A 121,896-nucleotide genomic window follows, 5' to 3' on the forward strand; every position below is an offset into this window, starting at 1 on the left:
AAGGAAGAAGTGTGAAGGGTATTGTTCTGATGAGGCATTGTATTTATTTCTAAGCTCTGTGACAAAGCTTTATTGTCTTAACAAAGCTCTACTATTCATCAAGATGTGTTTTTTTTTTTCCCTCTCTCGCTCTTTTAGATTTTCGTGACAGCATTTCTGTTTTATTGGAGAGTACTCTGATTAAACACAAAAGTGAGAGTTGGCGAACTCACACTGTTGTTAACTACAGTAATATTATGCAGAGAGCCACAGACCTCCCCAGAGATGAGTTTGGTTTAGTTAATCCTGATGATCCATACCCGTATCAAATGTGTCATCCGGGCTACAGCAATAAGGCATGAAGGATTTAAAGCAATGTGGCTTCATCTTGCGCCACCGCGGAAGTGATATACAGTAATAGCTCTGAAAATATCATATGCTCAGGAGAAGTGGAATATGTTGTCTGTGAAAAGCCGTCCGATTGGATTTTGCACCCCCGTCACCACACACACCGATGAATATTATCAGACTCAGGGCTAAAGCAAGTTAATGTTCATTCTAATCAGCGTGGCAGATAACACCGGGACCCACAGGGACCTAATTAAAGATACTGTACATGAGACGTTTATCTCTGCAGCACGGGCAAAAGTCCCCACATACAGAGTTTGGTATAGGTTTAGTTGTTATTTCATGTGTGGGAGCAGCGATTGAGCGATACGTTTCCTTCAAACTTCTTTGATTAGATTCTAATGAGTCTGTGAGGGATAATATGGGACGATTACCATGCTGTACATTCAGAATTCCGTCTAAAAAGGAGAGAGAAAGAGACTGATGTAAGGGAAAGAAGTGGACTTTTAATTAATTGAAATCACGATTGAGCTATATTGTATGAGTGAATGGAAAATGAGAAAGTTTTGCTGTGGACAGGCAGTCAATGAACTCCCACTGCCTTCTAAAAAGGAAAAAAAAAAATGGTAGCGTTTCATTATTCCAAGGTGAAGGCTTTAAAACAGCATTTTAAATGTTACCCTGCTGTTCAAGATCATGAAAACCTTTAATTTCATGCAAATGAACAGCGAGGAGCATGGAGCTTAATGTAAACGAATGCTTCTTTTGTACTGTTGTAGAAGTGAGCTGCAGCGAGAGGCCAGGAAGAAAATTCCCAAGGATTCTTTAATTGCTATCTGAAATTATGTAAATCCCTCTGCTAGGCTGAGTGCAATTATCCAGCGCCTCTCGCTGCCAGCTTTACTAATGTCTAACAAAATATCGGTGGCTGACATTTAGACATGGTAATGCAAATGAGAATTAATTTTTCTTCCAAGACAAAGGGCAGTGGAAAGATCACACCATTTTATACAATAAAGGCTGGAAAAAGTGGGGTTTGCAAGATGACAAAAAATGTTGATCAAGAAATGAGCCAAGCATTGAAGCCCATTTTATATCGCTGCACCACAGTACCGGATAAGATTATTCTCTCTATTCTGTACTATTAATCTATTTCTCTTGCCACGGAGAGGTATGCTGCAAGCGGCAGACATTCATTTAGGTCTGGAATTAATTGCGGTGTGTGCATCATTTTTAGTAATGATACGGGGGAACCCTCCCCACTCCCCATTGTTAGAACACGCTCCTGCCACGGCTGTGATGTTGGACTGTTTGGGTCACATTTTTCCATTTATCTCCCCAGGTACAGAGATGGATGTAGGCCAGGAACCGCAGCCTGGTGAGGCTCCCCTGTGTGCAGCTCAGAACACCTGTCCCGCTGTGTGCTGGCACCCCCAATCTCCACCAGGCCAAAGGAGGAGCGCCATCTCTCCGCGACGCTTCCTCATGGGACCCCGGAGGAGCAGAAAGAGGAGGAACTTCGGGGGTCGGCGTTCGCCGGGAGATCTGCCACCCAAAACTGCATTTCTTACCAGGAAAAAAATAAATGAATAGATAAAAACAATTATCAAATTACAAGCTGCTGACTTGGAGGAAAACTGCCCATTAATATTTTAGCGTGGACACTGTGTGTAAGGCACCCCCGGCTGTGAGTATTCACAAATGAGACACAACAAATATTGTGTTGCACCAACAAGTACCCTGTCTGAAGTGTTTTTAGCCACACTGGTGTGGCCTTATGCTGCTCCTGGAAACGTTGTGCCATAAAAGTCATATTATGATATTGACCAACTATTGTAATCCATCATGTAAAAGGTTGCTCAGTGATGAAAACAAATGTGGCAACTGACACAAAATAAGTCATGATAAAGGAATTGTAAAAATAACAGCGTGTTTGATCTGATTTGTTAAAAGCGCCAAGAAATGACTGTGTTGTACGTGGTACTATATAAGTAAAGTTGTATTTCTAAACTCCTGCGATGACAAACGTCTTTTAAATGAACTATGTTAAGCTAATAGCGGTAAAAAAAAAAAACATACATAGACATAGAGCGTCTGATTGATGCTTCTATGAACGAGTGACAAAATATACCGTTTTGCCAAAATGGTCAAACCTTTCTTGTCGTGTTCTTTGAAAACGTCCAGTTTTCAACTTATATTCATGCGAGTATTTACATTGACTGGCGCGTTGCACAGAAGACCACAATAAACCATTTCATGCGACGTACCGTCCCAACGTCCATTTAGACATGGAAAAAGTGCTACGACATTGCAAAACAAAATTGGGGGGGGGGGGGGTAAATCTACCTCTGAGAAGTCTATCTCTATTTTGATATGTGACAATATATTTAATACAGAGAAAGCATACTTTGAATATATTAACATTTGAAGGTGTTTATGTCCAAAGTATGAGTATCAAATTATTGTCGCCCTATAGTATGTACAATAAACTAGTGCAATTAGCAGCATGTTACATTGCAAATAACCAAAGTAAAACAAGGTTTGGGGGCTTTTATACAGACTTTATGACGGCAGAGTGGTACTCAACAGATAAATAAAAAATGTTTTACAAGAATTCCGTAAAAATGTAACACAATCAAATAAATTCTAACATAATATTCAGTGATTTTATTCAGTTTTACAAAAACAAAAAAGGATTATAACAGTGCTTATTTTTCCACGTTTCTTCGATAACACCATGATATTTTCAATTTCCAGGTATTTCAATGAAAAAAAAACAGCATTAAAAGTGTGTTTTGCATGCGCTCACTAGTGGCAGAGAACATCCTGCAGTGTTGTGAAAAGTGAAGATGCTTTTTCTGCTCATGATGACTTTTAGTGAAACATGAATTTAACCGGGCAGAAACACAATCTCACACGCTGTTTATTGTGCTAACTGTGGATGACAAACCACATATTGACAGCTAGAAAGCATGAAATCCTGCTGTTAGAACCCCAGACTGTCATTACACACTTCACATTCACAGAAAAACTGTTGAAGAATTCCTAACACCACTCCCTTTCACAAAAATGGCTTCACATAATGTGGCTTGTAATGTATTGCCGCGTGCATACGGTGAACGGTATTGAATAGTATGTCAAATGATGAAATATTCTGATTTCCTAAATTACTTTTAAAGAGGCTGTTATCATTAGTCTAGTTAGTTTCATACAGGAAACAAATCATCGCAGGTCACGCGGAAGGGATTTTGAAAATTCACCGCACAGGACCTTTATTTTGTTTCAGAGATGACCTGTCCGACAGGAAGCCTTATTGTGCATGCTAATGTTATCTCAGGCCCTGCGCCTACTGCTAATGCACTGCATGCGAAGGTATTCACTATTGTATGTAAACCCCCCCCACTGCGTTTCATATCACCCTGTTTCTTCTCCTCATCTCCAGCTCTCTAACCTCCATCTTCCCTCTGCCCCTCCACCACCCGTACATCCATCAGCGAGCTGTCATGGTAGTGGGGCTCCGATGCTCCTTCCTGATGCGGCCATCAAGGCCCTCCATCTAACACAAGCCGACACATCATAATAACAGTAAGAGGCCTTTCCTGTCCAGTGTCATGCTTGGAGAGATTAGTTCCCCTCCACAAAACCCAGGTAATTTGCTTTTGCTGAAACACATTTGTAGATCGTATTCTTTCAGGTTAACTAGTTCATGAGAAGAGATGAGACACTTGCTGCACAGCGTTTGCTTCTTTATGGTGTTACTCCTCTCAGCCGTTTTAAAGACCAACCAAACAGCTTTCTTTCTTTTGCATGTGGTGTGCGTGGTTAAATGCTTCAGTGTGGTCTTTCGGCAGACTCACATTTGATGCAGAATGGTATATGAACCTGATCATTCATTCATTGCTGTGAATCACTGATGAAACGCAGCAAAATACTGGGAATATCATGCATCATTTTGTATTAAAGCATTCACACTGAGTCGAGAAGACCACCACTGAGGCACTAATCAGTAAAGGATATTGTCTATTAAATGCTGCCTTTCCACTAAAATCACATAAGCAGGTAGAAGTTTGAATATCTTACAGATTTTAATGGGGAATAAATTAACGTGTTACTCAAATATAAAGAGGGTCAAATAACAAATTCAGTCAGGGCTTTAAAAGAAATTAAATAATCAAACTTACACGGAATGTGTTTTTTTTTCTCTCCTTGCAAATAAGATGAAATGAAAAGAAAATGTGTTTGAGCAAGAATTAATTTCTGCAGGTCTAATGTCTGTTTCATTCTTTATTAATCACTTGCACTAAATCTCCTCGGTGTATGAATGGGCTGTGCTCTGTGTCTTCTCACATTTGCAGCATGATCATATTTCATAAACACTGCATTTGAATTTTTATGTACAGAGTATGCAATATCCATGATAAACTGAATATGTAAATAGGTAACCTTTATTTATGAGTCCCCGCCACAGTCGTACTCTTAAGTATTACTTTGGATGATAAGATGGATAGTCAAAAATGTTAGTTAGGGGAATATTTGTGTGGCTGTGGGATGATTGATAATTAACAGGTTAATCCATACAGGCGGCAGGTTGTGATTCATCTGCTTTCATGCTGCCGGGTTTTTTTTTTTCTTTCCTTCCAGGGGAGAAAAAAAAAACAATCATTTTTATTTTTTTATAATTCTACTTTTAATCCTTTGAAAGAGAGAGAGGGGAAAAAAAAGATGTGTTTTCATGCATATTTGCTGACTTCCATTAGAATGTATAGTACTGCTGCACAGGGCTGAGAATAACCACAGATTTATATGAATGAATCACTAGTGAAAGTGCCTGAAACTAGTCAAGTCTGCATCTTTTAGTCACACATTTAATCCTAATGTTACATTCCATTACATTTCCAGCCTGTAAGTGCCTTGGAATTACCCGTCCCATCCTCGAGGAGTCCTTTTTGTTATTGTTTGGCGAGTGGTTAGCATGCTGGGGATGCTCCAAATACGATTTTACATCCACTTATGGAAATCCATTGTTCCTTGAACATTTCCACATACGAACCAATATATGCTTTTCTAAGAGGTCCAAGACCTCAATTACATCAAAGGCAGTTTGTCCCGCTGCTGGACTGGCTGCTGAAGGGCTTGAACAACTGTGTCAATGCTACCCCCTTGTGACCGCACTGCAGCAGGAGCATTTCTCTGCATCGCTGCAGGAAAAAAAAATCTAAACCAGTCCACTTCAAAAGCAGGAAAAAATAAAATAAAACAATCAATGCACATCGCCTTAACTGCACCAAATATCAAAAAGACACAAACAGTATTAACGCAACTCCGGTTACAAGATTGCCCATTACATTGCATTGTCTTTCTATCCAACACACCTTTATTACAGTACAGTGTGTGTGTGTGTGTGTGTGTGTGTGTGTGTGTGTGTGTGTGTGCGTGCGTGCGTGCGTGCGTGCGTGCGTGCGTGCGTGCGTGCGTGCGTGTGTGCGTGCGTGCCTTGTTTTTGAAGGGCACTTTGGTGATGTCTTCATTGCAGTTTGAACTACGAAGCCGTGAATAATAAAGATTAAAAGAAAGTCTCAGAATTTCTATTGGCACAATAAGAAGTGAGACGTGTCATCACAGCACCTACTGCGTCTGTAGATTTCTTTCATTAAAACAAAAAGACGTCTGGAAAGTTGCTATGCTTGACGTGCAGACAGATGTGCATGTCAGAGGCATGAGAGGGAATATTTTGGAGGGCACTGCTCACGCGGTCCCAGCCCCGGAAAGAAAGAAGAAAAAAAAAAAAAAGAAGAAAAAAAAAAAAAAAGCATGCAGTCTTTTATTGTATGGACTTGAAAAGAAATAATTAGACACACTGATATATAATTCGGCAAAGCTGCATGGCTCACTTGTCATATTTGGCAGAAAGAAAAAGGGGTTGAATTCTCTGAAGTGCAGTTTGCCATAGGCCGCCACTTTTATTTCCCAAGTTTGCTCTACCTTCAAAGCACCGCATAGGACTGGGAAGTTAGAGCGCCGGGGCTTTTCTTCTTTTGTTATTGTGGTGGAGTCTTGGGAAAATGAGAAGAGTTTTGCAAATATTAGCACTTTATTTGAAAATGATATACATTACTGAGCAATCTGATTCAACATGACTTCAGCTTGTAGAGCGCTTACAGAAGCTAATATATGTATAATAAACTAATGATATGGGGACTGTAGTAGATCGGTGCCTTTTAAACAAAGTCCACTGCACAGTCGTTCAAACCCTAGAAATTATTATGCCAGGCACAACTCTGATCATTGTAAAAAAAAAAAAAAAAAAATGAGTGAGGTCGAGCTTTATTTATAAGCTTTCTCATTATAATCAAACATATTTATCTTATAAACTATTGAAAAAAAACTGATCAATAAAAATGGATATGCCCGTGCAAATGAAGATGGATGATAAAATGCTGATCCTGCAATTGCTCCCTTTTTTTTTTTCTTTTCTTTTTTCCCGAACAAAACATGCAAAACTAAGCCAGTGCAAATTAAATTGAAACCCCTGATTGCCCCGTAACGCCACACGGTAAAGCGGATGCACTCTGGTTCATGTAACCTGCAGCCTTCGTTCATAACTCACGGTGAACGTCGGCCGAGGCCATATTAGGGGGCTGCACTATGCTGACACCTCACACAGCCCCTGAGGTTAGGCCATGTCAATCACGGGACATGTGATTGCAGGAGTCCCCGCCTGCCCTCTCATTGACACCTCCCATTGACTTTCCTTCACGCAGATCAGTGAGCCTAAACCATTTCATTCAGGGTGACCCACCATACCCCCCCCATAACCCCACCCTCCCTCCCTTCACAGTGGACAGGTTGATTTGTGCCTCGCTGGCAGGCTTCAGCAGAGCTATGACTTTTATCCACTTAAGTATGTATATTTTACCTGACTGTATGGTTTCATCTCTCATTAATAGTCTGTGCACACCGGACCAGCATGGCTCCTAGCGCCGTGCACGCGAGCCACCAAAACAATGTGCACTTTCAAAGAAAGAGAAATAGTGTTTGAATTATTTTCCTCCCTGACCTTAGGTCCGTGTATGTAAACATGTGACCTAATATCATGCTACAGCGCTGTTATTTATGTCATATAATCATTTCAACTCCCTCAGGATGCGGTCGGCACACAAACATGACCAAAATACATATTTAGATTTATTTGTCTGCAACTGTCCAATAAAACATATCCTTTGCATTTCCATCTCTGGGCTTTAGTCCCAGTGGGAGTTGCTGGCTGAGAAATGTTGTGCTTTCAAGCTTCAGGGAACAGCGATGTGAGCAATGTTCAGGGTGGGGGAAAAGAAAGTAAAAAAAAAAAAAAAAAAAAAAAGAGTGGTGCGCTGCCTAAGTGTTGTACTATAAAGAGAGAAGAAGTAGGTTTTCACATTCCAAAAGCCTCCAAGGGTTTTAGCTCTGCAGTGGAATGTGGGTGCAATCATCATACTCATCTCAGGAGAGACTATAGCAGCCTCTCAGCCACTCACTCAGTCTCTTTGTCTCATTTTCCTTTTATTTCGATGTCTGTAGCATCATTTTCTTGCTCCTTTTCCTGGTTTGTCCATCCCTCAATGCTCTCCATCACCGAACCAAGGAACCGTCTGAGCGGCATGTTTTCTATCAAGGAGAAGCGTTTTGAAATACCCAAATGAGCCTCGGTTATGTCATTGCGACTCCGGGGAATAAAATGTACAACTTTGTAATGAAACGAGTCGATTGTAAAAGCGGAATGAAATATTTTATGACGTGCTTATGAAGAGAAAAGAATGTCTTGATGAAAGCGGTGCCCTTCAGTGCATTGTGGATTTCGTCCTCATGCCATCCACACATGTTTCAGGGTGTTTGTGGCCGGAGAGGCATCTCTTCTGTGACCAAAGTCATAAATGAATTACTATAAAAAGGGTTACTCGGGGGCTGGATGGCTTTTACGTAATTGTGTGGTGGCGAAAAGGGGGTAAGGGTCTTTCCATAAAAATTTCAATAAATTGTGCATTTTCTCAATGACTTGTTGCCCCAGTGCAGCGTATACAATAGGAACTGGAGGGGGGGGGGGGGGGGGGGGGGGGGGGAGAGAAAAAAGAAAACTGGGGTGCAAATATTGGCAAAGGGAATGTAATTTTAAAATGTTAACTGTTGAAATGGTAGCAGTATGGCTTAATAATATTTGCATATTTGGGCTTATTTAAAATGTCAGTAGAGGTCGCCTACAAACGTGACTCCCGTGTAAAAAGTGACTGCTAAATGCACCCCATATTCACGGCATATTAGAGCGCTAAATCAAATTCATGACCAGACTGCCATTCTCCCCAGTCTAAATCAATTTCTCATTTATTATGACGTTGCGTTTAACACGGAGTTAACTACATTACAATTTATTAAGTTTTGAGCTTAAGCTTTGCCGTTTAACACGGAAATTCAAACAAAGCTAATTCAATCAAATATGTTCAAGAACACCGGCGCAAACATAGTCAGCATGAACGTCGTATCGCTCCGAAAAAGTCCACAAAAGACTCTAAAACGTGACATGATCATTACTCATTAGGCGAAAAAAAACAAGGAAATCAATTATCAGGCTTCTAATCATGAGAGTGTAGATGAGTGTTAATCACATTTAATTCTACAGAAAAATACAATATCACCATTTTTTAATTTTTTTTTTAATACGAAGGAATGTGCTTTTCGGCCTTTTACAATGTAAATATATACCTCTTAAATGACAATGTTTCACACAAAGTGACTCCAAAAGGTTCAGTCCCACCTCTCTGAAATGGTTGGCAGCTGCTCTCCGGGTATCTGCAATATTGGTTTCTCCCACTTTCTGTAATTAGCAATGATCAAGAGGAATTATAAGCGGCAGTTAACAACAGTGAACTCCTCAATGACCCTGATAGATGGTCAATTATAGTGATCAGGTCATGGCGTTTATTGGATTTAAAGTGGCAGTGATGGGCCCTTTTGGCCCAGTGTGGGTAATTATCACATTTATGCATGATTTAAGGCGACAGTGTATAACAAGAAAGACTTGACTAAAATCTAATCTTTTTTTTTTTTTTCTTTTTTTTTTCATCCATGCATTTATGCAAAAGTTAACACATGGTCATGAGCTGAATAGCACAGTGAGGCTGAGACCAGTGTGAAATTCACAAGCAAACAGAAAAGTGATGTATTGTTTTTACAGCCTTTTTTAACACTTTCTCCTCCTTCCACTGAGAAGGACACCTGCTTTCTCACGATTATTTACCATAACTATCAAACATCTCAATGTAGACAACACATCAGGAGTTTGAACTTTAATTGTTCAAGGCTGCTAATAAAATAAAAACAGTGAGAGCCATGTATTATATATATATATTTGTGTGATTGACTTCCAAACAGTGAGAAAACTCTTGATTACTCGGTGCGGTGCAGTTTTAGCGTTTCATACACCTTGTGATATAAATGGGTTTGTCTCTGTGAGCAATTACTTTCTTCCCAGCTTGAAAATTATACTATGTAATCATCTTTAGTGTAGAAAATATGCATTCAAATCAGCACTTACACATACAAGTGTGGTTGCTGTGCATTTCGTTGTCCCTTCCACAAGGCGCTTCGTGTCAGAGTAAAACATCTTGTGGTCAACAACCTTTAGTTTTGCAAGCGGGGGAAATCTGCCAATGGAGAGAAGATGCTACACACTGATCACAGATGTCAATAAATTTTCTATTCCTCCCCGTCATCCATTATTCTCAGCCTGTTGTACAGAAAGGAAGAAAGAAAAAAAAAAAAAAAAAAGGCATCTCGCCACTCTTGCTTAGGCAGCCACAGACAGCTCTCTGTATCCAGACACCTGAATATGATCAACAGAAAATCTGCTGCTCAGCTCCTCTGGTAACGGAGGGAATACATCAGTGCCTTGTTTATTTACTTTTTCCACATGCCAGAAAAGGTCAGAGTCAGAGGATTATGCTGCATGGCCCAAGCAGAACTCAATAAAAGCCCGGCAATGAAAACAATATCATCCATATTTTAAACAGCTGGCACCAAACAGAGGGAGTCTTACACTAGGGTGCCAATTATTCTACTTCTCAGGGTTTCGCAGCAAACCTCAGTAGCACAGGTGTACATCCCAGATAAAACCATTGTTGTGTATTGTTTCTGAAAACACCGGGAATATGTAAATAATGTGAATGTCAAGATTTACATTAAGGTGCATTTTAATCACGTGCGGCCAGCTAATACCTAAAATGTGTGGGGAAATGCAGATTTATTAGGGTTTAAATGCAGATGTTTTTCAGGCTGTGAGTGTGGTTGTTTTCATAGTCGGGTTTGTTTTCCCTCCATGGACTTATTAAAGTCAGCGCAGCACAGTCTGTGCTCTATAATCCTGATGTATTATTAATCATGTCTTCCCGTGCAACTCCAAAAACTTCCCTTTTTTGATTTTTTTTTTTTCCCCCCCTACGTGAAAGTGCACTGAATTTGAAACAGAGCCAGGTCCGGGGTGACAGGATGCTTTATTTTTCTCCAGTTACAGAATTTAAAGTGAGTAAATACGACGGCGGCATTGTTTTGGGAGTACTTTCCAGCAGTACGCCTTGTCCGCGTACCGTGGAACATGTGCATGGCGCATGATGTTTCCTCGCACCGACTGCTCAAAGTTTACTGCTTCTGTCGTGCGAGGGAGGAGGCCCACTGACGTGCTCCCGAGGTGTGCGCACAAACAAGAAATGCCACGGCTAATCCTTCCCCATTTTCCCTGGATTATTCCAAATGGTCATGTAGACAAAACTTTCCATCCAATAAGTTTTAATTCTCAATAATTAAAGGCACTAATGAAATGCCACCAGCTATGCTTAAGGCAAAGCGTTTGGTTTTTACAACATCCTCAAAACACATCAACCATGAAACCTGAGGGAAATTGTGTTTCTTTTTGGTTTCAAGCGTTGTCAAAATAAATAAAAAGAGCAGTTTCGTTTGATTTTAATGGCCTGCAAATGTATCTTTTTCTAAACAGTCTGCCTGAGCCTCTCTCCTGTGTGAGCTGTATTGTGTCCTTACCCTATTGTGTATACTTGTCCCAAAATACAACTGTGCAACAATGTGAGGATCATGCTCACATATACCTCCCTGCCATCACAGCAGGTGCACATGGCATTTTTTATTTTTTTTTTCCCCCTCTCTACCTTTTTTTTTTTTTTGCCTCGCTTGGGTAAGATGATAATCCAAGCCTAGTCCACTGACAGACTGCAACATGATTCACTTGGACAGTGACTGACTGCACATCCAATTTGTTTCAACTCCAGAGCAGCAGCTTATTATCTGAAATGCATGAGATGTCTGTGCATGAGAGGCGTGATCAGCTGGGGCATGCGCCGGGGCTGCTGGGAAAGTAATCAATAAGGGATTGTCTCTTGTAGTTTAGGCCGACACATTATGACAGAGCTGAAAATTAAACAGGCAGATATTAATAATAATGGAAATCAGAGGCTCAAGGGTGAGAACGGGGGAGGGGGGAGGAGGGGGGGGTGATACTCAAAATATGTATCATGTTTGGATGTGGGGGTATCTGTGTGCGGGGGGGGGGGGTAACCTCAGTGTTTTGGTGGGTGCTTTTTGTTTTATTTATTTCTCGAGAAATATGGGAATTAGGACTCTGAATGCAACAGCAGTGACGTAGGGAACTGTCTTATGCGAGCGCGACTGCTGGTACTTGGAATGTTCATGCCCCTTTTTAAGTCTATTAGAAACGTCTCGCCGACCGCAATTATTTCAAACCTCCGCATGTTTCATTATTGTGTCGCACACAAGTAAACTTTCTGGCTCGTGTTCTTGCCTCTTCTGGGTTTGGCATTTCGGCGATCATGAGAAATTCATTTGAAATTGATCGTCAATATATAAAACACAGCTGAAGTGACTTAAATCAAATTATTTGCCTGAAGAGAGAAAAAAAAAAATATCTGTTTAATGTACACTTAAGTTTTATTTTGTTGGGCTTTTGTCCACATGGCACAGACAATAAACACTCACACGCAATGGAAAGCTTACCATTATGGACACACAAATAAAAATAAATAAATAAATAAATAAAAAAAACACACACACATTAGCAATAAAAGGTCATTGGCAATAAAAGAGCAGGGGGAAATGAACTGAGCCAGCTAAAGAGAGATCCCCCTGCCTTGTCAATTAGCCACAGCAATCCGTTTCTATTGTTTGAACAACAAACGTGCCATCGGTGATGGGGGGGAGGGGCGCGGCGGAGGAGTTAACAAACTGCATTACAGGCCATTACAGATGCAGTGTCATTGATTATTTATACCCTTATAAAATGCCTGGCTCCCCGGTGGACCGGGCGGGCTCTGATAAAATGTTCCCTCTAAATCACCACACCAGGGCAAACAACACATTCAAATCCATGGGAGAGTTGAGTGACTAAGTCCTGTGTGTGTAATAGATGTGGAGATCGTCGTACGAACATGGAAAAAAATAAAAATAAAACTTACTGTTGTGAATGTTAAACCCTGATCCTGACATCTTATTAAACTAATAACTCTTTGCGGTTTCCTTTCTGCAGCTGCTATGTTGTGATATGTGCGATTTGATTAATTTTCGGTGGCACATTTGCCAGCTTGGAAGAGGAATTGGACGGGAGATCACATCTCTCCTGTAGATTCGTTCACGCTGGATGTTTTCTACATTCGTTAGCAAGGGGAGCAGATGGCCGCCGCGAGCCGGGCTCACGGGGAAGTCAGCACTTTTTTTTGAACCTCCATGTTGTAGGTGTCTGCGCCGGAGCAGGACCTTCTTCAACCAGTCACCTCGCCATGGGAATAGTCTCTCGCAGATATTAATGGGCGCCCTTGCCACGGCGACCACCTCAGCACAAAGCCCACCGGGACGCAGCAGAGCAAATGCCACACTTTTCCCAAGCCTTGCTCCTTAATGACATCCCTCTGACATTGTGGCGCCTTCAAAGACGCCCCGAATAGCACGTCCACCGCTTCGTCGACTAAAACACCCGTGTATTAATTTGAGTCAGTGCCCTCTAAGTATTTGTCATAAGTACACGCTTCATATTTGCACTTCTTGGTGGAAAACACATCCTCTCTCCGAGAGATTAAAAGGTCCAATTGCCAGATGTTCACAGCTTGTGGGAAGAACAAAAAAAAAAACGTGCAAGAGATGCGCACTAGTCTCAATGGTGACAAACGTATGCCAACTGAATTGCAAAAAGGCAAAATAAGTCCATATTGGACACACTTCCCAGAGCACGGAAACTATGAGAGAGAGGACAACATCTTGGATCATCTATCTTCCTTAAATGCTGAAGCCGTGACAAAGTGGATGGAGAAATTATGATAAATGATAAGACATACTTAGTCAATATCTGTAATTCTCTTTCTTCACTCTGCTGTGCTTTTATTGTCGTGTTGTTTAGCTGAAAAGACACCCATTCATTGAAATTGCACTTTGAAGGCCAGATTGTGATCAAATTGTTATGGACATTGTACATGTTAATATCAATATCTCCATCTCGGAGATAGATTGTCAAGGCGACTTGCTATGCATTTATATCTTATTTACACGGCGTGGGAGGCGTATCGGGAAGCCGCAACACGGGAACAAGACTCCCAGAGAAAATCTCTTTCAGTCAATCCACTTTAAAGGGAACCGATACTGCACATCCATTAGCCAATTTAACAGAAAGGAGAGCAAAAGGTGCATTTGCATAAAGCCGAGAACGGTTTTCTTTTGACAAACACAAAATAGTATGCAGAGAAATAATCCCACAAATATTTGCCCAAAAAAATAAATAAACTTGTTAAGGATGTCCTTTTTTTAATATTGATACTTACAGGATGTTGTCCTTCAATAACTAATTGAATTTTGAATTAATTAGGAAGAGGAGGGATTACAAGTGAAACTGACAATATTTTTTCATCCCACAAATGAAATCTCACCTCAAAGGTTAATTGCTGGCCTTATGTGTTCTTGTAACCTTATAGTGATTATGAAAGGGAGCAATGGGAGCAGGGAAGTAATAGTGTTAGAGTTGCAAAGTCAATCTAAGGTTGTAAGTCGGCTGTTTCATGTAACAGAGGCCAACCTTAAACCATCTTCTAACTTTAACAAAGGAAAAAATAATCATAATATCAGTTATATTATCATTGTAACGCACCAATAGAACATGAAATCAAACAAGCTACTTTTGACATTTTAGTTGTATTTAGTGTCTTTACATTAGAGACTCAATCTACAACCTATGTTTTCGTCCGTCTCTGCTAAACAAGCAATAATGAAATGATGTACTAAACACATCTTCCTGATTGGCTGGTTTGAATTTCTCCTTTTCGCTCTTTCCATCCCCAAACCCCAACTGGAACAGGAGGAAGTTTCCACCTCCGAGCCTGGTTCTGTAGGTTTCTTCCTTTGTCTCCTATGCAGGCTTAAGTGGAATTGTTGGGTTTCTCTCTGTAAAGATGCCGTGAGATGACTGTGTTGTATTTGGCGCCACATGAATAAAGTTAAATTGAATCTTCCAACAGATACGAGCTCTATCATTAACTAGAATGTCACTCAGTAGAGCGCAGACCCTCGCCAACGCCACGTACAGTATGTCTGTGTAACCGATGCAATTCGGGAGAGGAGTCTTTGCGAAAAGTTGGTAAAATACATACATATAAACCAGTAAATACACACGGACAAAAGTATAACCTTCACCTCAACTTTTGTTGGTGAAGGTAACTAATCAGCACATACTCCAGTAGGCCCAGACCCCCAGCAAGTTTCATTTACCTTGGTTACTTATTGATAACATATAAAACTTGAGACCAAAGTTTCTCCAGAAACCATTCACTAAGAAAAAACTCTGTTTTCCCACATTATCAGAACTTCAGCAGTGTTTTTTTTTTTTTGGGGGGGGGGGGGGGGGGGCATTCATTAAAGTGAATTCATTGTACTAGATGAGTGATAGCGTGAGCACTTTCACTTCTTGAATTAGCATGAAACCTTTCACCAGGAGAAAAGATGACAACATTTTAGAAAATGTCAATCTGACATCGAGTCGGCGCAGCTATTATGTGTCTTTGTTATGTAGTAGTTAGAAATCATTTCATTTAGTTGTCTAACACTAAAAAAATTTAAGTAAAAATATCAGTTGACTTTAATTATAGCTTAAAAGTCAGAGAATACTATCTTTTTTTTTACATTATAGAAAGATTTTGTGACTTTTAGTTATTAAAAGAAAAGACATTTCACATACAATAAACTTGGATCCTTCAATGCAAAGAGACCTTGTATAGTACTACAGCTGCATTGCTAATTCTGGAGAGGATTTTAAAACTCTCTTATGGCAGAGCCCGTTTTCCAAAGACGCTTGTAAAGGATGGGGGTAATATGGTGATGGCTCCACACTGTCATTAGGATAATAGCAGCAGTGTTCTGAATATACTGGAGTTTCTCCACTTCTGGCAGACGTCCCAAAATCCGGAGCTCTGCAGCACTAAAGCCACATCCAGTCCTTTCAGAACCAACTTCAAGTTTTATATTAGCATTCCTCAATTGCATTTTTATGTGCGCCATAAATATTCCTGGAAATACAATCTAATTTTTTTTGTAGCCTACTTTCTCTAAAAAGCAATAGTCAAATTAGCACATTAACTTTAAGATGTTAGGGTTTTACGAGACAATGAGCAGCGGCTTGTAGTGCCTTTAAATTCTGCCTGGTGTACTACAATATACCTATTTAGAGCAGATACCTTGACATGGCATATAGGGAAAAGCGCAGGTTTGACTCACAAACAAACAAACTAGATAAGAATATCTAGATATCATGAATTAGGAGATTTGGAGTTTCAACGTAGTGTAAATGTGTTTATATGTCATTTTTGCCACCTACATGTAATTGTGTGTGATCATAAGCATTAAAATGACCAAAATCACACATTATTCATCATTTCTCGGACGCACACAAAAAGAAATCTCTCCAAAGTACATAATTGTATCACTGACGTCTTCACACTGTTGAGCCGATTGACAAATATTCTAATATATGCAATAAAGTGCATCAATTACAACTTATTATTCAGAAATTCTATTTATAAAAACCAAAACTTAGGAAGAAAAAAAAAGGGGGGGGGTTACCAAAAATACTCAATTGCCCGGTACAGGGTTAATGTAACGTCCAGTCAATTTAATCATAGAATTTCAAATTCAAAATGTTGGTGCCTGCACTGGTCAAGTTAACCTGTAGAGGATTTAGGAAGGAAGAATATGTCTGAGCTGGAAATGAATTGAGTGAGTTGCGTGTCAGTATGAGCAGCCCCGGGAACTCCGAGCATGACAGGAAGATGAGTGAAAAGTACCATGCAACACAACGAAACATGCCCTCCGAGGAGAAAGACATGATAGCGGCTCATAATGTGTAATGCCTTGTTACGGCGCACACACACACACACACACACACACACACACACACACGCTCCCACGCCGAACCCAGCCTTTCAGAACCCATAAAGAATTTCAATTTCCGACACGAGATACCAGAGAAACATCTAATTACGCGGGCGACGAGTGATTGAAGGATGCTGTAATGGACTGAATGGTGACGCGGTGAAACACCTTGTTACAAACTGTTTCTTGGACGCCATCCGTCACTCCGCGGTGGGGAAACACCGCAGCAACAGGTAGCGGCAAGCGTGGCCCAGCCTCTCTGTGTGTGCTTTAACACGCAAAGTGAGGCAACGCGAAGAGGAAGGACGGGGACGGGGAGGAGAGCAAAGGACGAGGGTATCATCCTGCCCAAAAAATGTTTGCAGACTGGATACCGAACACCGTTGTTGAGGTTACTATTTATCTCATGCCAGCCAAGTTGGCACGCACATCTGGCGCTGGGTACTTAGTGCAATTATTTATGATTTCCTCCAAGATTTAAAAGCTCTTCGCCCGGCCTTGTAATGCAGTAACTGATTGCACTGCTAATGTAATTAAGGGGAGATTATGATGTCCACGTGGCACACCAGATGGTGGCATTCACAGCGATGGGGGAAGGCACAACTGGCACACCACTGCACAAGGGCAGTGAGGCGCAGTCAGTCGGAGCAGTCCAGACTCCCCACCAGACGGAGGAAAGTATGTGTGTGTGTGTGTGTGTGTGTGTGTGTGTGTGTGTGTGTGTGTGTGTGTGTGTGTGTGTGTGTGTGTGTGTGTGTGTGTGTGTGTGTGTGTGTGTGTGTGTGTGTGTGTGTGTGTGTGTGTGTGTGTGTGTGTACGGCGTGCATGCACGGATGCGCGAGTGTAATGGTGTATTTTTGATGATAAGTTAAGCGACAAAGTGTAAGCTGAAATAGATGAGTAAAGTGAAATACTACCCAAGAAATTACTCACAGCGAGCCAGTTCCTAAATGTGCGGGATGCATGCGAAAGCTCAGACATGCCCCAAAGAAAGATCCACCCGTTTGATCTGAGAAAGTTGCGCTGGCCATTTTCAATAGACACTTCCAAGATGCACTCTCTCTTCTTTTCAGATGTGAATTATTTCAAACAACAAACGTGAGGACTCGGTAAATGAATCTGACGGTTTATAGATTTTCAACTTGTGCAATTTGGTGCTTAGGCCAAGAAAACAGATGGCCTAAAATGGAAAATTAAATCACATTTGGAAAAGCTGTCATGTTTCAAAAGATTACAGCCGGGGCAACAATGTGACTCAACCAAACTGACCTTTAATTAGAAAAAAAGCATGATATTATAGGGCCTCACATGGCTCTATCCTATGGGGGTACTAAGGGCAGGCTTCTTAAGGCTTGTTATTATAAGCTATTCAGGAGACACAGAGGTTGTTTTTTTTATGTGTAGACACAAAAGTGTATAGGAGGGGGCTGAGGGTTATATATGAAATGAGACCTGCAGATTTCTACACAGCCTATAATGGGTTCACGCGGGTGACGGGGACATTGGGGCACAGTAGATTTCCCAAGTTGAGATAGGGATATTATTACTCCTGGGGTGGCTACACAGAAATTTCCATCTTTCGTCCCTAGACTAGTGTCAGCAAATTACAAAACACAAGGAATGACCTTTTACACATGAAAAAGAAAACCTTTGCTTTTCGGTATTTTTTTTTTTTATAGTCATTTAGTTGCAAAGTCATTCAAAAAGGTGTAATTTGGGTTGGGAGGGGGCCTCCTCTGTCATCCACTGATGATCAGTCACGACCGCAACGCCGCTCAGACGTACCACAATATGTGTGCGATATCCTGCACACGATAAAGAAGATCCAGTATTTATGAGGTCGACTTTAACCGAGATGTGTCATAAAGTATACATGAAACAAAGCGTGAACAAAGAAATCACAGTTTTAATGAACCTTTTCAAAATGCCAGCTGTAATGCTATGCATCCTACACTGACTGCTCCCCCACAGAAACCTGCCACGGCCATCATTCATCTTACCCCACAATCCTCAGCATGCAATGTGCCGCACATTAAAACACTGTAAAAGCTGATGGTTTTCACAGTTAGCATGTGTTGCGGATATCTCCCTGCTCTCAACGAGTGTTTCATCACCTATTCCATAATTAGACCATTACTTTAGCAGGTGCACCTCTTCTCAGCCGGAGCATGTGTTAATTTTTTTTTTCTTTTTTTTTTTTTCCTTTCATTGACACCTGAGATTTTATTGTGTCAACTTCAGCATGGAAACGCACACGTCTGATTCAGTGGGTCGTCAACACCTTGTTGCCACAGCATGTGTTGGTGGGGTTGTGCGTGTCAGGGGTGGGTGGGTGGTGATGATGATGAGGGTGTGTTGCAGTCAGATTAATGTAAAACAAACTATTCCTCCAAGTAAATGTCTCTGTTGTCAATATTTGCCAAGAATATCCAATAACATCCACAGCCCTTGATGAGCATATGAGCCAATAATGCTTGTTGGAAATTTTCACAGTTATTCTTTCTGCAAAATTATTCCAAACCTTCATCCATCCATAAATCCATTAATGTCTTACACTGATTTATTCTATTCAGGATCAATGGATGCTCGAGGTACCAACTAGGGTATCGTACACCCTGGAGACGTCACCAGTCCATCACAGAGAGAGAAGACAATCAGGGTACGCGGGGTATAAAACAGAAAAACCTCTCAATAGTTATTGCCCACATGGGCGAACTTGCAAACTTGAACCTCCCACGCACTTTATTTTCCCATAAGACAATTAACAAAATTGTTTTAATTAAAACAGTAAGTTAATGTATCATACAATAGTTTAAAACCATATAGTTTCATCCACTGACATGTTTATTTATGTGATATGCATGATCTGCACCAGATCTACATTTAAATCACAAGTTCAATCAATTTAAACCAATACCACACAAACAAGTACAGCATTTTATGTCTTTGTGAACATATCAGCCACAGCGATCGCTGCACTTCACGACTTATCAAACATCCTTGGATCATGATAACTTCCACTAAGTGGGTCCAGTAGCTGCTGATCAAACCGGCACGATATTCAACAGGGATTTTGGATTACCCTTCATTTATTTCACAGCATTGTAGTTTGGTTCAGGCTTGGGCGAGTCAAAATGTTTTAGTTTAGTCTCTTTTTTTTCCAATATGTATGTCTTCATCTGTTTTTTTGAACGGTTTATGGTCCATGTTTGAGGTTGTGTTGTTTAGCAGTGTCAACCGACTTCCACTGATTTTCAGCCGATAGACACCATTCATCAAATCATCCCATTATAATGAAATAAATAGATACACACATACATACATACATTCTAGCAAACTACACTTTTAACAAGCAAAGAAACTTCTCCCAGCCATTCTCCCCAAAGACGTTTAATATAATCCCTCTGCGCCACCAGCTCAAACCTGTGTGTATGTATGCTCGTGAATGAGACAGAAAAGTTGGAATGCAAAGAGTGAAGAAATGTGCGCCATGTCTCGTGCTTTCACTTGCTTGTATTGTACATCCTTTTGTAAGGTGAAGGTGGACATTTGAGGCCACGTGAGGTCACACTGTTCTCCTGCATGTCCCCTCTCTAATAACGGAGGTGGAGTGAATTCTAAAGAGGGAAAACTGATCACATCATGTTGAGCCGTGTAAGCCAATAAATACATCTGAGTGAGTCTGGCCCCGGTGAAGACACCCTACCGGCATATGGCACCATGTCAAAGAACAGAGCAACACGTCTTTGATTTGAATAAATTAGGATAATAGTTGCACAATGAAATAATTTATTTGATTGCTGTGGTGGGGGTAGAAATAATAAACTTCATGATGGCAAAGCATCTGTCGCCTGCTGGTGTTTTGGACAGTCTACAAAGAGGCTTTCAAGTTTTGCACTGAGGGAGATGTACGTCCTAATGTTACAGCTAAGCTAATACACTGCCCTTTGTCTTAGTTTTATCTGATTACCGTAACGACATGTGATGATTAGAGAGACAACCAACTGTCAGACGCATGACCTGTAGATGTATTCATGCAATGATAGTCATTTAGTGAAGCGCAACCCTGATTCAGTTAAAGCCAAATTGGATCATTGGAGTTATTGCAAAGAAATACACCCACATGTCAGTGTGGGCTTGTGAGCGCAGGCCGTTATTTTCTATGCAGACAAGAAAATTGGCATATTTGGCAACTTTTTGATTTCATGAGATGTTCTCATTTGTGGAGTGAAATATCTGTTGATTTGACTCAGAATCATGGTGATTACGGTCTGAAGACAAATGCTAAAACCAATTTCAACTCCTTAAAGAGAATTCTACTATCTCCTACTAAATATCATTAGTGAGTTATTTTGCTCCTTAAGAGGGCAAAATCTACCAAGTATGTTTGAGATTATACAATAAATGAAAGGATGAGGAAAGTGGGAGCTCAGGAGGAGAACTTGTGATCCTAAAATTGCCTGAATGTGTGGACGTGTCTGTTGGCACTCTGATATACTGGCGAGTTCTCCAGGCTGTAGCCCGCCTTCACCCATTGTAAACTGACATGTGCTTCAGACAAAGCAGAGCAGAAGATATGATTATTGCTACGTAACAGGAGGAGGGTTTCTCTCCAGGTCGGATCCTGCTTACCCGCCGAGATCAGATGAGCTCGGGCAGGGAGATGGATGGGTATTGATATTTAAAAAATTATAAAAATGGATCAGGACTTGTATGACAGAAGTACGTCTGGAAATCAATTCAAATATTTAAGCACTGAAAATACATTTATTATTGGCCTCTTTTGAAATAATTTATCTTTTAGTTCTCAATCTGAACATGTGTTGCCAAACAACTGCTGCATTGGGATTAAAATGATTCAGGTATCTGCAAAGTATCTGCAGTGTGTGTTTTCATAGAGGTGATAATGATTAAAAAATATATAGGAATGACATGGACACAAATACTCATATGAACATGGTGGCACCACATATGTAAAGTAACTGATCATCCCATGTGATTACACCAATGATAATTGGTTTTAAGTGATATCAGTCACTGTGTTATGTTGATATCAATCACTGTATTAAAAATATGAAATTAAATTCAATCCAGTAAGTGATTTGCACAGGAAGCGTAGAACTACACTTTTTATGATGTTGAAGCTGTATAAAATAATTATAAAAAATAATTAGGGAATGTGCTTAAGTTTACAAATACACAATATAAACATTTTTCTAAAACAGTGGAGTGAATGAACATTTTCCTTAATTTATAGTCTTAAATGGATTAAATTGCTAGAGAGAGACCTCTGTGTGGCGTATACACAGATCAACATTAGTTAATGATTTTCTCTACCGGAAGTGCTTCCTACCTGCACGAGCTGCATGTGGAGTCCAAAGGTTGAGACGGTGAAGCTGCTCAGCAGGAGGACGCTCTCTAACAGGTACAAACACCACAATATTCTTTACTTTTTTTTTTTTTTTGTTAAACTTAACTTCTGTGCGTCTAAAGACTGAGAGTCCACGTGAGGTCTCAACTCATCCGGGTCATTTATCAGTGGACTGGACTCTGATACGGTGACGTTTTATTTCTTTATTTCTTTTTTTATGGAAACAAGGTGCACGCAATTATGTAGCGTTATTTTAACGCACTAGAAAACCGCTTTATACAATTGACAATAATTACTTGGGAGTGTTGTTTCAAATTGTAATAGGTGAGTAGAGAGTCTTTTTATCCTGTTTTTTTTTTTTTTTTAATGGGCGTTTGCTTTTTATTTATAGCAGTCATAACTGGTTTGTTATTATTAACAGTGCTTGTGTTGAAGAACTTCACAAAACAGTCCTCAAAATGCGAAAAGTGAAGTAGAATCAAAACAGCAGCCAAAGCTTTAAAGCTTTAAAGGGGTAAGCGACTCGATTTGACCCCCCAAAGACAAAAAACAAACAGAATACAAATATAATAAAAATAATAGTTAATAATAAGTTTGAGAGCTGCTCCTCCCACAGTGCAAATAAACAAAATGTAAGAAACAAAGAATAGTGCAATATAACAAAGAAAAATGCAGAATGTGCGTGAATCAATGAATGATTGAATTTCAGATGCTTCTAGTTCTGGAAACAGGTTCTGGTTTGTGTTGTGATACACTTGTAGCTGCTGCCAGAGGGAACCAGTCAAACAGGCGCAAACAATTGCGAGCAACCCTTGATGATGTTTTCTCCTCTGCTCAGTAAACACAGCAAAGAAAGTAAACAACTATGTGCTGAGCAACGCTGCTGGAAGAAGTGTAGGCCTGATATATAACACTCACATGTTTTCTAGAACTGTGTGAAGGTGATACAATTTTGGAAAAATATAAGCAATATTCTACAAACTATTTTATGATGTGAAATTCCAAGTACCTTCCATGTAATGTACCTGAGAGAAATTGTAGACGTCGTCATGGGAGAAGACGGGTACTTCCTCAAGAAAAAGAAATTGAGTAAAGTGACCGATATTCTAAGTCTTTGTTTTGTGTAAGTGATTTTTCCATTTGGAAACTGTTTTGTGATTTTGTAATGTATATCATTTCATGCTGTTTTGTCATGAAGAAACTCAGTAAAGTTTACAAAAAGTGAAAAGACACAAGTGCTGAGAGTTCGTAAACCTCGAGACAACATGCTATAGGATGCATTGCAAAACCAAGCTTGTCGTACTCCGTGATTTTTCAGACCATTGGATTATTTTTTCTCACCATGCTCGGATAGATGATGTTTCCGTCTGCAGACGTAAATAGTTTGAATGTTTTTCCTTTGCTCTGCTGGATGTTGTGCTGTAAACAAAAGCTCATCTTGAACAAATTAATGTTGCAAAGAAATCCCTCATTCTATTAGCTCATTTGCTATCCTGTTTCATTTGAATAAGTACAGCTATCTAACATTTGTTAAAGAGACAGCTGTTTCTGGACCAAATCCCCTAATTTGATCAACCTAATTGCGATAGATTTTGTAAATATCAAGATTGAACGCAGCAACTTTGTCAGTTAGTACAAGAACGCTTTAACGCTAATCTAATAAAATTGCATAAGGGAACCTTTGCGAAGCCACTTACGCTGTAAAAGGCTTGCATACCCATTAGGCAAAAATTCCCTTAGACAGGAATAGATAGCAATTGATTGGGACTTCCTTGAAAATATGTGACCAGCCCGTCTAATTTGTGATTTGGTGAAGTCATTGTGTGGTCTCCAAATGCTGTTTTGTCACTGGTCTCACTTGTCATTTGATCCTGGATTAGGCGACCACTTTTTCTCCTGGATCCTAATAAGCCTCATCAAGAAGTCAATAATGGGGCCATTTTAGCCAAGAACGACCCTGTCCATTCTCCCTGTAATGACTAGAAAGGCTGCAATGCTCATTTTCTTTCACTTTTTATGCATTTATTCAATATTTTCAGATATCAAATAATTCTCGTTTTCACTTTGTTAAAGATTAAACAACACTCATAATAAATATGTGGATTCAACCTTTCTTCACTTGACTGTTAAAATAGAAGAACTGTTGATTAGTGTTCTGAATATTTGTCTCGCACTATGTTTTTCTGCCTTATAGATCCTCAACATGTCTGAAGTACCCGACCAGCTGCCTAAAGACCCCATCAGTGCAGTGGGAATTGTTACATCAAGCAGCAAGGCCCCAGATGGCTATACCATTGTGAGTACTGGAGTTGATTCTATCATTATTTTTATTTTATCCGGTGATCCATGCATAAATCCCCCTTACCTGTTCTGACCATGTTGGGAGGTGCAGAGAGCATAAATTCACACCTTATACAATTCAGGCGCATGCATTAATCGGACATGAATGCACAGGGAGAACATGCAAGCTCCAAATCTAAGGTTTTCTTACTACAAGGTTTTATCACCTGTTCAAACGCTCCCCCGTGGGTTTTCACCTCAAGCCCACCAGTAAGCAACAGTTTAAATTTCATTGTGATTGCGAAAAATGATTCATCCTCACCTAGTAAGTGATTGGCTCTGCTCTCATGTTCACCTTTACATATTTTGATAAACCACTCATATAATCTTGTCTGATTCTCATTGCGTAACGTAAGAAGTGTTCATCGAGGAGCTGCTGTGGTTTAACGGATTACTTCAGATCGCTGTGATATCTGGTGTCACTCAGATGGGAATCTGCTTCGGATTTAGACATTTATTTGGTTTAGATGCAGAGAAACGCATACCTGACCCACACACTGCAGGGAAATGTGACCCAATTCAGATTTCTTGCTCACAAGTGACCCATATCCAACCTGTTCTGTGGCCGTGTCAATGCTGCAATTCCAATTTTGTATCACCAGACCCAGGCTTCGATCATATTTGGTACAAATTCGGATATTTTTCTACATGCGACTGCTTCGTCATTGGTGTGTGACTGACGTCACGGATAAGCGCCGGAGGAAGCGGCTCCGCCAAAACAATAAAATCTGTGCTCTCTTTTTCCTTCATTCCGCTTCTTCTTTCCCTCTGCGTTTTGTCTAGATTTTGTCGACTCGTATTTAACAACCACTTGAAAATGGATCTACACGCTGACCAGTGTTGCCAGATATGGCGGTATCCCCCAATTGGGCAGCTAAACTCTCTTACTATTTAACCCTGTATATTCCGTGTGTTTATGGTGTGTTCTTTATTGCACATATACTAGTTTTAGGGTTTTAACATGATTTCTACACAGGCTGAGATTTGGGGTTTTTATGAGCATCAAGACCTGCAGTGTGAACGTTTTCTAATCCTCACATCACCTCGGGTGACTTTGGAGACACTCGTTTACTAATAAGCAAATCTTTGGATAGTTCAATCGATACATCAAAATAAAGTTGTAACACTTTTCATAATAAACAGAAAAAGTGCCAAAAAAAAGTAATGCAGAATGGTTTTCACTTAAATTGCGCTTTTCCACTGCTTGAACAGTCACAAAAACACAATCTAATTGACATTATTAATCATATTCACACACATAGAGGCGGCTGCCATGCAAGGGGCACAGCGTATCTATTGGGAGCAACTTGGGGTTCAGTGTCTTGCTCAAGGACACTTTGCCATGTGGACAAAATGGGGAAGTGAACCTGCAACCTTCCAGTTGACCATCAAACACTGTAACAACCGAGCCAGAGCCAGCCTAATAATGCCCAGAATAAAACCTCCACCAAAGCCCCAACAAACACAGTACAATTATATCTTAACCCTATAGGAGAAATGGTGGAGATGTACATAAAAATATCATAAACACAAAAGAGTTAATAAAATACATTTAAAAGAGGAAATGAAAACATCAGGTATACAATGTTTGGGTACAAGGATAGAAGCTAAAGACTGAAATAGTGGATAAAATGTCATAGTAAATAACTAACATGCAGAATGCATAAAAACCGAGTAAAAAAAAAAATCACAGAAAGCATAAAATTAAGCTATATAAATGTTTAAATAAATTTAATGACTGCAGTAAATGAAGAGTACATAAAAGATTAAAATTAAATGCAGATTCTATAAAAACAAAACATGAATATTCAAAAGATTAAATAAAAGCTTAATTAAAAAAATCAAGATCTTGAGTTTCCCTTTAAAATGTTAAAACCTGAGGACCTGGAGAAACTCCAAGCACAAAAGTCCACAGGGACCTCATGCAAACTCCACACAGACCCGCTCTATTGGCCGGCTCAGGCCAGAAACCATCAAGTCAAGAGGATCGAATCAAACACAGAATAGATGCTCTGTTTTGGCTTTCTGCTGTTGGTTGCACATGCAACTGTTGAAACGCAGTCAGGATGGCGGCAGATGCTCTCATTAGAAATCTGTCTTTGACGACCTATTTTTACTTTTGATTATTAGAATATTCTCGTTTCTGGTTGCCATCAGTTTCACAAACACACCAGAGGCTTAATGACGTTGGGTTGACGCTCTTATCACTTAAGTTTGTCCTCGTGTTTTCTTCACGTCTCGCAACAGCTCCACCATTAGCAGGAATGTGTCAGGGTTTGAGTTGCTGCTCGGGGAGTTGGATAATGAGAACTTTACTCAGTTGTAAATGAGTCGCAGGGGGTGAAAAAAGAAACGAGCGCAAGTTTAATAAAACACTAGACGAGCTCAAGGGGAGAAGTCTCTTCCTCCTTCCCTTCCTATTCAGACCTCTATTGTTTTCACCCTACGCCCTCTGAACCCTCCCCTCCTTCCTCCTGCAGTTTTTATCTCTTCCTGCTCCACCCTACACACCCCGCTCCTTGTAATCTCTGGCAGATGATCTTGGGTTGGCATTCAGAACGGAGCCACTGGCGAGGAAGCAGCGTACACGCCGCACGGCAGTGACAAACACGGAGGAGCCCCGTCAGACTTCCTCTGCTGCTCCAGTGCACCAGTACATTCTAGCTGATGTGCAAATACTGTTGTTGTAAAGCAGTTAGAAAGTAGTGCATGACTTTAATATGAACAGTGAACGCACACCCATGTCAGCGAAGATGGTTTGAAAAGCTGCCACTGAAATATATGGATTTTATTTTAATTAGATATTCAGATATACATGACTAATACCGAATCATTGCAAGGTGACACAGTCATTACTATCGTCAGGTGAATTGACTCAAAACAATCCACTGTACAGTTTTGTAACCTGACATCTGAGATTGTTTTTTTTATGTATTTCTAGAGATAAATTTTGGTGGCACAAACAAACTAATGACCATCGCATTCATAATAAATACATACATATATAAAGTGGGTGGAAAGGTGCTAAGGGTGCTTGAATATTGCATAATATTGCATTTTATTTCAAGTGCATACACTTTAGAGGGGTCAGACCACTAAAATGATAGAATGACAAACCTGAGAAACTTTTAATTTCAAATACTAATTCATTTTATGAAGGGGGGAGTTTACAAAAATGCATTATTTTACTGCACCAGTGAATCTCTTTAGACTACTAGTATGTTAAGGCCTGTTTCAGGTTTGATGTGAATGTAATCCAAAACTTTCCCTATTGTGCTCAGATTGATTTTCATTTCTTGTTCTGAATTTATTGACTAAAACAATCAAACCCACAGTGGACAAAAGTAGTTGTGGCCATTATTTATATTGAAAAACCTTCAGTAGATGTTGTCTTAATAATTTTTGCCGATTAAACTTTCTGTCAAGTTATTTTCAGTGACGTTCCGAGCTTCGTCGGTGCTCAGTCCATCCATCCATCCATTTTTTCCCGCTTATCCGTTTCCAGGTCGCGGGGGCGGCAGTCTTCGCACTGTCACCCAGATTCAGTCCATCCAAATAGCTACAAAAAAGTTGTCCCATCAACCTGAGCTTGTTCTGTGTGCTAATTATAAGCCCGTCAGCTTGTTAACACAGTGAATACCACAGCTCGCTTAATATCATCAATTTAACATTGTTACTGTGAGTGTGTTAGCATGCTGACATTAGCATTTAGCACATACGATGGCGTGCTGCAACAGAGTGGCTGCAGGCTTTTTACGCCGCGTCTCAAATCATGTGCTTCCACACTTTCTATTTTAAGTGCATAAGTGGGTTCACACTGTCACCAACGCCAGCTTGCAGTGCACTGTGGGAACCCAGATGGTATCCTCCAAAAGGATCAACATGGAAGAGTTGGACATCTCGTCCACAATTGGTCACAGTTTTTGTTTTTCAGGGAAGAGAGGATTTAATTTCTTTGTAAGTAATAGTTGTAATAAAATACCAGTAATAAAATCTGGAATTTTCAATGGCTAACCCATAAGCAATAAATGATGGGATTATTCTTACTCTAAATTATATGTTATTTTGAGCTTTTGCCACATCTGAAACACTTAATACCACCGTCTTACATTTTATTTTATCTGCATTACATCATTACAATTTTAGTTTTAATGAAATTGATCATATTACCCTCCATCTACGTATTTCCTTTCACTTTAATGCAGCCCATCCATCCTTCCCTATTAATCGCAGCCTGCTCTAAAGGATAGTTTGGGATGTATGTTAGTCAGAGGTCAGGGTTACGCCACAATTAGCTCCGATTTTTTTTTGTGATATATTCTATCCTGCGTCACTTTTTATTCACAAAGTTAAACTAGAAATAACTTTCAAGGTAACAACATATCAAGAATAGGAAGTCAGCCTCCAAGATGAGAATTCAAGGCCACATTGACTCTGAAGCTTTATTTCAGATGCGTTCGTCCCACCTTCAGGAACATCTTTTGAACATCGCTCGGTGGTCTTTCATCTGCTCACTTGAAATACAAACAAAAATACCAACACTCGGGTTATCGTGCACTCCTGCAGCACAGAGGAGGGGAAGTCTCAAGACATTACGCTGTATTGATTTCTCTTTTTCCTTTCATACTCGGAAGATCTTTTCAGATTCCTCCTTAATGCCGACTCCTCTCCCATACTTACCGTACATTTTATGAAGCAGATCAAAAGGCTGATTAACTCTTTTGCTCTCTGATACGGTGCGCTCACATCTCTGAACCTGGGCAGGTTGTTCCAGCACAAGAGAGCACGGGCCCAGATCAAACGCCGCCCCACTGGGATCCGGAGCTTTGCCGAAGCACCGGCAGCCACCCAACATCAAACACCTCCAGTAGACTCTCGCACACTCATGCTCCGTGCCAGGGTTGCACCGGGGATATGCCTGCTAGCTGTTTCCCCCTGCTTTCAGCTTAACTAATTGCCCCCCTCACCCCCTGGTGCTCACAGAGTACCAGACTGCACAACCTCCTGATCCCAACCTGTGAAAGAAAGGAAAGAAAAAAAAAGATTAGTCTGAAATGTAAACAATTATAACGGCAATTTAACTCAATAAGCCAGTTGAGAGATAAAAGCTGACACATTATATTTTTGGTTGCGTTCTTTCTTCGGGGAGACTTTTTGATTCCCAGTACCGCTCGTATTTCTTCCTCACCTGGTTTCACTCTCCAGAGATTTTTTTTGATTGTTCGCCTTTTATACCTTTTGTATTCACAGCTGTGCCTCTCAGTGCTTCACAGCAACTTTCTGGTGGTGTCTGTCTCCAGAGAGGCTTCACAGGAATACGCAGCACCCCCTAAAGACACGTCTCATAGGTGGGCTTTTAGATCACGGCGAGCCGGAGATTTCAGGAAGTGGCAGTTGAATCTGTCATTTCATTTTAAATCAAATGATGCAGTCGCATTTCAATATCAGAGCTGTGAGATCTCTTATCAGACATGTGACATTCTTCTCCTTGAAGTCTGTGTTAACGACGGCGCCGCGCACGGCGGCGTCACTTTAAAGTGTTGGAGGAGAGCCACTGCAACTTTACACATGTTTCCTCTGCCGTGGCTCGGCAGTTGCCGTTTCGCATTCAAGCTGCGTCGCATCCTTGCTGCCGGCGGCTGTGGCAGGATGATGCCTGAGGTGCCTCGGAGGAGGACCGTGCCCTCGTTACTCCTCAACTTGACTTTGGGTTTCACAAAGCGAGCCCTTTGTTTACGCTGACAGGATGCGCTGGCTACTGACCTGGAAAAAGTGGCCAAGACGGGTTGTCTTGTAAGGAAGAGGGAGGCTGGTGATGTATAGGCTCCTTCTGGGACCTTTCATGGAACTGCTGTTGGAGACGCCCTGCAATCCCTCTCTCTGCTCATCTCCCCCCCCCCCCCCCCCTCCCCCCCCCCTCTCTCTCTCTCTCATCCGACTATCTGTCTCTGTTCCCCTCTCCAGTCTCAGCTCTCATCCCATCTAGTCAGTGGTGGTTTTGCATGAATCTCCCCATGCCATGTTTCCCCCCACCCAGTCACAGGGTCATTCATCATTATTGTCAAGGGGGTAATGTGTGTGGGTGGGTGCAGAGATCTATGACTTCTTCATTTGAATGAACCTCATTAGATTGACTCCTCTTTGTAAAGGATCCTTTTAGAAAATAGCTCTGGCAGTTATTTAGGTGATTCTCACATGATAGCCAATGGAACATGACGTTTCAGCCAAGCATATTTGCACGAACGATGGAGGAGTCTGTGATGCAGTCTGCAGGTTATATTTTGCTTTATCATTCTGCCCTGCGTACCTACATTTACATAGCAATGCAGTGTAGGACCTTGAGCTCGACTTGCGTTGCCCACATGCTGTCAATATGATGCAATCTATTTTTCTTACTGCTTCTGCTGCTCATTTACAACTGAATGAGTCTATTGTACAAGGGCGGGCCGCTCAGATCTTTAGAGCTGAACCTATCAAATTGCTTCAAATTGTCTGTATTGTTATGGGTTTTATTCTTTCTTTAATTTATCTCCTCAAGCCATGACAGTAAAATTATTCAGGATGTTTAATATTTTCAGTTCATCATGTTCCGCTCACGGAGTACATCAGGAGGTTTATTTAAAGAAATAAAAACACACATTGAGCATTTACCACAAATACAATCCCAGTTTTGTTACAGAAGCTAGTTTGATTTCCTTATTAGGGCAGTTCCCTGTCAGGGTGTCTTTAATCAGCCCAGTCCCAAGAGATGATATTTTTAGCCACCTTTTTGGAGGCTAAGACTCCTTTACCCACGCAGAGCACTAATGAGATGGAGCACTCGTGTAGGCAAGCGTTAATTAAGGCTAGTATGCAAAGGAAGAGGCAAAAGCAGCATGCTCATGGCATACATACATTAACTTTATCCCACCTCCTGCATGTTTTTTTCTCTCCTTGTTTTTTTCTCTTCTTTTTTTTTTTTTTTTCCACGTAGGTTGCACAAACAACAGATGGCTCTGACGCCGACCTGTGGAAGGACGGCTTATTCAAATCCAAGGTCACCCGCTACCTCTGTTTCACCAGAAAAACTGTAAGCGTCAACGTAAACTTCTCCCTTTTCCTATGCATTCTTCATTAACGCCTCAGCTGCACCACTTTTTTTTGTTGTTGTTGTTGTTGTTGTTTGCCAGTTGTTATTAGCTCACTTCTCTGCTGCCGAATATCTTCACACACTTTGCACTTTGATCAGTGGAAGTGCTTCATGAAAAAAGGCCGGCAATGGATGTGGAGTTTTGAAGTTTTCACATATAATGGATGTGCATGCATATTCCAGATGAATAATACCTCAGAGAGACATTGTTCACAATGTACTCCCAACTGAGGATACTATTTATGTTTATTCATGAAATAACAATGAGCTGTATTTTAACTATTCTGATTTATTCAATCAACAGCGTCCCCGTAGAGAAAATGGTTACCAAACCCAATGCTAGGAAGTACTTGCACATATAACTTTTTTAAGAAAAATACTCTATTGTTTATGGAAGAAATTACAGCACAGGATCCACCTTCAGTGTGGATGTGTTTATGTATATATATAGAAATCCCAATTTTGGGCAGCCATGACGCCTCTGTGGCTGAAATGATCTTTGCATTATATTTCTCATAATGTTGTTGGGTCATTTTTGGACTCATCTCCTGCCTGCAGCCTACTGCTGATGCGTTTCTGCTTGGCTGTCAGCTGCTCTATGGCCATAAATACACCTGCTTACATCGCCAGGATTATCAACCTGTCCAACCGCTCATACAGCTTGCTGTTGGCTGTCTATTAATTAAGTTTCCCCGGGTTGCAGGTGGATAATGCAGACAGTATTGTAAACAAAACCTGCATTTTTGTTATTACTTTGCATCAGCTCATTTTCTGGACTTAATCAAGTCATATTTTTTTTTCTCGCGGCGTGTCCTCTAAAAGCCAGGCAACTTGGCAGCGGCTGCCTTGTGCCTGAGCTCAATCTGGCCCGGGGTTTAGTATATAGCATACAAATAGCCTTTCCCTAGTTCCTGTATGTTATCTTAAAATGTGTGTCCACATTGTTTTAAAGACTTTGACACAAATAAAACATGACAGAGCCATCAACAAAGGCTATTCTGTCTGCCAGTCAATGGACCTCCCACTGTAATTGTCTATGACAAAAACAGATTCTGTAAAATTAGCCCCTGAATTATGCGGGGGGAAGTAAATAGTTTGTGATTTATCATACTCTAGGTTGGAGGTAGATAGTCCCATTTTGTCAGGTCCTGATGGAAAAATCTCCCCAGAAAAAAAGCGGAAAACACTGAAAAAGGTTTCATGCATAGTAATAACATTCATCCATATTCCTCCTTACGTCAGTATGAAAACTATGAATAAAAAATGTATCTAATGGTAATGACTGTCGAGCAACTGTAGCAGTGGGATCCGGGCTTTTCGGACGCATCAAGTCACGCCTGGGTCGCCCCACTCTCTACTGCTGCTGTGTATTATTGCAATTTATTATGGCAAAAAATGAAAATGTAATGGGAGGCTGGGAAGAGTCATGCTTGAAAATGTCAACTATACAGTCCCTGATTATTTTTAACTAGTCCCATTCTGTTGATCAGACTGCCTGCGCTGTCTCCCATCATCCCGCAGCTTCGCGCCAAAAGGTTGAGAATAATTACAAGTTCACAGATGCGTTCTCTCACCCCCCCCCCCAAAAAAAAAACTATTAGAGCCGTGATTACTTGAGCTGTGTTGTCAACCCTTTAGAGCTTTTAGTAAATCATTGACTCTATTTTCTCCACATTTTTTCTTCCTTGGCTCCTCACAAAAGACAAATATTTTTTTTTAGAAAGAGTGAGTTTGCGTGCATGATTTAAACTCCCCAGCGTCCGCCGCCTCTTTCAGGGCCCCGGCGTTGTTGTGGGCTTGAAGCTGATTGACATGAAGGACGCGTTGCCAGAATCCTTCACACCTCTACTGGAAACAATGGACACAAGTAAGTAAACAGTCAATATCGACCAGCGGCCGGCTCCCCTCTTCTTCTTCTTGTGTTTTCACACTCCGACCAGCTCATGAGGAGGTCCTCTGGGGCAGCTTTGCTCGAGATAGTGAATGTTTTATGGGTGCAGGTTAGCTTAATTTATGGCAGACTGTGGGAATAAAATAAACATTTTGCCCTGGAGGTACAAGAGAAGAGAATCATGAGTCATTGTTTATCTCAGCTGGAGCTGTGCTTTTCTTTATGAGGGGCTTATTTATTTATGTATTTATTTGGGAAGAGGACGAGTCGATGGGGGTTATCTAATATTAATGAAATGCATTCCCCAATGCTTTAGTGCTTTTTGAGTGCTACGTATTTCCCCTCACTATCCATGCCTTGGAAATGTAATAATATTTTGGTGTGGGGAGTGAGGACAGCTTGTTTATTATTTTTATTATCATTGCATTTACACTGCACTTTCTAGTGTTGCTGGGGAAATAAATGAGTGTGGCACAGATGCAATATAAGAAAGCATGGCAATGCTTTTTTTTTTTTTTTTTTGTGCCAGAATGAAGAAAAGAGATTATGTTTTGTTTGGCTATGTTGTAATTTAATGTTTTATTGCTTTATGTGAATCCATGTTTAATGTATACATGTGACATTATGTATGAGTTGCTTTCGAGAATATCGAGTTTAAATCCCTGTTGTGCACTAAAGCTGATGGAGGATTCACTTGCTTCTGTCATTTTACCTACTAAAATGATAAAAATGATAATAATGCATGTGAATTTCGTGGCTTCCCGGTGTCCAGTCATTTCCCTTTGAGCACAGCAAGTCACCCAGAAACTGATATGAGCTCATCTCTTATTCTAAGGCGGGTAATGACTTAATAGCAAAGCATCTGTGGGATTTGTGAAAATATATGTTTCTCGTAGAGGGTTGAAAATGCCTGTATATATTTATATATTTTGTGCCTCAAACTCGGGAGACAGAACTGAATATGCAACCACCAATTCTTTTTTTTGACATGCTCATATGTACTTGACTCATCAGAGGAAGCTGCCACGAGGAAGAGGAGGCTCTGTGTGAAAATGAGCCCTCGCGAGGCAGCAGAGACGGCTGTGTATGACATCCAGATCATTGCAAAGACCAAGTACCAGCTTGATAACTACACCTGTTTAGGGTGAGGTATTTGACAGTGGAAGTGAATGAAACCATGATGTTTTGGATCTAGTACCAGTCACCAAGTTTTTTGGGGGGAGCGGTGGGGGGGGGGGGGGGGGGGGGGGGGGCAGTGTTTAACTAATCCATCAGTTTGTTTGTTTTTTTCCCCATATTGTCACAGTGAGATAAACAACATGGGAATTTGGTATCGGATGGGAGAAGTTCATCATCAAAAGTTGACCCCAGCTATATCCAACACGCCCCAAAGTGACTCACCGAGCAACACGACAAGGTATAATCAGCAGTGCGACTAGTTGTCCAAACTTCCCTCTTCCTGAATGTGCTCGCTGTTCTTTTGTTGTGCTTCTGTAGCATTTGTACGACAACGAAGACACGAGCAATTGATCACTCCCGGACAGTCTGTCGTAAAGGTTGTCGCCGGACAACGAGGTAGCTGGGGTGAACTGGAGAGACGGGCTAACTAGACAGGATCCCCTGAACAAGAACAGGAGTTCAATGAGGGCTAAACTCCTGCTATTTGCGGTGTGTCCCAGGAGGCAGAGGCAGGTCGCTCCTCTGACTGTGGTGACAGCAGTGTTGTACTGTGCAGACAAAGAGGAGGAGATGTAGCCCGGAGAGGGAGCGACAGCTGCAGAGGAAGGGAGGAGAGCTCCAAGATCTCCGCCATGCTGGAATGTATGTGTGTGAGTGTGTGTGTGTGTGTGTCCCCTCCTCTGCTCATGCTGCTCCAGCTTCCTCCGCCTCGGGCCTCCCAGTGAACGGAGCAAACCTTTGTACTGTGTCCAGATCAAACAGCTCAATTATTTATCACAATGAAGAGCTGGGGATTTCCACAGCAAATTGTAAATAAACAATTGAGACTCCTTCGGCGTGGCGGTGCTGTAGAGAGGGACGCTTGGCATGGGGCTCTCCTGTCTTTGCCAGCTTGAAGTGCTATGTTCTGCCACCCTGTGCCGGTGCTGAGTAAAAGCCACTTAGAAGCCACAACAGGCCAAAGTAGTGGATGCCAGCAGGCATATTCAAAACAGAGCCTTTTGTTCACATGGGCACACGGTGGGATTAGAACAATGAAACGTACAGCTGAGGATTGAAAACCTGAGTTCAAACTGATCTGAGTTTTTTTGTGTGTGTGTGTGTGTGAATCGCCCGCATTTTGGATGTGGATGGTCAATAATCTTTGATGTGTTGGAAGTTATGGCGAGAGCCCAGGCCCATGTGCGCCTTCACCACTCTTGCCGGTAATCCTCAGTTCTTTTGAAGCCCACTTTCAAGTTGGTGAGGCTCAGAGGTTGGAATAAATTGCACCTCGAAGCGACTCGCACCCCCCCTCTCCCGATGCCTGCTGAGATCACAGGCTGCTGTTTTTGTATTAACATTAAAATTCATTCCACAGTCAGAGAGTCTTCTTTTGAGAGTATTTTCATCTGTAATGCACTGACACATAAGGACGGGACTGTGGGCAATTTACACAGTGGCGCTTCTTTGACTGTTTATTTCTGTGTCGCTACATGCTCCTCAAACAGACATGCACATATCCATGAATAGGTGTATAATTTCTTTTAAAGTCTCAGATTAGATGGTTTGACACAGTGATTCATAAACAGTTGCTCAACACTCACCCATTCTTTAAATAACTATAGTGCCGTGGTGTAACTGTCTGCGTAGTATCAAACCACTATACTTTATTCATATTCTGCAAGAGAAAATTCTCTCCACCATGCCTCCTTCGGGCTATCTATAACAACTTTATGGCCTTTGGAGAATAGCACCTCTTAAATTTAAGTGCTCTTTACAGTCGGTGGAAAAGATGTTTTAAATACAGTCAATAATGTGTAAATTTTTAATGACCCTTATAATTTTGAAAGCTGCAGTGATCCCTCTCAAATGTTAAGTTGCCTCAGGCAGTGAGAGCTTGTTAGAGTTGTGTACAAACGTAAACCGCAAATCAGGTTTTTCAGCGGCGGAGGGCTGCAGTGCACAGGAACTGCAGTGCGTTGCATCATTATGGGATGCACACAGTCACTGCATCAAGGGTAAGGTGTTTTATTTGAATTGTTTTGTATTGTTTTCTTCGCTAACCATGGGTCAAAAAGTTTTTGACCACTCTGAATATGATGCGCAATAGTTTTACATGCTTTCTCCTTTCTCATACTGATAGTAATGATGATTAATGTCATTTGTATGTATATATAAAATACTTTGTTTGGACATGTTACACTATGATTAACCAATAGTGGGACTGTTGCAGCAGCAGACTGAGCCTTTACAACATAATAGTTCTTTTTTGTGATTAAGTATCACAGTTGTTAATGTTATGGCTGCAATTAACACATTTCTGATTGATTAACATAATGAATTTTGAAAGAATGTATATGAAAACTTCACACAGCCCACACAAACTGATCTTTTTTTTCTGTTTACAGTCAAATTAAGCAATTAAAAATGCAAAAAATACAGAGAGTTTATTTGTAGATATAAGGGATTTCTTGGTCCTAAAAGTTGGTGAATAATTTTCTCCCATTCTATCATTAAAAATGTATTTTATTTTATTTTTAAGTTCTCTTTTTGAAGGAAATAGATGCATTACACCCTGTACATGTCACCAGTCCATCACAGCTCCATCACACAGGGACACACAACCACATACAAACATGCACGGGGACAATTTCAGTCACCAGGTCACCTCCAACATGTTTTTGCACCCTGGGAGAAAACCACTGCATCTTGGATGCGCTGGAAAAACATACAAACTCCACAGAGAAAGTTCCCCCCCAAACCTGGACTTTGATCCAAGGATCTTGATCCTGATTTTAAAGATTAAAGAGAAAAGTCAGCTCACAATTAAATTGGTAAATTAAGTAGAAACTGCGCCAAAAAAAAAGAAATTGTACGACACAATCATTTATTTGTTTTGTTTCTTGCTCAGGCTCTTGCAGTGAAAGTGTTGTACAGACGTTTTGAGCTGTCCACCGTGCAGACACATTCAAGCCTTGTGTGTTTAATGTCTCTTTATCATGTTTGGTTAAAGCATCACAGCCAGGGACGGCGTTCTCTTTTGATTCATAGCGGCATCTCGATGTCAACCGCTTTGGCTTGTTCCCTGTCAAGACAGACCGTATCAGCCTCTCTCGACTTCATAATGTATAAAAACCTGCACCATCCGGTCAGCCCTTTAATGTGTCCAGTAAAGTATCTCCCGCCTTCCTTCTCCTGACCAACGCTGCCATTTGTTCTCCTGATAAAACTGTCATTGCTGAAGCTGATATCTGACCTCTGCTGTGACTGCTGGCATAAATTAGCCCTGTTCTAATATTGCAATTTCTTTCTCCTCACTCAGAATCAAGGTTTCTGACGTTTCTCTTTGAAATTGTACACACGGACACTTTTTAAATCAAAAGTGTACAGTGATAAAAATGTCAAGGCCGAGTATGTTTTTTTCTTTTTTGGTCTTTTTTTTCTCCTCATCCCATAGCCGGCTTTCCTTTGAACACGTGCAGAATAGAGAGCCACCAGTGTCAGAATTGGCATGCATATCAATACGTTTTGGATTGCACAGTGTTCTACCTGTGACACTCGGCACGTTGTTGCGGCTCTGCAGGAGTATTGTATCGGCTTTCATTGCATGCTGGTTAACCAAGACTTCCCACTGCACGCGACTCTGGAGAGAAAGAGACACCGTGACTGTCACCGTGTCGCATGACAGATCCCCTGTCTGAAGTGCTGAAGAACAAGGCTCCTCCACCTCAATCTCGCTCATTACTTTGTTCCGCTCAGAAAAGTTGCAAAAAAAAGTAGCGGAGATCAAGCGAGGGGATGCAGAGCGGTGCCAGGAATGATCGAATGATCAGCAAAGATCTGATGGGCGCAGACGATTCAGGTATTTGCCACCAAATTCAGAGAGATCCTCGTTTCAACACCTGACACTGAGCTTAAAGGAGGATAATGATGGGTGAGGAAGCAGCTCCCACAAAGCAGCACTGTTGGCACATAGAGGAAGGTGTGGAGATGTTGTCACGGGGAAGGCTGGATGTGTGTCAAAACAAGAGCTTGGAGCTCTCTGTATCGCGGCTGCGGCTCTTCAGTCAGTGATATTACTCTCATTCCCATCTTACCTCTCCACTGCCTGTCTGTCCTTACTGTCTCTCCCACTTTTGCTCCACCTTTCCCACCTTTAAAAAAAAAAAAAAAGACAACTCTTTTCCTTATTCTGTGTGGAACACAGAAACAAACTCAATACAGATGATCTGTTGAATTCTTATTGTTAAGTAATTTGTAGGGTTGTGGTTCACTTTGCTACACTAATGTAATTTTAACTTCAACAGATTTCATGGGAACATAATACTCTTGATCCACGTTGTAATTGCGTAAATCTTTCAGGCCGCGTTCCCAGTTTTACTCTAATTTGATGAGGAACTACACTATAATTGAATATTCAAATTAGGAATATGTGTCAATATGGCTCTCCTTGCCTGAAATGAGGATTAATTGTTGTCAAAACTCCAGTGGCCAACATAATACGAGCCCCAACACTGCTGTTGATTAGCAAATGCACTTCCCATGTTTTTTTTGTTTTAAGAATTAGTTGTCTAATTGATTTGCCATATGTTACCCTCTCCAGTGCACCTAAAATTGTATTTAGAAATCACCAATTTGGATTGAGACAGTTTTGTGTTTTTTCAAACAGATGGGAAAAGCAACCGTGGAGGTTGGCTGCAGAAAAACATTTCACAAGAACATTTTCGCCAGTTTCACACCCAGTTTTGGGGGATTTTGAGTGTTGCTTTTGCATTTATTTATTTTAATTCACAGATAAATAGGCAATTCTTCTTCTATTCTTTTTTCTTTTTTTTTGGATCATCTGAGCAGCAATAAAACAACATAAACACAAAGGCCTTAAAGGGCATTTAAAAGTGTTTGCTGGCACTTTATCAGTCCATGGGTTGTCTCTCTGCTTTGAAAGATGTGTACCTTCCCTTTTCCTCAGCAGTGGAATCAACCTTTGCAAGGTAAAAGAAGTCCGCACTGAATATGGCAATCGTTCCCCCAAGATTGATGCCAACCTTTTAAAAATTCACCATTGGCCTGGATTTAACATGGCCAAATGCTGATGTAAATGAGGAGGAGAAAAGTCGACCCTTTCATTGCAAATAAATCTGAGTTGCAGGCTTCAGCTCATAAATACCACAGCCTGTCACAAGTCTTGTTTTATTGCTCTTGATGGAAATTATTGCATTTATTTATCTCATCCGAAGAGATAAGGCTTTGAAAGTCACAACTCACGTGCAGCACCTTGAGAATATGCAGATCTGCCTTCAGTCCTAAATTCTGAGGATTTTCTGATTTTACACCTCCTGCACATGGAGATTGATTATGTTTATCCATAAACACGCTAAATACAGAACATGATACACAAAACACTCTTCATTATTTGCAACTTTGCACCTGCTCACTTCCAAAAGTCTGTTGCGTCTCTGTCATAATTCAGTTCTCACATCCCACTTGCTCTGCTACTTATCATTTTCCTTTTGTTTTTCAAACAACAAGCTCTTTCGTCGATGCGTCCTCTAATCAAAGCAATACACCCCCCCCCCCCCATTTTAATATCTGCTTTGCATTATCATTATAAGATCATTTGTTTTATGGTGTCATCCCCAAAGCTCACTTTACCTTCAAAGCATGTCATGTTATGCAGCTCTCTTGAAGCTGTGAATTTTTTTCCCTCTGCTTGCTGTGGATTTATCGATCCGTAGGGGTGAGTCACAGGGTGTAATTCATGAAAGCTTGATTGATGAGGATTTCAATCTTATATGGTTTGTTAACTTCAACTGCCCACAAAGTGCATTCTGTGCTGTTTTCTGTAATACAAGGCCATGAAACGGGAGGGGGAAAAAAGAAAAAAAAACAGACTTCCCTTGAATAATGGAATCTCTCAGTTCCTCCAGAATTAACAAGATCCTGCTCCAAACCCCCTGTTAAAGGTCTGTTCAAGCCCCTGGGCAGCTCAGGCACAGTTTAACTCCAACCATATTTCTCCTCTTCACATTCTGCCTGTTATTTCAGTCCTGTGTTTTGCCCTCAGACATATCAGAAATCCTTTGTGTAGGGACGGGGGGGGGGGGTCGGGGGTTCAATCATTTTAATTCTGGTATAGTTCTCGTCTCTTGGCGCATAAGTGTTCTTGTAAAACCCAAAGCTTTACATGCATTCTGTATGTTTCTGACATGACTGCAACCACAACAGCATTGATTAATTACATGAATATTGTTTTGCTTCTTTTGTTTTTTTGTTGTTTTTTGTGCCAGAGTGAGACGTGTAAGCAGGCCACAGTACGAGCAGCAGAGCAGTGGGAGCTACACCATGACAGGTAAAAAGGTCTCCAACCCTTCTGTGATGCTGTTTAAATCATTATAGTCAAATAAGTAAAGTTACAAGCGCCATTAAGAGCACATTCAGGTGTTTAACCGCGTCTCTTACTTTTAGGAAGAAAAAATAAATAAATTGAATATGTTGCTTTCATGTTGCACTTCATGTCCTTACAAATGGTTTCATCTCCACCTATGCACACACATAAAAGGAGCTCTTCTGGTACTTGATCTACAAATGCTCTCCGCCTAGATGTTCTCACTGATGGATACCGCGCAGAGCTTTGCTTATCACGCTGAACGTGACTTCCCAGAGGAGCTCGGCATTACGCTCAAGAGAACATTTAACAGCTGTCTAAGATGATCCATCACATGCCATACTTACATATGTACCTTGCATGCACTGGACGAATTCCTTTTTCCTTTGTCAAGGAGAAACTCAACAATAGTACAATGCCCCATGACTAAAACGTGGGGGAAAAAGGCTAATTCGTTAGGAAGCACAGCTTAGCTATGACAGCCTCAGCGCCGCCGAGTCTGAGACGCTCCAGCCTTGAAGAGTGTGTGTGTGTGTGTGTGTGTGTGTGTGTGTGTGTGTGTGTGTGTGTGTGTGTGTGTGTGTGTGTGTGTGTGTGTGTGTGTGTGTGTGTGTGTGTGTGTGTGTGTGTGTGTGTGTGTGTGTGTGTGTGTGTGTGTGTGTGTGTGTGTGTGTGTGTGTGAGTGAGCCACATGAGGTGAACGAAGCGGGCAGGTTTTTTATCCAGCTGGAGAGAGACACCATGTGGTGAGGATTCCTCCTGCTGCTACAGCAGAGGCACACCCAAGCTACAGCCGTGCTACGCCCTGCCTATTTAACACAAATCCAGGACTAAGCAATCACATAAATTATGTGCACAGTATATGGATAGCACTTTTTTTTTTTTTTAATGTGTGAATTTTGAATTGTCAGTCTCTAAATCTGAAAAGAAAAAAACAAAGTGTACATACATTGAACTAATACGTCATATTGTTTTTACAATACAGTTTTAAAGTTGCTTTATAAGTTAGTCAAGACAAGTGAGGCCCCGGAGGAGTGGACATTAACACACAGCTGAACGGTTTGTGGCATTTGGTGTGGGATTCCTCCACCGGGACGGGCTCTGAGTGACAGCGAAGAGCATGAACACACTGTACACACCGCTGCCAGCAGTCATCAATTATCTCCACCAAACAGTCCGATGCGAGTGCACAGACCGCCCTGTTCTCCTCGTTTTTTTTTGTTTTTTTTTATCATGAGAGGGTGAGATTTCAAATAAAGGAGGTCGGATTAGCCTGAGATCGCTCTTCCTTTATTACTTGAGAGTGTGTGCTCGTCATCCTTCCAGCATCACACTGTGAATGTGAAGGAACGCAACTTCCCTTCATTAAGGATGTGATAGCCTGCAGACCAAGTGTGAGGTCGTAGCCGACAGCCTATGTGTGTTAATTGTTAGCACGGTGTGTGTGTGTGTGTGTGTGTGTGTGTGTGTGTGTGTGTGTGTGTGTGTGTGTGTGTGTGTGTGTGTGTGTGTGTGTGTGTGTGTGTGTGTGTGGGCTGACAGCTGGCCAGGTTCGAGTTGGTCTAAAACCATGTGCGCTCTGTCAGGGTTGTACAGGCGCCTTCTTTAGGATTGATGAATTGCCTGCTTTCTTGATTAAACCCTCCGTCACTTCCCAACAAAACAAAAACCCCAACACACACACACACACACATACACACACACACGCGCGCACACACACACACCAAAAAAAAAAACGTGCGACTTGAAGGGAGGAGAGGTAGCATGTCTGGGAAATCTGTCATCAGCAGTCACATCATGTACGGATGTGATGTGCAGAGCCTTTGACATTTATTACCAGAATATTAAAAACTAATTCACGTTTATTTTGCAGCCCTCTTTCACTTGACAGTTCAAGCTCATTTGAAAAGTTATCAAGTTTTCACAGCGGCTCCAACCTTTTGCTTTTCTTCACCAGCATTGCTTTGATCCATGCCAAGTCCCTTTGCCAATTAGGTCTTTTATACATGCATTGACAGGGAATCTAGATATTTTAAAGGTAATTATAAGAGCATTCACAAAATCTGTCTGAACGCATACTGTATGTTTGATAAAACTATAAATAGATGCATGTAAATGTGGGTGTTTTTTTTTTTAAAATGTCAAAAACTATGTGACATCTTTTGCATCACAGTCTCTCTTTATAACCTGCACAACAGCATACAGTATTCAGGAGACATCCACTTGATAAAAAAAAAAAGGTAAATGTAATAAAAAGTAATGCATTTACATATCTATAGCATTAATCAAAAATACATCCTGACACTGGCCCTGATCTAACATAATATGGAGAGCAATTATTTCCCTATCCATTAGAGGAACTTCAATTAACAGACACCAGACAGTTCATCCTTCAGAGGAAGAGGAGGAGGAGGAGGAGGAGGAGGAGGAGGAGGAGGAGGAGGAGGAGAAAAATAGGAGGCTCAAAATTAACTTGGGTTTGCAAAATATCTTGGCAGGATGACAGTGATTTTTGATTTTCAGGAAACAATATTAGAATTCTTATTAAACTATGTGCATCTGCTTTTAATTTGCCGCAAATAATTGGAAAATGCAATGGAGCTTTCCAATTAAAGCTCCACTTTATGCTGTTTAATAATACCCTCATAATATTATAGCTTATGAAATGACAGGTGAGTTGGTGTATGAATAAAACATAAAGCCCTGTAATAAGAGACAGAAAAAAAAAAGGGAGAAAAAAAACGAGACAGTTGTTGGGGGGCTTTTAAATGCTCGACATAATTTGCATATATTAATCTCCTCTTTTCAGCCTTATCAAGTATTCCACTGTATTTGAAGTTAAAATAGTCGTGACAGGCAGGGGTACGCTTCGTTTTTCCAAGGATTTATTACTTGTATAATTCTGGATCTTTAATAAGCCAATATGACTGATCCTCTGAGTTCTGTGGAATTTGGTTAATTGTTCCAGATGGTGCTCACTGATTATGCAAAATTACTTTCTTTCTCCTCTTTTTCCCCCAACTACACCATTTCTTGATTGACTAACATGGAGAAAAAAGATTATTTTTGGCGCAGCACTTTCATTAAGAGGGTTCTCATCAGGTTTCAAACAAAAGTTCCATCTTATCTCTGTGTAGTTGTGGGCAAGGCTGTGCAGAAGGCGGAGATCAGCCGGCTCTTATCTCAAACCGTGATGGATCTCAACCACTTCTGCACCGCTGGGGTTATATTTTAGAATAACACAATTCTTTAGGCTGAGGGATTAAAAAACACAACCACTGGATAGTGACACTAAAGTTATTATTAGTGCGCGCTACTCTCCCCTTTCTCCCTCTCGCCCTCTCTCCCCGTCTCTCTCACAGGCTGATGAAATCACTAAACAGAAGCGTTTGTCCTCCACTTGCAGCTCCGTCCACAACTCACTAACATTCTGTTTTGCATCAGCTAAACTGAGCTGAATGAATCATTTATGGAAGTGTTATGGGGGAGGTATGGGCAGATTTACTGCCGCGCTTTTACTTTAGATGGAATGGGATTTCTATGAAACCGATCTTGATGTCTGAAGTAATGCCAAAGCTTACATCAAGACATGAAAGGAACGCTCTTAAAACCCACGTTTTGCTTCTTAATTCCCCTGGTCAGCAAAAGGCGAAACGGAGAGGGAGCGAGAGAAAGCAAGGTTCAGGAGGAGAGCAGTATTTACACCTAGAACACACACGCGCACACACACACACACACACACACACACACACACACACACACACACACACACACACACACACAAATTCTAACAAACTATTCTCAGTTTCTGGGATTAAAAAGGAATTTCACTGATAACAAATTTATAGTCTATACAATTACTTATATTCCCTGTTAAGTTTGAGCTCATCATGCATTGTCCGTTTCAGCTCGCAAACATTTATTTTCTAAGCATTTCTGTGGTGAATAAAACGTGAGTTAAAAGCCACCCTAACGTCATACTGACAAAAATGCATGCGAAATAATTGGAAAAACGGTCCAAAAAATAAGTGTGACAAAAGTTAATAATCATTGCAGCTGATCTTCCCCTTTTCCAGGACATGTACGAGTCCTGGAAAAGACCCCAGACCCCCTCACATCCAGGACACAATCTATTCAAACTCCTGCGCTCTGTTCAGTGAGACCAGCAGAGACAGAGACGCTCTGCTTCACGAGGCTGCCGCTGTGACAAACACCCAACAGACACAGTTCACTGGAATATAAACTCTCTCGCCTCTCATACACACTGTGCATCACCTCTGTATGTAAATGCTTCATTTATCTACGTCACTAAAATTGTTTGCACCATTCGGACCGCTCACTTTCTGTATTCACTTTTATCTTTCACACATTTTTCTTCACATTATCAGAATCCTCTTTTTTGGCGGACTTATTGAAAGTGTTGTATTGAACTTGTACGTACCGGCAGCTCAGTTTCCATGGATTATTGTTGTTTCTTTTGGCTTTAGAACATATTTTGTTCTGTAGTTTTATATGCTTCCGGTATTTATTAGCATCATTCAATGATCAGACTCACCTGTGGTGACATGCAGTTTTTTTTATTTGGCATGAAGCAGCTATCTCAGTGTCAAAAAGCAGATTTTGATGGTGAAAGGGATCAGATCGGAAGGAAATCCTGTTGACTTTCATACAATTGATATGTCAGAAATCCTGTTGCGCCATGCAGGTTTGGTCACGGAGCGTGATCCATCTCAGCGTGATGGTGCCATTAAGTATCTCCGGATCAATCCTGTATAAATCCTAATGGAATTTTTGACTCGAGGCCCTCGGGCATTTTTGGACCTTTATTACAGTCAAATAAGAGACTTTAAATGGCTTTGCATTTGCAGGCCAGACTGGACTCTGGAGTCTCATCCCTCATTGCTTTCTATCCATCCCTGAGATAGAAGCGGTGCTCCATTAGTTTCAGTGTCCAGACGTGGACAGCCTCAATGGATGGGCCTGTCACGGCTCCCTCATTTGCCCCATGTACGGCAGGGTTTGTTATCACACATCTAATTAGAACTTGATAAAAAATATTTCACAAAAATCCAGTCATTAAATATAGTTTAAGGAGATTTATGGTCAAATATGCCTTAAAGATCTTTTAATGGCTCTGCTGACTTGTTAAGTTTGTTATTAATGATCTTCTAATACATACTGTGGTGTGATTTAGAAAGCACAATGAGATTCTGGGAATGAAGTCGTTTTGGAAAAGGGCATCTGGGGCTCCCAGAAGCTATATTAAATAGTTCTGCTCAGGCTGGTTTGCGTAGAACCGTGAAGTCTGCTGTGAAAAGGTTCAAACACATCAGTGTCTTTACAAAGACGAGGCCGTTTTCGTTGTGAGGGTGCAGGATTATGGAACAATTGCTTTGTCATTTCTAATTGTCAATTAGTGTGTACAGTGTAGTCCTGGGATTTTCTGTTACTTCTAAAAGTACATGATGTGACCATTTTATCCATATGAAACAGAAAATCTCCACTCATCCATGAACAGTACGACTAATAGGTAAATGCATATATCTCAAACTGTAAATGCATTCTTCTAATACCAGTCTCCTGTTTCATCAGGAGAGTAATGGTGTCCTTATTAGCATAATTAATGACAAATGGCAGTGCAGCATTGGTGGATTGGTTCTAGGGGATGATAAATTGGTGGATGCCCAGGTTAGTGGCTGCCAAGGAGGCCTCTTTGGCTGTCATCCCTCCTGCTTCCGCTTTGGCACAGTTCATTACTCACCGTGTGAGATGCCACTTTACATTGCCTGGTACTGTGAGCATGGAGAACTTAATAATGCCACGCACACCCACATAGGGCCTGCTGCTTTACCCACAGTCCAGAGGGCAAGTAGCTCAGCGGGGGCTCGGGGTTGTGGGGAGCGGGCCTTCATGGGAATCATCTCCTGCAGCTGCACTGATCAAAACAGATCACGTGTCAGTCAGGACTTCGGGGGAACTGGGGCCATATGACCCAGTCTCCAGTGCTGGTGAGTGTTTCTTGTTAGGATTTCTGGGGCTCGCCACATCCCTCGCATCATTACGGGTTAGTTTGCCCACAGAACCGCTAATTAAGAGGGGATTTGTGTAATTGTGCCTTCTGCTGTGTCCCATCCGGCACATGCAATTTACTGTCAGCCCTCTGCCAGCTTTTACACTTGTCCAGAGAGGCGTACCCCATTTATACACACATTCTGCTGCATATTTACCGGCAGCCACAGCTGGGGATCAATGCCAGTGCCATGGCAGTGTCTTAAAAGACACTGTGCTGCTGATTAAAGTCTGATTGTCCATTTAGTTTCATGAGAGCTCTCAATAGCCAGCCAGCTAAAAGGACTATCCGTATATTTAGCCAGTACCGCACTGCTTTGAACAATTAATAAAAGAGGTTTAAAAAAAAAAAAAAAAAAAAAAAAACTTAAACAGCCTCATCTACATGTAGGTCCAATTGGATCAAATTTGAATAAAGGCTTTTTTGGAGCAGCTTTCACATATGTGCACAGTCCATCAGAGCATCCCATGCTATGCAGCAGTGTTTGTGGCCAACTCACCGTAAGTGTTGCTGGCTCTGCCCACTTTCTGGAAGACTGATGGACCAGCGCCTGACTGGGACTGTCTTCTGGCTCTCCACCCATAACCAGATTTCAAGGACTGCTTGTCACAGATGGAAAAATAAGTGGGTCATTCTACATAAGCGTGCCTTTTTTGCGTCCCTCTGCTCACAAAACAAAAGTTGAATTGGTGAATAGAACTGTTAATGTGCACTGTATTCAAGTTTTTTGGCCCAATTCATATTCATCTCAAATACTTAGAAAAACTATCTAAAATGAGCCTTTAACATAATTGCCCATGTTTATGTCATTTAGGCATTGGTTGGAATAATTTATTGATTTAAATGAATCACCATCGTGGGCAAAGAGTAAGCTTGTTTGAAGCGTTTTAGCTTTTTCCAGTTTCTCACCATAAATCTACAGTTTGTAGCCTGTAAACTCAGTACTGTAAACACATTCATCCACTGGGTCTCTCTCTCTCTCTCTCTCTCTCTGTCTCTCTTTCTTTTTTTCTTTTTTTAGCAAGTGGAAACATTTTAAAACTTGTTTACTTTTTTCAAGACTTGGGTGAAATAGAATTAATATTTTAGTATGAATGCACTGACTGGCTGTCGAGAGAATTGCAACCCGAGCCTGCAGACATACACAGTGCGACCGGGGAACTGAGCTGCACAGAGTCGGCAGTAACAAATAAAAATAGATTATCATAAACCCTCAACATCACTTCAGCACATGATCCGTTTCCGTATGAATCTTATAGGCTTTATGGAATGTTAATTGATTACCCAGTAAACATTTAAATAATTCACAAGTTACACTTCCGCTTTTTTGCGAACAAGATATTTAATATGTTGAAAAGTTTTTTTTTTTTTAATTCCACTCGTCTGTCGAGAGGATGTGAATAAGTGGGGGGAAGATAAAAGAAAAAGAATGGGTTTCATAGAGCCATAGTCATTAAAAGAATCTGAAAATAGCAACTCACTATCATCTGTTCTCATAGCACGGGTCAGGAGCTCTGACACCTCCAAAATTCCTCCTGTCAGGGTAGGGGGCCATTTGTATTCTCTCTCATTAGGCAATTTGACTAATGACCTGCCGTGGCTGCGAAGCTACTGAGGGACCCTGAGCCTCGCGCCCTCTCTCTTGCAGCAGCCTGAACACACACCCTCTATTGGAATGGCACAGATGGCATGCCCGGGCGACAAAATAAACTACAATATGTCTCCGAGATGCTGTCAGGCCTGGGCACTATTTCTCATGTCAGAGTGGGGCTAAGGGCTGTGAGTGGGCATAGGGGGTCCTCCTCCAGCTCTCTGTTCATCTACTCACCATTATCTGCAGAGGTGACAGAGAGCGGGGTCTGCAACTAGAATAGCATTCCCCTGGTCTGCATAAAGAATCCGGCTCAAATTGAGAGTCACACCGACAGGGAAGGTATTGCCATGTCTGCCTTGGCTACACATGGAGAAAAGGTAGCATCCAATTGTTTGGGATATGAAATACAGCAGGCTCCAGATATAGCTCTCACCTGCTTTTGACCTGTTTTACTCATTAGTGTCTCATTATTCTGCGGTACAAAACAATACATGTCCGCTCAATCATGAGTGAAAAGTTGTAATAGATGCACTCGCGCATTATTGCCCCGACTGTGACTTTCTCACTTAATTCAGGTGCGAGACAGATTCACCGGCGTAATCATACCAGACAGAGATCAATGCAATCCTGCTGAATTAGTGAAGTGTAAAATAAAAGTTCATCAACATTCCTAAAGTGCTACTCTTGAGTTGTGGTTCAGGTAATATGGGGTATGGTCGATCACCCGCGCATATTTTTCCATCAGTCATTGTCGGAGCACAACTCGGGGTGTGTGTAAGTGTGTGTGTGCGGATGCCTGTATTGTGCATGGCCGCGTCTGTTCGAGCCCTGGAAATGCAATGTGCAATGTATGGCACTGCTGAAGTCCTAGGTGACAGTGCATCCAACAATGGAAGAGTGAGGGATTAGTGCTCAGCCCAGCGTACGAGGGAGCCCTTCCCGCCCTGAAACAGCCATTCATCTGTGCCCAGGGGCTGGAGATGACAATGCAGCCATTGCTCATCGCACCTGACGGAGCCATTAATAAGGCAATGATCCACACGGGGCCTGTGCTGACTTCGTTCTTTACACTACAATCACTCAAGCCACAGGGTCCTCCTTACTTAACGCCACCTCTGTGCACACCGTCGTCATCATCATAACCATTATCATCATCATCATCGCCATCATCATCATAGCCACTGTACCAAAATTCCTGCCAGATGTTTCCATATTGACTGCACTCGCACTCCAAATGCCAAATAACTACCCAATTCCCCACACAGCAATACACTCATGAGTTAATGGACTGTAGCCTGACCATTTGAGCAGCTACAACATGCCTCATAGTGGGATTCCCGGTCAGAAGATTGGATTTACATTATTTTTGCCCTTTGCTCCTTCAGGTTTCTCCAATAGTACAGCATCCATTCCTTCCCACCAAGTCATCTCCTGTGCCGTTCCATTTGTCTCGATGTGAGATAGCCCCTCTAGTATAGATGGTGGGGGAATACAAAGTGAGATCTGGTTTTAAATGTAATCCTTGAGCAATAAAGAAACTCTGTGGCCTTCAGCACCGCGCATTTATCTGTCCGTGCCACAGAGATCCATCAGCAGCTACAATCTCTGCTTCCCATTGCTAGCTATTGATTCAAATGTATTCTCCTTGCCTACCTCTGCCTGGTGTTGGTGCTCCCAGCGACACGGTACTGCATGTTTATTCACTTGTAGTTATGAGCTTAAACAAGTCATCATGCCTACCCAGTGGCCCTTTCCTGCGTGCCGCTTCAAATAGCTTCGCATTCAAAGCTGCTGCAGCGAGGTGGGGGCTGTGGCTCCTTCAGATGAATGAAAAGCAAAGTGGCACTTAGCTTTGTACTTCTTCAGCTATGCTTGTGGCATTGTAATTTCTGTCAGTTGGTGGTGTGTACTAATTTAATTTAACAACTTATCAGTTCAACTTTGATGCACTTTTTTTAAATTGTGCAAGAAATCCATAGAACCCATGAATAACTAACATATGCATTTTTTTGGGGGTGTGGGGGGGTGTGCAGGTCCCACCATGTTTGACCTGTGATGGACTGATTTCCTGTCTTCACACAGGGATTGGTTCTTGCCCTTTGAGACCCTGGGTTGAAACAAAGCAGGGCAGAAGATGAATAAATGGATGAAAATTAACCAATTGTCACCATAACTCAAAATGAAAGTGGCACAGTGTAAAGTGCAACCTTTACAGTGCAGCGACAATGGTAATAGAGTCTCACTGCTGTGGTTTTACTGTGGGAGATGACTAGAAGCCAGGAAAGTGAATTAGTTTTCCTGTGGTTAGGAGGGTGAGGGTCATACTTTGATTACAAAGATCACATTGTACTACACTTGAGTGGAAAATGCCAAACCGTGGATCTGTGCAATAACCGAGAGAGGAAAGCAAGTCACATACGTGTCAGAGGGAGGGATATTTCAGAACATCGTACCTTCAAAATATTGCTGCGAACAGGAAAGGCCAAGAGGAGTGTCGGCTCCAAAAACGATGACTCACCAACAACTTTACATTTATGAGTTCCTTTTCCTGTGCCAGCGGCCCGGTGCACTGTGGGTAAAAGAGCTCCAGCTGGAAGTTTGGCCTCTTGATAGTCGTCTCTCCCAGTCGAGCGCCAAACTGCAGCAAGTTGTGTGCCTCAAGATTTGGGAGTTTTATAATGAAGCCGAGCAGCTGCAGTTTTCCCTTCAGTCTGGAAACGCGAGGCTTTGTGTCTCTTGTCACCCCGTGTTAATTTGGGCCCTAATGTATTTTATAAACAAAGGGCTGCTCTCTAGCCTGACAGTCGTGACACCTTGATTCCAGTGCAGGATGCATGCAGGACGGGGTTACACCATTAATAATCAACTGGCAGCCATCACACCATTTTAACCACGATCATTATGATAAAGGGCATACACTTAATTACAGGCCTGCTTAATTATAGCTCTGTTGAAGCTCGTTTGTTTGGTCAAATGCTAATTATACCACCACGCTCTTGGCAAGTCCTCATTTCAATCCACTTTTTGCCGGCTGAACAGTGTGGCGTATTTTCATGCAAATTTGATATCTGGTGAATGTTTTGTCTCTCTTCTTTCCGCTTTTCTGTGCCTAGTGTGAGTGTGTCTTTGTTTCAGAGGTGAACATCTCCCAGACAAGACGGAATCGGGAATAATCAAGAGTAATTAAACTGGAGGAGGGCTGGGAAAAGGGCCGGGTTGGTGGAGAGAGTGGAGGTGCTCCAATACAGCAGAGAATAAAACAGCCTTTCATCTTCTCTCCGTAGACGCAAGGAGGGGAGGTGTCGGGGTGTTGATAGCTTTGCTGTTTTATAATCCCACATTTAGACTTGTGGAGATACTCAAGATCAAGAACAGGGAGTAGGATATTTGTGTATAAACTTTGTTTTTTTAATTCTTTTTCCTGTCTTTCTTGCAGCTTTGGATGATGTGCCCTTTGTGATCTCTGAGAGATTCCATGAAAAACCCAAAGAGGTAAAAAAAAGATCTATTGTGACAAAGTGCAAAACTAGTTTCTTTTTTTTGTGCCATGACTGGAATGAGAGTCCCACTACAACCTACTCTCGGGTGAACACCTCCTTCCTTTTCTTCTCAACTTTACTTCCTCACTTTCCCTTTTTTTTCTTCCTTCTTAACTTTAACTTTTTCCCCCGCTCTCCTTTCCTCCTCTGTCTTTTCCTTTCGTCCAGACTGAGTGATGAATGCGTGCAGTCAGGCAGAGCTGGCTCAATGCAGTCCATTTGGCTGGCTGGCGGTGGTTGTCACTATAGCCCCGCTTGTATTGACACAGAGAGGGAGAGGATTAAAGATTTTAAGCATGCTTACTTACCCATGAGCCTAACCGCCATGTTTCTTGTGTGTGTGTGTGTGGTTTTTTTTTTTTTTCTTCCTCTTCGTCGTCTTCTTCTTCTTCTTCTACACCCACCCCCCTCCTTTTTCTGCTTTTGATTTCAGATGCAGCGAGTCAATTTAATGGGCATTACGATCAAATCCCTGGCAGAGATCGAGGAGGAAGTGAGTAGAGGCTGCAACGCTCGGCTGCCGCTGACGCCGCTGGCCCAGAATGCAAAGCAAACGGTCTTGGGGTTGTAATTAAGTGTCTGAGACAGCGAGGCCCTCTTGGCTCCACTAAGCCCCAATTGAATAAAAGCATGGCCAAGCTAGGCAGCCATTCTCTCTTAAAAGCTCCGTCTCCTGTTCCAAAACACTTGACTTTTATTCCCCAATTCTTCTCTCAAACAGCTCAATCTAGAATCTCGCGCAGTATTGTACATCTGAAGGAGCCGCTCTGGTCAGACTCTGCATGTTTAACTCTTTTTCCTTTTTTTTCTTTCTTTTTTTCTTTAAGTTTGCAATGTCTTCATAGTGTAAAAGTTAAAAGATCATGTGGCGTGCTAAGAAGCGCTCTCCATTTCTGATGAAACACTGTAGCCTACAGGCATTCGCAGGAAGGAAGAAAAGCATCTGCACGCGGCTCCTGCTTCTGAAATCATGTGTTTGTTAGAGCAGGAGGAAAAAGGGAGTGTGTGTGTGTGTGTGTGTGTGTGTGTGTGTGTGTGTGTGTGTGTGTGTGTGTGTGTGTGTGTGTGTGTGTGTGTGTGTGTGTGTGTGTGTGTGTGTGTGTGTGTGTGTGTGTGTGTGTGATATCCTCATAAGGAGAAACATTATTTCAGGTGAGCATGAGGACATGTAGGGTTAGTTGTACTTGTTGAGCTTTAGTTCAGGGTAAAGATTCTAGATTACCAACAGTAGTTGGGATTAATTTTATGAAGAAATCAATGAAATACTACTCAATCTCAGTTTTAGTTGTTTTGTTTTGTTTTTTTCCTTTTGAGACTTTAATCAACACTTTTATTTGCCATTCATATATTTAGGAATCTGTTCAAAAGTGTCAAACTTCATCATTTATAGCTGAAAATAATGCAACAGATTTCTCACTGGATTTGCAACAAAGGAGCCTGATTATGACTCAGTAAATACATTGGACATGTGTTTCTTTCACATAACAAAAAGAAATGCTGTGTTATCAAATATGACCGATTGTCTATAAGCAATTAATGCCAAGTCCTTTTGTCCTCTGACAATTATCAAGCATTTTTTTCCATCTACATTTGAATCATAAAGTTAGCTCTAATATGGTAGCAACAAATTGAGACGTTCCTCATTTAGTGAGTGGCCTGTCCCTTTGTATATCTTCCTCGGTGAAAAAAACGTTTGAGCACCTATGTTTTACTCTCATTGTCCAAATCACATGTGCCCATATGGAAGAGCACCGCTCGTTTTAGGTGAGAGCATTTTTTTACATTTTGGCTGAGGATTTGTGCCGGGATAAGGTCGGGGCAACAGCTGACTCTACAGAAAATAAAAGGAAGTCAATGCAATGTCCCATGATAATAGTATCTAGTTAGATTAAGGTCAGAGTAAAAGTTAGAGCGAGTCAAGTCAAAGCAATGTCCAGGAAAGATATGGAATACACCGTGTGTTCTTTTGTTGTACCCATGTCCTCACAAGGAGAATCACCACTATTATTTTAGATTAGAATATGTTAAGATCATATTATGGTATTCAGTTGGGTTAAAGTCTGGGTTTAAAAAGTTAAGTTCTAGTTTAGCAAGTAGTAGTTTGGGTTAAAGTCTACAAGAAATGACCGCAAGTCAATGTTATGTCCCAAGAAGGTAAGGAACACACTATGTACGTATGTGTGGGTGCCCTCCCTCTGTTTTACTCCCTTTGTGGGGACCAAAATCTGAGAAGACGCTATACTTGTGGAGTCTGACTCACAGTGTTTTCACCTATTTTTAAGTGGTTATGATTAGGATGAAGTTGGGCCTTTGATTATGATGGTGATGGTGATGGTGTGAAAAGATCAGGAAAGCCTTATAGCAGCGAGTGTGCCTCGCAAGCAACGCTGTGCAAGTGTGTGTGTGTGTGTGTGTGTGTGTGTGTGTGTGTGTGTGTGTGTGTGTGTGTGTGTGTGTGTGTGTGTGTGTGTGTGTGTGTGTGTGTGTGTGTGTGCTCTAAAGAGAGTGACAACCCCCCTTCTCTCTCATTAGCACGGTATCTTGGTATCAGAACTGCCAGGAAGTGACAGACCACTGTAAAAGAACAGGTGCTGTTGGGTTTGAGATGTGTTACAGAGCAAACACTCCCTCATCAAACCGGGTGTCTGTTCTGCACTCTGCCTCTGTCTTCTGTCACATACTATCCGAATCACACGGAGTCGCCATCTTGTCATATGGTCATCTGAATGAAGCTCATTGTCAGCGCAGGTATTAATGGCACGTGTGTGTGTGTGTGTGTGTGTGTGTGTGTGTGTGTGTGTGTGTGTGTGTGTGTGTGTGTGTGTGTGTGTGTGTGTGTGGGTGTGTGTGTGTGTGTGTGTGTGTGTGTCCATGGTGGAGACAAGCTGACTGCTCATCCTATATGTTCTTGTCTCGTTTTCCCCCCCTCTCTCTTCCTCTCTTCCTTCCACTCCTCCTCCTCCTCCTCCTTTCTTTCTTTCTTCACGGAGAGTGTGATTAGCAGGAGGACACATGGCGAGCTGAGCGGGAGAAGAGAAGGGAAGGGCATGAGAAATCATTAATTACAGCCGCGCTGGAGCTGATGAAGTAAATGTGAGATAGTGTAACACACAGGATTTAGTGAAGTGGACGACAGCACAAGATTAATGGTGGGGCCAGGCTGATGAGGATGAAGTCACAGCTTAGCTTGATAATTAGTTTCCAAGTGGAAACATCCCTCACCATTGTGTTATTTTTACTTCTCTCCTCTTGTTATTTCTCCACATTGATATCAGCAGAACAAGGAGGAAAATTCAGCCACTGATTCTCTCGTGCTGAAAACAAGCTTGTTTTCTTTCTTTCTTTCCTTTTATTTTATTTTAATCACCAAAATACCTCCTCATTTTAGCATATATAAACATTAAGAGATGCGTCTCTAAATTTGAGTAAAAACTCTTTTTCCTTTCCTTTTTTTTTTTAATCCAACTCAATTTCTCCTTGTGTTGTCCAGAAGAGGTCACTGTCCACGCTTAACTTTGACACTTCCCCTCTCCTGAAACTACACACACACACACACACACACACACACACACACACACACACACACACACACACACACACACACACACACACACACACACACACACACACACACACACCACCTAATTGCCTCGTTTTGAAACCCATTTAAAAAAAAAAGAAAAAAAAAGATATAGATTGGTGAAAGAGATGTACTTTCTGGAATTCTCCATATGCACATGTAATTGAGGAAAACTGTTGTAATCACAGCCACAGTTGTAGATAAGACCATTTCCTAACAGGCATCACTTAAGCCATGTCTCAGATGATGCTGGTTCCAGCAATTAGGCATTCTTTTCATTTCCCAAATGACTCGCAAAACTTGCGGATATTATAATTGCTTTTAGCCACGCATATCTAATTTGTGTCTTTTTAAGTGTTAATTAGTAAGCGATTTAAAGTGACGTCTTTATGTAGTTTGCTCTGCTGAAAAATGTTGTTGGCGGCTGGCTAATGATTTTCAGAGGGAGTATTCTAGGGTGGAGAGAAGCGTGTGAGTGTGTGTGAGTGTGTGTGTGTGTGTGTGTGTGTGTGTGTGTGTGTGTGTGTGTGTGTGTGTGTGTGTGTGTGTGTGTGTGTGTGTGTGTGTGTGTGTGTGTGTGTGTGTGTGTGTGTGTGTGTGTGTGTGTGTGTGTGTGTGTGTGTGTGTGTGTGTGTGTGTGTGTGTGTGTGTTGACAAGATTTTCATTAACACCTATGTATGATTGGTTTTTAGTGCTTGTGGGAAGTTGTCTGTGGTTGTGTGTGTTGTTGTGGGGGTGTGTGTTTCCGTCGATCTGCATCCCGGAGGGTGGGTGTGTGTGTGCGTGCGCGTGTTTCCACGCAAACGTATGGCAGGACAGTAGTGTACAGGGGTATGTGAGAGGGAGAGCTCCAAATAGAGGTGGAATTAATGAAGACAACATGTCACATATTTTTGGCAGTGGAGCAGGGACAGGAAATGAAGCTCGGCTCGTCTGGGTGACTGCCGCCCATGTTCTAGTGTGTCACTGTCCTGTCAGCCTGTGTGTAAAACTGGCAGACATTGATACATGCTCTCCCTGATAACACCCCATTCCCCCATCCATCATCCACACACACACACACACACACACACACACACACACACACACACACACACACACACACACACACACACACACACACACACACACACACACACACACACACACACACACACACAGGAATATTTATTTGCTGTGCCAGATGTTGAGACAGAATTTTTGTGTGGTGGGGGGTGGGGTGGGGGGGCTGAATTCTTTCACAAATAACAGGCTTGTGATACGTGACAGGTTTTGGGGGAACTTGCAGCTTCTCCTCAAGTTGATAAAAATGGTGGAAGGTGTGATTTTGATCGAGGGAACCCAGTTCTGGCCATTGGAGCTCGTTCTAGAAACTTGTTTCAGTGATCATACAGCATCACCTAGTGCTGTGTTGCAGAAATACAACAGTTAAACTTGGAGGAGGGAGCGCAGCTTGTTGCCTCATAACATCAACACTCAATAGAAGCAGACACACGTCCCACAAATGAATTCTCCATGATTTAAATCCCTGTTTAATGGATTTGCATAAGTGAATGAATTCAGGAAATGATCCATTGACACAGTATTTGTCGTCTAGTGTCAATTTGGAGTAATAATTAAAGGCATTTAGAACACTAATGTAGTTCATTACAGAGGCTACTGGGGTAAATTTCCTGTCCAGTAACTAGGAGTTAATGTGACACTTAAAACAGGATGCACATAAATGATTGTGGGGACCCTGAATATCGTGATGATGTTTACAGTGCAACATATTTATCAAATCAAAAAGAGAGCAAGTTTTATTTTTAATGCTTCATGGTTTCATCTTGAATTTAAAATAACATCATAACAGGAAACAATTGAATTAAAGTATTGAATTGTAAGATATTAAGAAAGAATGGGGTGCCATAAAGTTAGGTGAAAATAATAGTTAAATTGATAAATGAACAGAATAAACAGTCCTTTTCCCTCTTTGGATCAAGAATATATGTAGGGATTTTCTAACGCGTGGTCATGTGCATGCCTCGCCACAAGAGGGCAGTGTTTCTTTGGACTGTCTCTCCTTTTTGGCTCCTCTTTTGTGTACATCCCATAAAGGTCATAAAATCAGATCACAATGCCTATAATGGCAACATTTATCCTGAATACAGGAGTGTGTGTATTTATATGATTTATTGTTTAAATGGTTCCAGTTTTAAGTCAAAATCCTGCTTTTCTTTGACTTTTCTTCACAGTTTCACTACAACTTCAGCACCGAGTGGAGCGTGGGTCAGTGACTTCTCAGCATCAACAGCAGAGAAGGACAAATAGAGGGTTGCTTGAAAAATGAATTACTTCTATTCTATATTCTTAGACAGAGAAAAAGTATTTTATCTTCATGGATTGTTTTTATTCAATCCAGCACTTAAATAAGTTGATAATGTACAATTGTGCATATTGAATTTTATAAAAATGTCTGTGAGTCTGCTAACAAGTGAAACAAATGTAGTGTTGCCTGGAAATAAATGATTTGACTATTTTCCAGACTGGGTTATTTTTTTAATAGATATATGTTTGCAGTAACTTGGCTCATCAGAAGGAAGCTGTGCTGTCAGTGTGGAGCATTTAGGGAGCAGGGAGTCAGATTCATCACACACACACACGCACGCACGGACGCACGCACACACGCACACAAACAGGCCCCTGTGTGGTTTTTGGCGGAGGCACTTTCCCATCAAAAAGTTCATCATGAGCATCGAGCAGCAAGACTGAACATCACCGAGAGACACCGGAGCACCTACCCCCGGAGACTCCGCCACTGAGTCAGCGCTTCAGAAACAGAAAATAAACATACGTTTTAAGCTGCGTGCTATATTTCTTCAATCTTCTTCTTCCAAGATAATGCTTTGGAAAATGGTAGAAAAACAATTGTCTTTAGTTTTCATAATACAACTTGAAGGCTTTCTCACATTGACAAACTTTTCTGAATTCCCAAACCATGAAAACATCCTTCCTGTTCTCTCTTGTCTCTTGTTTTAGCAAAGTAAACAACGCCCCGCTGGCACTTTGCCGCCAAATCCAGCATCAAAACTCACACTCGATGACTGAAACATCACCATCTTATCACAGCTCGTGTGTCATTTGCAAACTAATTAAATTGTGAGAAACCATTTTGCGGGAGCAATTATTATTAGACACTCATGAATAGATTAATGTCCCCGTTGGTAATTAGACTCCCCTCCTGCTAAGTTTGTGAACTTATAAATTCCGCTAACAGTGCAGGTATGTTTTTGTTTTCTTCCTCTGACCAAAATTTATAATGGCTCTTGATGTTAAATGAAGCGTGGCGCAGATGACAACCCGGTGCGGGTGTTTGCGTTAAACTCCTCTGTTCTGCTGCTGGAATCAGAGCGACGGCCTGAGGAATCCTCGGCAGAGGGAACAGCTTTCAGGAAGGTGACACTCATGTCAGCGATGCCCTAGAGCGCAGTGACAGGCTTCGACAGCCCTCCTCCCCGCTGCGTGGAGCGCATGTATACCGCACAAGCGCCATATGCATCCACATTCCCAGCAAGACGGAGCAGGCGAAAAGTTGGACTCGTACTAACTACATTATTAGTCTTTTGATGGACGGATACAGAACTTTTAATGCAATTCCCATTTTTTTTTTCTTTTTTTTTTAAGTCATTACTTTATTTAATGTGGCTTTTTTTTTTTTTTTTATTACACATTTAAAGTGAACGTAGACTACAACATGTGTCCACCACACTCAGGGTCAAGATTGAACTATTCTTTATGTTTACAAATGATAAAATATACATATTTGTTTACATAAAACTAGATTTATCTCATGTCTCTTTGCTTACGCTCTGTTAGGACACAGTGATTGACGTAAGTTAGGGACACGTCTTGTTTACCCACTGCTGCTTTAACGTTTCCTTAAAGAAACAACAGTCAATTACCCATTAGCTGATTATAGTCCTGCTCATTTCCTGTTTATTTGACATTTTCAAAACTTGGCGTCCCACAAAGAGACAAGAGGAGGCCTGAGGATGACGCCACTTTGGCTTAATGTGATAATCACTGGACATTTTGGATAGTTGTGTAAAATAGAAGTTGTTGTTGTTGTTGTTCTCAGTCTGTTGCCGTTGTCGGAGACGGACGGCAGGCCGGGTGTGGTGTCAGCAGTGTGGGTCAGAAGGTGTTTGGATGAGACTAATCACCAGTTTTGCCTTCATGGCAGCAGAAGAAGTGCAGCCAAACCCTCCAGATGGGCGCTAAAGCTGCGTTTGCTCCCACGTGAACCCTGCCCATCAAAAAGCGCTCTCACATGGTTTCACTTTTCCTTTCACTCTCCTTCATGATATGGAAAATAATGATCATTTTCAGAGGCCCGCGGTTTTATGTTAATGCAGCAACAGCATTTTCTTTTTTTCTCAGGCCTAGTTACTCAACCGCCGTCTCTGAGCTTTCCACATATGGCGGATTGATTCCGAAGCATCTAAACTCCCCTTCCTATCTCCAACCTACCAGGCTCTTCTTCAGGCCGCGGCTGAAAGTTGAAGTGAACTCCAGAGCAGCACATCAAAGCTCCACCCTCTGTGAGTCCGCCAGATGTCTTACGGTCATTTTTAAACTCACACCCCAGCGCATGACATGGAGCGGTGTGTAAGCATGTAGACAGAGGTAGATAGGCCGCTTGGAAATTGGAAAAGGAAGCCTGTATTTATGAGGTGGGTTGAGGTGCTGTGTTAAGACGGGCTTAGCCTGCCACTCTCCCTCTGACAGCCCCGTCCCCCTGTCCCACCCCCACCCCCCCTGAGCGGGGCTGACCAGAGACAGGCTGAGGTGAAGGAGTGAAGGCAGGAGGCCTGTCAGAGCAGGTCCGGACCAGAGCCGGACCCACGCTGAACAGACGCTCAGCCAGGTGACGCAGCAAATCAACTTTCCACGAGATGTAAAGCCCCATTCAGATTTTTCATAGCAGGAACAAATGGGAAACATTCACCCGAGGCCCGGTGCATGCTGGGAAAGGCTCGGCCCTCGTGACCAGGGGCGGCTCGACTAAAATGCAAGTGCAAAGAAACAAGTCACACACTGAACTCGTCAGCAGCCAAACATTTATCTTGCACTCCACCACGTACCTCCAGCGGGTTTGACCTCTTTGTTCCACGTTGACGTCATGAAGCGCCGAGACCCTCTGAGAGTGAAATGCAGAGGTGAGACGTGTGGTCTTCTCTACACTGCCACCTTAACAAGCCCCCGGACTGCACTCCGAGGGGATCTGCACATCAAATCTGTCTCCCCATACCTCAGCTAGAGGTACGATGAGTGATCGCCCAGTGCAGGGATCCCCTTTTCCTCCCCCACACAGCGTGGCTCTCTCTCTCTCTCTCTCTCTCTCTCTCTCTCTCTCTCTCTCTCTCTCTCTCTCTCTTCCACGGCGGCCGGCCCATGTGAGTCAAATTATAATAATTGAGCAGGGATGGAGTCGGGTGTGAGGTGATCTCTCTCTTCACCCCCTTCCCCTCTCTCTCTCTCTCTCTCTCAGATATTTCAGCACATGTTGTGAAATGACCAGCAAGCATCTTTCTTCTCTCTCTCGCCGCTCTCCTCTCCTCCCAACATGGCCTGCAACACAGAGATCAATTAACTCCTTTCAAGTCAGATCAAAGGCTCAATACACCGTCCAGGTCCCTCCAAACCCCCCCCCCCCCAAAAAAAACCTGCGGGACAATTAACTCTCCCTTTGGACATCAACCAGGCTGGACACATGAAGGGAGGCTGCTGCCACTGTTCACTCACATGTGAGCAAGTCGTAAACAAACAGGAAGTTGTCTGACAGAATTTCAAGGAGTGGTACCCCCCCCCCCCCACCCCCCACCCCCCCAAAAAATTAAAAAAACTAACCATACATGCAGGGTGTGATTGCAGTTCATCTGCCGAGGGCATCATCTTGTAACATGTTAGGACAAACCTTATGTTATTTCTATGTTGTGTGAGTGTAAACTGGATATAACCATGCGGACGATCTCCCAATCGAACAACATGGAAGCAAAACAGCTTTATTAACGGACACGAGGGTTTGGTGGCCTGAGGTGATCCTCCATGACACAACTCTGGGAAGACTGAAGCAGGTAGGATGGATGGATGCAGGAAAAGTTTAGTAATAAACAAGCAATGCAACAACCTTAGAAGATAGTTACCGAGGAAATTAAGTGTGTGTGTGTGCGTGTGTGCGTGCGTGCGTGCGTGCATGCGTGCTTGCGTGCGTGTGTGCGTGCGTGCGTGCGTGCGTGCGTTCTTCTGGCTGCCACGCTACAGACTAATTTCAGTCTAACCACCTCAGCAGTGCAGACACACTGCGAGTGTGTGTGTCTGTGTTATTTGCGGATTTCAATCTCCAACCAGTGGCGGCTGCGCTTGTGGTCATTTTGTTTGTCTCTGTTGTTGTTTTACCTCTCCTTGACTCCTTGTAAGTCATTTCACGTCTCTTGATGTTAGTTTAAGGTCGGCCTCGTAATCCTTCTGCATGTCTTCACAATTACTTTTTCCTGTGATCCTTTATTGTCTCTTTGTAGTTGTTTTGTCTTTTGTGGCTTTTTGTTAAAAAAAATAAATAAATAAATAAAAAATCTCTTGTGTGTGTCTGCTTGTGGTCGACCAGTTGACTTTTTTTTTTTCCACCTCTAAATGTTAAACCTCGGGGGCCTGTGCCCTGTGCGCCTGGCAGCCCGGCTCAGTCACCTCTCCATCGGCACGGCGGTGGCACGGCGGAGCGCGACATCAATCTGATCAGACACCGGGGGAGTGGATGGAGAGCTCTCGTCCACAGACAGGTGCACTGACCCTGTCCACCCTCCGAGGTGCCACTTGCATTTTATTGGACATTTATGGCCAGCCAGCATTTTTTAAACAGCCACCTGGATGCAATAAAGGGCCAGCTCCTGAGCTCTGGCTGCCCAGAGGATTTCCCGGCGGCTCCCGTGGGACCTCTGGCTAGTTAAGATGTTTATTAAGCTGAAAGTGGTCCAGTGGGAAAACACAGCACTTCTGAGAGATTCGGGCCAGCAGTTTTCTTGTTAGTCGGAGCGCTCCCCGGAGAATTGGGTTTCTTTTCCTTTCCAAACCTCAGAGGGAGGACAGGGTCAGTTCACAGGGCGCGAGGTTGACCAACTGGTAACTAGGCACATGAACCCAGGAAGGGAAATATCTAGAGACCATCAAGGTCAGCTTGGACTGATTCCCACAGTTTTGAAAAAAAAAAACAAAAAAAAAAAACAAGTGTGTCAGCTAAAAGCATCCCGGTCTGCCCTGAAGTCCACTTAGACAGCCACTGTTGAAATTTAATAACCTCAATTCCCAGCAACTGCAATAATAATATAGAAAACGGGGGTTTGTGGAATACATTCGTCTGTGGTCAGTCGTTACACTGGAGAGGACTGACCATACAAAATGCAAATGTTAGCGTGTCCTACAGTCCTACATACGTACTCATTTGTTTCTTCGGCGGCCCACGGCTGAAACCCTTTCCAGAAAGAGCAGACAACATTATATTGTTATTCTGGCTTGCTGTTTGACACATCTTGACCTCCCTAAGCTCTGCTGGACCTCGAGTTCAAAGCCCTGCTCTTTAGCCCGAGGCGCTCGGCCCTAATAACTTCAAGTTTGCCTTTTTTTTTTTTCTTTTTTGTTTTACTTCCTAGAAAACTTTTTTATTCACCGTACTCCGCATCAAGGGAGGGGCGAGTTCGGGAGAAATCATAGAGGAACCGTATAGTTAAAATTGCTTTTTTACTACTCAGTGTGATAAATATTAACTTTTCTCCCCCCCCCTCCTGTTTAATTTTGAACTTTCTCGGGGCCAAACTGCCGAGCCTGTGGCGAGCACAATGTGAACCCAGCAGCACGTGCGGCCAGCGATGGGTTTTTCTTTTTCTTTTTTTTTTTTTTTAGTGCTCTCTGCCTAATGTTCGGGACAGATTAGAAATGTTCGCCCGTGACAGATGCTGTCTAGATCTTCACCACCAGATCCACCCAGCTGCAAAACATCTGGTGGATTTCTACCTTTCTCTCTGAAGTGCGGCCTATTAATGACACACTCACAATCATGTATACGTGCGCTCACGTTCCGGACGCGGCGGCCATGTTGGACTCGAGGCAGAGTAGAAAGAGTCACACGTATGCAGATGTGTGATTGTGGGGGGGCTTTATTGCTGCTCGCCATGCACATTTTCTGCATATTTTTGTTTGCCAGGCGTTCATATTTTGACTCGGAGCTCGCGCGGCACATGCAACACATGGACGGATGCTGATTTAAGGCTCGGCCCCACTCCGGGGTTATTTTTTGCCATGAAAACACAGACTGCCGCTCCATATCACAGCCAGTTTAAATGTAGATGTGTTTAGAATATCTTTCATTACTCCGGCCACAAGCTCTGCCAGCGCATGCAATTTATTCAGCAGACACAGAAATTTTTACATTCCACATGAAGGCCTTCGCTTGTTGTTAATGGCACACATCCTAAACTCATGCCCCCGGCCTCCCGTAGCTCCAGCTTTTTACTTCTTCTTTTTCTCTCCACAGAGGAAACATTATTTTTTGCGCAGGCAAATCATTTGATGAGACGGGCTGCAAATCTTCCTTGAGCTGAGACACTTTTGCTAATGACAAAAAAAACAACAACCGCAAAAACAACAAATGGCGTCCATCCTACGCTGGCATGACTGTATTTCGTCAGGTCGGGGGGGTTTTGTTTTTTTACGAGCACATGAGACAAAGTTTTCAGTTTGTTAAAAAAAAATGTTTTCCTAAAGGGCAAACCATTGTTTTGGTTTTGCGTCAGCGCTCCAGTCTGCACCTCAGTGTGGGATGTTAAACGTTCCTGTTTGGACTGGAGATGCTTGAGCAGCTCATCAACAGAGAGAGTCGCAAATACATGTGGGTGTGTGTCAGATGGAGACATTTGGAGACCATGGTTTAATTTAGTTTCAAATTGCCATGCAGTAAGTTGTTCCTCATGTGTCTGAACAGCTTAGGCTCACATGAAGACTTGTTTGGCCCTCGCCTGTGTGTGAAGTAAAGCAGAAGGGAAGGGGAGATCCCCACATCACAGAATCTGAAGATTTTTGTTGTTGCTGGGTTTCATAATGTTCATCTGCCGCCATCTGTGATCTCACTTTGACCAGCTTTACTAAATGTTTTTGAGATAATCCCCTGGAAAACGAAAAGCAATCATTAGACGTTCTCAAAATATTTGATATTTGTTTTTTTTTGTTTTTTTTATTATTATTGTATGACACCATGCAAAACAAACAAACAAAAAAAAACTTGACTTAATTTAGATTTGAGTTTTTGTGGCTTTACATAAAGAAATACTGCAAATCAAAGCAAATAAGTTGAGAATAATCAAGTGGGGGTTTTTGTTTTTTTTAATCGTCATCACATTATTAGAAATAAATTGTAAAACCAACTGAACAATAATACAGAAACGTACAAAATAACGCTGTGCTGTTTGACAGGAAAATAAGCAAAAAATAGAAAACAACTATAGTTTTTACGTTAATGAATTATTTATGCGTTTGGTGTTAGTTTTAGTTACATTTTCAATACGTTCATTTTTTACTTTCTTTAGTTTTTTTCAGTGTTTACTAAAAAAGTGAAACTTTAAAACTTTTGTTCGCAGATTTTTCTGAAGAAAAAACTTTTTCTGAAGTTTTTTATTTGTTCGATTTATTTTTTTTGTAGATTTTCAATGAATTTTTTTCAAATGTTGAAAAAGAAAACAAAAGAAAAAGCAACGGAAAAAAGTCGGATTTTAAAAAAGGAATATAAAGAATAATGATATTATGGAGCACAATGAAAATCTCTGCAGCTGAATAACAACAAAAACCTAAATGAAGGTAAAATAGTTAATATTAATACATTAATAATAATGAAGGGGGTGTAATATTATAACAGTTATTTTAACTTGTTTCTTTTTATCTTTCATACAATCGTCACCAAAGAAACATGAATTCCCAATAGAGTTTCAACTTTGATTACTTTTTTTTTTTTTTTTTTTTTACTGAAACTGTGTCATCTCCATGTATTTTCCATTCAGTTGCATATAACAGTTCAATAGTGGCTTCAACAGACATAATGCTCCTGTTATCAAAAGCAAGAAATGTTAACTATACGAACAACAAATGATCCTTTTTACAACTAATAGTTAAATATTTTAGGAACAATGATGAAGCAGAAAAGTGTAACAATAATTTTGAATGAATAACTACAAATATAGTCCTCCAAAGTAGTGTTGCTATTTTACTGAAACGACTCGACAAATGGTATTTATTCAATCATTAAAGTGATTTTATAAAGTGGAATATAGTAAATGTAGTATGTTTTGATAAAAGTTTGACAGTTTCTTTTTTTTTTTTTTTACTTTAAAATACAGTTTTATTCGTTAAAATCCCTATTAGTGAATATAATAAATCTATCTAATCGAGTTAATTTCAGGTTCACGCTTTATAAAAAGTGAAAGTTTTGCAGAGGAGCAACCACAACAATTGTACTTCCTCATTTTGTCCAGCAGGGGGCACTGTTGTAATTCATATGGAGGCGTTTTCTCGCTCTCTGTGAAGGAATAAAGTGTCCGGAGTGAGTCTGGGCGACCCGGTGCGTAAATCTAACGGCATCATGGATCACTGTCACCAGATGAGCCGCTGCTTTGATTTGAGTGTTTTTCTTTTCTTTTCAGTTTTTTTTTTTTTTTTTTTTTTTTAGCTTTAAATTATGATGATTTATTAAAAACAAGACATTTACCTACATTTAAAGTAAATACCCCGTGGACATCAATAAAGTAACACACGATTTTGTTTGGGTAGAGCTTCATACTTTGTATATATTTGACAATCAGAAACAGACCTATTGGTCTTGTGCTCAGGTGGAGTTAAGAAACATAAGAGGGGGATCTTTAAATGATTACAATTTGGTTGATATCTATAATTAACAACGCCACGCTGCATTTAAGTTATGTCGACACCAATAATTTAAGTTTTGAAAGCGAAAAAAACAAGTTATCAACATAAACATTAACATCTATCTATCTATCTATCTATCTATCTATCTATCTATCTATCTATCTATCTACGTTTTTGTGATTTTAAAGGACAAATTGTGGCGTATTTTTGTGCGTAAAATGCAGTTACAATAAGTACTATATTTTCAAACTTATGTTAATTAAATTCCAGCTTTGTTTTGCTCCACGCCCAGATAAACTGTGGCCATGCAGGTAAACACATTTCAAAGGTAGGTGTGTGTGTGTGTGTGTGTGTGTGTGTGTGTGTGTGTGTGTGTGTGTGTGTGTGTGTGTGTGTGTGTGTGTGTGTGTGTGTGTCAGCTCGCTGTCACACTGGGGCCTGTCAGGCCATTTGTCAGGAACTCAATAAATTTGTCAGTGGAAAAGAAAGAAGAAGAAAAAAAAGAGCAGAATCCAATAAATCATAACATAAACAAATCTAGCCATGAGTTGACAGTGCTGTATTATACTCTGGCCTAATCCCCAGGGAGATGGGATTATCCTGCAGTATCATTTTTGGCTGCCTCAGTAAGATAAGAAGGGCTGTGTGGCTGGAGAAAAAAAAAAAAAAAAGAAAAAGCTGAAAAGTGTGAGTGGGACGAAGGAGATTTGGTGCAAATGAAAAAAAAAACTTAAGTGTTTATCTTTCATGTGTGAATTTTTTGGAATGGATTAAATAACATGCCACCATCTAAATAACACGATTTGCGTCACAATAATTGTAGTTTTTAATTCAATTGTACAGGCTAATGAAGGGCCTAGAGGCTGTTTGTGGCCCAAGGCAGATCTTTTTTGTTGTTGTTATTGAAGCAAAGCTCTGTGTTTATTTACTGTGTGAAATCATAATCTAATAATCGTAATCGCCAATAATGCTTTCATTAAAAAAAAATTTAAAAAAAATGGTCGCACCTATATACGTGCGTAAAAAGCGACAGGATCGAGCAGGATGAATTTACAGTAAATCGGGTGCAAACCTTCAATAAGCTGCAGTCGGTCAGTAGTCCCGGTGCCTCGTGCAGCCCTCGTGGTCACAGGAATGATTTCACAGGAGCGTCCGCGGTGGAAAATCTCGCGTGCGTGGCTTAAAAAAAAAAGAAAAAAGAAAAAAGAGAAAGAAAATTCTACAATTAAAAAAACAAAAGTTTTCTTTGCGTGTCGCTGGAGTCAGAAATGACGCGCTGCGGCTCCTTGTCACTCTAGTTAAAAAAAAAAAAAAAAAAAGATGTTCAAGTGCAATTCGGCAGCAAACAAATTAACTTTTTTTTTTTTTCATGCAAGCTTTTAAAACAGCATCACGGAGAGCTTCGAAACACTCATTAAAAGATCAAAGTGAACTAACTATCAAAGTCCTGTAGCGCTGCAATTTGGGGAGCCATTATGTCTTAGGTTTGCTGAGTCTCTGCTTTGAGGATGTGAAGTGATCTTCCCCTTTCCAACCAGGTATTTTATTTTATACATGCTTATTTGTTTTTATTTAGAATCTTAAACATACCTGTCTGTGTTAGTGATGTTGTTGAAAAAACCAAAACAAAAAAAAAAAACACCAATAAGATTAAGACGGGTGATTTTGGGGCCACACAGGCAGCTGAATCTCAGATAGTTCTCTCAGAATTCTTTTTTGCAATGCATTGATTGTAGCCTGCAGGCCTGCAGACTCTGCTGGAGAGTTAGATGAGTTACTAGGAGTTGGGAAATAAATGGATCCTGCGTGGGTTATAAACTGGAGCCACGTAAATGTAATTAAAGTGGAATAATTGTGCGTAAATTGATGTCTAGGTGTGATTGATGCGTATGTTTGGATCATATTTAAATCAACGAATATTTTTGATTGTTCTGATGATTGCTTGTTTAGTAGCAGTTCTGTGTGTGTGTGTGTGTGTGTGTGTGTGTGTGTGTGTGTGTGTGTGTGTGTGTGTGTGTGTGTGTGTGTGTGTGTGTGTGTGTGTGTGTGTGTGTGTGTGTGTTTTAAATCGGCTTGCAATATTTTAAAAAAAAGTCATGTTTTAAGCAAAGTTACAAAATTTCTCCAAAATTCTTGAACTTTTCGCCAAACCTTGCAACTTTAAAAACAAATTGTGGCGAATTTCTAACTGTAACCTAATTCTTCCAACTTTGGGTCACTTTTTTCAAGCTGAAATAATTTCGTTTTAAAATCAGCACGCTGCACAAATGTGAATGAAAGCGTGCGTAAAAGTGAGCATTCCCTCTATGTTCTATGCTCTCTTACCTTTCCGATGGAGGCAACAGTTCTGCTTACTTTAGAGTGAAATGCTTAAAGTTTGGGGGCGACTTGGTTTCCGTACTGCACACCTGCAGCAGCCTTCCTCCCTGCCCTGGGAGAGCTTGTCATGTAGAGGCTCATTAAAACACCACAGGCTGAAAGTTGGCGGATTGATTTATTGAATGAATGTTTGATGTCCTCATTCACGCCGGTGACCTGACCGATAACTGCTGAATGAACGGAGGAAGGGGAGGAGGGGGAGGAAGAGGGGGGAGGAAAGAGCCGAGGGGTCCTGGTTAGAGGGGGGAGGCTGCAGGCTAACACAGGCTTCATATGTTTTTGAAAATCTATTGATTACATTGTATTGATAGTGCTCAGCTCATAATGCTGCTTAGTGGCCAGATAATCCAATATGGTGTGTGGTGGAGGTAATTGACCCCATGCTGGTGGAAACAGAAGGAAACCAGGCTTTAAGAGGGTTGGATGACTTCATGAAGGGCAGATTTGGGCTCATTTCAAAGGACCAGACGTCCTCTAACGAAAAATGTAATGATTTCAATATTCATTTTGGATTAGTATGTGTTATTATGAGTCATCTCACTGATGGCGAGCTCCCTGTGTGTGTGTGTGTGTGTGTGTGTGTGTGTGTGTGTGTGTGTGTGTGTGTGTGTGTGTGTGTGTGTGTGTGTGTGTGTGTGTGTGTGTGTGTGTGTGTGTGTGTGTGTGTGTGTGTGTGTGTGTGTGTGTGTGTGTGTGTCAGATGGTTGCAGCTATTCTGTAGCTGAACAGCAGAGGGCAACGCCAACAGTCTCTGCTCTGTTTCTCCCCAAACTGGGCTACAGGTCATCGCCTTGATGCTGCACAATGGAAACCACAAACTGCACGCAGACGAGCCTCTGGACGGAAGGTAAAGGATGCTGGCTGGCTGCACCATTCACAACCGATTCACTACTTTAAAAAAATATGTTCATTTAAAATTGAGTGAAATGCACAGAGTTATAATTATTATTATTATTATTATTATTATTATTATTATTATTATTATTATTATTATTATTATTATTATTATTATTGGTATTATTATTATTATTATTATTATTGTTATTATTATTATTATTGAGGTTATTCACACTTATCGTCGTTATTTATTTATTCTTTTTTTTAAGTGTTTCTTACGGTAATACACTTAAAAAAAAATTAAATGAAGCACATACACTTATAAAAAAACCTTTATATTCCTCCAAACCGAGCGCAGGGCCGCTGCATGTCTCTCCTCTCCTCTTTTCCTTTTTGTTTTTTTTTATTTGGGGCCTGTCGCTTTTTAAGGCTGATAACCATCAGCTTCTCATGCAGCGTGACACGGGACGCAGCGGACAATCCCATTAGCAGCCCCGTAATTTCACACAGGCCTCAGTGTGTGTGCGTCATGTTCCTGCACATCTCTCCATCACACGTTGACGCACAATTGGCACATCGTGTCTGCATTTTTTTTTTAAATTCCAGTTTTAATTTCTTTTTAGGTTGGTTTTGTATTTTCAAGAAGTCAACTGATTTATTTTCAAGTCTGATCAATTAGTTGTTTGCTCATACTCCTTTAAAATAATAATAAAACATGCATCAAGACAGTTCTGAATCATTATTATTATTATTATTATTATTATTATTATTATTATTATTATTATTATTATTATAGCTTCCGGTTGGACACACGTGGCTGCACCTCGGTGCCGCTCGTTATCGCCACTGATCGCCAGGTGCATCAGCTGAAAGGAGACAATACACAAAAGAGATGCTTCAAGAAACAAACACACACTCTCACACACGCAGTGTATCTCTACAGTCCACCTCTGAATAAAACCTATATCTTAATATGCTGATAAAAAAAATGATCAAATTCACTCTTATTTTATTAATATTATCGCAAAATTCCTTGAAAGAAATTCTGCAAAAATAATGGCCTTCAAGTGCAGTATTTTTGTCAAAGCATATCGTGGCTAAATGTCCTAAAATAATGACATGCAATTAAAAACAATTCACAAATGTATTCCTATCGTTTATTATTGTTTGTTGTTGTTGTTGCAGTCGGGAGCCAGGCCTGTAAAATATCACTTTTCCACACTCTTCCTCTCGGTGTGTGTTGTTATTGGACCGAGTTGCGCACTGTATCCTGCTCCAATAGCATCCAAATGGCAGTGAATGGCGGAACGAGAAAAAAAAAAAAAAGAAAAGAAAGAAGAGTAGCCATGCATGCAGGAGGAGTGGGAGGATCTACTCGCTTCAATCTCGATCTCAGACTTTTGCAGCGACAGGGGCACAACCAACCAACCGTCTGCGTTACTTCCAAAGAGTTACTGCCGGGACATCTACATAGACACTCTCCCATCTTTTGGATTTGTTGTCAACTTTGACTTTCCTTTTTTTCCTGCTTCCCTGGCGAGACGCTTTTTCCCGGTGAAGTCTTTTCCCAGCTCTCTCCCGTCGGCTTGGGGACGACAAGATAAAGCTTTCCTCGCTCCTCTAATCATAACAGGTGACTGTTCAGAGAGTTTTCCACCTTTATTGTCTGCTGTGCGCGTCTTCACCTTTCCCTGACACGTCAGGGATTTGATACTGCCTTTTACTTCTGAACTATTGCGCACCGAAGTCGACTTTTCCCTGCGTTTCATCCACGTTAATTCACCTTTTTTTTTTTCTGTTGTCCTCCGGGCTGCAGGCTGAGTGTCACACGGAGCTCAGACGCTTTCAACAGGTTTCCAAGCGCTTCCTCCAGACGGCTTTTGGTGTGTTGCCTGGGATTTTCCTTCTCCGAGTCTTGACCGTGTTCTTATGGATATTGCAACAGGTCTGGTGTCGCTGGAGCGCCTCTCCGCGGGAGAACAGTCCGAGACGTGCATCATGTTGGACGGCATAAAAATCGAAGATCATCCCCTTCGATCGGGACAAGCCACGCTCGGAGTTATGCTCGGTGAGTTTTCCCCTTTTCCCCTTTAATATAAACTTTTTTTTTTCTTTTTTTTTTTTTACAACACTTCTGCAAATCACGTAAAATTATCAAACACTAGAGAGTGGATGGAATTATTTTTGCATGCGCATTTCCTGCTCAGATCAGCTTCTATCGTGCAAAAAAATCTAAAAGAAAATTGGTCTCATTTATACGTGCAAGTAAGTTTCTAATAAATGTATGTTAATATTGTGGGTATTTTTTGTTTGGATACAAGCTGAAGGCTTTATTGTGCAGGAGATAAAGCTGTTTTTATAATTTCTCTAATATCTAATGGGATGATAAGATTGCAGAGCTGCAGTGTTTTTGGTGATAGGAGTCTCCTCCGGTGCATGTCGCAGGCCTGCTCCTTGTTCCTGACGGGCCCTCTCTCCGCTCCTGTGCTGCTTTTTTCAGGGTCGGAGTGTCACCACAGGTCGGTGTGTGAGGGATGCCAGCGTCCCATCTCCGACCGCTTCCTGATGAGAGTCAACGACTCCTCATGGCACGAGGAGTGTTTGCAGTGCACCGTGTGTCAACAGCCTCTCACCACCAGCTGTTACTTCAGAGAAAGGAAACTTTACTGCAAACACGACTACCAACAGTAAGCACAATTTCTGGGCTTCGCCTTTCTCTTTCTCTTTTATTTTAAACATTTCTCTGCTTGGCGAGCAGTGATTGTTTTTTTTGTTTGTTTTATTTACATTATATATATATATATATATATATATTGGGATTGCGTGTCTGGTTTGGAGGCCTTCTGAGTGTGCCACTGTACAAAAAATACACTTGTATACGAAAATGTATTGCAGTTTCGAAAAATGACAAAATAGAGGCGATCCGATTTGTCAGTGAGCTTTTATTTATTGCGTGATTACGCAAACAAAACTTGCGCATTTAAATCAGCTTTTTGTATTTTTTACTGGAGAAAAAACATTATATGAAGTTTCCTCATTGCTTTAGCTTTGTTATTGTCTCCATATTTGCACATTTGTCTCCGCACAACCGTTGCATCTTTCACACACACACACACAAGTGATTTAATCCCACTCAGATGCGACATTGTGCATCGATGCTTTTATTTCTCCTTTTCCCATCAACAAGAACTTCATCACACAAAACTTTATTTCGAAAGGCTCGTGCAAACTCTTTAAGCGCACTACACGCAGTTTTGAGTGATTTTACAGTCAGTCTCCGAGGTATTTTAGTCAGAAAAACGCACGCATTGATTTGCCACACTCCAATATAAACACAACATTTTATTTTATTTTATTTTATTTGTTCGGTTATTTTTACAGAAACGCATTTTCTTCGTTTTATAGATTATATCCCACAATTGAAAAACGATTTTCTTTTCCATATAAATATTTATTTTGTTGCCATTTTTACTCTCTGGAACGTGTTGCATCTTGCGGCGCAATTTCACGGTTGAATAAATATAAATATGCGCATTTTCTGCGCAATTTGCGTGGACAATATAGTATTTACTGTTTGCGCAAGCGTAATTTTCACCCCCCCAAATAAAAAAACCCTTTAACGCATACCTTTTGTTTAATTTTTTTATTTGAAAGATTTACATAGTGGGGAAAACGAGTATTAAAGCATTTAAAAAGTTGGTGTTTTAATTATAAGGGTATATTGACATGATTAAATGCAGATTGTTCATTTGACCATTTCCTCCGGAGATTAAAATTCAACAGTTTTAATATTAAAGGTGCTAATAATAATTTCATAAATTGTAAACAAACAATAATTCAGCCGAATAATCCTGTTGTTCTTTCTTAAATGCAAAAATTATTATAGTTTTATGTTTCAATGTGGTGAAAAAAAAACCATTTCATAAATGTCAATTGAATGGCAGCTGGTAAATCTTCCCATGAAAACATTCCTAGCGTGGCAGATATTCACAGTGGAGTAGGATAAATGAGTAAATTGAATTAGTAAATTATCACATAAAAGAAGCAAAGATGGCAGATATGGTGGAGCAAAACGCTGAGCCTCGGTAACACAAGTGTGTAACAATGCTGAGGGTTGCCGTTTGGCCTGCGAGGACCCCGGGGTGCCCTGTGTTTCTCATCGCATGAGCGCTTTTCATGCCTGTCACTAAATTTTCAGCTTTTTGTGTCCAGGCTTTTTAACAATTCTACTTCGATTACCGGGACATTATGGCTCTCTGCTAGATACCTTGCAAAGCAACAAAGAGTTACATCTATTGCCATGCGTGCCATTCATCCAGCTTTGTGACAGGAGTGTAGTCGCCTGATAACAATGGAAAATTCATAGCAGTAACTAGGGGAGACCAGAGTCCCGGCGTCACGGCTGAGAGGTGGCTGGAAGTTGAGACAGTCCGGCAGAGGGAAGGATCTCTTTCTCATGCCTGGTTTAGCACCGGCCCCATTTCTTTCTTTTTTTTTTTTTTTTTTTTTTTGATATTTGTTTGGCGTGTCCAAAGAGAAGAAGACAGCATTAAGAGGCAGACACAGTGAGACAGAAAGGATCTATCTGGCTTTGAAATAATTCTCCTTCCTGGCATTTTCTTTCTGATATGCTCTGGAGGAACCATATTTGGAGGAGGACTGACCATTTCCGTCCCTTTATCTGTTGGTACCGGGAGCTTGTGTGGCAAAGCCTGATGCCTCCAGCCAAATGCAACAACCTGCTGGGCGCCGTCCTGCTCTCACACACCATTATTTATCACATCTTTTAATTCATCTCCCACCTTTTTATTTCTGCGTAACCCCTCCCAGGTTGAGCTAGCCGGTGGCTCCCTTTATCGCACCAACGTAAATAGACCTTTTTTGGTTGTTTATTCCATTTGCATTGATGGGATACTTAAAGATGTAATTGGCACCTTTTTGACTTTTATGACACCCATTTAAGATGCATTTGTCAGCCCACAAACTGCTTTGGGCTGTGAAGAGGGCTTCTTGCCTTACAGAGGTCTACTTGCCTAATTACATTCCTACAGCAACTGATTCATGCCCCGTAATCAGCTCTCACTAGCTATAATAAATCAAGGAATTGGCAAGCAGTCTTTTTTCGCACCTTTGGAAGAGGTTTAAGTGCAGACGGGGGAAAACAATTGTGTATAGTGTTATTAAAACTCCCACCAACACAGTTCAACACATCTTGCTCCATATAGTGCAATTATATAATAACAAGATTGGATTTTATTAGCCTTTTCCCCATATATTTGTGGTTTTTTTTATGTCATGAAGTGGATCAGTATTGATATGGTGTTTTTGTGAATGAGCCATGCTTAGCCCGCCCGAAATGTCTGAAATGTACAGACGTCAGACATGTTTTTCCAGAGCTGGGAAATAAAATCAAATAGATATGAGAAAAGCAGAGGCATGCAGACGTGAACACAGCGCTCCAGTTTGATCCCAGTGAAGGCAAACAGGCAGGGCTGTCAGTTGGAGGAGAGCCGCAGCCGTGGAAGGGGGAACAAGCTGCAACGAGACGGGCGGTATGTAAAAGGTAGAGTGGAATTACACCATTCCAAGAGAGTTTGTTGTGCCCTGGTGTTTAGGGGTCAATTATACATCATTAGAAAGAGAGAGATCTTCTCCCCAGAGGGACACTTCCTCTAACCAAGCAGATGCCTTGAAAGGAGCCGTGTAATAAGGCCTATCACTTGACCAAAGTGTTGGACAACACCCCTGTAATAGACTGCCTTGTTAGAAACTGCCATGGGCTCCATCTACAAAGCATAACATTAACTAACCATATTATACACCGCGCTGCCCACTTTTGGGTAGCACTGATGCATAAAAACGTTGCGTTCCAGCGGGGATGTTTTTTTTTTTTTGGGTTGTTTTTTTTCCATGACCCCATAAAGTTTTACTGTCGAGTAAAATGTTATTTTAGATTGTTACATTTGTGCCTCATCCAAACACACCAGCATGCAGATTTCCTTTTTTTTTTTTTTTTTTTTCTTTACTCCAAATCTTTTACCTCACGTGCTGTAAGCAGCATTTTTTTTTTTTTTTTAATTCAGGTCACGGTAGTATGAGTAGTAGAAAAACACAGCGGTGATGAAGCCATAAAAGCAGAGCTCCCACAACCTGTCTCACCTCCCGTGTACGCTGGACGATCCCCCGGTGTGCTGAGAGGTGCTTTTTAGAACAGTTTGGAGTGCCCTCCTGTGAAATTGTTGTTTTTTAATTAGCCGTGCTTGGGACGCTGCAGCAGTGTGCGCCGGATAGATGCTGACGGCTGGGTTTCTGTGTTAGCTCGCCCAGTGTGTGTGTGTTTTACTCACACTAGGACACTCCCGCGTGGCCTGGCACTTTGTGAGCACTCACCAAGAAGGGAAGGAGAAGAAGAAGAAGACGAAGAAAAAAAACAAAACACCAGGATGTACTTTGTGTTGTCAACCCAGCTGGGTAGTTTTGCAGTTAATTAAAGACTGTCCTCAATCCTGCTAAAGTATTTCAGAGGCAGCTCTGCAGGCAGATCTGCGGGTGCACGTTCCTTTTGTGGAGGACTTTTAAACTTCCAGCCATACTTCATTATTTTTTTAATTCTCCCTAAAAAGGATAAAAATGTGTCTTTAGCTGCTGATCTTGGGTAAATAAAAGCGGACTTCTAGAGAGAGACAAATCTAATGTTAGGAACACAAAGCTGGATAATATTGCTTCAGCTTGCTGGGATTTTTTAGTGCTCGGCAAGGAGCTAGCTGGAGCTGGCCTCGTTCCTCTGTAAGGAAGTATTGGGTTTTATGTCAACATGGCTCGGCCTGTCCCAGCAGCATACTAGGATGCGTCATCTGTCATCCCATGGTTTGCTGACTGTGACCCACCGCCCCTCCATTGCCGATACATTCAGACCCATCAAAAGACCAGTTGTACATCACGGATTTGCATCACATTGGTTGATATTTAAACAAAAAGTCTTGCCTGCTTTGTAATAATATTTAGAATCGACACAAACTTTTGCATATATGCGAGAGGAACTATTATATATTGTTAATTCTGTGATGTAGTGTGTAAACCTTAAGTGTCCAGATTGTTATTAAATCAGGTGATTACATTATGGTTTGCAGTGGAAACGTCTGTGTGTGTGTGTGTGTGTGTGTGTGTGTGTGTGTGTGTGTGTGTGTGTGTGTGTGTGTGTGTGTGTGTGTGTGTGTGTGTGTGTGTGTGTGTGTGTGTGTGTGTGTGTGTGTGTGTGTGTGTGTGTGTGTGTGTGTGTGTGTGTGGCGGCAGCAGCAGCAGCAGTTGGAGCACAAAGCACTTTGCAGGACGCTATGGGAAGCCACAGAGGCTCAGCCTCGGTAATGCCCATCACCACTTTAGAGGCCAGACTGGTGGCGAGGGATGTGGAAAGAGGTCTCTGCGGCTTTGTGTGGGGGAGCCGTTGTGCAGGGGAGGAGAAGGATCTGCAGAGGGATCTGCCTGGTGTGCTCACATTACACTGGATGATAGCAGAGGGGTGCAGAGGAACTCAAGCATGCAATTTGTTGGTAGCCACAATTTAACCTCATCTCCTAAAGCCGGCTGTTAGGCAGCCAGTGGGACATGTCAGTCAATCGGGAATGCTAATCAGTGACGGTGGAGAGAAGGCTCTCGGCTTGGCATTGCAGTGATTTTCATTACGGGCTTCGAGTCCTCGGGCCTTCAGGTTTATTTTCACAGCATGACAACTCTTCATAACAAAAAAGCAAGGCAACCACAAACCATTAAATGCAATTTACAAATTAGATTTTGGCTAAATCTGTGAAATACTGTAATGGTCTCCTTAAAGTAGCCGGCCGAGAAACACACGTACTCAGCAAATGTTTTCAATTTTGATTTGCCAGATTACATGTTTAAATCAAGATAGCGAAAATGATCAGTGGCTGGATTTCTCTCAAATTATTCCTTTCAAATACCATTTACTGTGTGTTTGCTATATTGTCACTGCTCCCTTTTTTTTTTTTTTCCCTCTTGCATATTTACAGTGTTTGTAATTACATTTCAGTTCTGTTTGTTTCATCTCGCTTCTATAGCTTGCAAATAGCCCACACTTGTTTCTTTAGGCGGCCCGGTCGAACGTGCATGAGAAATTGAGACATGGCCTCTGCTTCTGGCTCGCGGTATCGCTGCTGGCCCCAACTGTGTATATGTGATCCCACTCTGGAATGTTTTTCCAACACGTAGGCTTTTCGCAGATACACTAGAGAGGACTGGCATCACAGTGGCAAGTGCTGCATTCAGACTGTTGTGTGCCCAAGGCTTACTCTCACACTCACATCACACATTCTAGCTCTACATGGGAATGGGCAGAGCAGTGTGTTTGTCTACATACACCCCAGGTTTTTGTGAGGGTGTGGGCGCATGTGTATGTACACTTGCTTCCTCTCTCTGCTCCCCTTTCTCTCTTTGTTTCTAAAGTAAGCTCCTTCCACCGCGTTGCATTGTGGTGAGACATGTAAGCGCCTTGTCCTTGCTATGGCATGTCAGGTTTGGTTCCCCTTGAATTGCAGCAGTGTAGATTTTTTGCACATATGCATCAAAACACGTTTCTTTCTTTTCTTTCTTTTTTTTTACTCGTTTAATCTTCATCAAATGAGATTAGTCCCCAAATACCGGTATTCCTGCCCAAAGTGACTGACAGAGATTTGCACTTTTATCATTAAGTGTGACACTAAGCTGGTCAGAGCTTTGTCTTGAATGGAGGGTCTGACGGAAACGGGGGCTCCTAATCCTTTTATTTGTGTCAGGCCCAGAAAGAGGGAAGAATGGGGCCAGGGTGGGATGGGGCTGCAGAATGCCGTGGCCCTTAGTCCCCTCCAGACCCGGCCTCCACAGCCAAGTGAGCATGAGACTCATCTTATGTGGTCTATGCACTCGAGCAGACACACACACACACACACACACACACACACACACGCGCGCGCGCGCGCACGTGCATCTACAGGACAGCATGTTTTTTCTTCAAATGCTTGAATGACCTGCACACGATGACAAAAGCTGCATATTGAGTTTTCATTGCTTATGTATGTAAACAAATATAGATGCAGACGTGCATAGTCACTTCAGAGTGTGTACCTGCTCCCAGTCACACCAGACCAAATGCCTCCATCGCTGGGTACACGGACTGCCATGGCAGGAGGTTCAGTCTAGGATGAGATTAATAAAGTTTGCCGGTTCCCTGGTCGAGGTCCAACGCAAAGCTTTTGTCCGCAGCTCACATCGGGTTGTGGGGCTTCAGCTCCTTTTGTGTGTGCACCCTTGTGGTAATCCATCTCCAGCGGGAGTCCCCCGAGGCACTTTATTTACTCATTCAACTGTTTGGAAGTCTGTTAGACTGCAGATCAGATGCAGTGAGACCAATGTGATTACTTTAACCAGCACTTGCAGATTCCTGCCCAGCATCTCCTCTCACCCTGAGCTGGTGAGCTCTGCAGGTGGGAGGGAAGACCCTCACCAGCTCATCCTTCTCTGTCTGTCCTGTTTACCGCCATGCTTTCAGAAGGGCCAGTCCAATATTCTCTGTTATGAAAATTCTGCATTAGGTTTTGAATTTCCTCCACCCACACACTGCTGAGCTGATAATTCCTTTATTATTCTTGTGTTTCTGAGTTTGCTTTTTTTTTTTCTTCTTCTTCTTCTTTTCAATTTCCAAAAAATCCTTAAACTGGCGGCCTCCTAAATTTTCGCATTTGGTTGGTCTCGCTCTCTTTCTCAGTGCATCATAATTGAGCGCCACAGTGAATGTGGTGTCACAGTGTGAAAACTAACATCTATGTTTTATTGCAAACAATGAAATGGATTTGGTTATCCATCCATCAACATTAACCCAGAGCCATGTATTTGGGGCTAACCCCCATGTTAAACCACTGCAGGCTGTCAGACTCTCTGAATTTACTCTCCATCTCTTCCCCTTGGCGTGGCTGGGGAATTTAGTTGCGATCAGCTGCCAGGACGAGCATCTACAGCGAGAGCTCCCTAAACTCGCTGTTTAGAACCAGCCGCTGATTGGTGATGGCTGTCTTGGCAGGAAAAATAACCCTGTATGAAAACACTGCAGATTGAATTTCTACATGTCTGACTCACTCCGGTCCTCTTTGACCGGCCCCCCCACGGCAAGCCAGCATGATTTGTGCATGAGGTCCCGTGACCCATGGAAGCTTCAAAAAGCAGCGAGGGGAAATATTTGGATGATCCTGATGGGGGAGTGGAGACGTGGGAGGGAGGTAGAGACGACAGGGGCATGGTAAGAACAGGGACTAAGCGGTGTAAGGCGAGGCAGATGTGAAGAATCTGCAGTGCAGCCGTGATGACAGCGAGGTGGGTGTGTAAACGATGACCCCCCCCCCACACACACACACACACACACTTACGCATCTACCACCACACCTAGTGTCCCTTTGGGGACCGACGCCATGTTCTGCATGAAAAGGTGTCAAACAGTAGGTAACTGTGCACTGCAGGTTGGAAAGAGTTACTACAGAGGAAGCATTTTATCATTAGACATCATGCCATGATACTGATCGTTTGTACCCCACCCCCCTGCTGTACGCCCCCGATCCCTTCTCCTCTCCCTTTACCTTTCCACTGCTGGCTGGATATTAATATTTCCCAGAAAGCTCCTACAATACATCTTCTTGGGAAATTCCACATCTCTCAAATTCTGCAAAATGATCTGGTGTCTATGAAAGGGATGGATAAGGGGATAAAACAAAAAAAAAAAACGTTCAAAGGTTGTTCTTTTTTTGTATGTGGGTCTGCACGATGACGGTTGCCTCAATAAGAAAAATGTATTACTCCAGGTAACGGCTGAGCTGTTTGCTCCATTCATCTAAATTTCCTTCTCTGGTGTATAGTATTGTTTGACTCAACCTCTTGGCCTCGTAGCACATTATTTATGCACAGAATTTGCCTCTGGGAGCCGCTCACTGGAAACCCCATTGAACAGAAATAGCTGCAGTAGACTGAGGTTCAATGCAAATCCAAACTCAGCAATAAAAAAAAGGAGAAAAAAAAGGAAAAAAAGAAAAGCAAATGTGTGGTTGGAGGCAGTCCCAATCAGTTTTTGGCCTCTCTGCTTGTCGCTGCCTCCTCCTGAGAGTGGATGGCTTGGCTGACCCCCCTGTGTGTGTGTCTGCCTTTACACCGGCCCCGTAGGTTCAGCATCACAGGGGAGCGTCGCTCCAGCCTGAGGCCGGAGTTGTGCTCTCTGAAACCAGAGCTGCACGGTTGTGTTGTGATCCCAGCTGGAGAGACAGCTCTGGCTCTGTGCGGAGCCCTCGCTCAGCGTGCCGCCGGGGTCACCGGTGGCCTCTCGGCCTCCAGTGTTCATCGCTCCACTGCACTTCGGCGCAGCGCCGGCTTGGACCTTATTATTTATTGAGCTGCAGCCTTCAGCTCTTCTAAGGATCTGTCCTGCAACAAATATCAGGGAGCTGAAGTTTTGATGGGGTCATGATATTAGTTACATCCAGCTTGAGAAGTCAAATCATCCAAAGTGCTCAAGTCCGTCTGTGAAAGCCCTGAGACGAATGTTTCACATGACTTGTAATGTCAACAATTTCCCCTTCATCTGTAAAAGTCCACACGTTATGATTAACTTAAACTGGCTTCATTTTTAAAGTTAAAAATGTGAAGAAGTCAAATTTTGTTCTTTCGCCAAGACAAAAAGCTACTTTGAGTGTTTGTGGTGCGAAACGTGTCCTCAAGTCTGTGTTTTTCTTCACACATGTTTACAGTATCTCGTGGTATCTGATAGCTTCCAGCTCCACTGTGCATTTAATCGTGCTGATTTGCATTCCTACGTGAATGTGCTTACGAGAGTGCGTGAGTGTGTGTGTGTGTGTGTGTGTGTGTGTGTGTGTGTGTGTGTGTGTGTGTGTGTGTGTGTGTGTGTGTGTGTGTGTGTGTGTGTGTGTGTGTGTGTGTGTGTGTGTGTGTGTGTGTGTGGTGTGCCTTTCTTGCATGTGTGTGTGTGTGTGTTGAGGGTCTGTCACTCAGCCAAGCATTGGACATACTGTTGGCAGGCGACACAGTCTGTGGATTCTCCTCTTGGTCGTGCTGCTCTGGAGGCAGAAAACGGTGCGTGCCACCCAAACCACCAGCCAATCCCTCCCCCCCGTCTCTATCATCAGCCAAGCAACCCCTCTCCCTGCTCTCCATGCTCTCCTTTTCCTGGGCCCCCGAATCTGGGCTGTGGCCTGTGGATGAGTGCTACATCCTGGCTGTCAGCACAGGGGTTAGCTGGGGATTGGCCTGTGGTGGAAGTGCAGTATCAGGCCCTGTCTGTCAGCTCCTCGTTCCACTTCCTCCCGCCCCTCGGTGCAGCCTGCCGTCAGTGGCACAAACATACGTTAAGCTGTGACTGACTCAGATCTCTGGCTCGAAAATGAAAGGATCGCCCTCAGAATAGGCATATTCATAGCCGTGCCAATGAAAAGGGGCTGTTTAAGTGCTCGGGTGTTGTGTTTTTAAACAGACCGCAAAAGCTTTGACAGACGGTTTACTATTTCACCCAGTATTTCATTTCAGGTGCTTTCTGACTTCCGAAGACCGACCACTCACCCACAGCATGTATTTGCATACAGTTACAGCTCCCTTGCAACCATTTCCCCCCTTTTTATCCCATTTTTCAGATTGATATATGTTTACAAAATGTCACACTGGGTTTTACATAAATCATGTCGGTCATATATTTTGTGCCAAGATTTAGATTCGGTGCACATACAGGGAGACGTACCTTGACTCTGTCTGTGGATCACATTATGTGATACACACACAGGTACATACATGCTCACGCACACATGGACACACATCTGTACGGCATATGGTTGTAGACAGGCCTACACATGTCAGAGGATTTGCGACTATAATCAGATTAATTGGTCCATCTCTCCTTGGAAACATCATATATACACATGAAGGCCTCTGGTAGCTTTCAGCTGGATGCTGCTTACAATAACCAGAAGTCAGGCAGCAGGCGCAAGGTCACAGAGGTCACAGCACGCTCTCTGGCACCGGCACATCTTTATGGCTTACATGTTCGAAAAATTATTGCGGCACTTACAGCCTCATTCTGTCTGACAGAGGAGGAATTTCTATCTGTTCCTCTTAAGAGCTGAAACTTCTGTAAGCAGCACTCTCTTTTAGTTAAATGTGACACAGAGAAACCTGTTTTTCTCCAGAACATAAACACGGAGGTTAGTGTTGTTTGGCAGAAGCCCCGACCTCTTCAAAGACAGTGGCACAACCTTTGCAAAGAATATTGTAAAGTACATTAACCATAATCCTTATTAACATTCTTGAAGCTCCATGCAGGTTCAGTGCGTATGTTTTTCTTGTTGCCCACAAGTATGTCTATGTGAGGGACTATATACACACATGCTGCCGTTCATGATTTTATTATAGGTTTTAGCCACACCACAATATATACATGAGAATAAATAAGGCCCTCTCTTTTTCTTTCTTTAACAGTCTCCTATGAATTAAAACATATTCTTCTGTTTGCATGTTATATCATTATTATGTCTTGTGGGCGAAAGGAGGGTCAACATTATCTGCAGTGTTAAGGGTCATGTCATGGTGCTAAAAGGCTGTCGGTTCCAGCCAACGGTGCTTTTGAGCACCAGCACTTGAGCAGTTATGCATGGGGAGATCGTGTGCGAGCTCAAGTCATTTGATCACGGAGGAATGGAGAGCACAGCAATTACAGTTTGGTTACTAAAAATTATGCAGTTCAATCAGTTCATCCAGCAGTGAAACCTGAATAATGTGTGATATTGAAACAGGAAGCTCAAAGGAATGACACAGCTAAGAGCGACTCATAGTAATGTTCGCACAGTCAAAATAGCTTAACCCATTAAAGCCTGGAGCAAAATGTATGGGAATGACTGTCAAGAGGCTGATGCGATGTGTAGCAGGAGCTGTAATAATCATTTAATATTACTAATGATTTTATGATTTATGTTAAAATAGACCCATTGATTCATGCACTGTTTTGACAAACACTGCATGAAAAAAATATAGATAATAATTCTGAATGCACATTTTTAGATAGAGATGAATAGATACATACTTTATTAATATGGAAGGAAATTCAATTATTATTATTACTATCAAACACTAACAATTTCACAGTTCCACACATATAAATGATATAATAAAGCTACTGCCGCAATAATAGTCATATATAAAGATTAGAGAGGATTATTTGGTTAGAGCAGATACGTTTTCTAGCTTATTAGTGAAATGCAGCTGCACAACAGCCCTTGATACGGTGTAAATCCATGCCACATCCAGGTCTAAAGGATACACATACTCAGTACACAATCCTAACAACAGACATGTGAATGTCATCTCATGTCTTTTTTTGGTGAACAGCATGAATTAATACCAGGGGAACATAAGTAGAATTCAGTTGTTGTTTTTTTTGTTTTTTTAAATGGTTGGGTTAACAGGTAATGAAATGATTTATAGAAATCTATAAACGTTGTAATAATACAGTGAAGAATCGTCCGATGTTTGATGCCGTGATCAGTATGACCCATTAATCCACCGCTCAGTTGTGTGATTGAAGAGAGTGCCTTTGCAAATGAATCCGAATGACATAAATTTTCCAATCAATTCATCTTAACACCGTTAGAATTTGACGGGTTGTGTCTGTGCGGGTGAGCACAAGTTCATCTGGCAGGTCAGCCGGAGTGTGCCTGACAAAAATGTTGAGGGACCTCTGCTTCAGAGGGGAGAAATATGATATTTATGCCCTGACTTCCACTTGAAACTAATGGTTGGAGAGTGACCACGTGAATCCACCTCCGTGTCATTTATCTTATGGGATGAAGTTCATAGAATCTCGAACATTTGGATGGTTTTTGGATCGTCTTTCACAAGTAGGCCAGGTTAACCTTAACATACCTCTTTAGGATTGGCCACTTTTCCCTCCCGCCTGCTCTGCCTCATGTGGTAAACACCACTCCGCTGGCACTTAGGGCGAGTGAAACAACCCATAAAAACAGTATTTTGCAAATACTGCTTCTGCTTCTGTTTTTTTCACACATTCTGGCGCTAATAAGCTCTGACACACCCTAAACAACCAGCCTCTCAGAGAGTACATCCAGTGTGGAGCGGCGGTTTGGTGTCCAGGGGAAGCCTGCGGTTCTGGAGCCAGAGAGGGAGTCGTGCCCTGCCGTCCCACAGAGATGACAGGAAGATAAGAAAGAGAGGTGGCCTCTCCTCGCAAAAACATCCCACCAGGAACTAACCTAACCTGGGGGAGACAGGGAGGCCTTTCGGACTCGTGTCAAAACCTATCGTAACACACAGGGGGAAAAAACAAGTTTATTTCTCCATCAAAACTGAGGATTCCTTGAACGGTGTTGACTAGTCATTCAGAAGCGATCAGAATCTGCTGTAAGATGTTCCTGCGGTTTCAAAATATCCATATCAAGTTTACAGTACAACAGCATGCCTCCGTATGTCACAACTTTGGCTTTGTGACATGACTTCTCCCAACCAACAGCCACAGAAATCAAGGGGCGAGAGAGACTAAGTGCAAGCGACAGTCTCTTGGCAGACACAGCGCCTGCAGTTATAACTTAGAAAACCGCTTATAGTTTGCAATATTTGAGAAGGCGAAGTGAAAAGGTAGCCATTTCTCCTAGACGATGCGTAATGAGGGAACCGTAGGGAAGAAGAAACAGCGAGCGGTTTCTGGAAGCGGCACTAACACAGGGATCAGCAGCATTAAAAGAGATTTACACCCCCAGCTCTTAAACAGTTTTCTTTTGCTCAATGGTTCCTCTTTTACAGATATTTCAAGGAAGTAATAAACTGCACTGACAAGCGTTCGAGTGCCTTTGAAACATCCCTCATGGGCAACAGAGCTCCATCATTTCTATCACAGTCTGCATTGTTTTTAGTTGGTTTTTTTTGTTGTAAAAGTCTGCCTGTTTCTCTCTGTTAATGGCATTTGGCAACGCTTTATTATTATGATCAGCTTGTTGTTGTTTATATCAAAGAAATGTTGCGTAACTAACTGTAATCCATCAAGCAATATGCTCTCCCCAAGGGTAAGTCAGTACAACATTCATCTTGATGTGAGCGCTGTGTTTGCCGTGTGGTTTAAGTCTACAGACTGTTTTTCTTGACGGTTAAGTTCTTTTGAAGCTGACGGCGTGGTCCAGAAGGAGGCCCTGCACAGTGTAAGATGTCATACACCCACTGTGCTGACCAACATGCTCTATGGGCCTTGATGTGCCCATAACATTTAATGGTACTTTGGCAAATACTAATGGAAACTCTTGCTTTGCCTAGTTCTCACATTTTGTTCCCTCCCCTCTGGTCGCTCTTTTTTTTTGTTTTTTCTCTCTTCTTCTTATTTACCATAATTATTCGTTTGCGTCTTTGATACACTTAAGTATGAACTCATGGCTACAAGAAAAGAGTGGAAAAAATATGCATTATCTGCTAATTATTAAGATTAGGAGTGGGATAAAGAAACCAGAACGAAAGGGAACATTTGTCTTGAGTAAGCCACGGTTCCCTTCATTCCGCAACCCCTCAGCGGGGCTTTTTGTTGTCCCGCTGTCCCAGCAGACCATCACAGTGTCTCTTGTGGGTTTCGATGCCGCCTGGTCGGCAGTGTGCAGGTACTGGAGGGGAGCGGGGAAGGCGGAGGTCATGCTGTGGCACGTCCACGTCTCAGTGTGGGATGAGGAAACATCTCGACCTCGCACAGGTTCAAGAAGAAACAGCCTGCTTCTGATTAGTCACTCTGATCGGCAGTGATAAACAATTCCTGTGGTCTCCTGCTCACGGAGACATCACTGGCAACGACTGAGTGTTCACGGGTGGCTTGTGAGTTTGTTTGTATGCTCAGACATGTAGGCTTTAAGTGTGCGAGATGTGGGCTTTTTTTTTTGCGCCTTTAAAGCCGTTTCCAAAAGCTCAATCAAAGTAATTACTATATTTCAAAAGATAGCACAAATGTTGATATTTATTTGGTCGGACATGGGCATCGTGTATATTTGTAAAAGCTTGCAATGGAATAACATGACGCTCCTTTGGTCGCCAGTGACGTCACAGATGTAAATTATAATCCAAAACATGAGGGTTTGTGGGGATTTCAATAATGACACTGAGCCGCTCACATGTTGAAGGTTGAGCGGATTAGATAAAAAGAAACCATGGATGATATCGTTTCATGCCAAATCTACATCGCGCAAAAGTCCAAAAACCATAAGGCAGTGGGTGATGGAGGAGTTTTTAAAACGTTACACTCACAGAGCCCGGTGTCCTCTTTGCCCTCGCTGGTAACTGGCAAAGTTTATCTGTTGCTGCGTTTCTGTGCAGATGCCTGGCACCGAGCCTCGCGGTGATAAAAATGTCTTTGGGAGGTAAGTGTTTATGGTGAGGATCCAAAAGGTTAGCATGATCAAAGCCTTGCTTAGAGGACATTAAGCAAAGAAGCAGGAATAATAAACAAAATAGTCAGTTGACTAACTATACGATCAGATTTATGACCGATAGAAACCATGTCAGGGAGAAGCGGGCAGATTTCTGTTAGGCTGTTTTTTTTTTTTTGTTGTGTTTTTTTTTTTTTTTAAGTACCCTGAAAAACAGCCTCCAAGTTAAAAAAAAAAAAAAAAAAAAAAAGCACAGATCAGTTGAGTTTTAAGAACAATAGCAGTAAAGATGGGAGGAAAGCATTTAAGATTTCACACCACAGATATACAAGTTTTTTTGGCAAGTTCCTCTTGTGTTTTATTCGTTTTAGTCCAGAACTGAAGGAGACACCAAACCTGTCCACATAAACATAAAAATCTGATAACGGGGAGTAATCAGATAGTTGTAATATTCGGATCTGACATGTTTATATACACTTTAGAAATACTATCATCAAAAATGCCTGGTTTACATGTTTCAGTCCTTTATCAGATTTTTTTTTCTGGGTACGAATGTATGAAGTTACACTCAAACTTGGTGTTCGTCAAGGCTTTTCATCTCTTTTACCATTAATTCACCTTCTCGTTACTCCGGAAGTTATTCCTGAAAGGTGTTTGTATTTTGCTCAATTGTCACTACGTAATTTTCATTTTCTCCATTTTGTTTTCTTAAATCTACTGGTATACGTGCAAAAATACATCAGAGTATCAATCTAGATTCCTCATAACTACTTAACTGCTGCCATTGGCTAAATATATAGCACTATGCTTAAATAATCTGATAACTCCCAAAAATTATATCTTGAGTTTATTTTTAGTGTGCATGAAGATAGCACACAATATGAAAATGATTGATTCTTAGCAAATATCTGGGCTTTTCTTTGATAGTACAGGCTATAGGAAAAAAAAATGTGTCACACAAGCGTCCCATGTCTACTTTAAGTCTTTATTGGTGCTCAGTGTTCGCGATTGGCAGAATTGGTTGTTTTATCTGAGTATGCCCACAAATGCTGTCTATATACCCAAGCCAAGCACAAAAAAGTCAAATTGCAATGATGTTATCGTGCATGATACACAAAAAAAATATGTATATATACAAAGAAAAATGTTTTCCTGCATTTCTTTTTCTTTGTTTTCACATTCCAACATTTAAAGCATGTGTTTGGAGATTTACTGCTTCACGAGGACTTGCCGCAATCTCCATTGGCGTAATATCTGAAAGTGTTTTTAGTGGTAGCTTCGACCTCTCTGCAGCCTGGAGCGGTCCTGAAGCGATGGGAGTGGTGTACCACCCAGGCCCGCCATTCCCGTCCTGCCCAGTCATTTGCTCGCGGCTACAGCTTTAAGTGGGAATTATTGCTGGGGAGATAAGTATGGAGATAAGCCGGTCCTTGCTTGCAAGATGTATGAGGTGTCTGGACACGGCGAGAGGTGCACCTGACCTGGAAATGAATGGTGTGAAGGTACAAGTGCAGCACATGAACCTCCTTTTTCACCCGGCCCCTGTCTTGTAAGAGCAATACCCCAGATCACCACGAAGATAAGAGATGTAAATGGTTTATTGGAGGGTGGGGACTACAAGGTCTCATGCATGGGTTAGGTTAAAATAAGTGTAATTTGTATTCTGTAACACTAAAGCCCTTGTTATTTTGGAGATTGTTTGAAATGTATTTGTTAGGGGGTGGAAGGTTTAGACTCAGGTGAAAAATTAAATAATTTAGATATATGCTCCTTTATACACGAAGAGTAGTTTCAAGACCAATTGATTTGAAAAAGAAGCTAAAAGGCGTATCACTTGATATAGTGTTTAAGTGTACTTAATATATGAATGAATTATTGATTTTGATGAGTGTATAAACACTAAAAAGAGACCATGATAATTATTTGTAATTTTAGGTGCCCTAAATGCAGATCAAATTATTTACAAGAGCCATTGAGCTGCCTTGTTTTATTTTATTTTTTATTTTTTAAAGAGAAAGTGATTAGGTTGCTGCCTCACTAAGGTGTGTGGGAGAAACATTCCTCCTGCCTGGTATGTTAATTCACAGCTCCGGGCTCTGTACCAGCCGTTGCTCTTTGATGTTGCTCTCCACGTTGCCTTTTCTCCATCAGGTGAACCCTTGGCCTCTTAGCGTTTTTATTTATTAGACAATCCCTCACATGTAAAAGATGATAAAGCTGACACGTTACAGGCAGTCGCCGCGTTCACCCATCGACAACAGCGCTTTGTTAAACACCCCAGCAAATTTGAGGTTTAAATTTGATGACACTTTACATGCCAGAGGAGCTTGCTCATTGGACAGCTGCCAAGGCACTAAAGAGAAGCCAGGCCAGATGATTATGATCTTACAGACACTGTCAGCAGAGCAGAGTACTCACAGGAAATTTTTTTTTGTTTACCTATTGCTCTCAATTTCTGATATACGAATCTCTCCATTCCTTGGGATTCGTTTGAAAACTTGTTGTGCCTCGGCATGTGCACATTGCTGCTGCTTACCTACGTGGAACATTTACTCTCGAATGCCAATCTTAGTGTTTTTCATCCCTGTGAAGAAGAATCATTGTCAGGTAGTCAGCTAATGTCCGAAAAGGTCACCTGCTGTTATGATCGAAGCGAGCCGCGATGCTTTGACCCCCCGCATGAAGAGTTATAGGTGGTTGGTCAGCTTGTCAGTCAGGTTGGGTGGTTTTTTTAATCATTTCATCTTCGCTGGGAGGCTCTCCTGAGACCCTTGCAACGTTTAGCAGTCTGCGGCTCAGGACCCCGGGGCTCGTCTAAGCTCTGCCTGTATCCGAGCTGCCATTATTAGCTCTGCTCTCCAGAGCACGCCGCTCATCTCTCCCCTGAGAGGACGGCTGAGAAATGAAGCACGCTGGCGAGGCACAGCAGCGGAGGGCCAATAGCCCGACATGGAACAGTAATTACTCCATTGATATTCCTCACACAATAACACTGTCATCTCTCATTTGCATAACCTCGCTCGGTTCGCCACAGCAGATGAATGCATATGATCTTGTCAAAAGGCTGAAAGAGTTTCCATGGTATATGATTGGTGGGGTTTTTCACCGCCTTTTAGGTGCCAGTTTTGTTTCAAATGCACAGGATAAACTGTTTGATTATGATTAGGTTAACGAAAAAAGAGGGAAAACACCTACTCTGCAGCTCTGTGTGTACGCCGCTTTCTGGCTCAGCTGGCTTTGTGGTATTAGAACATAAACAACAAAATGGAGAGAGGAGGCTGCGGTGTATGAGGTTTGTAACAGTGTACGTGCACGTGTGGGTCTGCCTGAGAGAATGAGAGTGTGTTGAGGGGGTGGGGTGTCAGTGGATGTCATAGGGCCCTGTCTCAGTCCTTGGTTAATGGCCATTGGTCATAGGCTGTCTCCCCTTTATTTCTTTTGCTCTCCTGCTCTATCCTCCCAGGTCTCCCACTGGAGCAGCGCCCTCAGGCACCGCATCATTTATTGCTGTCAGGAGTCACAGTGGAGGGGAGGGAAGGGGGTGGGGGTGGGGGGCGTGCAGGAGGAGGAGAGACAGGGCGAAGATGTGCTGCAGAAAGAAGCCAATGGAGGCAATAGGGAGAGGCAGGCACGGTAGACTGTCAAATCTCAGCCGTTGAATATTTAATGGAGCCTGGAGTGTTTATTTAGTTAGCCTGTCGATTTTTACCGCTCTGTCAATAGCGGCTCCCGTGTAGCCTGCTGATGATCTTTAGTGTCTCTTCCCCCAGGAGAGGCCAAGCACTAAATGCAATTATGGATTTTCCTGCACCGCAATGTGTTTGATATTTTTACTGATCTAATTTGCAATCTGGTAGTTTATTGTTTGGCATTTTAGTGGCGCTCAAGTGGCGAGGCAAATTTGATTTCCCCTCATAATTCTTTATAACTTCATTAATGCTGTTAGCACATTGGCACAGATCTTAAATAAAGCTAGAGAATCATCCCATGGATGAATGCATTCCTCATTTTATTGTCTCCATGCCCCATTCTTTTTACTGATTCTGGTTCTAATTAAAAATCATCCTAGTGGTGCACTGTCTTTGTGAAATATGAAATCATAATCGGATTTCAATGGCTCCCTTCACGGGCGCTTTACGTATTCAACCATATGCCTGGATATGTGTTGGGCGGAACCGAACAGAATCAAAACAACTTCATTTCGATGGCATTCAGCATCAGCGGAGACAAATGAGGACATTAGCCGCGGAGCAACAAAAGCAACAGAAGCAAAATAATGTGGGTGATTGTCTCCGAGAGAGACGTTGCGGTTCCACGTGTTTCTGTAGCGCCGTAGGATTTCCTGCTCTATGACGGATGTGTTAGTTAGAGGGGCAGCATTAGCCGTAATGCTGTTAGCATGTAGCCGTGTGAGTGATGTGCTAGTTAGGTGCCCAGCAGTAGAGCTAATGGTGTTAGCGTGTTGAGCCTTCAGAGGGATGCAATCGGTTAGGCTGTGATGGATGAGTGTCGTGCTGCAGAGGCCTGCAAGCCTCCTCATTCGCCGGGCTGTCAGCTTCTTAAGTGGACGTGCACAATTAGCGCTGAAATCAGAGCCTGCTTAATCTGATAGTAGGCTTAACATTCACTTGGAAAAATGGCTCATCTAGCAACTGGTGAGTGAATGATGGCCACTATAAAAAGACGACTCAAAGCTGTGTAAGAGAGAAGAGGGCTGATACACATCTTTCTCATTCAGAAGTCCTGCGAACGTACAGTGAGCGCTGCATCTCACTGAAACGTGGTCTTGGTTGAGGAAGCAATCACACAGAGTAGCTTTGAAGCGCTCTATCCGACCACACAACTTCCTCCGCTCTTCAAATACAAAATAAAATCAGCCTTGAAAATGTCCTTGAGTGATCTGTCATCACGGCTGTTACACCGGTGAGTGACTGGAAGAGAGTCGGACGCTGTCATGTGTCAGAAAAAGCTGAAGATACATTCCTCTTCAGGGGTAATGAGCAGGGCACGTTTAACACTCAAGCACACTCAAACGCTTGGATATTTCCACACATGAGTGAGTTTCCAAAACAAACAGGGCCAATATCAAAGGCAGAGCAGCTCTACCTCGATGATCTCCGTCATATCAACAAAACCTGTTCTCACCTGGAACCGGGTGCCGTGTACAGACACATAGTCATAGCCATTAGTGGTCCGATTGTCTTGATAGATTGGGCAGTTACGACGATGAAAGCAACCACAAATGACATTATTATATGTTTGTGCTCCTTAATTAATCCTGCCTTTATCTCGTGACACCTTTGAAAAGAAAACTGTCTGTGAACTGGGTGAGAAAACAGCCGGAGTTGTGATCACTCGTCAAAAGGTCAATTACTGACTGTAGTTGTGTTCCTGACAATGTGTGGAAAAAGATATTTGAACGTAAATATAAAGCAGCATTATAGGTTTGAATTAAAGTGGAATATTTTGAGAACTGTAAACTAACATACTGTTATCTTGTTTGGATAACAGTCGTACTTCAAACTCTGCCAATAGTCTGTCTGTGTGAGTTAACTTGTCATCCTTTGTGATGAGTGACTAAAGACTTATCTTTCTTAAGCTCTCTGCAGCGTCAACGTCTATAAACATTCACATAAGCACTTTATTTATTTAAATCCCTGCAGTCACTACTGTTAAATCCCAGGCACGTTTTTAGATTTTTTTTTTTTCGGTTTTGTTTTGTAAAGAAGGTCCTGACAGCAATGATCTCCTCTCTAACTGAGTACTGCCATCAGATCTTCCCCTCCTGCATTACTTGTGGTTTGTGGTGACACACACCCTCTCATCTGAATCTTAATGACGAGAGCACACATGAGAGATGTTTGTACTCCAGGCGTGTGTAAAATTCATCGTCTTTATCAGCTGAGAGGAGACGGGGAGTGAGGCTGAGGAGGAGTTCTCTCTGAGCCGAAAGTGTCACTTCTCTGTAATAGTTTATGATTCATCCCTCCACCTTTGACTAAATAATGAGGGATGACAATTAGAGCAGGCCAGGGGAGTCGAAATCAAAGGGCTAAGATTCCCTCTCGGCAGAGTCTTGCCTGTCTTGAGTGTGCTCCCTGCAAACGGGATCCAGATGTCGAGGTCTGTGCCGCCATAGGCCGCCGCTGCTCCTTGCCACAGCCACACAACAGTGTCTTTCTGCCGTGGCCAGCAAGCTGCGAGTCAGCCAATCTCACAACCTCCGTGCTCGCAAACATGACAGGAGACTCTCCCGGTGAGAGCCTGGGACAGAGGGCCCCCACTCCAAATAAAAGAATTCCAGCTTACGGCCCTCATAGAGCCAAGGGCTGCAGAGTATCATTTCTCCATGCTGTGATTTATCGAACGCTCGGTTTGTGTCTCTATTCCCTCTTTGTCTTCCCCGTGCCTTTTAGTTTGTGTCTCTCCCTGCTCGCTGTGCTTGTGGGGCCTGCTGGCACTGTTAAAAAGAAAAGTTATAGATGTAAAGAGGCTTTTAGTAGGTGTAATATAGTTGCTGACTGTTACGAAACTGTTGTACGAGTGCCAATAGATATAAAATTGATATATTTATTTGTGCTTTAATCATGATAGTTTTTTTGTTCAGTCCTTACAAAAAAAAGAGAAGTGCATCCCAGAGATTGTAGGTGATTTAAGGTGTCTGCCAGTGAAGAGGGAAAGGGAGTGAAGTCAAGGGGTCGGGAGTTGTCAGTCAGCGCGGCGGCTGAATCAATGGTCCGATGTGGCGGAGAAAAGGCCAGCAGAGCACTATTGATATGTTTAACAAATTAGCCCTGATGACGGCAGGTGTGATTGTGAGCGCCGCTCTGGGGTCAGCTCGTCATATGGTGGCTAACAGACACGATATTGCTGCGTGTCCTGATCTCTCCATTCCCTCACAATGGCATTAGGGGCACCCCAGGGAAATAAAGAGTCCCACTCCCCTATCCCCAGTGCTCTTCAAATTAACTCCCCAGAAGGTTAAGCTCCCTGATTCATAATTATTCAAGCCCACCACCAGCAGCCCTCTTCACTTCCACTTCCCAACCCCTTTTCTCCATTTCTCTCTCTCCCTGCCACTTCTTCTGAGTGGCACTTGGCTTTTTGTGGGAAAGCCCAGGAATTAGATTAACTAAGCCTGACCTGTGAACGCACAGCCAGATGATGGGAGCAGGATTCGACTTGATCTCTGCCTGTCTAGCTGTCTCTCTATTCAATCTAGCTGTCTGTCTCTCATATAGTGCATTATTGCTTGTGAGCGTCCCTATGGATGAGACATTTTCAGCCGCCGCTATTCTGCAATTGCATATATGGCTCTCAGAGGAGTGTCCAGTGTCAGGAGTACATCTCACTTGCATGGACATGATTTGAATGATGCGAGGCTCGATTGGCCTTCAGTTCTCCCTTTGTGGGATGGTGACAGTCTCCTTGCTGGTCTGCTCATTAAATAAATGCCAGCAGAGTGTAGAAAATGCAGGCACTGTTAAGCACAGACAAGTCCTTCCACAAGCTCTGGATGCAAAGGGAAAAGTCTGCTCTGGCCACATTATTGCAGTCAGAGGTTCTCTTGTCTAAAGAGTATTATTTTATTAATATCTGTGATCTCTATAGGAATGCTGGTGGTCAAAAACAGAGCGCTCAGACACAATGAAAGAGCTTTTAAAAAGCAATTCCATCTCAAATGAAATGCACCAAGATTATCCATGGTTTTTGAAGAATTTCCTTTTTTCCACACTCACTCAGAGTCTTGGTATCACTTGGAACACAGTCATGAGAGAAAAATCTGAATTCCTATGAAGTGAACTTTTGAAAGCTAATGTCAGCTGAATCCAAAAGTCTTCCTTATGGGGAATTTCTTAAGCATATAAAGCAGCACCCAGGCTTGAATTTGCCCCGTCGTTGGTTTGACTGTGACCGGCTGAGTTTGCTACCAAGGCCATGTGATGTTCTGTTAATAGCTGTCACAGTTCTCAATCAGTGTAGATCTTTTTGTAGAAGAGTCGTGTGCATCTGAAGTCAATTGGGTTCCTCTGGAGAACGAGGTAATGTAATGAGGGACCACTCAGACTGAGGGCCAAGCCCCTTTCTCTACAATCACGTAATTAATCTCCTGATTCTACAACTCACAATGTCATGACAGGTATGTTTGTGTTTGGTGCATAATGGTGAAGTGTTCTGTGCTTCCCGAATGCCCCTGTTTTGGAAAATGGTTATAAAGCCCATTCCTTTACTGCCTATAGAGGGTTACGTACAAAACAACACTCCCTTTGGGCCCTATTAGGAGACAAAGAGAAACACACACTTCTCAAGCAGGTACCCTAATAATATGTCTGCAATTTAGATAATGACTGGGAGTGAGATAAACTGAAGTGTGTATTACAGGTAATTGGATCTGCAGTGTGTTGGCTACCTAAGCATCTATGGTGCTGCGCATTGTGAGTTGGCTACAAGGGGCACACCAAGATTGACTGCCGATGATAAGTATTACAGGGCTCTTCACCAGAATATGCAGCAGTAATGGTTGGTTTGAGATCTTTAAGCTGCCTTGGCCCACAAACATCGTCAGAGCTGAAGGCAAATCAGAGCTGGCTTCGGAAACTCGGCTCTGGACAAGGCAGACTTTGCATTATTTCTCCTCAGATCCCCGGCTTTCGTAAGCACTTCCAGTTAGTCGGAGGATGACAAATACAACACCCGGGGCTGTCAGAATGATCAAGTTGAGAGAGTTTGTTTCTCCAAGGTGAAGCCTAGAAAAGTTGGAGCCATAATGAGAGTTGTCAAGCCTGTGAGGTGAAGCGCAGAGTATAGCAGGCGGTGGGAGCGATGCAAGGGTGCCTTTGGGGGCCTAGTGGGCTGGATCTCCTTGGCCTTTAAAGAGATTACCTTGGCAGTGTAAGGAGCAGGTCTACCCAGAGGGTTTAGGAGGAGATAGGCCAACCAGCCCATTACCAATACTGCAGAGGACCCTCACAAGCTTCATTAATAATCTGATGATGAATCACTACTTTAATTGGACCTTTATAGCTGTTGCCTGATCCCTCGTCACATCTTCTCACTTCCATTCATAATAAGCGAGTAGTTTGTTTTTTATTTCACGCAATAATCTTTTTTTTTTTTTAATTGATTATCTTTTCTTATTTCATGAAGAATAGATTAGAAAATAAAAAGGAATTGTTGCTATTGCGTTAACCCCTCACAAAGGTATTGGCTTTGTTGAAAAATGGTTAATTTTCGGTCTTTGTTGAGATATGTCCATATGGTTCAAAGAAGTGTTTGTTTTAAGACTACACACAGGGTCAGATTTCTCCCACTCTTAATTAGATGAGGGATGGTCTAATTAAATCAAATTCATTATCCTCAGCTCTAGAAATCAAGAGGCTCTATTGGAAATAAGGTTAGGCTCCCCCTCATCCATCATGGCCTAACTAACCAATTTACAGGCCAGCCTTTTGCATGAGGCATTATTACCTTGTCATAAACACTTACCTTTAAAATCCTCGAATCAAGTCATGATATGCTAAGCTTTTATCACATTAGTTTGTGGTACTGTGTCAGCCTCTTTCTGCCTAAGATAAAGTAGGCCCTGAATAATTATATTAGCCACATAAGGCGTAGACAGTGCAAACGACTGCTATTTAAAGCTGGCTGATAATTCTGTATAATTAAGACATAGTACAGTTCCTCACACAGAAGTGGGACCGAGGGCTTTTCTGTGATGAAACAATGAAAAACAGAACAAACAGGCCTCTTTGTGAGGGTTTTGTTGTAAGCAAATGAGCCTCTACAGACTGTAAAATCACTCCAGTTGCACATTCATCTGTGAAAATTTCTATGTTGTGTCGTTTGTGCTGCTCTAGCCCTATCTCGGTCGTAATATCATTAACTATACACTTGACCATAGCGTGTCGTTCCCGCAGCTGCAGAGTCACTCTGCATCCATTGTGTCGGACACACAAAAAGCAACCATCATGATTATTCTGAGCTCGACTGATCTATCTGAGCAGATGAGCCATTCATCATACGGCCTGTCTGTGATATTACTGACGCCGAGAAAAAAATGATTAAAATCCTCTTTTTTAATAAAGTGTCCCAGCACTGTTTCACGGTTGCTATCTTTGCATATATACATCTGATTATCACAGGTTTAGCATGTGAATAGTATCTTAAGGATGTGAGAATGCTATTGCTTAAAATTTATATGAGTCCACCATAGGGCCACAAGCCCTTTAAATGCCGCTCAGTGGCGGAGCCATATTCTGAAACACATGAGGCCTGTCCTCTGATCTGTGTTGGAAAGTGAATTAGTAAGCTCCATTCTAAAGCCAGTGATCGCAATGGGCCGAGAGCAGTGATTTGTTGGCAGCGTATATTACAGCCCTCGGTCAGAGAGGGAGGGATCAGAGAAGTGTGTGTATGTGTGTGTGAGGGATAGGACAGGGGGCCTTATCACTCAGTGTTTACTCACAGTAAATTGAGTTGAAATAATAGTCTTTCTCTGAGGCCAAACAATGGAGCAGGCTGCAGGCCGAGGGCCCAGGCTGGTGCAGAGCTGGCCCGCGCCACTTCAAAATGAAAGGCTGAGCCCCGGGCCATGAGGAGGAGGCGCGGCAGGGGGAGGTGGGGGAGGCGTCCTTTATGTGGACAGCTACACCAGTCGTGGAGCAGACACCCCTCTGACAGGCACCTGGGTAAGACAACGGGGAGAGAGGAGCGTGGAGCTGGGAGTCGACAGGGGGGGCGGTGGCGGCGGAATGATGAGGCCTCGGGGCTCTGTCATTAGGTTGGTGGTAGAAAGGAAGATGACTGCCCTGAGGACAGCAGAGCGACAGGTCCCGGTGGGACAGGGACAGCGACCTCTCATTCCCCTGGGTGTGCGCGAGGACTGGTGGGACGTGTCAGTCTGTTAGCCCCCCCACCGCCCCCACTTCAACACGCTCTCATAACCTCTGGCTATGAGCGAGCACTGGGAGCCTAACCTGCACAGAGAGAGAGAGAGAGAGAGAGAGAGGCATAGAGGCAAAAGCTGAAAAAGGCACAGAAAGCATATCCATGTCGCGCATGGACCCTCCTATGCCATTGTTTTTGTGTGTGTGCTTCAGCTGCACCTCAGCTCTGCCTTCTCCCCTTCATTTATCATTCTGCAACATAAAGTGCTGCCACAGCATTATAGAAACAGCTGCTTTTTCAGACAGCCACAGAGAATGGGCTGCTCCCCGGCACACAAAGACACTCGTGGACCTAAAGAGAGTGTAAAATTGGTGGGTGAATGCAAACCCTTTTCCCTTGCTGAGAGGGCTGACCGCGGGTGTCACTGTGGCAGGAGACATTGTCATCACATCTGAGGATAAATCAGGATCCATATCGGCCCAGTCGGGTGAACAATGAGCAGGAGGGGCAGCAGAGAGATCAGGCTTGTTCAGAGCTAAATATGCATAACTACAGCTGCCGTGCGTCACACTCTCCCGAGAATACATATCAGGCTCTTTAACCAGGCGCTATATGTATGAATCATCCGACTCAAGGCATCTGTATCTCTGTGCACCTCAGCACAAAGCAATGTCAATTTATTGAATCCCGAGCCGAAGCGAAAGGAAAATAAACCGTGTCAGTGCTCTGTTAGGGGTCATAATGCAGTCACTAAAAGGGCTGCGGTAAGGCCACCGAGTTGACTCAAGGTAAGCGCCGCAGGGCCATGCAGATATACTGTCAGTTCGCTGGTGGAGAGGCCAGACGTGCCGTGCCATGCTTTGCCATTCCACTCCTCTGTGCCTTAGAGGCTCCACGTGGAGAAAAGGGAATTTTGTCGAACCTGTTCTCATCCAGCTGGAGAGATAAGATTTTACACCCCAACAGCCGCCTGACAGAAAAAATGTTTGATGTGTGTGTGTGTCTCAAGGTGTGCCAGTGTACATGTGTGTGTGAGAAAGACCGGGGAAAACAAAAAGAAAGAGCAGCAAGGGCATCAAGACAACTCCTCTGCCAGACCTCCCGAGGCAAAATGCATGCTTAAATTCTTTAAGACACGAAAAAAATAGTTTCACAGTAACACTAGCTGCTACGATGGGGAGAGAGTTTCCCTTTCAAGACCAAGCACACAAACACCCACGTACACAATGCAATGCTGCAGCGAGTACAGACAATTCATTTATTTTTTTTGGCTCATTTGCACCTCGTGCAGGAGTAAAAGAACACGATGACAACAATGACTAAAATTCTTTGACAGTATTTATCTGAAGATAGAAAAACATCACAGCGAGTACAATCCTTTGTGACATTGCAGTGAATGTTTGATATCATAACTGGTTGAGCTAAATCAAGCTATTTCAATATCAGTATGTTCTGAAATGTGCCATAGAAATGTCCCTTATTAATTGTTAAATTCATCTTAAATGTGTATACAAAATTTTTATGGATAAGATTTGTGCTTTCATGTTTTTCTTAAAGTTTCAGCTAAAACAATTACCGTTATGTATCTGTGAGTGTGTATCTGAGTTGCATATGCTTCATGTACCTCCAGAAAATAAATATTAACCATCCTGTTGCAGATAAGGTAGCTTTTAATAGCTCCATTGATATACTGAGCACAGTAAATCTTATTCTGGCAGATTTAACCATGTCTGAGGATATTTAAAAAAAAAAAATTTTTTTTATCTCATTAAGTCAGAGGCAGGCTGACTGACTGAATCATGTTTTGTGTAAAAAAAAAAGAAAAAAAAAAGTAGCACATTTTTAAATCATTTTTATGTGGACAGCTCCACCAGTTTGGCATAAATTCATCACTTTTATCTTACTCCCTTTGCCAAGCCAGACGTTTTTAAATCACTAAGAAGAATGCATGTAAGAAATAATGATAATGATGATAATGCAGAATGACCTTCTTTTTTTTTTTTTTTTTATTCCCCCTCTTCTCCCAAACCTGGGTGGAATTTGTAGGTGGTCTCAGTAGTGTGGCGGATGGTCTTTAGTGAAGCAGCAGGTTTTTGGTTTGCTCTGCAGTGTCTGCGCGCCCCTCGGTCTGTTTGACACATTCCTACACTGCACCCCTCTCCACGGCTCCTAACTACCAGTCAGTCGCCATGGTTACCAGCATACATCCATGCCAGCTCTTCACACTCAAAGACATATTTGTTTGGCTAGTGTAGCTACGTTCCCGACAAAAAAACACAGCTTTTTAGCATAACACCTGCTAATCTTGGGATTTAGCTCTTTGAAGAGGATTGCTGATCAGAAATTCAAATATATTATTTGAATGCTAATCTGAATGTTAATCCCTGGCCCCCGGGTCTTAAAGCATCCTGTCTTTCAATAACAATGTTTATTTTTCATTTGCTTTCTCTTTTTCATTTTCTCTCACCCCAGTACCCCCCCACCCACCACCACCACCACCACCACAACCACATACCCTTCCACCCCATATTTAGCTCCGTACACTATTCCCTGGAGGAGCAGCGGACTCATATTTTTAACACGTGAGACAATCTCAATGATTTGGGCGCTTCTGGAGAGACACGTCATGATTGTTCATTTTCATGAGGATTTAAGCATTAAGATTGAAGTGTTTGGTATCGATCCAGTGCAGATTGATCTATGCTGCTTCAGCCTTTCGCTCGACCCCCATCTTCTGATCTCCCTCTCAGAAAGTCTGCCTTTTTTATTGCAATCACTCATCATTCATATTCTATTTATATTACTTGTTGAATCATGAGGGTGAACGTTGCAGGATGTATATTGTGAAAAAGAAAAGGCAGTGCACGTTAGTTGTCTTCCCCTGGAACCTCCATACTGTATCCGTTTGTTTTCCTCTGCGTTTCTTGGATATTTTCCGAGATGTTATCTGCTTCGCTTTGTATCTGCGCGGCTAAACGTTCTGAACTGGGTGTTCTTTAAATTATGTTTAAGTTTGCGTAAATAAATGCAGAGGAAAAAAATGCAGAAGGATAACGAGAGGCTGGCCAGACCCAAACATATACATCCGCATGAAAACTGCCCCTGCTTATTGACGTTTCTGAGTGGTTAACATGATGTACATTGCTTCCACCGTATATGCCTCTGCAGTCCGCGGTGGATTTTCGGGGTTCTGTTTGGTGTTCTTTTGATATCTGCTTCCGTAGCGCTTACTTTTGTCTTGGTTAAGACACAAAGACAGAGAATCAAGGGCAGCAGGATCACAAACACACGGATCCGGATCTTGTGAACAACGTCTAATTCCTGGTTGCCTCACATTCTCTCCCTCCAAACTAATTTTGGGCTTAGGCTGAATCTCTGCTAAGTAAACAGAGCCCCCCTCACACAACCATCCTCCGTCACAATGATCTCCACATCATCTCTGCCCATTAAAACCTGAGCAAACACTTTACTTCACACCAATATACTGAAGACTGGAGGAGGAGAAGAAGGGGAAACACACAAGGTTTTTTTTTTTTAGACTTTCCCAGATTGTCTCTCTTTCTCTTTTTCTACTTATTAATCCAGTATCTTTCAGGCCTGGTAAACTCCTCAAGATGGACATTGCTTGGTTCAGGGTGGAAAGGGGTCAAGCTCCATTGGCCTCTGCACAGAGCTGTGGAATTTTTCATTAGTGCACAGCTGGGTCACAAGTGGCTCCAAAGCCGTCTTAATATTGTGTAGGCCCACAGATTAGGAGCGGAGAAAAGAAGCCAAAGCGTGATGCTCTCCACCAGACCCTGTCTTTGCATATTTGCAGACTTGTGCTTTAGAACACCTCATATTACTGTTTGTTTTATTTCTTAGACCCAGAACCTCTGGGTCAATAGTAATTATAAAACCCTCCAATCCAAATGTTGTTTTTTAACCATTCCAGTGCTGCATCGGAAAGATGAGTGCATTTATTTTCTTCTGATAAAGAAAGTAAAGTATCTTAAGAGCTGGATGCAGTCTGTCTCTCTTCCTGATTTAATCCAGTCTTATGTTTTTAGACTGGACATGAGATCATACCATTTTCTTTTTCCACCCCTTTTTTTCTTTTTTGCTGCAAAGTTATATAAACATTATGACTTGTAGAGAGCTCCTGACTCAATCTCATCGTCAGCCATGCTGTAGTTCTTTAGCATCATGTAACACTCTCAGAAGTAGAAATCGATCGTGATGGTTCACCAGAGGATATAGATTGGTTTTATACACACACATATATATCAAATAGGAATTTTTGTTCTTTCTTTTAAGTTTGTCTATTGAGGACTTATTCCTCAAGTTTGCTTTTTAAAAAAGTCACATCTTCAACAGTGATGCTTTCACTGTTAAAAAGCATGGGAAAGAACTTCATAACAGCTTACTAATTCAAATGTATTTATTGTATTTGCCCAAGGCTCAACTCCACTTTGAGAGCCAGGTACAAAGAAAACTTTATTTATTTTTTTTTTTTTTTACAGTCATAATTTCTTCGCTGGTGCTGTAGCTCAGATTGTGTGGCCATATTGTTTGTTTTGAGCTCTAAAAACTGAGCCTAAATGCAATGTTGCACTCATTTTACATATTCAGGAACACCAGCTGTCCAAACAGCATCGTGTGTGCCTGCCTGCTTACTCTTGTATTTAGATGTGTACTTAGCCTCCTCTGCTGCCCAATACACTGTCCTTTTGACTCCATGAGCTTTGTTCTACCTGTGTGGCTGCAGAGGATTATTTCCATGGCGTTTTCCTCTCCGTCTCGTTACTACACACATCTGAGGGAGAAGCATCAGGAAGCGTGATGCTGCAAGACTCTGACTCTCTGCATCCCAGGTTTTTCTGAACATGTATTTATTTAATTATTTATTTATTTATTTATTTACAGTTTTATGTGTTGACATAGATTTTTTTAAAAAGGAAACGAAAAAGTAAAATTTGTATGAGCTCTTGCTCACTGGACACACATGACCACCACATCCGTTCTGCACTGTATTTCCCGTGTTGGGTAATCTGTGTAACGCACAGCCCCTGGAATGAGATCATTTGAATAACGACTTAAGGGTTAGGATTTCTTTTTGCAGCTGTGCAGCACAGCGTTATGAAGAGATATGCCTGGGATGTCCGTCTGGCCGAGGGACTCGTCTCAGGAGCTGTGCATTCCAGCACATACGAGCTCATGCTGCCATAGAAATAAAGTGGCGGTATTTATTTTCACAATAGCGGACATGTGGGATAGATGATCCTGGAAACACTTCACTCCAGACTAACTGTAACCAGCATCTTTTTTTTTTTACAGATTTAGTATAGCTCCGTTCAGCAGCTATTTACTAAGTGCGTTCCCTCTGAGATGTGGGGCAGGTGCATTCGCATACTCGAACGCATCGAACACGTCTCCGCTATTATCTTTGATATGCCAAGTGCAATCAGCTTGTCTCATTCCTCCCCGGTGAGCTCGCAGGAAGCTGGTGCTGCTCTTCGGCGCGGGGAAACAAGCAGAACCCTGTGGCCAGAGCTGTGTGATGAAGAAGGCACCTTTGGGCCATTAGTGGTGTACACATCTCCCGTTAATGTGTTTTACTTTTACCTGCTGGGAGTTTAATTAAAAAACAAAGAGCCTCAATTTAAAGGCCATTATTATGCTAATGTAGTAAGCACGGGATGGTGATTAAGCAGCTTTTAGAGCTGACTGGAGCTGGCCCTTGGGAACAGAAGGATGGCACTTTTTATTTGGCTTCATTACTCTCCATGAATCTATGCTCCAAAGAGAAATGCTGATACTATGAAACAAGGTCAGCTACCGAGATCATTTATGCAGACAGCATCATCGCTACCACTTTTTCAGTGCACTTTACTACTCACACAGGCTCAAAGTTTGCTTGAACCTCGCTTTACACAGAACGGACGTAGCTGAACTTCTTTTATTTACACACACGTAACCCCAAAGTGCAAATCTCCTCCTAAAGTCCACATTTATCATCAGTCCCTCTGCAAGCAATCAAACACGAGTAATACCCAAATCAATGTTGCTTTTTTTGAATTTTTTTTTTTTAACCAAGCTAATGTGGAGAACATCTCCTGTCTTCTGCGTGTAGAGGACAACAGAGCCTCGCATAACAAAGCAATTTTGGCGATGCTGAGACGAAGTTGAAAAGGTTCGCCTTCGTTCATCCGTGTGTAGCGAAACATCTGGGGATCAAATGTTTTCCTTTGTAGCCAAAGCTCTTGATACTGCCGCTAAAAGCCGAATTTCGCACACTAAAGGCGTGTCTCATGAGAAGCCGAGAAGCGGTTGCTCAACAGTTTGTCTTTCCAGATGACAAACAGAACAAGATGCCACCTGAAAACTCTGGGAGAAGATTTGAGTTATTTCTCGTTATCAAGCGTTTGGCTAGAAAAGCAGGACATTTTGGAAATATGCCCTCTTGTCCTGAAATCAATAAAAGTCTGATATCCACCTTACATCTATTTTGAAGATGTATGATTACAGCTATCTACCTAAAAAATGAAAATGGTGAAAATGTACATTTAGAGATTTAATTTTGACCCAAAACGTGCCAATTTATCACATTAATAATTGGACAAATATATAAAGTCTTGAAAAATACAGGTCTCTAAAATGTGGATCCGTCATGCTCTATTTAAATGTCCTGGTTTTAGTCAGTATCACACCTAAGCATTGCACAGGAAATGCAACCCATTCAAATTATGAGAATTTATGAATCAAAAAACAATTTGTGCCAAAACGCCGGATGCAATACAAGAGTTTTTATTTATTGTATAAAGGAGCAGCTTCATTTCTTTCTTTCTTTTTTTTTCTCCATTATTCATTGTTGTGGCACCATAAACTTAATTTCAACTTATCATAACCTGCTTTCTTATCAGAAATATATTAATAATGAATCAGATTTAGTCAAACTTCATGGCTGGATCCTCCACTCTAATGATTCCCAGTCTGATCTTTTATTTGGGTACATAAATAATAGAGACCTAATGATGTTTTCTTTTTATCATTCTGGCTTGAAAAAGAAGAAAGTGTCAGCTGGTTTGGAAAAGACTTACTTTAGATGTAATCTTTAAGCCAGTTGTTTGACCGATTGTCTTCACGTCCTGTCTGGAGGCCCTCGTCTGACCTGCCTCGCAGGCTTCATCTCTCACCTCTGCATGATTGGCATGGCCACAGGTTTCCTGCCCAAACACGAGGGCTCATCTTCAAAGTAATAGTTTACAGCTGCTGCCTGGATAATCCTCATCCCCTCTTGTCTTTGATGGGATGTGGTGACATAATAGGCCTGGCTATTCTTTCCTAAATTGTTATGGTATTTCTTGGAGTGTTGTTCAATAGCAAAAGGGGAGTAGGTGAGGCTGTTGCACGTGTTGCTAAATGTAGCATGATTATCAAGCGCCATAAGCAGCTCCATAACCCCCCCCCCCACACACACACACACACACACACACACACACACACACACACACCTCCCCTCTTATTCTTCAGGGTTTCTTTTATCCCACCCAGTCCTCTTGATGCTTATCACTGCGGCAGAAGCATTAAATGTAATGTCTGTAGAAGGGAAATCATTGGCAACATGTGGTGAGAGCTTAAGATGTTGTCACACTTTAAGTTGCCTATAATCTGTTCAAAGGGAGTGTGCATAGTTCTCTAAAGAGCCTGGAAAAAAAAGGAGGAAGAAGAAGAACAGCAGAGAGGCCGATGTCTCTCAGCTGCACTAAAGTGTTCATCAGACAAAACAACCCTCGGCACCCCTTTGCTGTTGTCTTCTTCATAATGCTTTTCTTTTCTTTTTTTTTATTATTCCTGGGGTTTTTTGTGGGGAGGTTTTGTGCATTTTGCTTCTAACATTACAAGCCTCAGCAGTGTGATAATCTGTCACGGAGAGGGAGACAGCCATAGATAATGTAAAAAAAAAGAAAGAAGAAGAACAGACACGGGATTACAGGTTTGCGGACACAGGATTAAGAGAAGGACGTAATGATTCCTCTGGGAGAGGGGTATGTGCTGAGACGGGCTCTTTTTTTCATTTATGAGTCCCGATCTGGGGAGGCCTAGGTAAATATTGACAGTTCCCTCTGCTTGAGATGCAGCCATTGATCCACACAGGAGGGTCTCATCACTCGATCTGTGCGCTCAGGTGTGGGAGGAGGAAAAGCTCGGGCTGGGCTGGGATGTGGGCAGTCGTGCTGGTGGTCCTCTCTGTGGTTGTCTTTTATACGCCGAGTAAGTTGCCTCTGCAACACCAGGAGTCACGTTACCGAAGGAGCTGAACATCCTGAAAGTGGATTTTAGGTGGATACAAGCCATAGTTTGACGGGTCACCGGGATCAAGTAGGGATAGAATGTGGTAAATGATCACTGAAATCACTTTCAGTCTGATTTTAGCGACACCTGCAGCTTCTTTGATATCTCCAATATCCCTGTAGAATGTTCAATATAGAAAACTGTGTAGTCTCCTTTACGGCTAATGTCATCCCCTGTCCCTGTTGGCATGTTTTTCTTCATATAAAAATCACCATTTACATCTTCCACTCTGTCTCCTGTTGGCATGCTCACCCCGCAGCCGGGTCCTCAAACCACTAATCAGGTAATGTTGGGGAGGTTGAATGGCGTGCCTCCCCCTGGTCAACCTTCACTGCTCACACAGTGGTGTTGTTTTAAAGAGCATTCTTTAGCAGCTGAACTTGGAAAGGTATTAAAGTGGGATTAGGCTCCTCCACAATCCACTGCTTGTGTCATTCAGGGAGTTTGTGTTCTCCTCTCCCCACTGCCACCTCCCCACTCCTCCTCTGTTTGATTGTGGCTAGCCGCAGGAGTGGGACTGACTGTGCCTTTCAAAGGAGAGGGGTAGGGTTAAATCCCTAGTCCACTGCTCCCTGCTAATTCTCCTTGTTCCTTAGAGAAGGATTTACTTCTGCTGCCAGCTTCTCAAAGGCCTTCTCTGCCCATCCGAAAAGTCGGCGTTGCCTTCCTGTGGAGGTGTGGTTGCCATAGAAGGGGCGTCATGCATGGCTATTCCATCTGAGCCCCGCTGAGAATGGGGACCGGGGACTGAAAACAGGCAGAAAGTCCGGATTAGACCCGAGGACAAAGCAGGACAGGAAGATTCCAGAAGGGACGAATAGGAATTACAGCAGCAAAAATAATGCAAAGTGACAGAGAGGGGAAATAGAAAAATAATGGCTTACAAGATTAGACTCGGCGAGGAGAAAGAAGAAAGGAAAGAGGGCTGAATGAGAATGTTTTCATCTAGATGAGAAGATTTGAGAAAGCGGTCGTAGGTGAATGCGGAGTCCTGGACGTATCAAAACCGCGCTAACAAGTCATTTCCTCAACTTTCTGTCCTCTTTCTGAGCCTAAGCCAGCGATCATTAGCTAAACATTAGAGTTAGAGCTGGGAACTTGTCTTGACAGATTCATCACCTCTTATTCCTGATCCCAGCATGTAACTCACTAATCCTTCTAAAAACTCGAAACAAGTCCCTGAATATTCCTTTTTTCATTTGCAGGAATCATTCAATCTCAGACTCCTCTTTTTTTTGTTTTCTTTTTTTTTTTTAAATTTGAAGTGTTTGCTCTTGTCTTTAATTTTTCAGTGGCCAGACACGGCGGTTTGTTTAGAAGATAGATCCAGGTTGGCAGGTCACTTAAACAAGAACCCTGCTTGTTTGAGAAACATGCCAAAATTTCTTTTTCAAGGGATTATCCTTGAGGTTTTTCCATAGTTCAATAATAATCTTCTTAACTTATTGTAATAAATGAAAGATTAAAGGATTTTATGAACCCTGAGAGTGCCAGTTCTGACATCTCTGTTGTTTTGCTGCTGCATGATGGTTAAATGGGAAATAAGATTCTTTCGCTGTCTTCTGCTGACAGGTGCAGGTCGTAATTTCGCTGTAATGGATGGATATCTGGAAACTAGTAAAATAGGCAATTAATTGTTGTGATGTAATTAACATGGCATAAAATGTAGCTCTCCTGATTCTGATTTGACAAGCAGTAGTAAAGCAGTAATGCTGGAAAGCTGCGGAGACCATAACAAAATCAGCCCTTATTTCCATCACGCATACAGCTGCACACACACGCACACGCACGCACACACACATGCACTTACACGTGTGAACACGCACACTCACTCACACACGCCATATCAACACTCAATCTGTACCTATAACAACATTACCATAACAAAACCATCCTTTGGTTTCCCTTCCTCTCATATTTACACATTATATTCATCACTATCGCTCATCCCTGTCCCGAACCAGCAGATGATGTCAACTGCTCCTCTCACTGCCTCCCTGCCTCGCACAATGAAATAGATGTTCACCACAAATAGATAGGCGGTTGCCAGCTGTCTTCCAGACCAGGGCAAACAAAGAAGCCGCTAATAAATCCAGCTTTACGGCTGGACAAGATCAACCACTCTCCCCTGCCTTCTTGCTCCATTTAATGTGGCTTCTTCTGAACAACGGAGGACAAATTAAATGCCTCTCCGTCGCCAATAAAACAATGCAAACATCTTCCTGAAAGGACATAAAAGGAGACGGAGGTGTTGTCTAGGAAATGGTGATAGAGGTAGTGTTGTGCCATAAAGGCACGGCATTAGACAGTGAGATGAGATACGAACAGACTAAAGGGTAACCCAGTAGCTGGCGATGTACCGTGGTCTCTGATATGGTATCTGATGCATATAGAGTGTCGTGGATATTAAAAGAAATGTGTAAATGGAAAACGGACACTCGATTGGGATCAACGGGGTTTGGTGATCACTGCGCTGGATAATGATCCGGCCTCTTTTGTAGGTTTGCGGAGGGGGGGGGGGGGGGGGTCTGGGTGCCCATGACTGAGCTCACTTGGAATGATGCTGGGATGGGCCCACCCTCGAAATTTTAACAGATGAGCTGCTGCCAAAGGAGTCACCTCCTCCAGCAAGCCAATTACAGAACTCCATGACGGGCAGCTCAAGCAAGGTTATACGACTAAATAAAGTAAAGCACATGAGAAAAAAAAACACTTTGAAAAGTTAAAGACACCTATAAATCAGAGGTTATGCATCAAGTCTTTGCTTAAATGTTCAGTTTTTGGTACATTTGTACGTTCTTCTTCTTGTGCAGATTGTTTGCGACCAAGTGCAGCGGCTGCATGGAGAAAATCGCCCCCACAGAGTTTGTGATGCGAGCCCTGGAGTGCGTCTACCACCTGAACTGCTTCTGCTGCTGCGTGTGCGACCGCCAGCTAAGGAAGGGCGACGAGTTTGTCCTGAAGGAGGGTCAGCTGCTCTGCAAGATCGACTACGAGAGGGAGAAAGACTTACTCAGCTCGGTCAGCCCGGATGACTCAGACTCAGGTGAGCCCCCCGCCACCCTCTCGCACGGGAGTGAGAACAACACCGGAGTGCGATCATCACATGGCACCGAGGTGTTGTATTCTGTACGCTCCGGCCCATCGCTCTGGTAGCCAACATAAACGTGCTGCATATAAACTGGATCACACCGGTTTTAGCAGTGAATTGTTAATTTTATGGGAAACAAACAACTCTAGTTGCCAGATCGTTTGCTGAGGCATCTTGCATTTTCTGTGCACCCCCCCACCCCCCACCCCCCACCACCCCATCTACAGTGTTTCAATGGCTGATTTTGTTATATTCATTCAAGCAGGGAGCGTAGGTTTATGATACAGTAGGATGTGGAAAGTGGACGAAGCCAAGCCACCCTGTATTAATGGCTCTCCGTGCGTGGGCAGGGTCTGGTGCTGGAAAGAATTAAATCACTGTATCATGGTGAGTGACAGAGGGATTTGGGGCCTTTCTGCAGAAATCCTGTGCCTCCACTCTTATCAGCTCTAGTGTTCCTCGCCTATAGTCTCCACACACAATGAGGCATCTCGCCAAGCCTCACTGTTCACTACCATCTGGCTCACATTTAAACATGCACAAAAGCGGGGAATTTGTCAAATACATCTGTGCCTGTGTCAACTTTTGTCAACTTGTGGGAATATTTGCTCCGTGTCTTCCCCTGTTCGTTCGCGTCCCGGCGACTCGCGCAGGCTCGTCTTTTTGGTGCGTGCCTCCAAATTTTCAAGTTGGGGGAAAATGTTGACATGAACAGAGGTTAACCTCGGCATGCGGCGGATGAAATGTAGGTTTTTCAGCGGAGAAATGTAGATACATATCAGAACCAGATGACAGCAGACACTGAGGCATCGTGTGTGCTTCTCCTCGCAGCCACCAGACCCCAAAATCATTAGGGTTTGTTAGCAGCACTGCTGGTTCTGATTTGCAAATACTTGTTTCATCTTCACGTAGAATAATAACCCATGTTTCTTATTTATCCATTTATTTTTTTATGTTGTGTTTACAGAGCAGCGTGCCTTTGTGGCCAGCGGTAATAAAATGCATAAGAAGGTTTATAATGAAACTTCTTTTTTTTTGTTGAATTGAGTGACATTTTTCATAACCAAATGGCATGTTGGATTTATTCCCCCCAAATCTCCAACAATAATAATTCAAACTCATTGACAATAGACATACAAGTAGTATAAATTAATCAATATACCCTTAATTGTGGCAAATTAACCCCTTTATGACTAGGATGTCTGTTCTTTGGCTGTAGAATTGTTAGAAAATGTGCAATGAGCAATTGCTTCTATCAGTCTTTCCGAGATATCTTCAAATGTCCATTTCTAGCAGTGTTTTCAATGGTACTGCAGAAGCTGATATTACATATATGTGGATCTAGTCTGTGATTGGACTGTGAAACATCATAATACTATCATATGGGTGCAAAAACTATTCCCTCGTTCTTTCAGTTAGATTAGTAAATGGCCTTAAAGTTATGTATATATTATTATTAAATATTATTTATAATTATTAATAAATACATTCCTGATCATGGCAAAAATCAACAGATTACCTTTGCTGGGACAAATTGTCTTTGAAAGATGTTGAATATGTAAATGTGGGTTTATGATAGCTACAAATAGATAACAGATTTTTATCTTAATAAACCTATCAACAGATCACAGCTTTTTATTTAGTCTCAATTGTGCCTTAGAGGACACAGACACAAAGACTGTACTACCCCACCCTGCAATGTCCTGCTGCTGCTGATGGTGAAAGTCCAGCAACCCATATATATTCTGTCATTATTTTAAGGTTTAAAATGGAGCAAACTATAAAACTGAGCATTTCCTCACTGAGACACAGAAGATGGATCTCCCACACGTACTCGTGTTGCCTTTTTCATGTTGCACTTGATGTAGTATTCTTATCAGAGATGGATTTAGTGTAAATCAGACAAAGCTGAGAGCAATACATTACCGGTGACACAGTGTCCACTCCAGTGAGAAATGTGCATATTTCACTGTGCTCTCCGCAGACTTCTGTAGGTCTAATCGTACATGTGGCCTTTTCCTTTTGTAATAAATTGATAACAAAGTATCAAAAACACATGTGTCTCCTTTGATTAGGCACTTGCGGTGTGTGAATCTCCGAGAATTGGGAAGAATGAAAATGAATTCATCAGCAGGCTGTCACAGACTGAGAGGGTGTAGTCAGTTCAAGCGTGTGCTGACGATCCGGAAAAATGTCTCTCTCTGCAGAGAAGAGTGACGATGAGGAGCTGGACATCAAGCCAGAGAAGGGCATAGGGAGTCAGGGGAAGGGGGACGACGGGAAGGACCCCAGGAGGCCCAAAAGACCACGGACCATTCTAACGACTCAACAGAGACGGGCCTTCAAGGCTTCCTTTGAGGTCTCCTCAAAACCCTGCCGAAAGGTGAGATAACAACGTGACAAGCATCATTTATTTTTTTGCTCATCTCGATCTTTCCCGGCTTTGATTGAGAATCGTGTAGATTTACATGTCGACCACTCGCCCTACAGTAGTTTGACAAATAAAATTCTCAAATTAAAAAAGTCTCCCCCAACTCAGAGCGGCGCTTTGAAGTGGCGAGCGGCTTTCTGTTCTGTGTTAACTGAGGCAGGCTGGTGTAACGCGGTCCGTCTGCACCAAATGTCACACTGGGAACGCAGAACTGCCTGCGAAGCCGGGCCCCGAAAACAGGCGCTGCACCCGGTCCAAGGCTTTGAAGAGGCAATAACCGCGAGGTCCAGAAAGGACCACTGTGTTCATTCAACGTTGGCTGGAATCAAAGCAAATCAAAGAGAGCAAACGTGCCTGTCGGGAACGTGGCAGACATGTTAGGGACGAAAAGTATTTCAGGGTGTTTTGTTTTTCTTGTGTGACGCTGAAAATACTTTGTCTGGATGTCTTCAGGTGAGGGAGACGCTGGCTGCGGAGACAGGACTCAGCGTGCGCGTCGTGCAGGTGTGGTTTCAGAACCAGAGAGCTAAGGTGAGAGCTGCTTAAATTACATGTGGCGTCCGCCACAGACACACACACACACACACAGCTTTATTTCATCTTAAGAGCCCGGCTGATAAATCACTATGTGTGTTAAACTTATCACTGCATTCCTTTTACAAATGCATGGACAAAAAAAGAGAAAAGAGTTGCAAATCTAGTTCGCTCTTGCATTAAACGTCTACGCCCTCCCCTTTTCTGATTATTATCTGGTGAAAAACCTTTGATTCTTGACAATGAAGTGCACTCCGATACAGTTTCTACGCAGTTCATTCAAGGGTGAACGGCGAGGAGCATCCTTTTTAAATTAAAGAGAGCATGTTAGTTTTGGGAGTTCCTCACAATTTTGACTCCTTTCGTTTCAGATGAAGAAGTTGGCCCGGAGACAGCAACAGCAACAAGAACAACAGAATTCCCAGAGACTCGGCCAAGGTATGATACAGTATATACACCGCCCACGCAATGCAGGGCCATCATCTCAGGCAGCATACACAAGTGTGATGTGGAGAGACGCAGTATTTATAGATTCAAATGGCTTTCAACAGAGATCGGACACAGTTTATTCTTCAGTGTAATTATTCCTGTACAGCCTGAAGCAGGACTGGATGGCCTCTACAAGCATTTTTGCATCATTACACCAATTTTTGGTGATTGTTAAGTCAGATTATGAATACGTATTGAATGATTATAATTAATAGCGGATTGACAATGTGTTTGCTTTTTTGAAATTTTTCAAAATAAACCTATCCTATGATTTTAGAATTTCTAATTTTTACCAAAATCTCACTGGATTTTTGTAAATATTTCTCCAACCATCTCACAACTTCACATATTCATTGCTCAAACATACCATAAACATACGCAACTAGAAATCAGTATAGTGTTATTTTATACTGGATTTATTTCCAAAGAGCACATGATTAGATAAGTTGTGTTTTCTTTCGCAAATTCTGATTTTAAAGTCATCGATCAGGTACAATGACTAGGAGGAGGGACATTAGAACATTCATGTTACCATAGAAGAGTTGAAGCAGATTGACGGTGCATTCGATAGTTTTCACAATTTTCATAAATCCCTCAAACGTCTATGTTGTTTATGTCTATGTCCTTTAAACGTCTATGTTGACATTTAACATAATGATTGATTCATGTATTGTGTGACTGTCTTTAACAGAACATTGTGAAAACTGTGGAAATGACCAAACGTAGTTACTTGCCTTGTAAACGGTTAAAGAGCAAGTTGCAAACTCTGTTTGTGTAGCAAATAAAATGTATGGATTTTCCAAATCGCTGCATAGGTTAGCTGAGGAGGCCATGATGAGATTTCAGTAATGAGACTGGAACAGCTTGTGTCCCTCTTACCAATCGGTTATCAAGGAGCAGCCACAGGAAGAACTGCTGCAGATTTCCATGGAAATATTACAGACACAGTGAAGCGATGGGGAGGTTGTAAAAGCTATATATAATAAACAAAGACAGCATCATTGTGCATATTAGTATTATGATTGAATCCATTGAATCCATCCATAGTAGCTGATAAAAAGCAGAGACATGTCTCTCATCATCCTGGTTTTCTCCTCATCAGCTCCACCTCTCTGTCTGCCTGTGGCTGCATTTACATCCTGCAGACTCATTTTGCTTCCTTATTTTTGTGTGTTTTAAATACATTTTCTGTCTTGTTTTTCCACAGAGGTGATGTCTAATCGGATGGAGGGGATGATGAACTCCTTCACACCGCTGGCTCCACCGCAGCAGCAGCTGGTCGCCATGGATCAGAACGGTTACAGCACAGACCCGTTCCAACAGGGGCTCACCCCCCCACAGATGCCCGGGGACCATATGAACCCATATGGTGAGCATCCACCAACTCCCTCCCCCTACTCAAAAAAAAAAAAAAAAAAAAAAAAAGAAACCAGCACACATGCCTGTCCCTTGATCAACCTCATAGCTCCCCGGTGTGGGACATGTGCTCAGGCCACAGGCTCCTGATTTAAGTCACTTGCAGAGAAGAAGGAGCAGCTTCTCCTCCCACATGAGATAACACAAGCGTTCTCATAAGCTGTTTGGTTTTGAAGTGGATTTTCAGATCTGTTTGGTATGGTTTTGACTCCTTGCCTCCAGTTCTGAAACATGCCCGGTTACTGATGATGGTTCCTAATGTTGGTAAAAACATGTGGCCTGTGTGGACAGCTTGAGATAAACTGCAGTAACAACGCTCTGATTTCTGTTTGATACGGGATAGAATTAAAATGCAAACAAGGACTTTAGGGGTGGAAAATCAGTCAATCAACTGTTAGACCACAGGATGGGACTGGAATAACACATTTCTGAGCGGTGTCCTCAGTTTGTCCCAAAGGGACCATTTGCTCAAGTTCATAACTTCCTTATAATTTGCCTCCATTTAGTTCTTCTCGGTAGTAAGAACCCAAATCCCCAGTCTCATCACTCTCCTTTGGTTTGGGGAAAAGAACAATATTGGCAAGGCATTAAAAGATATGTCTCCAAACACTGTCCCCATTTTGTGCAACACTATCATTAAGATCCAGAGTGTAATAAAGTTAACTATTCCCTCCAGAGAAATAACATGTTGAGGTTTTATGAAAGGCGTAAACAGTTGCTATTAACCAGATCTTTCAGGAGGATGCCCCTTGTTTACATGCTCCCTCATAGACCGCAATTGTCCCAGCGAGGGCAGCAAAAAGTGAGCTTTGATGATATCCAACAAAACTGTTCACACAATTGTGATGACACACAACTGCAATTTCTCATAGTGACTATAAGTAATTATGATTTCCCAGTGCTGCGATAAATCTCAAATACAAGATTGAACTGATTTCACAATCAAAGGGGCGTGTTGCTGCGGTGTGTTTTTTGGCTGATGCCTCCGAATATCTTCTCTCCGCAGGTAATGATTCTGCATTCCATGACATAGACAGCGACACGTCCTTAACCAGCCTCAGTGACTGCTTCATGGCGTCGTCGGAAGTCAACTCCATGCAGGCCCGCGTGGGAAACCCCATCGACCGCCTCTACTCCATGCAGAACTCTTACTTTGCGTCATGAAAAGTGGAAGAGCGAACGAGGAGCAAAAAAAAAAAAACAACAACAAAAAAACAACAACAAAAACAAGAAAACAAAAAGAGAACATCAGCACAGAATAAACTGCCCATTTCAACCTAAAGCACATGGCCCGGAGTTTTGTACTCTAACACGGACATGACAGAAGAAACACCTCCTTGCAGTAGCTCCTGGTTATGTGCGGAAGCTTACTCAAAGATAGTAAAAACCACTTGTAGGACAGTGAAGATTCCTGGAAAAAAAAAAAAAAGACTTAAATATTCTTAGAGAAATATTTGGTAGGATTGCTTATTTGTCACAGGAGCTATCACTCTTAAAATAAGTAGATATTGAAGCCACTGATTACACACTTCTCAAACCAAATAACACAGTGAATTTATACAGTGCATGATCAATTGTAAACAAAACAACTTTTTTTGTAAGCCAGCCCTTTTCCCCCCATTCTGGTTAAGATGTGTTGTTTGGACTGTTTCTTCTTCACACTTACATGGTTTTTTCCATGTTCACCGTTAGCATTTTGATCACTTTCCATAGGTTTAGATATCGTGTTAATAGTAAATAGGTGCAGCATGTCTGCAAGAGTGACTGTACATTTGTGTATGTATGAGAGTCTGTGATGAGAAAGATCTGTTTCGAGGAGGAAATCGGGCGGACAAGTCGGATCAGTGAAGTGTAAATACTTTCCCCAGGCAAATTGGATGTGCATGTTAGAAATGGAAAGCATTCTATTTATTTAACTATAACAGGCTCTTGAAGGTACATATTAAAACTGAAAAGCTTTATTTAAAAAGGAGAGCATTTTTTTTGTTGAGCAATTAGTGAGTTCATGAGTATCACATCTCATCTGTATACCTTTTTGAATATGAAGATTAACCCTTATGTTTTGTTTTTCTTTTGTTTTTTTTGTATTTGTTTTTTTTTTTCCTCCAGCCAAGCTGTAAATGAGCAACGTTGCTATTTATTTCGTACAGACCATAAACCTTTTGTTGTCATTGTCCAATGTGCATTCTCAAAATGTTAAAGTTGCTAATTGACCAAAGTTGACTGGTTTGATGAATAAACAATGTCTTTCTCCTGATAACATTAAATAAATACCATCAGTGACCATTCACATGGTAACATTTCAAGTCCTATATTACTTTCAACTTTAGCTCAACACGTTCATTTTGAAGAGTTTTCTAATGATTGCAGTGTTGTTTTGGGGTAAAGTCTTATAAGATGTGGTCGAGACATTCGTCTGGTGATGTTTTGACAGTAAGAAAATCAAAGCAAGTCACTATTGTCAGTAACATTTTGACACATTTCTTCCTTTGCCAAGGTAATAGCACTTACACAATACATGTTTTAGGTTGTACTAAACATTAATCGATGTTGCTTCTGCGCCATTTAACAGATTTTCTGAAAATTCTCCCACACTTCTCAACATTGTTGAGTTTTTTTCTTCGCTCAAGCAAAGTCTCTATTTGTCAATAACTTTGAGGATAAGAACCTCTTGTGTGACACTTTTCTGATCAAGAATGCAGCCATATACTGATTTTTGATTATAATTTTACATTACGATGAAGGCCCTTTTGTCGCTGAAACACTATTTTGGAGGACTGCAGCACTCAGACCTGCATACCATGTTTTATAAACTGAATTTTCAAGGTAAGAATCCAAAAAGAGTTGCTTCCTTTATTTAAAAAAAAATATATATATCACACAGGCTTTCTTTATTTATGAATAAATATGTGTTTATTCTTGCAAACCTTAAAATATTTAAAAAGTACTCTATTTTGAAATATGTTATTGCCGCCCTATAAAGAGTTAATGCTACTTTAATTAGCCATAGCTAGTGTAGCTTACATCACAGGTAATCACTAACTTTCGTTACATTTTTGGGCCGTGTTAAAACACTGATGTTTAACTCCCTGAGCTGTTGCAATAGCTTGTTAATTACTGCTGGGGTGCGAGAACACAAGAGTCGACCCACCTAGAGAAATGTGCAATCCTCCTCGTGCAGTTTGCCTGGAGAAGAGCGAGGCTCAGCGAACCGCAAACATGCACGGTGAGGGTGAGGTCGGAGGAAAGTTCAGGTGACATACCAATACAGCTGCACGACTCGAGAGCAAACCCCACCTATCACCTCGGGGCTTGTCGGGCGGTTGCTTGGAAGTACCATCTGGGTGCTTCTTCATCTCTCTTGACAGCTCTTCAATGTGGCCAGGCAAGCTTCCACCCAGTGTCTGCCGAGTCACGTGACCGCGCGGATAAACAACACTTTCATGATGTTCATGTTGCCATGACTCATTATATTCCAAATATCATACACATGACAGAGTTCAATAAACTTGGCCGCGATCTCTGAGCAGGAGAAACCTATGAAATTGTCATATCTATGAGGGAAAGGAATATAAACGCACTGCGGCTTATATATATATATATATATATACTTTATATATATAGACAGTATATACAAACATATCTGCTATCAGGACTTCAATCTGACAGCCAGGTGTTGGAGTTGTTGGCAAGGCGACAATGCCATTTATCTTCAGTTGTCATACCAGCAAGTTACTATCCCTGCAGCACTACACCGTGACTTCACCTCTGTCCGATTGGACGAGTGTGATGTGAGCGTGCAAAAACACAGAAAAAAACGAACTTTCACACACAAAAAAAAAAAAAAGGTGTCAACATATTTGTTCCTTTGCCTTGTTAACCAGAGGTTGCCTTGTGTGTGTGTGTGATTCCGGGAGCTTTTTCTAGCTGAATAGAGAAAGGCTGCGTGTGCCTGCCTTTGTGAGCATCTGTAAGCGATACTTACAAGGACAATGGAGCATTTTGCGTCAGGTTTCTGGTTCATATGTGGATTAAAGCGTGAAAGACTGAGTAAACAGACACGACAAAGGCTCCCATTTACAGCAAACACGGATGAGGCTGCTACGCACACTTTATGTTTGCACGGGATAGACGGCACAATCGGTCCAAACTCTCCCTTTTGATGGGCGGCCAGGTGAGCTTACAGAGAGGTGTTTAGGTGTAGAGGAGGACAGAAGGCTCGGCTTCTGGCTTTTGTGGCAGAAACGTGTTCGTAAATCCTCAAAAACCATAAATTCTCCTGCATAGTGGTTTTGCGAAAAAATAGCTTTTGTATTTGTATCTGTTCTAAACTACAACAATAATATAGAAACAAAGCTCTGACAAATTGCTTCGACAAAAAAAAGGAGGCAAAAACAATCAGATAAGCCAAACTAATCTGACAGGATTCAAACTAACAAATGCCTCAGAATGTAGTGAAATAATGGAAAAATATGGAGGTATCTATGAATGTAGGGGAAGAATAATTACAAATGAGAAAACAGGAATAGTAAGAAAACTAAAATGTGAAATTATTACAAAAGCAGATGAATTCCTTTCATCTATCTCTCCTTTATCCAAGGCAGGCTTACAGAGGCTGCAGCTGATCCCAGCTCACTGTGGGTGATGGTTGGGTACACTATGGACAGGGCTCCACTACCACAGGGAGAACATACAAACTCCAGACAGAAGGACGCCCAAATTTGGACCTGAATCTTTAAAAAAAAATTTATAATAATAATAAACTGAATGGACTCCAATAAAATGAGCCTGTCACTGGAATGCAGGTCTTATAATTGCACTTTAGTAAACTGGTGATTTCTGTTTTAATAAACCTAGTATCAGGTGTTATATTAACTATGTGAAAGACATCCACACCTTCATCAAGGTGGCGGGCTCTGGAGCCAATCCCAACTACTGGACAGTTCATCACAGGACAAACAAATACACTCTCATATTCACAATCTTCAGACAAAACCCGAACTCCTGTGGAAACTCCACACGGGGAGTCCTGGCCCAGATTCAAACCCACGGCTGCATAACCATGACGCAAGAGAACACCAGCTACTACGTCATCATGCAGATTGAATACATCTCTTGATGCTTTAAAGATTTCAAGATACTGCAATAAATGTCTTGAACAGTTGACAGAGGATCTCCTGGAGTTAGAAATGTGTGTAGTTTAAACACCCGTCAACTTCTGTTTATTCTTTCTCACCAATACTTCTTATCAGACAACGGATGGCATGTTGTTCTTTGGGACCTTTCTGTATGAGGTTTGCATGTTTTCCCTGTGCATGCATGAGTTTTGAAAAAACAAAACAAAACAGCATTTAATTTAATTGGTTACTTTAAATTGTTGTGAATGTTAGCTAGTGTCTGTCTTGAAGATGGATTAAAGGGTGGATGGTTGAGATAACTTCCCTCCTCTTTAATCCAGCATCTGCTTTGTGTTTTTTCCCCCAGAATCTTTGGCTCCACTTTTGGCGAGTCGTATTTTTCGCTGGTTCTCAGGTCTAACCGAACCGCACGGTGAATCCGTTTTGTTTATTCATGTTTGAATTATTCCTTTAATTTCACACACAAGAGTACACACACTGGCTGTGGTCCTCCACAAACTCAGAAAAGCCTAAAGAGGACAATACATAACAGCTGGAATGCATTTTATTTACCTGCACACGCTATGTCCTCATCCAGCTCCTGTGTTTTTTCTCTTTAACTTTCCACACTTCTATCCTCCAATTTGCCAGTGTGGACGCACAGTGAATATAATCTATATAGCTGCTTGTTCGCTGGCACTTTATCGTGCGTGGGTCAGAAGAGGGGACTGTCAGAGGTTGAGGTAAGCGTGGCCTCGATATGAAAACAGTCGCCCTGAAACCTGAGCTGGAGACACACAAACTCAGAGAGTTAAGAGTCGCCTTCAGTGCGCTGTTCACACATTTACTCTTCTGCCGTTCTGGCACCACATAGGAAATGAGCCTAGTGACAATATTTTCATTAGATAATCAAAATCCTGAAATTTTCCACCTGAGACACAATTGGAGGTTTGTGATTCACTTACTCTAGTCACTGTTAGCCTCTCTCTCGCCCGGCCCATGGAAAACATATGGAGCTCCATTTGTTTTTGGCTGTAATTTAAAGCAAAAGTCTGAGCAGCTGCGACATCGTGGCCCGAGACAGAAGCCGACGAGCGCACAACACGACTGCATATCCCATCCACACTTCATCACGCTCACTCAGCCAGGGAGGGACCCAATCACAACATGCAACACTTTCCCTTTGAAACAGCCATTGTTTTTGAATTCAGCGCAATTATAATCGCCATTCCTCAACGCCGCCTTTGCAGCTGACCAATATGATATTTTTAAAAAACCCAACCCAATTAATTGCTCCGTTGCCAGGCCAAAGACACTCAGACACCCGTGGGTTCGGTACAGTCTAGATTTGGTCTCATGGTTTCACAGGGTTCACAGCAGTTCACTGTGAATCCCCAGTGGGAATAAGGGGGAGCGTTTGGGTGTTTTCATTGGGCATTTTCCATAGCGTGCGGTTAATTGTTAAGAGGGACTTTTAACCAGCGTCTGACACATATTCTTTGAGCCTGGAGGGCACGAGCATAACCAAATAACAGACTATACCGCAGTTCTGACCATAGTGAGAGGTCAGAGCCAAACATCCAGGCATGGCCTCACAGCAGTGAGCAGCTTTGGATGTGTCAGTCAGTGGAACGACAGCGACGCATTGTTTTCATGTTACAGGTCCAACAGGCTGTTTCCTGGAAACTACATCTGACTGAAACATCGCAGGTTACAAACATTTGCACGATCTTGTACTTTCAATCCACAAAAAATACAGACAAAAAACATGATTTAAAACAGAGTGAGAGACAAGAAATAGTAAAAATTATCAACACACGTGGATTTTATTTTGTACGTAAAGGCCTCATTTGAGCACATTATGAAGGAATTTCAAAAAGTAAGTAAAAAGGAAGAAATAAGAACCATCGAATGTGTCGAGACAACCAGGTTAAGGCAGAAAATACAACAAATAGATATTTTACACAAGAAAAAATGCAAGAATTCTATGAAAAAAAACAAACCTTCATGAATTTATTCTTAACATAATGCACTGAGAGGATAACTAGTGCATCTAAAAACATGTATTACACATGAAACATCGACAATAATATTTTAAAGACTATGATCAAATGCAGGCTGAGGCTTGAAGATATTTTCCTGTCATTCAC

General features: G+C 42.1%; 2 protein-coding genes across 6 annotated transcripts; both read left to right on the plus strand.

Annotated features, from left to right (window-relative positions):
- Positions 1–22,142: 22,142 nt before the first annotated feature.
- On the plus strand, positions 22,143–58,364 carry LOC308111664 (multivesicular body subunit 12B-like). 4 transcript variants are annotated; one of them, XM_080466643.1, is made up of 11 exons: positions 22,170–22,210; positions 22,279–22,343; positions 24,351–24,452; positions 31,470–31,565; positions 33,402–33,492; positions 34,531–34,660; positions 34,823–34,933; positions 40,965–41,026; positions 52,163–52,218; positions 52,699–52,758; positions 58,081–58,364. In XM_080466643.1, exons 3-11 carry the CDS (start codon positions 24,360–24,362, stop codon positions 58,120–58,122), a joined length of 741 nt encoding a protein of 246 aa, XP_080322769.1. In that variant the 5' UTR covers positions 22,170–22,210; positions 22,279–22,343; positions 24,351–24,359; the 3' UTR covers positions 58,123–58,364. The 4 variants fall into 4 exon arrangements, with proteins under 4 accessions (XP_080322768.1, XP_080322770.1, XP_080322769.1 ...); XM_080466642.1 differs by lacking the exon at positions 22,279–22,343 and having other exon boundaries at positions 22,143–22,210; XM_080466645.1 differs by lacking the exon at positions 52,699–52,758.
- A 13,081-nt stretch (positions 58,365–71,445) lies between these two features.
- lmx1bb (LIM homeobox transcription factor 1, beta b) lies at positions 71,446–116,153 on the plus strand. 2 transcript variants are annotated; one of them, XM_080466793.1, is made up of 9 exons: positions 71,446–71,639; positions 71,823–72,074; positions 72,507–72,693; positions 109,482–109,714; positions 111,967–112,142; positions 112,644–112,721; positions 113,096–113,162; positions 114,421–114,582; positions 115,636–116,153. In XM_080466793.1, the coding sequence occupies exons 2-9, from the start codon at positions 71,936–71,938 to the stop codon at positions 115,791–115,793; spliced, it is 1,200 nt and encodes a 399-aa protein (XP_080322919.1). In that variant the 5' UTR covers positions 71,446–71,639; positions 71,823–71,935; the 3' UTR covers positions 115,794–116,153. The 2 variants fall into 2 exon arrangements, with proteins under 2 accessions (XP_080322919.1, XP_080322920.1); XM_080466794.1 differs by having other exon boundaries at positions 71,447–71,639; positions 71,952–72,074.
- The last annotated feature ends 5,743 nt before the right edge of the window (positions 116,154–121,896 follow it).

The sequence above is a fragment of the Lipophrys pholis genome (assembly GCF_963383615.2).
Source record: "Lipophrys pholis genome assembly, chromosome: 7".
NCBI lineage: Eukaryota > Metazoa > Chordata > Actinopteri > Blenniiformes > Blenniidae > Lipophrys > Lipophrys pholis.

What these genes read in the sequence shown, in the direction of transcription:
- lmx1bb (XM_080466793.1), top strand. Translation starts at nt 71,936, where the DNA reads ATGGATATTGCAACAGGTCTGGTGTCGCTGGAGCGCCTCTCCGCGGGA. An exon ending in CCCGGATGACTCAGACTCAG is followed by an intron (nt 109,715 to 111,966) that starts GTGAGCCCCCCG and finishes CTCTCTCTGCAG; the next exon opens with AGAAGAGTGACGATGAGGAG. An exon ending in TTCCCAGAGACTCGGCCAAG is followed by an intron (nt 113,163 to 114,420) that starts GTATGATACAGT and finishes GTTTTTCCACAG; the next exon opens with AGGTGATGTCTAATCGGATG.
- LOC308111664 (XM_080466642.1), top strand. Translation starts at nt 24,360, where the DNA reads ATGTCTGAAGTACCCGACCAGCTGCCTAAAGACCCCATCAGTGCAGTG. An exon ending in ACTGGAAACAATGGACACAA is followed by an intron (nt 33,493 to 34,530) that starts GTAAGTAAACAG and finishes TTGACTCATCAG; the next exon opens with AGGAAGCTGCCACGAGGAAG. An exon ending in TCCATGAAAAACCCAAAGAG is followed by an intron (nt 52,219 to 52,698) that starts GTAAAAAAAAGA and finishes TTTTGATTTCAG; the next exon opens with ATGCAGCGAGTCAATTTAAT.